At 40.5% G+C, this 134,352-nt stretch overlaps 1 protein-coding gene across 3 annotated transcripts; it reads left to right on the top strand.

The window, feature by feature from the left end:
- The first annotated feature begins 24,826 nt into the window (after positions 1-24,826).
- CREB3L2 (cAMP responsive element binding protein 3 like 2) lies at positions 24,827-130,903 on the top strand. Of its 3 annotated transcripts, none has more exons than XM_004461655.5 (12): positions 24,827-25,336; positions 86,773-86,989; positions 99,129-99,304; positions 101,631-101,718; positions 105,483-105,667; positions 107,622-107,768; positions 108,948-109,006; positions 110,329-110,397; positions 122,879-122,978; positions 123,233-123,359; positions 124,714-124,930; positions 126,243-130,903. In XM_004461655.5, the coding sequence occupies exons 1-12, from the start codon at positions 25,235-25,237 to the stop codon at positions 126,316-126,318; spliced, it is 1,563 nt and encodes a 520-aa protein (XP_004461712.2). In that variant the 5' UTR covers positions 24,827-25,234; the 3' UTR covers positions 126,319-130,903. The 3 variants fall into 3 exon arrangements, with proteins under 3 accessions (XP_004461712.2, XP_004461713.2, XP_071071395.1); XM_004461656.5 differs by having other exon boundaries at positions 24,837-25,336; positions 99,129-99,274; XM_071215294.1 differs by lacking the exon at positions 24,827-25,336 and adding an exon at positions 25,375-25,481.
- The last annotated feature ends 3,449 nt before the right edge of the window (positions 130,904-134,352 follow it).

Raw genomic sequence — 134,352 nt, 5'->3', positions numbered from 1 at the left:
TTGAGCGATGGGGCTGTGGCTTGTCTGGTGTCCCTTGCAGTGCATCATGGCCACTTTAATGGGCTCCCAAACTGCTTCTAATAGTTCCATAATCTGTGTGCCATATTTAATGTCCTTTCCTCCTGAGTTAATAGGTCCTTTTTGTTTGTATAAGGCCCCATGCACGTGCAGGGTAAGAAAGGCATATTTGGAGTCTGTGTATTTTTAACCTTGGCTCCAGCTGCAAGTTGTAGGGCTTGGGTGAGGGCAGTGAGCTTGGCTTTTTGTGCTGATGTGTTATCTGGGAGACGCTGGGCCTCCACTGTGGTTTTGGAGGTCACCACAGCATACCCTGCTCACTGGTCACAGCCCTGAACAAAGCTACTCCCATCCATGAAGAACTCCATGTTGGGATTTGGTAGTGGCTGGTCTTGGAGGTCTGGCCTGCTGGAATATACCTCTTACAATGTCTCCAGGCAGTTATGAGTTGGAACCCCCAGCTGGACTGGTAGCAGGGTAGCAGGATTTAGCATTTTTTAATGAGTTCCAATTGGACAGATGGATTTTCACATAATTGGGTTTGATATTTAACCAGGTGGCTGTTAGTAAGCCAGTGTGTTCCTTTGGCTTCTAAGAGTGTGACTACTGCATGCAGAACCCGAACAATCATAGGCTGCCCAAGAGTTAATTTTATAGCTTCTAGTGTTAGCATTGTTGCAGATGCTATAGCTTGAAGGCATGAGGGCCATCCCTGGGCTACAGTGTCCAGTTGTTAGGATAGATAGGCTACAGGTCTTTGCCAGAAGCCCAGGTACTGAGTGAGTACTCCTACTGCAATGCCTTGGCAATTACGGATGTAGAGGTAGAATGGTTTACTGAGATCTGGAAGCCTGAGGCTTGGTGCTTCCATCAGAGCCTGCTTGAGAATCATGAAAGCATCTTTCTGTGGGCTTCCCCAGAGCAGAGGTTCACAATCTCCCCCTTTTGTGATTTTATACAAAGGGCACTTGAGGACCCCAAAACTGGGAATCCAAATGCTGCAGAACCAACTGCTCCAAGGAATTCTTGCAACTTTTGGCAAGTGAGGGCTCAAGGAGGCTACATATTGCTTATTTTCTTTCAGGTCCTAATTCACAGAGACCCTGTGCTATTGTATAACCTAGATATTTGACCTGAAGCAGGCAGATTTGGGCTTTCTTTTTAGACACCTGATAATCCTTTTGTTGCAGATGTTTAAGAGGGCATGGGTTCCACTAGCACAGTCTAGGTAGGTGGGACTTCTGAGGATGAGGACATCTACATATTGGAGGAGAAAACAGTTATGACTTTCTGGTTTAAAGTACTTGAGATCACTGGCCAGGGCTTGTCCAAAAATAGTGGGCACATTTTTGAATCCGTGAGGGAGCCATGTACAGGTTAGCTGTTGCTTTTTGCCAGAGCTTAGATCCTCCCATGTAAAGGTGAAAACTGGTTGATTCCAGGGTGCTATTTGAATACGGAAGAAGACACCTTTAAGACCAAGGCATGAAAAATAGACTGCCGATGAGGGTATCAAGTTGAGGAGAGTGTAAGGATTGGGTACCACTGGATGTAGGGTCACTACCACTGAGTTGACTGCTCACAAGCCCTGGACCAGGTGGTAATCCCCATCAGCCTTTTTGACTGGGAGGAGTGGGGTATTCCATGGAGACTAGCATGGCTTTAGTATGCCTTCATTCAGCAATCTCTGAATATGTAACCAGACATTTTCTTGCACTTCATGTGGAAATAGATATTGCTTTATGCTCACTGGACTGGCTGTGGGCTATATTTCAACAATAATTGGAGGAATGTCATGTGCCATCCCCCTTGGATTGTCCTCTGCCCATTCTTTGGGCACATCTTTGAAGGGGAACTGTGTGGCTATAGATTGGCCAGCTTCTCTGAGGCAGAACAGTCTCCATTCTTCCTGCAGAGGGAGGGTTAGTACTGTTTTCAGAGGCTTTAGTGGTCCCAGTGTTAATGTGGATTGCTCAGTGGTGTCAAAGGTAATCTGAACTTGTAGTTTAGACAGCAGGTCTCAACCCAGGAGGCAGACTGGGCATTCTGGAGGACACAGAAACACATAAGTGACTTTTATACCCTGGATGTTACAGGTCCTGGCTTGGAGGAAGGGCTGCTGGGTGCTTTTACCAGTTGCCCATACAATAGTGGCTTGTCTTTCTGATAATGGCCCAACTGGCCTGGTCATTACGAAGTGTTGAATCCCAGTGTTGACCATCATATGTATAGTGTGACCCCCAATTTGTTCTCTGACCATAGGCTCCATGGGACCAAGACAATAGGAGCCTGGTCTATCCTAATAGTCCTCATTAGAATCCTCTATTCCCATGAGTTTGATGAACTGATTTGCAGGTTTTCCTTCTGAATTTTTGTGAACCCAGGGTTTAGTTTGGGATGCTCCACTTACTCTCCTGGCTAATGCTTTGGCCACTTTCTTGGAGGCGATGGGGTTGAGTGGCCTGTTGGGGCACTCCTGCTTCCAGTGTCCTTCCTCCTTGCAGTACATGTACTGATTTCTCCCTAGCAGTGGGGCCCCCTCCTTGGGGCAGGGGCATCCCAGTTTACTTTCCTTGACACAGGGTTGCTTCTTTCGACTATTGCTGCTGTGAGAAGATCTGCTTTCTTTTTCATTTTCTGGTTTTCCTCTCTCCTGATTTCTACATTGCAGTTGACATAAACCTTGGTGGCTACCTCTGTAAGTTGGGAAATGTTCATACCAGTGAACCCACCTAACTTCTGTAGCTTTCTTTGGATGTCAGCCTGAGATTGGGCAATGAATGGCACATTGACCATTGTTTGGCTTTTGGCAACATCTGATTAAAGGGCATGAAAGTGCCAAATGCCTCACACAGCCCTCGTAGAACTGAGCAGGACTTTCTTTGAGAGTCTGTAGGACTTGGATGGTCTTTACCATGTTTACTACCTTTCAGCTCCCAGCTCTGAACCTCTTGACTAAGGCTCAATGGAAAGTTTCTAGTCAGTTGAGCCCAGTCATGTCATTGGGATCCCATTGGGGGTTCTTACCTGGGAACTGTGTGCAGGCATATTGGTCTCTGCCCAGGGTTCCCTCAGGTGGGTACTCTTTGAGCCAGGTTAGAGTCCCTTGTGTGACTTGTGTTCTCTCCTCAAAGTTGAGTATGGTCATGATCAGTTGTTTACAGTCAGCCCCGGTGGGTTTGTGGGCTTGTATGATAGACTGGAAGAGGTCTGTGATGGCCTGAGGCTTCTCTGAGTATGGTGGAGTGTGACTTTTCCAGTTAAAGAGGTTGGTGGTAGCAAAGGGTTGGTACTTGAACATTTGGTTTTCTCCTTGGATCTGGCCACCGGTTTTGTAATAAATTGGAGCTCGGGCTTCACAAAGAGGTAGCTGTAGGATGACCTTCTCCCTGCTCCACCTATCCCTGGGGCTTCCTGGGGTCTGAGTTGCCATCTTCCGGGGGCTTCCTGACTGATCATCAGTGCTTATACCAAGGAGCATGGCAGTACACTGCTGGGGGCCGAGATTGGCGGAGACAGTGGTTGTGGGAGTGAAATGGCTGCACTGCTTAGAGAAAATGGCTGTGGGAAAGACAAGGTTGTGCTGTTCAGGGGATGTGCCAGTGGGTGCAGCTCTGGGAATGCCAAGGTTGTGCTGTTCAGAGAGGCGCTGGTGGGTGCAGCTCTGGGAACACGGATGGCATGCGGCTTGGAGAAGGTGCCTCATCCCCATGCCTCAGTACTGGCATGGCTGGAGCAACTACATGGGGCAGCAGGAGATCATTTTCATCTGACCCTTCTAGAATGGGTGGGTCAGCACTAGATTTGGAGCTCACTTCCTCTGGACCCTTTGCAAGGTGCTTGTTTGGCCTGGTTCCTTGGACACGCTTCTCATGTTGGTTTTTTTATGAAGAGTATTTAGTTGGGATAAAAGCTTATAGTTATAAGGCAATAAAAAGTCCAACTCAACGTTGCTTTCTCATCGAAGTCAGTTGCCACGTGTTGAGGCAAGATGGTCACCGACCTCTAGCTGAAGGTCATGAAAATCTCTGTCTTATTACCAGCCAGTTACAAAACCAAGAAACAGACATCTCAGGGAATCACAGAGTTAACATTTTAAAATATTAAAATGTACAGTGTGCAACAAAAGAGCACAAGTCAAAGATACAATCCAATTTAAAATGGGCTAAAGTCTTGAATAGACATCTCTCCAAAAAAGATATACAAAGAACCACAAAAAAAGCACATGAAAAGATGCTCAAAATCATTAACCATCAGGGAAATGCAAATTAAAACCACAATGAGATACAATTTTACATCCACTAGAATGGCTACTAGAATGGAAAATTAAAAGTTTTGGAGAGGACACAGAGATATAGGAACACTCATTCATTGCTGATGGCAATGTAAAAGGGTGCTGCCACTGGGGAAGATAGTTTGGCAGTTCTACAGAGAGTTAATTATAGAATTACCATAAGACCTGGCAATACCATTTCTAGTTGTACAATAAAATAAGTGAAAGCAGGGATGAACAGATATTTGCACACTAATGTTCATAGCAGCATTATTTACAATTTCCAAAAGTTGGAAGCAACTCAAGTGTCCATCAACCAATGAATGGATAAACAAAATGTAGTTTATACATACAATATAATATTATTCATCTGTAAAAAGGAATGAAGTTCTAATATATTTGACAACATGGATGAAAATTGAAGACATCATTTTGAATGAAATAAGGTAAATACAGAAGGACAAATAGTGTATGATCTTACGATATGAAATAATTAGAATAAGAAAACTTATAGAATATAGGTTACCAGAAGGTAGGGTGAGGATAAGGAAAAGGGAGTTAAGGCTTAAAATGTACAGTTTCTATTTGGGATGATGGAAAAGTTTTGGTAATGGATGGTGGTAACGGTAGCATGATATTCATAAGTAATATAGTTAATGGCAGTGAATCACATATTCAAATGCAGTTAAAAGAGGGAAATGTTAGGTTGTATATATGGTACTAGAATAAAGTTTTTTTTTTTAATCCATGAAGCTGCACAATACAGTGAACCCTAAGTTAAACTACAGATTTTAGGGAAAAGTACAAGTATAAAAATGTGCTTTCATCAATTGTAACAAATGTACCTACCACACCAAAGCAAGGTGTTAATAGGGTGGTATGTGGGAATCCTGTATTTTATGCATGATTGTTCTGTTCTGTAAATTCCCAAATTCTCTAATAAAAAAAGATAAAACAATAGAAATTATCCACTCTGAAGTAAATAGAGGGGAAAAAACTTAAAGAATCTCAGAAAATTCTGGAAGAGTATCAAATGTTTAACATAGTTGAAATCATATCCTAGCAGAAGAGGAAAAGATATTAAGAAAAAAGGGTATTGGAATAAATAATTGGCCCAGACTCTCCAAATTTAGTGAAAGACATAGATTTATAGATTCAAGAAACTGTGCAGTATCCTAACATAGTAAATCTAAAAAACCACTATCACCTACACATATTATAGTAAAACACAGAAAACTAAAGATAAGGAAGGAATCTTGAAAGCAGATAAAGACAAACAACTTATTATATTCAGGGGAACAATGATTTAATGTGGATTTGTCATGAGAAGCCATGGAGGCTAGAAGACAATGACACAACTTCTTTGAAGTTCTGAAGGAGATCTATCAACCCAGAATTCTATATTCAATGAAAATATCCTTTAAGAATGAAAACAAAATGAAGACATTCTCAGAGGGAGGACAACTAAGATAATTTGTCATGAGGAAATCTTCTCTATAAGAAATGCTAAATGATGTCCTCCAGGCTAAAGGGAAATGATACTGGAGAAAAACTTGTATCTTCAGGAACAAGAAAGAGCAATAGAAAAGATGAATAACTAGATAACTATAAAATTATACTTGACTTTATGTTCTTTGAAATGCATATGACCATTAAAAGCAAAAATCATAATTGTCTGATGGAGTCTTCAATTTATGTTGTCATAATACATAACAGCTATAACAAAAATTTCTGTCAGAGTGGATAAGGGGACTTACCCAATATCTTAGTTTTGTGCAAAATGGTACAGTATTAATTCTAAGTGGACTGGATAAGGTTAGATATGTATATTTTAATCTTAGAGCAACTACTAACTCACTAGAAAATATACATAGATATAATGCCAAAAATCCAATGGGTAAATTAAAATGGAATACTAATGATACTCAAATAATTTAAAAGAAAGAAGGGGGAATAAAAGAACAAAAAACAAAGGGGGCAAATAGAACACAAATAATAAGATGGTTGTCTTAAATCTAGCAATATCAATAATTATGTTAAATGTTAATAGTCCAGTTAAAATGTAGACAATGACAGAATGGTTAAAAAAGCAAGAACTATATATATTATTACAAGAGAAGCACTTCAAATATAAAGACACAGAAAGGGTTGATAGTGAAGGAATGAAAAAAGTTATGCTATGCAAAAAAGTAAGCATAGAAGAGTGAAGTAGCTATATTAATAGCAGGGAAAAAAACTTTAAAGACAGAGTATTAACAGTGAAAAAAAGGGACACATCATAATGATAAAAGGGACAACTCATCAGAAAGACAAAATAATTATTAATATATATGTGTATAATAATAGTACCTCAAACTATACAAAGCAAAAATTAAGAGAATTAAAAGGAGAAATAGACAATTTCACAACCATAACATGTTTTTCAAACAAATCAATTTTATTTTTTTTATTTATTTCTCTCCCCTTCCCCCTCCCCATCGTCTGCTCTCTGTGTCCATTTGCTGCGTGTTCTGTGTCCACCTGCATTGTTGTCAGTGGCACCAGGAATCTCTTTTTGTTGCATCATCTTGCTGCGTCAGCTCTCCATGAGTGCGGTGCCACTCCTGGGCAGGCTGCGCTTTTTTCATTCGGGGTGGCTCTCCTTGCATGCATCAGCACTGCACATGGGCCAGCTCACCACATGGGCAAGGAGGCCTGGGTTTGAACACTGGATCTCCTGCGTGGTAGGCAGATGCTCTATCAGTTGAGCCAAATTCACTTCCCCAAATCAATTTTATTGCTACATATTAATAAAGCATAAATCCATCCAAAGTGTACAATCAATGGTATTTGGTGTAATCACATATTCGTGCATTCATCACTTCAATCATTCTTAGAGCACTTTCATTATTTCGATAATAATAAAAAACAAAACTTATCACTTCTCAATCTCTCTCTACTTCCCCTATCATATATAGCTGTTCTTCTTTTTCCTTCTCTCTAATATATTTGTATTTATATTTTGTAATAAAGTCTTAGATACATAAGATTTTAATACCCCTTTCTCAGCAATTTGCTTGAAAAAAATTTGTTGGTTTAGTAACAGTAAACCAGACAGTAAAAGTTTTCACAAGTCTTTCCTAGATAACTGCATTTTCAATCCTGACTTAAAAGTTCCATGTTAGGTTAATTCCTCAAATGGGGCACTATCTTCTGGAAGCTTGTTTTCTGGAAGCTTGGAATTTCTGAAATCAGTCTCTGGTTTATTCATGACCAACAATGCAGTTCTTAGCTTTTCTCTTTCCTCCTGCATTTTGCTATAAGCTGCAAGGAGAAACCAAACTGCTTTTTCCAGTGACTTTGAAATATCCTTGGCTAAATGTCCAAGCTCATCATTTTCAAACACTGCCTTCCACATAACATCAGGAGTCAATCTTGCTAGGTTCTTTGCAACTTTAAAACATGGATCACCTTTCCTCCAGTTTCTAATAATAATTCCATCATTTCCTTCTAAGATCTCATCAAAAGTCTCTTTAGAGTCCATATTCCTACCAACAGTTTCTTTAAAGCAATCTAGGCCTTTCCATCAAGCATCTCACAATTCCTCAAAAAAAATCCCTTACCATTTATAAAATTGTTCCAGCATTTTTGATAGTTGCAGTAGCACAACCCCACGCTCCTGGTACCAGTTTCTGTATTAGTCTACTAAAGAGCTGCTGATACAAAGTATCAGAAATATGTTGGCTTTTTTTTTTTTAAGATTTATTTATTCCCCCCCCTTGCCCTCCTGTTGCCCTACTGTTTTTGCTGTCTGTGTCTTCTCTTCTCATTTTCTCTCCTCTAGGATTCACCAGGATGCAATCCTGAAGACCTCTGATGGGGAGAGAGGTTCCCTATCAAAATTGTGCCACCTCAGTTCCTTGTTTCTGCTGCACTTCACCTTGACTCTCCCCTTCTCTCTCTTTTGATGGTCATCATCTTGCTGTGTGACTCATTTGCACAGGCACTGGCTCACCACATAGGCACTTGTGCAGGCACTGGCTCACTGCATGGGCAAGCTTTCTCTTCTTCTTTTTCACCAGGAGAACCCCAGGGTTTGAACCTGGGTCTTCCCATATGGTAGGTGGAAGCTCTATTGCTTGAGCCACATCCACTTTCCATGTTGGCTTTTTTATAACGAGTATTTAGTTGGGGTAAAAGCTTTCAGTTATAAGGCCATAAAAAGTCCAACTCAAGGTTGCTTTCTCATCAAAGTCAGTTGCCACATGTTGAGGCAAGATGGTCACCGATCTCTAGCTGATCTCTGCCTTCCCTTCTGGGCTTCCTCTTCCTCTTGAGGTTCCATGCTTAAGTGAAGTCCTCTCTTTCCTAGCATAGGACTTGTTTCTTTCTGGGCCTCCTATACCAGTTTCGACTCTCTTCCCAAGGTCAGCTGTAAGCTATCAGACAAAATGAGTCATGTCTCCCTGGGGCGTTAGCTGTTTGAGCCTTTTCCTTTCTGTCACATGGCAGGTTCAAAAAAATGACAGAGTTCTCTTTTTCTGTGTGTCTTCTTGAGTGAGTGTCCATTTATATCAGATCCAGCAAGGAGGTTGAGACCCAACCTGTGTCACACCCTCTGATGTAGTCAAATCTAAAAGCACTAATCTTAACAAGGAATCTAATCAAAGACATCTCAGCTGAATTTAATGCAATTAAAGGGGATCACATCCAGAGGAATAGATTAGTTTACAAACACAATCTTTCTGTTTTCAGGATTCATAAAATAATCTTGAATTGCTCTACCAGATGATTATTTCAATAGCTAGAGAACAAAATTGACAAAATTCAACATTCCTTTGTGAAAAAACAAACAACACCACTCATCAAACTAGGAGTATAAGGAAGTTCCTCAAGCTGATAAAGGGTTTCTATGAGAAACTTATAGCCAACTTCATGTTAATGGTGAAAGATTTAATTGTTTCCCCCCTGAGATTGGGAATTAGGTAATGATGCCTACTTTCATTTTTTTCTTTTTTAAAAAATGTTTTGTATTAATTTTCAAAGATACTTAGATTACAGAAAATGTTGCATTAAAAAATATAAGAGTTTCCCATATACCCTACTCCCCACACTCCCCACTCCTCCCACACTGACAACTTCTTTCATTAGTGTGGTACATTCATTGCAATTGATGAACACATTTTGCAGCATTGCCACACAGCATAGATTATAGTTTACATTGTAGTTTACACTCTCTCCCACTCCATTCTGTAGGTTATGACATGATATATAATGTCCTTTATATGACTTTGCAATGTCATTCAGAACAATTCCAAGCCCTGAAAATGCCCTGCATATTACACCCCTTTTTCCCTCTTCCTGCCTTCAGCAACACCAGTGACCACTATCTCCACAACAATGATATAATTCTTCCATTGCTAGAATCACAATAAGTCTATAGTAGAATGCCAGTAAGTCCACTCTAGTTCATATTTTATTCCCCAATCCTGAGGATTCTGGAATGGTGATACCCAATCCACCTCTAATTGAGAAGGGGCTTTGATCCCATAAGGCTAATGGATGGGACTCTCGCTTGCAGATGTAGACTCTCATTTCCTTGGTGTGGTGGTTTTCCACCCTCACCTCCTTCTGAGGTAAACTGGAGAGCAGGTGTTGCAACTGTGCCAAGGTTAGTCCAATGAACTGGAGAGTAGGTGTTGCAACTGTGCCAAGGCTCAGGGTCCAGCTGCCACATGGACATACACTTGCCAACTGCAACGCCAACAATATGTTCAATAACAGGAACTAAAGAAGTCACCTCTGAGTCCGGCTCTGTCACACTCGAGAGAACAAACTCCAAAGTAGGGCCCACTGGCAAGGCACCAAACTCTGGAGCTATCTCCCATGACCTTAGGACCTGGGTGTCTCCAGACCCTCAGAAGCCCCAGTATTTGGGGTAGTATCTACTTTGGCTGTCTATGAAATCCTGCTGGAATGTGCATAAGTGTTACCGCTCTGATGGATTCCCAACTCATTTAGAAATCTCTTAGCCATATAAACTCATTTGTCTTTACCATTTCCCCCTTTTATTCAAGGTCTTTTTCCACTTACATCACCAGCTGGTGCAACAAGCAACTGGGAAAGGAAACTGAGATAAAGCAGTTATCAGTAACAACAATATTGAAAATATACCTAGGGATAAATTTAAGTAAAATGTTCAATGCCTCTATATTGAAAACTATAAAACTTTGCTGAGAGAAATTAAAGGAGAAAAATAAATGAAACTATATTTTATATATATATGAATTAGAAGACTAAAAATCACTAAGATGACAATTTTCCCCAAATTGATTTAGAGATTTAATGTAAATCTCAGCAGGATTTTTAAAGAGAAACATGAGATAATTGGACAATTTACATAGAAATGCACAAGGTATAGAGCAATCCATATGATCATTTAAAAACATTTTTTTAAATTCAAACTATTTCAAATTCAAAACCTAAAATAACAGACAAAAGGCAGCTCAACAAATTACAGAAGCATTACTCCTAAAAAGTTCTGTCCAGGCACTTTTATCTTATCTAATTCCAACAACAAACTCACCTGCTCCTCTAGTGTTCAGAAAGATACATAGATGAACAGAGATTAGTTAAATGAAATAGTTAAGATCTCCTTATTAATGAAAAAAAAAATGAAGAAAAAATAATGCTTAATCATATTCAAATCTCACAAAATAAAACCCCATATTCTTTTTTTAACCTTTAGCATTAATATAGTACCTTCTTTGCTTTTGCTACAAAAACATTACAATATTGTTAACTATAGTCTATAAATTACATTAATTATATTTTTCCCATGTATCACCATATTCTTAACTCCTTGTAGAACATTCCTGTATTTATATTATTAACCACAATTCTTATTTACTGCCCAAATCACTGTTATACATTCCCTATATTATCCTCTAGCTGTCCTCCAACTAATATTAACCTCCCTAGACTACTCATTTCTGCCACAATCACACTCATAAATCAATAGGGTTTGTTACAGACAATTAAAAAGAAGAATAAAGTTAGTTGACTGCCATATTTTAAGTAATTTTATCATAATTAAGACAAAATCAATGGAACAGAATAGAGTTCAAAAACTCATCCATGAAAATATAGTCATTTGATTTTCAACAAAGACATCAGTGTAATTTAATAGGAAAAGAGGGTCGTTTCAGTACTGAAGCAACTGTGTGTTAGTATGAGAAAAAAAATTATTTTTGATCTCTACCTCACATCATTCAGAAAATTTAATTAATTTGTTGTGGATCATAGACCAACATGTGAAAACTAAAATTATAAAGCTTTTAGAAGAAATAGAAATCATTTATCTTCATTACCTAAAGGTAGAAAAAGACTTCTCAGGACACAAAAAGCACTAATCCTAAATGAAAAAAATTGATAAAGATAACTTAAAATTTAAAACGTCCATGCACTGTAAGTCACCATTAAGTAAGTGAGAAGGCATGCCACACACTGGGAGAAAATAGTCTAAATACATGTAACAATACCTATATTTACGTGACAAAGGATTCTTGTGCAAAATGCATGAAGAACTCATACAAATCAATAATAAAATAAACACCCCAATTAAAAATGGACACAAGATTTGAACAGGAACTTTACAAAGAAATATATCCAAATAGTCAATAAACATATGAAAAGGTGTGCAGCAATATTATTAATCATCAGAGAAATGTAAATTAAGGCCGCCAGAATGAGTACAATTAAAAAGACTGTTGAGAGAAAGTGTTGGTGACGACATGAAGCAGCTGACACACATATTGCTAATGAGAATATAAAATGGTATGACCATTTTGAAACTGAAAGTTTCTAATGAAGTTGAACACGCACAGTAATTTCACACTTAGAGAACCAAGAGAAAATGGATGCATATTTCCACAAAACAACTTGTTCAGAAATATTTATAGAAGCCGAATTCATAATAGCCCTCATTCACAACAGCCTTATAGGAAACAAACCACAATTCCTTGCATGGGTGAATGGATGATAAAAACAGTGGCACCTACATACATTAAAGGATTGCTTAGCAATAAAAAATTTAAAAAGTGCAGATACATGCAATAACATGTATGAATTTCCTAGACATTGTAAGAGACTCAAAAGAGTACATACTGAATGACCCCATCTGTGTCATGCTCAAGAAAAGCTAAATCTAATCTATGGAAGTCAGAAAAACGGTTAAGCCTGGGCTTATTGACTGGAAGACAGTACAGGGCACTCTTTAGGTTTGTGGAGATGTTCTATATTTTGATATGGGGGTTGGGTAAAAATTAAGTAAAATGTGAAAACAGTGATTGATTTTATTTGATTACTTGTCCAGCTCCTCCAATCACTTTAGGGTTGCTAGCGGCACAGTTCTTCTATAGCCACACGGTGGCAGTGTTGTATAAACAACCAAAATTCTGGCGGCCCTTGAGTTTCTTTCCTTTCAAGTTCAGCTGTTCAGTTTCTGATCTGTCTTCCATCCTCCTTTAAGGAAGTTCTAAGTTCCACCACGATTTCTCATGACACAGTGGGAACAATGTTCAAGTGTGAGGGTTCTAAACCGGCCCGACACAAAATTATGGCACGGCGAAATATATCTTTGAAGCAGATCGCTCCTGTCCTCTCCTCTGGAGAAGATGGCAATTAGGAAAATTCAGTAGGGAATTTTGTCATGTAAATGATGTTTCTAGAAATAAAATCTGAAAGCTGAATATCAATAAGGGAATAAAAAGTGTCTCACCTTGTCATCCAGTCATTAAAAAGAATGTGTTAAATCTGTTTCAGAGGCCTTGAGGGAGCTTCAGGATGTATTGAGAAAAGCAGAATGCGGAGAGGTGTGCGTAACACAACAATAAGCAAACTCTCCTATGTATGTGTATTTGTATATAATTACATAGGCATAAAGAAAAGTGTGGATAGGTACATGCCAGGCTGTGGACATGTACCAAGAGAAGAGTGAAGAGGAATGTAAGGGGTGGCCATACACCTTGAAGAATAATGACAGGGATGTTAAATCCAAAGTGTGATTAGGCTTGCGGTATTTTGGTTGTTTGGTTTGGTTGTGTTTTTTTTATTTTTTATTTTTTAGACAAATGAATTCATTATTACATATTAAGAAAGCATAAATCCATCCAAAGATGGTATTTGGTGTAATCACGTAACTGTGCATTCATCATCCCAATCATTCCCAGACTGCTTTCGTTATTCTAATAATAATAATAAACAAAAAACAAACAAATTCATCACCTCTCAATCTCTCTAAGCCTCTTCTGCTATACATAGCTGCTATTTTTTTTTCCTTCTCTCCAGTATATTTGTATTTGTTTTGCAGAGTCGAGTATATGTAATATCCCCCATATTCATGTTTTGCATTACTATCTTATACAGTCCCACATTACAGGTTTTAGCTTTCCTTCTAATAATATACATGAACGTAGACTTTCCCTTTCAACCATTGTCGTGCCCATACAATTGCACTGCTAGTTACAAACACCAAGATATGCTTTAACCATTTCTATTCATTTCCAAATATTTACAACTTTTTACCAGTTCTGCACAGATAAAACCTCAGCTTTTCATTCTCTACCCTCATGCTATTTTCTGGTAACCCCTATCCTAATTATTAACTCCATGAGTTCACACATATATTTAGTTCATAATAGTGCAATCATACGGTATTTATCCTTTTGTGTCTGGCTTGCTTCACTCAACATAATGTCCTCCAGGTTCATCCATGTTGTCATATGCTTCACAACTTCATTTATTCTTATCCTGCCTTATATTCCATTGTGTGTATACGCCACAATTTGTTTATCCATTCATTAGTTGATGGACACCTGTGTTGTTTCCAACTTTTGGCAATCATGAATAATGCCACTATGAACATCGCTGTGCAGATGTCTGTTCCTATCTCTGCTCTCAGTTCTTCTGGATATATACCTAGTAATGGTTTTACCGGGTCACATGGCAAGTGTATATTCAACTCCTCCACAGGGGCTGTACCGTCCTACATTCCCACCAATAGTGAATAAACATTCCTGTCTACCCACGTCCTCTCTAACATTTTCCGTTTTCGCTGTTAAGTAATATGCTAGCTGTAGGTTTTTCATACATGTGCTTTACCATATTGAGAAAGCTCCTTCTATTCCTATCTTTTGGAATGTTTTTATCAAAAAAGGTCCTGTATTTTGTCAAATGCCTTTTCTGCATCAGCTGAGAGTATCGTGATTTTTCTTCTTCAATTTATCAATGTAGTTTATTACACTAATTGATTTTCTTGTGTTGAATCACACTTGCACACCTGGGATAAAATCCCACTTGGTCGTGGTGCATAATTCTTTTAATGTGCTTTTGGACTCAGTTTGCAAGTATTTTGTTGAGTATTTTGCATCTATATTAGAAATATTGCACTGTAATTTTCTTTTTTTGTAGTATCTTTATCTGGTTTTAGTATCTTCATGTTTATCTGGCTTGGTATTTTCGTCTTTGGGAGGTTTTTTTTTTTTACACTTCAAAATAAAAGTTAATAGATCACAAAGAATGTTACATAAACAACATTAAAAAACTAAAAAACATAAGAGGTTCCCATATACCCCACTCCCTACCCCCCCATGCCATCATTTTTGTAAATCATATTTTTTTGAAGATATATACATCACAAAAAATGTTACATTAAAAAATATGAGGTTCCTGTATACCCCCAACCCCCACCCCACTCCTCCCACACCAACAACCTCCTCCATCATTGTGGCACACTCATTGCACTCAGTGAATACATTTTAGAGCACTGCTGTACCACACAGATAATAGTTTACCCTGTAGTTCACACTCTCCCCCAGTACATTCAGTGGGTTATGGTCAGATATATAAAGTCCAGCATCTACTCCGGCAATATCACTTAGGACAACTCAAAGACCCCAAAATGCCCCCACATCACATCTCTTCTTCCCTCTCCCTGTCCTCAGCAACTACTGTGGTCACTTTCTCCACATCAATGTTACAATTTCTTCTATTACTAGTCACAATAGTTTTATAATAGAATATCAGTAGGTTCACTCTAATCCATATTTTATTCCTCCATTCTGTGGACCCTAGGATGATGATGTCCTCTCCACTTTTTAGATTCCACATGGATGATGGATGCAATTCCTCTGCTTGCAGTTGTTGGGACTCTTGATTCCCTGGTATAGTGGTTGACCATCTTCACCTCCCTGTTAGCTGACGTGGGTAAGTCCAATGAACCAAAGAGTAGGAGTCACAGCTCTGCTGAGGCTCAGGTGCAGGTGGCACATGGGCAGTCCAGAGATTCAAGACCCCTGAGTATGCATCATCCCTAGTGCCAACCACAGGTTCAGTAAAAGTGACAGAAGAGGCATGTGTAGGAAGATCACATCTGAGCCCAGCTCCATCACACTCAGGAACACAAATTCCAAAGTAGGGCCCTCTGACATGGCACAGAACTCAAAGTCCATCTGCCATGACCATATACCCTGTGGATCTCCATAGCCTTCAGGAGAACCAGCAACTAGGGTTGTATCTCCTTTGGTCTCTCTGGGGTCCTGCTGAGCTGTGCATAAGTGTGACCTCTCTGATGACCTCCTCACTCTTTTTAGAAGACTCTTAGCCATATAAACTCATTTGTTTTTGCCACTTTCTCCTTTTATTCAAGGTCAAAATGCAGTTTTTAACACTTGGTCCAACATATAGGCTGAGATATTCTGCTGGTCTAAGTTGACCCTTTTATTCAAGGGCTCTTTCTAGTTACATCTCCAGTTAGTGATTGGTAGTAATCCCTCGGCACCAGAGAGGCTCATCCCCAGGAGTCATGTCCCATGCTGGTGGTAAGGTAATGCATTTACATGCTGAGTTTGGCTTAGAGAGTGGCCACATTTGAGCAACATGGAGGCTCTCAGGAGGTAACTCTTAGGCATCCTGCAGCTCTAGGCCTAGTTCTTATTTCAGGCACACAGGCTCGTAAGTATAGTCATAAGTATCAAGGGCTCATTATCGGACCATCCTTCCTTGTTGGTCTTTGCTGTTGCACTTGGGGGATTATTGTTGTTCCAATGGGGAATACGACAGAGTTCCCTTGGGTAGGAACTCAGCACTCCCTCAGTTGATGTTTGTAACTGTAACTAATATAAAAATACCCAACATATATCAGAACATTTTTATGTCATCTACATATATGCCCTGGAGAACTCCCCTACACTTATGTGCCCCCCATCAATAACACCTCACACCAGTGTTCTTCTTTATGAGGTTTTTGATGACTGTTTCAATCTCTTCACTTGTGATTCAGTTATTGAGGTCTTCTATTTCTTGTAGGGTCAGTGTAGGTGGTTTGTGGGTTTCTAGGAATCTGTCTATCTCTTCTACATTGTCTAGTTTTTTGGCATACAGTTGTTCATAGTATGCTCTTATGATCTCTTTTATTTCTTCAAGGTCAGTAGTAATGTCCTCCCTCACATTTCTGATTTTATTTATTTGCATCTTCTTTTTTTCTTTATCAATATAGCTAAGGAATGCAGAGACGTATAACACAACAGTAAGCAAACTCTCCCATGTCTGTGTATATAATTACATGAGCATAAAGAAAATTGTGAATATGTGCATGCTAGTCTGTAGAAATGTACAAAGGGAAGAGTGACAAGGAATGTAAGGAGGTGGCAATATACCTTGAAGAATAATGAAAGGGATGTTATAGCCTAAGTGTGATGAGGCTTATTTATTTTGTTTTCTTTTTCTTTTTTAATCTTTTTAAAAGGCTCTGATGGTTTTAGCAAAGAATCATATGTTTGGGGCAGTAAAATGATCAAGAAAGGGATGGGCTCACTTTGAGAATTTGTGTTAATGGTGATGGTGATTTGGTAGGCATCCATTCCATTATGCTCCTCTCTTTCCTGCCTCTCCACCTTGGTATCATCATCTTAATTCCATGAGCAAGACCTTTATTGCCAACTGCCATCCAGTCTCAAACACATTCTCTGGCCCACAATTTTACTTTAGAAGACCACGTCTTCCATACTGAAAAAGAAAAACAAAATTGGAGGAATCACACTACCTGACTTCAAAACATACTATAAAGCTACGGTGGTGAAAACAGCATGGTATTGGCATAAGGAGAGACACATAAACCAATGGAATCGAATTGAAAGCTCTGATATAGAACCTCACATATACAGCCACATAATATTCGATAAAGCCACCAAACCCTCTCAACTGGGAGAGAGTGGCCTATTCAACAAATGGTGTCTGGAGAACTGGATAGCCATATGTAGAAGAATGAAAGAGGATTACCATCTCACACCTTATACAAAGATCAACTCAAGATGGATCAAAGACCTAAATATAAGAGCCAAGACCATAAAAACCTTAGAAAGCAGTGTAGGGAAACATCTACAGGACCTTGTAATAGGAAATGTATTATGAATATCTCACCAAAAGCACGAGCAGCAAAAGAACTAATAGATAAATGGGACTTCCTCAAAATTAAAGCCTTCTGCACCTCAAAGGAGTTTGTCAAGAAAGTAAAAAGGGAGCCCACACAGTGGGAGAAAATATTTGGCAATCATATATCTGATAAGAAACTTATAATTTGCATATATAAAGAACTCCTATATCTTGAAAATAAAAAGATAAACAACCCATTTAAAAAATGGGAAAAAGACTTAGACACTTCTCCGAAGAAGAAATACAAATGGCAAGAAAGCACATGAAAAAATGTTCCAAATCTCTAGCTATCAGGGAAATGCAAATCAAAACTACAATGAGATACCATCTTACACCCATAAGATTGGCAGCTATGAAAAAAACAGAAGAATACAAGTGCTGGAGAGGATGTGAAGGAAGGGGAACACTCATCCACTGCTGGTGGGAATGCAGAAGGATCCAACCATTCTGGAGGACAGTATGGCGGTTTCTCAAAAAACTAGCCATAGATTTGCCATATGACCCAGCAATACCACTGCTGGGTATATACCCAGCAGAACTGAAAACAAGGACACAAACCGATATATGTACACCAATGTTCATAGCAGCATTGTTCACTATTGCCAAAAGTTGGAATCAACCCAAATGCCCATCAACAGATGAGTGGATCAATAAAATGTGGTATATACACACAATGGAATACTACTCGGCTGTAAGAACAAACACACTACAAACACATGTGATAACATGGATGAATCTTGAGAACCTTATGTTGAGTGAAGCAACCCAGACATTGAAGGAAAAATACTACATGACCTCAATGATATGAAATAAACAAGCTGCCCTAGATAGCAAGAGACTGACGATAGGCTTACAGGAAATCAGAGGGTGGAGGAAGGATATGAGCCGATGTCTGCAGGGGTGGAATTTAAGACGAGATGGTGGTAAGTATGAACACAAAGAAGAGATAAAAGGGGGGCAAGGGGTTGCCTTTGGTTGGGGCTTTGCGGGTTTGAGGGTGGCTGGGGAGGGACGGAGGGGTAACGTTGCCCAAAAGTGGGGGGAGGGAGGGGTAGCATACGAACACAGGAGAGGGTTAGGTGTTGGTGGAGAGTAAAATGCCGAGAAAATCATATCAAAATATAATAAAGAGGGTTACCTGTTTAGAATGCTCGGAGGGGAGGGTCTGATGCAGGACGGGCTCCTGGGGAATGTCTAAATGCTCATTCTGCCAGAGTGGGTGACACCATGGAGTAGAAACCCAAGTAGTGAGAGTGGGGGTGGACCCACAACCTGGGGAGGACTAATGCCATCAAATAGAGGGAACTGTATCCCTCGAGAGAAAGGGTGGCTCCCAGGGCATTGGGGCAGTTGAGCAAGTTAGGCCCTGAACACTATTCCATCTATCTCTGGAAGTGGCTCCTCAGGAAACGGAGGTTGGCTGTCACTGTGGGCACCAAGGTGGAAGGGAAAATGGACGTTAAATGTGTGGAACCAAAGTAAATGGGGGGTAAGAGAGGAGTTTCTTGAGCGCACACAAGGATGGATATAAAACATGTAATATTACACCATAACATATAGGAGATGACAGACTGATAATGTAAACCATAATGTAAAACATAGGATAACTAAAAATGTAAAGAACTGTGTATCCTAAAGTATGCACCATAATGTAAGCACAGATGTCACCTTGTTAGAAAGCTAATGTCTCAGACTCTGTACATCACTTTAAGTAAATATGATATGAATAGGGTGTAAGAGTATCACTGTGGAAGGGAAAAGGTTTTCTGGTGGATGTGTGGGAGTGCTGTATATTATATAAATGCATTGCTGTGGTCTAGGACTGCTGTGAAGAAAAGCTGAATAATTAGGGGAAAAAAAAAAAGAAAAAGATAGGATGTGGAATTTTTTCAAGTCAACATTCTTTATCTAAGTTCTTTATCTAACTTTATCCAAGTTCTTTATCTATCCTTTAAACCCATCGCTATATGCCATTCCCTATTAAGGGACCATGACATTATATTGGGCTTCAAATTTCAGGGAGTTCTGGATCACAGAGTGTTTCAACAATGGCAATGGAGGGATACTGGTATGGGATACCAATGACAGGTGATATATGGCTGACAGGGAGCTGTACAGAACATATGTCCAGGGTGCATGGTAATGTTTGGATATACTCATAGTGGCAACAATTAAAAACCACAGCAGGGGGGGTACTGGGTTCCTGGCCAGTGGTGCTCTGTCGTGGTCCCTAGGGGAGCAGCGACAGTCTCCCAGGTACAGCGGCGGGGACCGGGAGGGAGTGAGGGTTCAACAGTGAGCCCCTGATGCTAATGACTATGCTTGTGAGCTGATAAACCTAAAATAAGAACAAGGCCTAGAGCAACATTGTGCCTGGGAATTTCCTCCTGTCAGCCTTCATGTTACTCAAATGTGGCCAGTCTAGAAGCCAAACTCAGCATGTAAATGCAATGCCTTCCCCCCAGCGTGGGACATGACACCCGGGGATGAGCCTCCCTGGCAACGAGGGACCACTATCAACTACCAACTGATGATGCAACTGGAAAATGACCTTATACGGAAGGTTCAATGCGGATCAGCAGAATATCCCTGTCTACATAAAATAACATGACTTTAAAATGCTGTTTGACCTAAAGTAAGGGGGAAATGGAAAGGAGAAATGAGTTTATATGGCTACGAGTTTCTAAAAAAGAGTCTGGAGGCTGGCAGAAGGATTGCCCTCATGCACAACTAAGCAGAGTCAGAGAGACAGATAAAGCAGATACAACCCCCAGATATTGGTTCCTTTGAGGGCTAAAGAGACCCATGGGAGTTATGGTCATGGCCGATGGGGTTAACTACCAGGGCAGATGGCCCCTCTTTGGAAATGGTGTTTATGTGTGATGAATCTGGACTCAGATGGGATCTCCCTTCATAAGACTTTCATGCTAATGTGCTGGAGGTGCAGTTAATGTTGGGGTTTAAGATATATTTAGGGGATTTGAATCTCTGGACTGACAATGTGATAGCCAGGTCCTGAGCCTCAACAGACTCCAGCACCTACAATCTGATTTATTGGACTTACCACACTCAGCTAAGATGGAGTTGAAGAAGGACAACCACCACACCATGGAGCCTAGAGTGATTACAACTGAAAATGGGAGGATTGCATCCAGCATCCATGTGGAATCTGAGCCTCCTCTTGACATAGAGGTGCAATGGACACAACCAATCCAATGTCCACATAGAAGAGGTGGCATTGGATTGGGAAAAGTGGACGTGGTGGACGATGGGTATGGGGAAAGGCAGGAAGAGATGAGAGGTGGAGGCGTCTTTGGGACATGGAGCTGCCCTGGATGGTGCTTCAGAGGTAATCACCGGACATTGTAAATCCTCACAGGGCCCACTGGATGGAATGGAGGAGAGTATGGGCCATGATGTGGACCATTGTCTATGAGGTGCAGAGGTGCCCAAAGATGTACTTACCAAATCCAATGGATGTGTCATGATGATGGGAACGAGTGTTGTTGGGGGGGGGGAGAGGGGGGTGGGGGGGTGGGGTTGAATGGGACCTCACATATATATTTTTAATGTAATATTATTACAAAGTCAATAAAAAAAAAAAAAAAAAGAAGACCACGTCTTCAAGGCTTGTACCATGCATTGGCATCAAGATATGGCTCCTGGGTTGCTGTTGCTTAATTTTGCATGGGTTTTTCATGTTATCTTAGGAGGTTTTTCCTCTCAGCAGCAAGGCAATAGGTTTGCCACTGAACTTTTTCTTCCATTCCTGGGCTAGCCAGACTGAAACTCATGGAATGCTTTCAATTGAGGAATGAGAACCAAGATAATAGATTTCTTACCATTGCCAAGCCAATTTCCTTGACTGCTGTGATATTCATCTTCTGGCTAAGCCCTGAGGTCAAAGTTCATCTCTAACTCTCAGACAACCTGAGAAATGCCAGAGTGGCCTGGATTCAGCCTTCTGCCACTGGGTCCCACGACTTCACACATGAACTGAACATGGCTTTTTCTCTCCCAAGCACTGATCTAGGAAAAAGGTATGTGGCAGGACCGCATTTCTTTCTTTAAGAAAGTTCTATACCTGACTAGATAGGAAAATATACAAATCACGTGTCTGGATTTCATTAGGTGCTTTACAAGTCCCTGTGGATAAACTGAGAAATCATGGAATATGAAAAAAGCAAACTCAATAGATTAATATTTGTTGAATAATCAAATCCAAATCATGCTGACAAATAGGGCCATCGCAACTTGGAACATGGTTTATATTATCATAATGTTCCTAATTCTGGATATACTTTGCTTTATTTTAATAATTAGGATTAAGACATAGAAAACATATAGAGCAAACTTGTAAATAAGACTGGCTGATGGAAAGATAGCAAAGGCTATCAGGGGTAAAAAGAAAAATATTTTTTGGCTCACATATCTGATTGTGGTTTTGGGAAAACAGGACTTCCAATCATAAAGACGCTGTTGATCTATTAACAACAGACTAGCAAGTATGTTAGGCTAGCAAGGAGCATATATTTTACTTCATAAAGGATGCTGGAGAAGCTGGAAAAATAATCCTGTAAATGAGAGGGAAAGGGACAGACTTCATTATTTAAGATGTAAACTGGGATGATGGACTGGTGAGAAATTTTGTATAGATTTAACAGAAGTATACCTGAAACAAAGGAGGCTGGAAAAAAATCACCATGAAAGTGTGATATTATTAATATACAGATAAATTTGATCAAGTAATTTACATTGCCTATTGTAATATTAATTATTTTACAACAGAAAAACTTAGTGTCATTTTTTACCTCACAGTTTCTGTGGGTCAGGAATCTGGGTGTGGCTTAACTGGGTCCTCTGGTCAGGGTCTGTCACATGGAAATGTTTGACAGATAAATATTTGTATTTCAATATTAAGGGGCGGTGTACATGTTTCTAGCTTCACTTGCTCATATTAAATGTTACTCTATAAAAATAGGAAAGGTCTTTAAGAGCTGAATAGGCAGTCTGTGAAAAGGATGTGGGAAAGGAGATAGAGGGTTGGAAATCAAGGAGGACCTAAGAGAAAATCGAGAAAACTGTGATACAAGGAATGCCTGTGCTTATAAGCTAGAATTTCTACCCAAGGGCATTAAGATAATGTTAAAAGATCCCAGGAAAACTACAATGAGATACCACTTCATCCCCACAAGGATGATTATTATTTCAAAAATAGAAAATTAATGTTGGAGAGGAGTGCACTGTTGGTAGGAATGTAAAATCCTTTGGCCACTGTGGTGGTCCTCCAAAAAGTTAACTTTAGAATTAGCATATGATCTGGCATTTCCACTTCTAGGTACATATCCGAAAGAGAGTGAAAACAGAGTCTCAAACAGGTACTTGTACATCAACGTTTATAACAGCATTATTCACAATAGCCAAAAGGTGGAAACAACCCAAATATCCATCAACAAATGAATAAAAAACCAAAATGTGGTAAATACACAAAATAGAATATTATTTAGCCATAAAAAAGAATGAAGTTAACAGATGCTGCAACATTGAAGTACCTGGAAAACATTATTATTAGTGAAATAGGCAAGTCATGTAAGGACAAAAAAATGTATGATCACATACAGAGATGCCTAGAAATGACAAATTTGCAGAGACAAAATGCAGTTTAGAGGTTGGGGTTGGTAGTGCTTGTAAAAAAAAAAAAAGTTAAAAGAAGCCCCCAGGAAGTAAGACTAGACAAATGGAATAGTCTACATAATAAACTGGTGCTTAAACACAATATAAAGTTTTAAGACTGTCCCTATCCACTAAAGAATGCATGCAAAGGGCACAAAGTAATATCTAATATCCGAATGCGTCATTGTAAGAACTTCTAGTGCCAAATGTCAGACTCCTTATATTTAAAGTTGGCGAACTATATTTTTAAGGGCTTTGTTTCCTTAAAAGGAAGAGTCAAAAGAAGGGGGAGATAATCACAATATTGGCGGAAACTACTATAAAATAAGCCATGGCTTCCCTAATCCGTGCTGGGGTGGTGTCTCTCTCAGCACTCACTGCTTGGCTGCTCCCCAACCCTCCCCCAAACGCGACCACAATGGACTGCTCCCCAGACCTCCTGATTTCTTTCCGGTTTGTGCTCAAACGTCGTCCAGGAGATTCCCTGACCACGCTATATCTCCACTGAAATAAAAGCTCTGTGAATTCAAGGACTGTAGATCACTTTGGTGTCCTTAGCACCTGGAAAAACACCTAGTAGGCTCTTATGAATAATGTCTGGTGAGTGAATGAAAGAAAAAAATAGGGTAAGAGAAACACATAAAACTTGGTCAGAATAAAAAACGAGGGCAAAAAAAATGTGAGGCGCAAACAATGACAATTTCTTAGTCCTGTGCTGATAAAAATGTACGTGCAATGGAGAATATTTATATATGTGTATAAATCAAGAAAGACCTAATATTTATATATGTGTATACATCAAGGAGGACCTACGGGAAAATCGAGAAAAGCTATGATACAAGGAATGCCTGTGCCCATCAGCTAGAATTTCTACTCAAGGGTATTAAAACCATGTTAGAAGATCCCAGGAAAACTCCAGAAAATCATTTTAAAAGTCCTGAGGGACTCAAAAGAGCTAAACTACTTGAAGATTCTTTGGTCAGTATACAACTCTGCCCCCTTTCTGTACCGAAGCTCTGCGGTTGACTCACGGCGGAAAGCTTGATTTCTGTGGCTTCTCAGACAGGGAATTGAGCGCGCCCTCCCACTTTGGTTAAATGCATTCTTGTCGCTATTTGATTGGCTCTCTGTCCAAGGCACGCCTTTCTCAATGGTTATGCCCCCAGTCCATCACTCCGGGACCTTAGCGTTCCATTGGTCCGCTGCAACAAACAGCCGGTTGCGGAGCCCCCCTCAGGAAGGAGGTGTTCCACGGTGACGTCAAAGAAGCGCCCCTCCCACATTCCAAGGCCTCGGCGGAGAATTCTCTCCGCCCCTGGATTGTGGGCGGGCAAGGACAGAGAGCCAGACTTCTGATTGGGTTAAGCAGGTGAAGTGGGCGTCCGATTGGTCACTGCCCTTCAAGGAGGTGGGGTCAGCAGCTGGGTCCTGGAGCAGAGCTGCGGAGCTCTGGGGAGTCTCAAAGTTTGTGTTTGTGGGAAGCGGGCTTGTTGCGAAAGAATTTTCTTGCGATGAGAGTTTATCTCCTGCTTTCATTTTGGATGCTCTTCCTGCTTTAACCTGCAGTCTTCGGTCCGAGCCCTGGTCAGCCTGTTTCCCACGGGGATTCTCAGATCTCCGAAGATACTGGACGGGAGCCCTTGGCATTTCTCTCTCCGGCAGAGGAGAAAACGTGTTCCTGAGTGCCTAAGTGACACAGCCACGCACACGCGCACACACGCGGAATCTCGCTCGTCCGAGGAGGCTCTGCCCGTCCCCCTCCTGCCTTCAGCATCCTCTGCCTAACGGGCTCGGACCGCCATGGAGGTGCTGGAGAGCGGGGAGCAGAGCGTCCTGCAGTGGGACCGCAAGCTGAGCGAGCTGTCAGAGGCCGGGGAGAGCGAGGCCCTCATGTATCACACGGTGAGGACTCGGCGGGGCGGGGGAAGGGGTGGCTTTCCAAGGGGAAGTGTTGTCATCAAAAGGAACAGCTGGAGACTGGGTTCACTGGGAAGGAAGTGTCCAGACTGAGGTTCACAGAGAGGGATAGTCTGTCTTTCTAATAAAGGTGGGCAGCCGGTCCTTCTAAACTTTCAATAATAGCAATGACACTTTGCATTTCTCTAGCACTTCATACTTTTCTCAAGGCTTTTCCCCATCCCTAGTATTTCTTATTGCTGACAGTAGGTAAAGCGGTGGAGCGGGTAGGTGTTTTGCGAATACTGTGCCTCCACCTAGATTTCGATTGCTTTTTGTGGGAAGGTTTTTAAAAACTGGACAAAAGAAAGTAGCGTTTTCTTCCTTCTCCCCACCCACTCTCTCCTTTTTTTTTTCTTTACTTTCTTATTTACGTTTTTAAAAGTACATCTGTGTGGTGTGTGTGTGTGTTCGTGTGTTTCTAAAAGGCCTCTCGGAGTTAGGAAGAAGGCTGCTTTATTTGGATTCTTTTAACTGTACAGTCAAGAAATCTGCTTCCTCCTCTACAGGAGGAAGGGCCTGGGAGAGGGGTATGGAAAATCTGAGGTGTTTCCTTGTTTCAGAAATGCCTTGGGCAAGGTGGGACAGACAGTAAGTTTTGTTAAGTCTTATTAAGCCTCAGAGACCCATTTGGAGGGTGAAACTGTCACAGAAAACGCACATTTCTTTTAAAAGTTTTCAATTTCAAGTTTTTTTTTTGTTATTAAATTTGCAAAATGAAATCTCGTTTCCAACAGCCAGCCCTGATAATACGACTTTATGTGAAATCTTTTTGTTTCTTATACATGCAGAAGTTTGTAATGAGAGAGAGAGAGAATACTAATGAGAAAAAGGAGGGTTTTTGGCTGCTTCCCCTTCACGGTTCTGTTAATGGGGTCAATGCCAGGATATTTGAAACTTTTGCAAAATGGCCTGCTGCAGGCTCCACCTCTTTGGCCTTTGCCTCTGGCTGACGTTATTTTGGGAAAAGGGATGAGGGCCTCCCTGACAATTCCCACCAAATTGTTGTGGCTGCTGAGAACGGGCTTGTACGATAATACAGAGTGGAGAGGGCGTGGTAGTTCATGCAGGGGCATAAGCCAGATGTACGGTGCCATCTGCTGAGCTTTGCTTTCTGGGCTATCCTGAGGAGACTCCGTGGGCTGCATTTGAATTGGGGGCCCAGATATGCTTCCTGTCATCAGTAAAGAACTTCGAACACTTTGGTCCTCAAATAAGTATCTTCTGATGATTGGGTGTTTCAGATGTTCCTCTTGACATCGGTTGCGTTTTAACCACTTACGGAGGGTTAGCTTCTCTTGAGTTCATAATCATGCCATTCCTTTACTGTGAAAATGTCTCATGTAGAACTGTAATGTCACAGCCTTGGGACTGCCTTCCACCTGATGGAATGAATTATTCCCAGGTATCCACATTCCCCTTCCTGGACCCTGTGACTCGCTTTTGTAAAATCCCAGGTTTGAGATGCCACCTGTGATTGTGACTCCAACAAACATCTTCATGGGATAACAGTTTCAGTGTATAGACCCTATATCCCTTGTGTTATTAATGCTCAGTTTTTCTATGTCATTATGGTGACTCTGTGATATGTGATTATTTTTATTCTAATTCTATTTTTTAAAATAACTTAGCTCCTCTTCTTAGGGTTTTGTCTCCTTTCTTAATAGCACACTATATAAAATGATGCTTATCTTTGCTGCAGTCATTGCAACAAACTGTGTATATGAATTAGTGTTGAAAGACGTAGTGAATTTACTAACACAAACAGTTGGATTCATTCCTTGCAAACTAAAGAGGGTTTGGCAGGGATTTGTAAATAGATAACTTTTCCATCTGTCTCTTGAACTCTTTTAGACATCTAGTTGAGAAGCTGGTTATTATTGCCATTTGACCATGTGGGGTGGCCTGATATCTGGCTGGATCTGCTTTTGGTAAAAGACTGGTCTGATCATACATACATTTAAACAGTCATTTGTTCTTTCAATTAATAGTTATTGAATATCTTCTATGTGCCAAGCACTATTCTAAACCTTTGGGATACATCAATGAACAAAAGCAGAAAAAGATTCATGATCATGAGAAGCTTACATTCTAGTATGTGTATATATGTATGTATTTTTTTTTTAAGATTTATTTTATTTTATTTATTTCTCTCCCCTTCTCCCCCCACCCCAGTTGTCTGTTGTCTGTGTCTATTTGCTGGGTGTTCTTCTTTGTCCGCTTCTGTTGTTGTCAGCGGCACAGGTGTCTGTGTTTCTTTTTGTTGCTGTCATCTTGCTGTGTCAGCTCTCCGTGTGTGCAGTGCCATTCCTGGGCAGGCTGCACTTTCTTTCCCATTGGATGGCTCTCCTTATGGGGTGCACTCCTTGAGCGTGGGGCTTCCCTACGTGGGGGACACCCCTGTGTGGCATGGCACTCCTTGCACGCATCAGCACTGTGCATGGGCCAGCTCCACATGGGTCAAGGAGGCCCAGGGTTTGAACCACAGACCTCCCATGTGGTAGGCAGATGCCCTAACCACTGGGCCAAGTCTGCTTCCTTTATGTATGTTTGTGTGTGTGTAGAGGGAAGATAAACTAATGATGAATGAGTACAGTGTAAGTGCTATGGAAAAAGAAAAAGTAGAACAGGATAAGGGAGTTAAAGAATACAGGGTGGAGGAAGGGCAAAATACAGTATAGAATTGGGTAAAGAATGTAAATCTTGAACAAAGACTTGAAAGAGGTGATATGTCAGTTCAGAGGAGTGGAAAGCCAGAGCAGTGGGAACTAGGAACTGGTCTGGCACAGAGTAACACCTTCTGTTTTAGATCCCCCATTTTGGGGAGATCTCCCGTTTGTGCGTGTTTTTGGAATGGCCCTGTGAAATTTACCAGGTTGAATGAACCTGGAATTGTATATGGAGAGGATAGCCTGTAGGGAAGGTGAGGTAGTAGAAAATGGGGAGAGTGATAAGAAATGATAATAGCTACCATCTTTTGAGTGTTTTATTACCTGAAAGGGAGGACTGGTGTATGGCCATATGGCCACACACTGGGTTTAATGCTCTACTGTCACCATCTTGAAATCCTTAACATTTTTGAGTAAGGGATCCTCCTTTTCATTTTGCAGTGGGTCTCACAAATTATGTAGCGGTTCTTGCTGAAAGGCATTGTGTTTACTACTCTACAGAAATGAAACCCTCATAATGAACTGGTGAGGAGTCATTTTTTGTATTTATTATATCTATATTAATTATAAGCAACTCGGTGAAGGTCACACAGCTAATGCGTGATAGAACCAGGATTCAAATCCAAGTCTGTGTGCCTTCAAAGCCAAAGTTCTTGACCACCATGCTGTATGAATGAAGGGTCCCAGTTTAGGGAGAAGGTACTGACTAAGAGCTTGGGTGAAAATGATTGGGAGTCAAAAGCAGCTGAGCCCAAAGGCAGCTAACATTTAACTGAGGCTGAAGGTACCAGCCACCAAGCCATCCTAGCATGATCACATTCATTGCTCTAAACAAGGATTGAGTTTCTGCATGCATGATTGCTAATATCCTGGTTTAGCAAACCCGTCCCATATCTGATCTTAAAATCATAGGAAGTTCAAGTTCCCTGAGGCTGGATTTAAAACGTCTCCTAGCTGCCTTCTGTGAGTCATAGGAGGCAATGTTTTTCTCATTTGGTTTGTTCTGAAGAGTTTTTGGTCCAGAAAGACAACGGTTTAGAGGAGACAGGTTAAAAGTCTACTAAGTAATGAAGTATATTGATAGGGTGAATGAATATGGACTTGGTTGTTAGAGCCTGAATTACTGCAACCCTGGGCTTCCTCTTGAAGCTTAAAAAATAGTTTCCATACAGATTATGAAGTATTATTTTAATTCAGTGAGGAGTAAATGTCTGAACACTTTAGCTTCAAGAGTGGATTTGGGCTAAAAATAGATTTGGGAAAGATGGTAGACCTAAAAATGAGTGTCTCTTACGTTGTAATAGCACTGTAAGAAACCTTGCTCCTTCCTCCAAACCTGCCTGGATGTTGGATGTTTCTAACATTCATGCTGTGTTCTATAAGATTCATTGCTTGTAGCATTTCTGGGAATTCACTGTGGGATTTGACAATTTAGAGAGCAAAGCAGTCTATAAATTTTATCTCTATATATTATACGTTCATAGACTGTCTGGAAGGATGCTCCAAAACCCGATAGCATTATTCCTGAGAAGGAAAGTTGGGAGTCTGGAGGTCAGGAGCAGGAGGGAGACTTATTTACATACTAACTTTTTGACCTGTTCACATTTTAATATACTGAATGTATTTAGAAAATGCAAAATTTCACCTTAAAGGCACCATGTAATACTGGATCTGTGGTACTTTTAGCCCAAATTTATTTTGTGGCATAGGGAAATTCAGTGCTATATTAAAGCTCAACATCATTCAAGTCAGTGGAGGCCTTAGGTGAATAATAGAATAAAAGGGGAAGTAGGATTGTTAGGTGGAAAGAAGCCTTAAGGGTATAGGATTAACAGTGGGTTTATGTGTGATAAATTGTACAATATTTTCTCTTTCTTATTCTGTTAAGTAATCTATAAAATGGAGATTTTGGCCAATTTTGCAATGATTGTTATCTTTTTTCAAAAACTATACAGTAGGAACTACTGTCTTTGCAAAGATAGCCAGAAGTTTTGCTTATTTAATTTGAAATTCATAAAAAAGTCAGTTATTTGTAAAATAATTGATGGCTATGCTACTAAAATTTTATGTCCACTTGCTTCTTAATGTGAAATGACTGATCCCAGACAGTGGTAGGTAGTGAGTTAAAGGAATGATCCACCTGCCTGGTGCCCAGATGTGAAGGCCATCTGACTTCCACATTGATCATTCTCCTGCTTGCCAGAACAGTGTCTGCTGATGCCACTGCCAGCATAGTTCTCCGTTCCTCCCGGCTGATATTGTTTCAATAGGATAGTGAAGCTTTTGGTTTGCTGTCCCCCTTGGAATCAAACCCTATTTTTGGCCTCCAACCAGGTTCTAAGTGGGACACCTGGGTCCTTGTTTGCTGAGAATGTCATTGAGGCCTCTTGATCCCTACAAGCAGAAGAAATGTTAGTAGTTCCTAGCAGGAGATGGAATTGTAAAATAAGTAAAGTGTGTCTTCAGGCCTTAGCTTCATCTCTCCTATATCTTCACTCCTTTCATATTTTTCTCCCTATTCTGGGCCCAAAGTACTCACTGTAATGAGGTTGTTGTTCCAATTTTGTTCCCAGTAAAGATTTGGTAAGATTACACTAAAAATTCAAATATTACTAAGGCTTTAGGTATTATCCTTAAACGGGCATCTGTATTTAACAATAATTACTTAAGGTCAAAAGGGTAAATCTCTAAATGGGAAACTTATGGCAGTATCCAGGAAGTAAAGGAAGGAATTTGGGGGGGGGTATGAGAGAAGAACTGTTACCACCTCTCTGTTAGCCCACACATGTGGCCCTTAACCATAAGGTAGCTTTGCAACAATTAGTGTTGCTCATTTATCTATCATTTAAATTTCCACCAGGTAGAGAAAAATAATCTTGGACCCATTATTTTATTGTCTCTGACATTGTTCCCATGGTGTTAACATGGGCTGGACAGAAGGTAGACTTGGGCAGTCCTGAAAGGTGAGAAGGCTGTATAGAATTTTGCACTTAACCTCCTTGAAAGCTCTCCGAGGGATAATGTTCAGTGAGTTTTGATATGAGGTTGCTCTTACAGGATAAGTGATAACGTTGCACCTAGATTAATAATTGAATTAATTACAGTGCTTTCTGCTGCAGGTAATTGAAAACTGACCCAAATTGGCTTTTATGATAAGTAAATTATTATGGCAAACAGCAAATGGTTCCTGCTTATCTGATTTACTGGCTCCACAGCCTCCTCACAACCTTTGGGTCCACTCATCTATATTCTTTTCCATCCTCATGTGCAACTTTCATCCTCAGGTTGGTGGCTACATACGTATATACATACGTATATACATACATACATATATACGTTTCAGATGCTAAATTCAAAATGACATTATCCAGAGGAAGATGAGAGGTCATCTTTTTGTGTCCCCTTGTAGGATGGAAGAAACTTTTCTCAGAAGCCCACCAGCTGATTTCTCTTTGAGCTTTATTGGCAAGGATTGGGTCATATACCTGTCCCTAAACCAATGATATAGGAGCAATATTTGAGACTCAAGCACCCTGACCATTATAATGATCACTTGTAAAATAGTCTGAGTTGACAGCTCTTTCCTTATCCAGAAGGCACATTTGTTTAATGAATCGAAGTTTTTCTCACAAAAATGGACTAGCAAATGGAAAATGTATTTTAAATCCTCAATAATTAACCTTCACAGCAAGAGAGCAACCAAAGTACTGTGCCACTTGCTAACAACACCCAGTGAAAGATTGTATAGGCAGGAATAGACTTTCTGAAATGCATGCAAAGGCTATCATGGGCAGAGTAGTGTGTGTCCTTACGCACTAACTAGGAGACGTAGAATTAACTATATTACTTGGTCTTTCTGCATCAGCATCAAACACCAGGGCTGGAGGTAGCTAGCTAAGCCTGCAATCATGCTTGTCATGCAAGACAAGAATGACTTGTTCTGTTTGAGGTCCATAGCAGGAGGAAAGCTGAATGTCAGTTTTCAAAAAAGATACTTTTCCATTTGCATGTGGTTGTTCAAATACTGATGAGGCCATATGTGCCTGTATGCAGCTTGCATTGTCAGCCTCAGCTGGGCTGGCTCTAGCCTGCCTGCTGACTCCTTGGGGCCAGATGGCCCTAGGCCTTGGCTGAGTATTTAGAAGGGCTGAGAGACTATGCCTGCTGGGCATCTGATTGTCCAGGTGAGTGAACTTATGTATGAGGACGTAGTGTCCAACTTCCTAGCGCCTGTGGTGTCAGAATTGAAAGGAAATGATGACCATCTTTAGGTTTACCTTGAGCCTATTCCTCCTTCTCCCCTCTTACTCAATACTCTCCACTTTTCCAAATAAAGTTCTAAGTGATCCTGATTTTCTCTGATTCAAATTGTATAGGTTATCCTGGAGGGACGTAAGAGGTTATTCTCTGAGAAGGATCTGAGACCTAGAGCAGTAAAGAGATTTGTTCTGCTGGAGTACAAATCCTTGAGGGCAGGAGTCATGGCTACTCTGTATTTTCTATACTCCCACAAGACATGGGAAAGTGCAGTGTGCTCGGCTATACTTAATAATTGCATGATGCACAATTAAATGGAGTGAGGCAGTGGTAGAAAAACAATGAACGAAATGACCTTTTGTGTTTTGTTAGTATTAATATTTTTTAATTATTTAATTAAAGATTTAATTAATATCTTATACATGCTTTTGCAAACTTGAAAATTTAGTATGAAAGTGACTTGGATAATTCAGTGTCAGTGTCTTTTCTTGCTTGTTATAGAGAACAAGACTGGGATTTTAAGAGTCCCAGTTTCTACCAGCCTCCACCACACATGAGGGTGAGGCCTTGAATTTCTTGGGTAGTGAAGTGGAAAGGCTCAGGCAGACTTGGTGTTGAGTGGCACTGGCTCTCTGATGATCTTTGGCAAATTAATCACCTCTCTGAGTCTCAGCTTGTTCCCATGTCTGCTTCTTGGAGTTTGGGGATTAAATGTGAGGGTAAATGTAAAGTACTAGTCCTGTGCATGGCCCACAGTAGACACACTTTTCCACGCTCTTCCCTAAGTTAAATGTTGCCACTCTGAGGAAGCGATGTTCCATCCTTAGGAATCTTACATCATTTTCGAAGCACAGAGGGGGTCTATAATTGTTCTCTTTCAAGCATTTTCCTTTCCTTTCCTCCCCAGCTTATAATATCTACTTTAAAACGTTACAGTCTTTCTGCCTTGAAATCATGTTTGCCCAATGCTTTTGCCCTTTCTTGCTCATATTTTTCTCTCTTGTTTACTGCCAGGTTTTCTCAACAGTGGTCAATAGCTATGGCCTCTGTTCCTCACTTTCTACTTTGTCCTACAGCTTCTGTACTCTAGTTCCTACTGCTGGTAGAAGGTCCACCAACTTCCACCTAACCGCCAAATCCATTAGTTTTCTCTCTTTCTTTAGCTGCTAGGCCTCTTGGAAATATTTGGCAATATTGACCAACAAGGTCATGTCAGTACTTGTTCTAGCTTTGGCTTCCATTACACTGGCAGGCTTGGTCTTCTTCCATCACTGGCTTCCTTTCTATCTGCTAAATGTGAATGTTTGGAACTAGGCCTTCTCTTTGTGTGCTCTTCTGGGATCCTTTATCAATTTCGCTGCAGCTGGTTTTCAGATTTTATGTTTGTTCTTTGTCTATTGATGGAAATTAGATCTTTGGAGTATGACCTATGATTCCTGTGTATCTGCTTTAGCTGCAAAACAGCACTGGCTTGATAAACCCTTTAGTCTTTATAATGTGTTACTTTGACTGAGAATACCTTGGGGCACTTTGATCTCCCTTATCGCTGTACCCCATTTATCTCAAGGAAAGTTTAGTGACGCATCTCTGCTGCTGTATAAAGCATTGAGCTCCTCATGGATTATTGCTGGGTCATAGCTCCTTCTAGAGTCAAAGTCATCCATCAGAGGCAGTTTGAGTATTGCCAGGGCTTTTGCTTCTACTTTGGCTTGGGAAACTCCATGTAATGTTCTATGGTGGTACTTCTCATATTTTCTGAATTGTGTGGAAGGTCAGTGCAAAAGTCAAATGCAACTTCTTTATATTCCACAAATACCCATATGGTGTGTGTAGCTGTTCTCAAGCTCAGTTACAGTTGTTTCAGGTTGAATTGCCTGACTTTGAGTTGCTCTGTTCTAGTATAATTTATCTGAACTTTACTGATGTTATTGAAGAACTTTGAATTTTATTTTCTGAGTTGAGATGGGTGGCTCAGAGCTACCCAGATTTATTTGCTGGTTTCTTGTTAGAAGTATTGATACTGACTCTTGGAATAGAATTTTTCAGTGGACCGTAAAGCATTTTGATATGTGAACTCATTTTAGTACAAGTTACTTCACCTCCTGGGGTCTCAGTTTATTCAACTGTAAAATGTTGCATTTGTATTACATAGTCCCAAAGGTTCCTTTGAAATCTACAGTTCCATGCTATCAAGCTCCTGCCATTGAAAGTCTCTTAAAACAACAATAACAGCAACATTCAATTGATTGCGTATTTGATTTGTCCAGTTCAAACTGCAGGTGTAGGTTCGCATTTTATAGTCTCTGATTTCTGACTGAAAATCTTGCTTGAGAAACCCAGACACAATAAAGAATAGAAAACCAGAGAGGCACAGAGGTTGGAAACTTTTTTTAAACATCAGGGAAAAAACAAAAAAAAACCTCTTCAGACTTCTTGGCAAATGAGGGGAATCTGGGGAAAATCCACAAACAGTGTCCTAGTTGTCTGAGTGGAAAAGTCTTGTGTTGTTGTGTTTTTTTTTTTTCTCATTTCATATCTTGGAAATGTCTGGGCAGTTTTTTGTTTAAAGGGAAATTCCTTTTGGCTGAGAAAACGCCTGCAGTATTCAAACTGATAGGGTGATGTTTTTAGAAAACTTGGAGGAAATAAAGATTTGTGATGAAAATGCTTTTTCACTAGCCAATTGTGTTAGAATTATAAATCCAATGTTACCAATCACAGCCTTATCCTGGTTGAGCCATTAACTCTTTCCTTCCCCTCACTTCCTGTCTGTGCATCCTGGGGAAACCTCTCTCCCAGCTGGTCCTTCCTCCAATCCGAGGAGCTTATTGAACTACTTTTCTTCTTGACATTTTGGTTCGCCAGTAGAGTGGGTGAGGAAGATATGTAAAGAAGCCATTAATACCTTGTTATCAGTTTTACATTAGAGAGATGGAATGACAAATCTGAAGGGGATGGAGAGTTGGGATCATTTTAGAGAGCAGGTGATAATTTACAATGGGTCCTGATGTATGAGTAGGAGTTCCCCAGGCAGTGAGAACAGCAGATACAGAGTAGGGATGTGTAAAAAGTCATGGTTGATTCTGGGAATCCTAGGTAATTTTATAAGTTTGGGAATAGGGTGCTCTGTAGGGGAAGTGTTAAGAGATGAGTCAAGATCTTAAGAGGTTTGGATACTTTGCTAACCGTTTGGACATTCTCCCATAGACAGTAGGGTGGAAGGCTTTTAAGGCCTTAATAGGGAGAGACAGGGGCAGAAGTATATTTTAAAAAGGAAATCCTAGTCAGTTTTGAAACATGGATTGGAAGGCAAAACTGATGGCAAGACAATGTGCTGGACAGCTATTATATCTGGGATGTAGAACAAGACACCATGAGGGTCTGAACCTGACAGGGAGATGCAGATGACTGAGAGGTTTAGGAGGCTTGGAGGCTTGGTGACTGTGGGCATGACAGAAGGATATTGAAGGCATCCTGTTTCTGATTTGGCATGCCAAGGTGGTGGTTCTGCTCTTGACCTAGAAAATAGGTATTTGGACAAGAAATAAGTGGGGAAGATAATGAGTTCAATATCAGAAATGGTGAATCTGATATATTTGTGGAAGAGTCTAAAGAGATGCTGAAAAAGCATTTGGAAACTTAGGTTTGGCATTCTGGAGAAAGGCCTGGATCGTAGATGTTATATTTGGGTGCTGTGAGTCTAGTGGAGAATAAGTAAAGCCAATGGCTCAGGAAGGTCAGGGTGAGAGCAAGGAGTGTAAAAGAAAGGCTAAAGATGGAATCCAAAGGTTTGGCAGAGGAAGAGAATCTGCAAATGGAACTCAGAAAAAATTGGCAGAAAAACTGGAGAGAAGCCAGGAAAATTCTATCATAAGATCCAAAAGAAGGGAGATCTGCTACAAAGTGTTCAAGATGAATAAGGGCCAAGTGTCCTATCAGCTGACTGCTGATTATTTCAACAACTATTTGTGTGTTAGCTGAAGGCACTACCTGTGTCTCCGGAGACACAGTTTTTCACTGTTGGTGAAAACCCACATGTATGTTATGTGGCATTGTGCCTAGGAAGTAGAGGCCTTGTTTCCAGATGGGCAGGAACTGAGGGTAAATATGCATGATATTTAATACACATCCCTGTGTCATTTTATTTTTTGTGATGATATTAAAATCAATCCTCAGAACTGACTTGGACACTGTCAAGGGGGCCATTGTAGTTTTATGAGGGTCCTTTCTTCCTTCTTCTCTCCAGGCTGAGTCAATCTGTCCTTGGACATCCTTCCATTTGACAAGGAGGAGTTTGTACATGTGTCTGTTTTGTGCATGTATCATATGTGGTTCTTAGGCTTTGGGGTCTGCAAAGAGTCTATATACTTGTTGTATCTGTAAAGGAGGGTTGGGATGTAGTAAATGGCTAAGGTTTTGAGCCCTTTCCTTCCTTAATTTCTCCTGCTTCTTCCTATTAGGAACATATTAGGCAGATCCACTGGACATCAAAGATGAGTTTGGTCACAGAGGAATCAATGCTATTCAAATGACAGAAAAAGAGAATAAAAACTAATTGGCTCAGTTTTTGTATGAAATAATGGGGGCAAGTGAGGATAATAAGAATATGGACTTGAGGGCTATCCAATAGATGAAACGTTAAAATAAATGATTTTTGCTTGAAAGCAAATGCATAACTACAGGCACTGCTGGCAGGGGTTTCAGGGCTACAAAGGCACCTCTGGCAGGTGGTGATCCTATGTTCCCAGTGCCCCAGGCTTGCTGTTGCTGGTTTCTGCCTTTGCTCACCACTGCACAGCACCCAGAGACCTTTTCTTGGCCCTCTGCTTCCCATGGGGCGAGGAACTGCAATGAGAGGAGGGTCATCTGCAGCCAGAACTGAAGTCAGACTAGCCCGGGTGTAAGAAAGAAGGGGGACGGAGGGTGTGGGGGTAAGGAGAACTCTGTTTCCTGACTACACTGGGAGGAAGGAGCAGAACAGAATCTTGTGAGGAGACATGGCATCACTCCACAGTTCAGCGACGTTGTGGGTCAAGGGTTTCTGAGGGCTGACTGGGAACAAAGGACTTTTTATCACATTATTTCAATAAGAAAATGTCTTGTGAGTCTGAAGCACCCATTCTGCAAACTTGGAATATGGGTTCATAAGCAGGGGTTATTTGTGGTAGCTTTTGATTTTAACTTTTTTTTTTTAAATTAGTCACAGACAAGCTACTCTTTGTGGTGCATCAAGAAGCCAAATTGGCCCACAAGAGCCTTAAGCACATAATGTGTGAGTGAGTATGTGTGGGTGTGTGCTCATCTGTTTGTTTTTAACAACTTATTTCAGACAACTTGGAGCAGACCTACAGATTTGAGTAGAATACAGTTTGAAAGTTTAAAACATGTTGACTGTTCTACCTTTTACATTTTCAAATGATGTAGGTACTGGCCTTGGGAAAGGAGGGTGGGATCTAGCGGTGAAATAATATATGTATTTTTTTTACCCAAAGAATCTGAAGCCAATCTTTGTAGTTATGACTTTTAACTTCCTACTATAAGACTATTCATTTCTGAGCCAGGAGTTGCTTTTCTGGTTCTGCTTGGGGTTGCAAATTTTGTTTCCAGTGCTCCCCAGCAGCCTGTGGCCCATATTTGGGGGCAGCTGGAGGACCGGGAACTATGGACTGAGGAGACTGAGGAAAGCAAGGTGAAAAGCTCAGATGGAGGCAGACCTGTCCCCGGTGACCTTCGGGGAGGGCATAATGTTACAACTAAAGGTGCCTAGAGACCCAGCCAAACATAAAAATTACACATATTTGTCTATGATGAGAAAGAGGGACAGAAGAGTAACTGTCAGAAAGCCATTTGGTGCTTGATCTGTGCTTATAATGAAAGTTGAGAAACATAAGGTGGGTTGAAACTCTGTGCTTCTCTTTGATTTAAATGTGGATATATAGGAGGAAACTGAAACTAAAGGTCGAACCCCACGGAGAGATGGGATGATTCAGTGGATTGAGCTTGACAAAGTTTTGCTTTCTTATTCTTACCCTTCTTATTTATGAGAGTGTGATCCCAAATGTCATGTTTGCTGATTGCCCAGTACTGGGGAACAAGCAATTGGTAGAAAGAGGAGTGTTTTGAAGTCAGTGCAAATTCGTTACCCATAACACCACTGACAGATTATTTATTCAGTGTTTCCCAGCTTTGCTGACATGGCACCCAGAGGAAAAGGTAATATTCACATTGTGCACTGAAGTAATGGATGAGGCTGCTCTCTTTGGGTGGGAGCCATCCCAGGGCCTCTGTTTGCTTTAGCCTCCACTGCCAACCCACTGCCCCTTTCCAGCCACATGGAGCTGGGGCACTCCATGGGCATACTTGTTGGAAAGCTTTGATATATGTTTGTTGTTTGTGTCTCCCAACAAAATAAAAGAACTGTGAAAGCAAAGAGTCCGCACCGTTTTATTCTCTGCTGTGTTTCCAGCTACTGAACCAATGCCAGGTACACTGCAGATATTCAATAAAATATTTGATGGATAAATGAATGATTGAATGAGTCTGGGCATGGCATCTGGTCTGGCACTCCCTACTTTGAGCACCTTTCTGGGGCTATTTCACAAGGCAGTGGTAGAGGATGAATGACATGAAGTAAGTAAAGTTTTCTATCATGGCCTGGTATGTGGTAACAGCTTAGTAGATATTAGGCCTCTTTCCTGTTTGTCTACTCCAAAAATTTAGAGAAGCAGAGGAAGAATACCCTTCCTAAATTCTGAACCTGGAAAAATATTAGTAAATAGAATAAAGTATTTCTTTATTGCCTAATTTTGAGAAGACATTTAAGGAAAACAACCTAAAGTCTCTGGTTTCTTCTTGGACTCTTTTAGGCACAAGGGCTGGTATTGATTTGCATGACAGAATTCACACTTCAATTTTTCAGGCACCTGCTTCTGCAGAACTGAAATTCTTTGTAGATTTTGAGGGGATGTGTTGGTGGCAGGTGCTAGCATTCTTCAAGTTACAAGAGGGAAGTCAAGAAGGGAACCAGATTTTTTTCCCAGTTCCTTTTCCCTGTCATCCCCTGAAACAACCACTTCTTATTGGATATTTATATAATTTACATTTTTTTCTGGTAGGAGTAGTTTTCCTGGGGCTTATTGTGATACATTTAAAAATCCAGTAGTGTGAGGGGAATAAAGAAGGAATGGCAAGATTGGCATTGGACAGCCCCAGTGCTGCTGCCCATAGCTTCAGGGAGTCGCTGGAGGGCTTTCTGTCTGCGGTGGCACTGCCTGTCTCCTGGGCCTTTTGAGTGCTGTTGATAAGCTTGAGCAAAATGCATTTAAGCTGCATGTTCTTCTGACCATGGCCTGAGCTGTGTTCAATCTTTGTCTTTCCAAAGTAGTTGATGTAAGTAGATTTCAGGGAAAACCACCCCTGAGTCCTGCTTTCTTAGGAAGCAGGATTGTAAATTGGTCTCTAGTATCTTCCTTTTATCTGGAACAGCCAACCTTCTATCTCATAGAAGTTCCATGGAGGTTTCGGCAAGTGAATGGATCCTCTTCCAAAATGTCTTAATATTTCTTTGGCAATTTTCAGTAGGGATTTGTGAAGGAGCTATTAGAAATTTGTTCTGAAATCTCCATCTCTCATGGAAATTATAAATTTTATTTTAAACCAAAAAAAAAAAAAATGCTGGTTATGAGGTTGAGTGCAAAAGAGAGAAAATCCTTAGATATAAATGCTAACAAATTTTAAAAAGTTACCTGATGATTCTTCTTTGATGAGCTACATTATCTCACAAACACTTGGCAGTTTGGGAGACTAGGTAACCCTTCATCTTTAGACTTTCATGAAATGCAGGTGCCTTTCATAGAGAAGTTTGTTCTTTGGTATTTGCCAACCAAAAGAAAAATATCCCAGCATATAGGCTTTTTTTGTTTGTGTGTTTGTTTTTTTTTGTTGTTGTTGTTGTTTTCCCATTGCTTCTCTGAGAAACTATCACCTCACCTAAACCAAGTTTGCTTTTAGGAAAGAAAAACAAATAAAAATATGAAGATCATGAACATATATGTCACTTGGCTTAAAAATACAGTATACTTAAATATGTAAGGGCCTATTTATTTCATGAAACAAGAAGTCTAGAGCTAGACTGTCCATGATGGGTATAGTAGTTGTATTAGTCAAACGGGTGCTGATGCAAAATACCAGAAATTGGTTGGTTTTCTAAAGGGTATTTTTTTTTTAAAGATTTTATTTTTTATTTATTTCTTTCCCCTTCCCCGCCCTTCACCCGCCCAGTTGTCTGCTGTCTGTGTCCATTCGTTGTGTGTTCTTCTGTGTCCACTTGCTTGTATTCTTGTCAGCGGCACTGGGAATATCTGTCTCTTTTTGTTGCATCATCTTGCTCCATCAGCTCTCCATGTGTGCCACGCCATTCCTGGGCAGGCTGCACTTTTTTTCTGCTGGGCGGCTCTCCTTACGGGGTGCACTCCTTGCGCGTGGGGCTCCCCTACACGGGGGGACACCTCTGCATGGTACAGCACTTCTTGCGCGCATCAGCACTGCGCGTGGGCCAGCTCATTACATAGGTCAGGAGGCCCTGGGTTTGAACCTTGGACCTCCCATGTGGTAGGCGGATGCCCTATCTTTTGGGCCAAATCTGCTTCCTTCTAAAGGGTATTTATTTGGGGTAGGAGCTTACAGACACTAGGCCATAAAGCATAAGTTACTTCCTTCACTAAAGTCTATTTTCAGTCTTTGGTTTCCTTCACCAAAGTCTATGTTGGACCAAGATGGCTGCTGACGTCTGCAAGGGTTCAGGCTTCCTGTGTTCCTCCTTTCCAGGGTCTTGTTTCTCTCTGGGTTCAAGGTTCCTTGCTTCTCCCTCTCTGTGTGCTTACTTCCCAGGACACCAGCTTAAGACTTCAGCATCAAATTCCAACATCAAAACTCCAACATTACGAATGCTCAACTCTGTCCTTTGCCATGCTTTTATCTGTGAGTCCTTACCCACCAAGGGTTGGGGACTCACCTCCCTAATGACATGGCCCAGTCAAAGCCCCAATCATAACTCAGTCATGCCCAGGTACAGACCAGATTACAAACATAATCCAATATCTATTTTTGGAATTCATAACTATGTTAAACTGCTACAGTGTTTGAACAGTGCCATGGTATCCAGGATTTTTCTCTTTTTCATTCTGCCATCTTTAGCAGGTAGACCTTTATCCTCATTGGTGTTGTCTTTGCCTCCATCTTAACATCAGCCTTCCTGGCAGAAGAAAGTAGGAGGGAAAGCAGGAACGATATTAGCAAAGCCAAGACTTTCTCTGGAGTCCCCAGCAGAATTTCTCTAGGTTTCACCAGCCATGTGGCCCCCTAGCTGCAAGAGAGTCCAGGAAGTGTTTTTAGCTGGATACCTTGCTACCATTAACAAAATTAGTTTCTGAGAGTAAGGAGGAAGGGCAGAATGGATACTGAGCAGTGAATCTACAGTGACTGCCATACTACAAATAATTTTACAAACTTATGGAATTATAGGTCTAATAGGGACCTTTGAGATGGCTGAGTTCAGCCCATTCATGTTACAGATAATGAAATTAATTTATTTTCTTTTATTTCTGACCTTGTGTCAAAAATCTCAGCACTTTTCAGTACTTCTGGGCTGGGCTTTTCATCCCTGACTGTAAAACTTGCCTGGAATGTGGGAATGTGAGTGGGATGTGAAGAAGTACCTTTCACTGGAGAGGTGAATGGCAGAGCCTAGGCTGTTTGTGTTTGGAAATCAAAAGGTCTGATTATGCATTCTTAGGAAAAGCAGCCTGCCAACAGTAATTACTGGGCTGCTTCTGAGTGCAGAACCTGGAATCCAGCCTCCTGGAATGAGCACAAAAGCCATAGAAATTTCAACCCTGCGTTTGAGGAGTGAATGCCTAGCAGGGCCAACTATACAATTGTATGTGAGACACATGAATGAAGAAAGTCTCTGGCAAATCGATTAGCCAATCCAGGAAGGCAGCTTGGAGAAGTTGGCTTTGAGAGGGATTTGTAAAGGTCTGTTATTTGGTTGAGAGCAATGGGGTGTAAAACCACTGATTTGAGAGTACTCAGCTTTGCTTGGTTGGAGCAGTTTAATAACACAGGCCTGAAGCAGTGTGTTTTCTTAAGAAGAGCAGCCCAAGAGTCAACAGTATTTATGGACTCCTTGCTGTGTGCAGAGGGAGTATTAAGTTAGCTGGATTGATTGAAATGTGCATAAAAACGGCTAGCTTGTACCTGCTTACCCTTTGAATTTCCATTTTCAATTTCAGTCCTCTTCTTCCTTTCTCCCATCTCCTAGTACTCCCTGGCTGCCCTGACATTTCATTTCTGTCCTTGCTTCTCCCATTTAGGATTCCTTCTTTGGGGCGCAGCAGTCCTCCTCAGTCCTGTGTGCTAGGGAGAGTTCTAGAGGGCATCCTTGCCTCAGGGCCATGTGGTGGAGAAGGCAAAAAATCAGGCCATGTGGTGGAGAAGGCAAAAAATTAGGGCCTCTTACACCCCATAGTGGAGATGAGTTGTGTTGACTTTGAGAGTTTCTAGGGGTTCAGGAGAATTTCATAAGTCTCCTAAGTGACAAATGGTGGTGGCCAAGGCAGTGTATCTTTTGCTGGAAGAAACTGGTGAGAATTAAAAACCTATCACTTCTTAAACTGGGGTTCTCATACCCAATGGGCCTGGGAGCCTCCTGAAATGCTCTCCAGAGTATTGTCCTTGTAGTGCATTTGTGAAATTTTCCAGGAAGTGGGTCTATTTATTTTCATGATTTTTTTTTTTTTTTTTTTGGGTAATGGGGCTGGGGATTGAACCTGGGGACCTCGTATGTGGGAAGCTGAGGCTCAACCACTAAGCCACATCGACTCCCTCTTGACGTTTTTAAAAGGCATTCATGACCCAACAAAATGTTAAGAGCTCATATCCTAGAAATTATGCCTCTAAAATAGAGGCTGAGAAGGAACAGGTCCGTGCGAAGCAGTGTCCACCACCAGCAAGCTGTGTGTACACTGATGACGCCTCCTGCCTGAGCTGCTGTCAGTGCCCTGAGCATTCCAGAGAAGCACTGCCTCCTCTGGCTATAGTGCACTCCTTAGATGCTGACTGCTGACTGGTGGGGTTACCACCCAAGAACTTAAGAGAGCACTTCAACAGGAAGCAGCACTCTTTACCCCTAGGACAAGCTCTTCATCTTTGTGGAGCAAACACTTTCTTCAGAGAACACCCGAAATGAGTGACTTCTTACATCATAAGCCAGAAAAACTATCTTGCTTATTAAAGACATTTCATAGTATTCTCAAGATTCTAACTCAAATTAGACAAAAGTTAAAGCTGTAATTTCTGACCATAAAATGGAGGCTTTTGGCCCACGTGTTCATTTACACTGCCTGTTGCCAAACCATGACTCACTTGGCTGGGCATCCTGGTGGAACATCCCATCTAGGCCAACTGATTTGAAGAACAGGGCTTGGGACTCATGGGTACACATTTTTGGTCTATGACTTTTTTTCCTAGTCAGTTACCACTGAGGCCGTACTATTTCCAACTGCATGCATCTTTTGTCTACTTCTTGGTCCTCCCAAATAGCTAATCTTTCTCTATACCCATTTTGAATTTTATTTAAAATTCAAATATAAAAAATTCCTCTTATAAGTTTCCTTTCAGTTACTTACACCCTTTTTAAAATGTGGAAAACATAAATTTTAAAAGCACAGACCCTCTTAGAACTGGGCTTAGCCTGGGCTGGATAATTCCTGACCTTAGTACCACCCCTGAAGGATAGCAGAGGGATTTACTGGTGTCCAGTCTCCCCTACCCCCATCTGGGCTTCGGTTTCCTTGACTCCTTTCTGCCCCTTTCTTTCCCTTCTTGGGCCCTGTACCCTCCCCCTTTTTCTCTTTCACTCAGGCCTTTCTCCTCCTTCTCTGACTGTACCCTAACTTTGCCCATCTTCCTAGAGCTTTGCTCTGCACTGACAGGAGTTGTTAAGACCCAGACTCTGACTTTGGAATCTGTTCGTAGAGTCTTCTGTCTCATTGCAAGAGCTAGTGGTCCCCAGCAGATGGTGGCATCCTGAAGGTTGTCACCTTAGTGGTGCATGGTGAAGGTCTTTGTGCTGATTTCAGTCAGGCATTTGGAAACTGAAGAATTGACTTTCCAAATGTATGGAGTCCCTGGGGGAACAGGAAAGGGCCAATTCATAAATTACAAGTGCAGGTCGTGAGGAGAGGAGCTAGTCACTCTTAAAGGTCAGTGAGGAAGTTGATTGGTGGCCAGTGGAAAACTTGTTTCCAAATTTTGCCTTTCCTTTTTTTTTTTTTTTTTTTGCCTCAGCTGAAATACTGAAGACCCTACACTGACCAAGCATAGTCATGTATTTTAGGAGCCTGTTCCACTGATTGGGGAAATCTGGAACTAGTTTTGCTGTTTGCTTGGGCACTAACAGCTCTTTCCTTCCTCTTTTTCCGGTTGTTTGTCCAGGCCTAGGGGTGCTCCTACCAGTCTGGGGCCACTTTTACTGGACGCTGATCCCTTCCTTAGCTGATCTTGCCATTCCCTACCCACCCATCCTCAGCTAATTAATGGAACCACCTGGAGCTCCTGCCCTGACCCTCCCCACCCTATAACAATGGTTCTCAAGTTTAACTGCACGTTGTAATTACCTGGGAGATTAAAAATATTGGTGTTTGGGTCCCAGCCCAAGAAATCCTGATTTAGTAGGTCTTTGATTAGGCTGGGCATCATTAATTTTTTTTTAAAGATTTATTTATTTATTTATTCATTCCTTCCTTCCTCCCTCCCCTTGCAGCTTGTTCCTTTCTTTGCTGTCTCTTCTGTGTCCATTCACTGCACATTTTTTTCTGTATCTGCTTGTCTTCCTTTTGTTGCGTCATCTTGCTGCATCACCTCTCCGTGGTGCACAGGCCATCAGCTCTCTGTGGCCTTCAGAAGGAGGCCCTGGGATGCGAACCCAGGACCTCTCATATGATAGACAGGGGCCCAACTGATTGAGCCACAGCCGCCTCCTGGCATCATAAATTTTTAAAAGCTGCCCATGGGATTCCAAAGTGAAACCAAAGTTTTGTCTGTACCCTGGCAACATCAGCATCACCTGGGAGTTTGTTACGAATGCAGAATCTCTGGCCCAGTCCCAGACTTTCTAAATTTTAACATGAATATAAAAAAGATCCTCAGTTGATAAGTATGCACATTGACATTTGAGGACCACTCGCTAGAGTGGCCTGCTACCCCTCCTATGAGGCAGATCCTACCTTACCAAGTTGTGATGCCAGATCAGGCCAGATGGAACCCAAGAAACTGACTTGGCCCTACATTAACCCCTCTTGAGTCAGCTCTATATTTGCAGTATGACCAGGCAAAGCCCCATGAGATCAAGCCATTAAGAGAAGATATCTAGAAGCACAGATTATAGCCAATCCCACCAGACCTTGACTTCAAAATAAAACTTGAGGGGTGGGAGGAGAAGGGGGCAGGAGCAAATGGGGAGTTATTGCTTAATGAGTAGAGAGGTTCTGTTTAGAATAATGAAAAAGTTTTGGTAATGGATGGTGGTTATAGTAGTTTAACATTGTGAATGTAATTAATACCACTGAATTGTACACTTGAAAGTGGTTAAAATGGAAAATTTTGAGTTTACAACAATAAAAAATTATAAAAAACACAACATATTGAGACCTCTGAGTGGACAGGTATAAAAAGGGATTATTCAGGACTGGGAGGGAGCAGGGGACCTAACTAAAGTTTCTTATTTAAGCAAAACAAAACAAGGTTCATTGCTGTTGTATTTTTTTTTTTAAGTTATGTTTATTTATTTATTTCCTTCAACATGAAATTAATTAGGACTTTTTAAAAAAAGATTTATTTATTTATTTATCTCTCTCCCCTTCCTCCTATCCCCCACCCCGGTTGTCAGTTCTCTGTGTCTGTTTGCTGCATCTTCTTCTTTGTCCGCTTCTGTTGTTGTCAGTGGCACGGGAATCTGTGTCTCTTTTTGTTGTGTTGTCTTGTTGTGTCAGCTCTCCGTGTGTGCAGTGCCATTCTTGGGCAGGCTGCACTTTCGCGTTGGGCGGCTCTCCTTATGGGGCGCACTCCTTGTGTGTGGGGCTCCCCTATGCGGGGGACACCCCTGCGTGGCATGGCACTCCTTGCGCGCGTCAGTGCTGCACATGGGCCAGCTCCACACGGGTCAAGGAGGCCTGGGGTTTGAACTGTGGACCTCCCATGTGGTAGACGGACACCCTAACCACTGGGCCAAGTCCGCTTCCCAGTTAGGACTTTCTGAAACTGGTATTAATTATTTGATTAGATGCCCAATGGGTTATACCAAGATTGTTTCCTGAGTCACTCTTTGTCATTGCTCTTTTGAATGCCTGTAGGTAATATCTGTCCCCATAATATTATTTTGTAGTCATTGCATTGTTGCATAGCCATTTCATATGTGCTCTGGGTCTCTGAAAGAGCAGAAATGGAAATCACTGTTGCTTCAATAGCTGCCAGCCAAGCACTCTGCTTCTGGATCCTCTGGACTAGAAAACCTAGGTGAGGTTTACTACTAATCCTTGCTCCCTTTGGCTAAATTTTAAGAAGAGCTAACAACCCCATTTCCACCCAGCCTTCCAGTGTAGAATGGAGGCAAGATAGATGGGAAGGGAGAAGGAAACTGCTTGGATGGAAAGAGGCAGCTGCATGAGTGCCATTGTAAGTGTAAGTTCAGGGAGCTACTTTACACCTGTATTTCTCCTGCTGCAGCCTCAGTTACAAAGGCATAAAGGGAGGTCTCTCTCTACCTCCCGTCCTGCATCCCTTGTCCTTTTTTGTGTGTCACTGGTGGCTTGTGTGTTGGTGTGTATAGACAAAAAGGCTGAGCAGTGCTGGCAGTGTACTTATACCCTCTGACCTCTACCACTTCCACCTGTCAGGACTCATGGGAAGCAAATGCATTATTGTCTGTCCTTTTGGTTGCACATTCCAGTTATCCGTGGGAGATAATTTTTAAAAATACTGATGTCTGAGCCCCACTCAAGACTAATTAAGTCTTAATCGCTGGGAATGGGATATAAGAAAGAAAACTCCCCAAATGGAAACTGTAGTGATACTGATGTCTGCAATTTACTAGGTAATGCATATAAAAATAAATTAGAGTGATAGATGAAGAGAAAGAGTGGCAGATGGATTGATTTGTGATAAGGCAAGAATAAGAAAATGCTAACGGTAGAATGTAGGTACTGGGCATATGAGTATTTATTATAAAATTATTTCAACTTTGCTATGATTTAAATTTTCAAATGAAAATATTGGAAAAAACCCCAGACCTCTTCAGATGATTGTAATAAGCAGCCAGGTTTAGGGATTACCAGACTACAAGAAGAAGTAGTACACTACCACTTCATTGAGATGGTTAGGGAAGGAAATTTGAGGTCTACAGAGCCAAGGCTTGATGGTTGAGATGAGTGCAGAACGACTGCATCTGTCCTTTTGGAAGAGGGTGTCAGGTCAGCAGGTCTTAGCACATGTTTGCTGGCTGGGTGGCCATAGTACATTAGGGAAGGAACCCCAAAAAGCTCTGGGGAGAATGTGGGTAAGAACAAACTCCTGGCTAATAAAATGCCATGTTAAACCTACAACCTGATTAATCACAATTCTGTAGGCTACTGATTCATGTATTAGCATAGAGAAAATAGATGTTTTTGAAAGATGCTGCCTCTTTAATTGGAGATAATTTCTGCTGAACATCTGGTTCTTACATTTGGGAGCAGAGTCTGGGAGCTGGAAAAATCATTGAAGGTCATCTGATCTGCCTCCCACTCAGTGTCTTTCCCAGTGACCTAAGCTGAAATTGTATTTGATTCAAGCAGCTGGACAGATGATTTTGTTTTGAGGGTAAAACTACTAATTCCAGCAAATTAATGTAGTTTTAAACAGTGTTCCTAAGAGAAAACTAAGAGCTGGTTTGTGCAAAGTTTGACTGGCTTTCTCTTTCTTGCTGTTTCAAAACCATGTTCCGAGGCAATGGGAGCTGAGCATTGCCTCAAGGAGAAGTGGACTGAGTAGTGCCTGTGTTTTATTTCTCACTGAGTCACTGGGTCCTGGTCGCCCCTGAAATGTGCAGAATGAAGTCTCTTTCTAACTCCCCTGCTCCCCAACCTTCATTCTGCTTTTAAGCAAAGGCCCTTCTGTGTACTGCCTGTGAGGCTGTGGAACAAATGACAAAGGCTCTTTAAGGGAGAGAGCAGGGGCGAGAGTCCTGCAGATGTGAGGTTAGAGTGTGTCAGCCTGGCCCCTGGGAGCTGCAGCCAGCTTATTACAGAGGCAGTTTAAGCATGGAATCATTTGTGGGTTCTGGAAAAGAAATACCCTGCTGAGTGTGAGTAACTCCAAGCCCCCTTCCGGGAGCCTCCTGGGCCCACAGAGATTTCAGAGTCTATTCTCCTGGAGGTTTTGGAGCTTTGATATAAATTATACTCCTGCCCAATCCTATCTATACAACTATTGATCTTATTGAGCTTGATCTGGGACTTTATCATTTTCTACACTGATAAAATACTGAAAAATATTAGTCTCTAAACCTGCTCACCTCTTATAATTAATATTTTTATAATATTTTACATTATATGTATTATTTAATCGGATTCATACAACTCACTAAAACCATTGAAAATCTCGAGGGTGAATGCTGAAATGTCATTTCTTATCGTTCCTGTAACATTTCCTAGGACAACTTATGATAGGCCCATAAGTTATATCTCTAGTCTGGATCTCTCCCTAAGACCTGATTATCTAGTTGCTAACTTATCTCTTCACTGGGCTATTTCAAAGATTGCTCAACTAAATATGTTCGAGACTGAACTTAAGATGCTTTTCCTCCCCTTCATCCTTGACCTCATCCTCTGCCTAGCCCCTCATATCCTCTCTGCCACTCAGTTTTATGGACCTTTTATCCTAAATGTCGACCCCATTTGCTTCTCCGTCTCCTCCATCACCTCATTTGGACAAAGCTACCATCATCTTTTACCAGAACTACTGCAGTAGCCTGTTGACAACTCTCCTCACATCTATATTGCCCTCTAGCTCCTATCTCCATCACCCCAAAATTAGTAGAAATCTTCAATATGCAAATCTGATTAAGTTCCTGCCACAAAATTTAAACCCCTGTGTGGCTTCATAGATAAAAAGCCTTAACAAGGCCTACAGCGCCCTCTGTGGCTTGATAGTTGCTGCGCTCTTCCCTGGCAATCTGCTCCAGCCATTAAAGCACTCCCCCTGCCCCACCTCCCCCTTTTAAATTCTTTAAATATACTCCTTCCTGCCACAGAGCTTCTGCACATGTTACTTCCTTCTCTGCCTGGAGCACTCTTCCTCACCTCTTCCTATTTAACTGCTGTTTATCCTTCAGATTGAGCTCAAGTATTTCTGCCTTAAGGAAATTCTCTGCTTCTCCAGTCTGCCGGGTTCCTTTCCTCTAGGTTCTTTATATTATTTTATAGTTATATGTACATTATTTTGATTATTTGATCTCTTCTCTCCCCTTGGTGTAAGTTCCAGTAGAGCAAGAATCTATTTGCTTTTCATCACCAGTGTACCCCAGTACCCAGCTCTCATAAATATAGAATGAACCCAGTGGGGTAGGTAGGGCAAGTATTTCTGTTCACATTTTTTTTGCACAGGGAGATTGATTTAAAAAGGCAGATGTTTGGCATTATTTAGTTACTTTTTCCATCATCTCTTGTTCCCAGCTAGTTCGGTTTTCTCCAGCAGGATGCTAGGATGCTGAGGAGCATTTAGAAACGCTCCTCAGAGCCAAAGAATGTCAACTTATAAAATGATTTTAGATTGTTGGAAATCTTGTGAAAATTTACATAGTTAACAGTAATCAAACTGTTACATAGTTAACAATTGGATAATTAAACTGTGACTATAAGTGGGAGTCGATCAATTAGAGGCTCTGTATGATAAATTGATTAAACAAGGCAAGTGGGGTTTTTAAGAGGTGGATTTGGGAAGTCTTACTTTTAGCCTGCAGGGCATTAGGACAAATAACCTGTCTCTCTTAGTGTCCCAGAGCTATCATATTAAGTCTTTGGTCATAATTTATCTGGATCTGGGTGCCAGATGTGCCCTCTATTATACTATTTCTTCACTTTAGGTTGTCTCCTTTTACCTTCTGTTCCTTACTCCCACTGAGAAACACAATAGGTTCTAGCTTACTCCCAGGGGCCATGCATATCTATCTGCATTGTGTTCAAATACAATAGATATTTGTGGGTCATTGACTAGGAAACTCTGTAGTTCCTTCCCAGCTGCAGTTAGAAATTTATTTAGTTAATCAATTTTGAGCACAAACCCACTGTGAGCTTATAGATTCACAGAGCATCCAGGATCACCACCTTCCAGAGCCAGTCTTTTACAAGGCAAACAAGTTGGAGTAGGCCTTTTTATGACCTAGTGGATCAATAGCTGAGGGATTTCAAACCATTTTAGTCCTTCACCCTAGCCTATTTCTTTGATATTCTGGTGTGGGTTCTGGTGTGAATGTTTTTGTGCGTGTGCGTGCGCTTTTGTGTACAAATATTTCCGCAGTAAAGAAGCCTCTATCCTTGTTCTGTGATTTAAAACTGGGAGCATTCCCCAAATCAAACAGGAGGAATCCTTTGTCAGAGTGTCCATGAAATTGGATACCTGTTGGTGAGAAAATACTCCTTGTGTTCATCTACAGTGGACTTTATTAATGGGTATTATAGATACCTTGGTGTTTAACTTCCTTAGATGACTGCAAAATTCAAAATAAGAAATCTGCCTTTACGCTACGTTAATAGTTTTCTTTTTACTTATCAAGAGAAAATACTTTTGTCATTGTTTATTATAAGAATATTAATCCATTATAGAAACTGAAAAACAAACCAAAAAAAACCCACTCTCTCTAAAACCCTTTTTTATCCCCCTGAAACTCCTGTTAATTTCTGTTGCATTAACTTTCAGACATTTTTACATGAATCTTTATTTTACATAGCTGTAAGTCATATCCTTAATATAATTTTTTTGTGTACTGTTCTTTTACATTCTATGATAGGCATTTTTCCCATTTTATTACTTTTCACCCATCACTTTTTTTGCTTTTAAAATTTTTTATTAATTTATTTTTCATCCCTCACTTTTATTCACTGAGTTTTATGTATTGTAGTTTCTTAACCACTATCTAAATATTAGAATTTTAGATGGTTTTTCCATTTTTTTCTTCTTTTAGCAGGTGGGCTTAATTTTTTTTTTTTAATTTCTCTCCCCTTCCACCCCCCGCTCCCAGTTGTCTGTTTTCTGTCCATTCACTGTGTGTTCTTCTGTGTCTGCTTGTATTCTTGTCAGCAGCACCAGGAATCTGTGTCTCTTTCTGTTGCGTAATCTTGCTGCATCAGCTCTCCGTGTGTGTGGCCCCACTCCTGGGCAGGCTGCACTTTTTTTGCGTGGGGTGGCTCTCCTTATGGGCACACTCCTTGTGTGTGGGATTCCCCTATGCGGGGGACACCCCTATATGGCATGGGATTCCTTGCGGGCATCATCAACACTGCACGTGGGCCAGCTCACCATACAGGTCAGGAGGCCCTGGGTTTGAACCTTGGATCTCCCATGTGGTAGGCAGATGCTCTATCCATTGAGCCAAATCCGCTTAATTTTTAGTTAATCATTTTAGAGCCAAATGTGCATATAAACATTTTGTGACTGTACCGAGAAGTCTGTAGTTAAGGTAGGAGAAATCTATGACATAGTGGCGCTATGAGTCCTGGGAGTTGCCCCACACCTCATTGCACTGCCCTGGAAAGGGTAAGTCCTGAAGGACTGGCTGCTTCCCACCTTCCATGTCTTTCGATAACCTTTTCTTCTTTTTTAACATAGCTCAAACTTGGGGATTAAGTGATATCTTTACCCTCTGGGTAGACTTCATTGTTGTCTTTTAAATTTGCGAGTATCTCTTAGCATTCATGCGCACTTCATTCTGGGACTAGGTTCATACTGATGTTGAAGCAGGCCATATTCCAGGCTTTTTAAAAAATGTGCACGTTCTTAAGTCTCTCCCATGAGGAGGCCCACTGGTAAAAAGTAAGCACAGCAGAGGGAGATGTGCACTTCATAAACAGTTCTTCTGTGAGCTGGAGAAATAGCTGGTGGGGAAATCTGTTCTTAGTACAAGGCACATGCTGTTGGTTCCAGACATTCTTTCTTGCTGGAGGATACAAAAGTGGTGTTTAAGGGCTTGCAGGGCTCCCGCCCACTCTCCAGCCCCCTGGAATGTGCTCTGTCTGGGCCACACTCCCAGTCATCAAGGCAGTGACTGTCCTGAGAGGAGAAAACCAGCTCTCCAGTTCCTTGCCTGTGGCTTTTCCTGCCAAACGAAGGAATCTGTTTTAAAGACTTGGGGCTTCCCACCTAACCCCTGTCCCCATGACATGAACTGTCCTGCTTACAGAAGAAGACTCATTTTTCTTTCTCACAGTTGCTGTGTCTTCAGTACAAGTGCTTTGCCTGAATGTAAAATTAAGAGAAATTATTTATAAGAAACTTCGTATGGAAAAGACATGATATGTGGCTAGATTCTGAGTTCCATGGCTTTTGGCACAGGCCATCTTTCTGAAATTGCTTCTCTGTGTCTTACATAATAGGAAGAGAGAAAAAGAATATTTTAAAACAAAATAGTCTATCCTTTGGGATTCAATTTCTTCAATTTAAGTGGGATCAATGCTACATATTTATCCTTTCTTGGATGATGATGATGGTGGTGGTGATGAAAGCCAAGAGCTTTCGTGAATTATCTAATTTAACTCTCACAACCAACCCTCTGAGTTGGCCTCATTTTGTAGATGACAGAAGGAGTCCCAATGCAGGCCACCCAACCTCCACATAATAGCACCTTCAAAGTCAGTAGGAAGTATTCATCTTGTAAATGTAAATGCCCCATGGCTTGTGGAAATATTTATTTTAGGGTTTGATGCTAATCTGTGATTTTTCTTCCTCTAAATTTTTATTTTTTTAAAAATTTTAAACCTGAGAAAAAATTGTTAAAATAGTATAATGAGCCCACATATGCTTCAATTAAATTCACCAATTGTTAATATTTATCCTATTAGATTAATTCTCTCTATATATATGTGTATATGTGGTTCCTTTTTGCTCACTTTTGAAAGTTAGTTGAGACATGAAATTTCATCTCTAAATACTTAAGTAGTCATCTTTAAAGAACAAAGTCATTATCCTAGGCAACCTCAATAAAAATTATCACATTCAAAAAAATTTAATGTTGATATAATGCTATTATCTAAAATGTTCATATTCAAATTGCCCCAGTTGTCCCCAAAAATGTCCTTTATATCTACCTATTTTTTTTTGATCCAGTATTCCATCAAGATTAAACATTGTTTTTATGATTTGTAATCTTTATATCATGCATGTTCTCTTCTCAGACTAAGAACAGTTTGCTTTGGCTTAAGTAGGGAGACCAGAGATCTTGCTGTTGTTTCAGATTTAGCTTCCTGGCCTAATCAGTCCCACAGATGTCCTTACTTGACACTTTGCTTCATGGGGCACCACATCTTCTTTCTTCTGCTCTACTTTTTTCCTGGCCATCTTTCTTCTCTTTCCTTTCGCTTTTTCATTTTTTCTTCCTCTCTCTTTTCCCTTCTTTTCCCCACCCCCCTGTAACAAACACGAGACCCATTCTTATGTACTGTAACTGTTTCCTGCCATCATTTGGAAATTGGGTGGTGTGGCAGGTGGGATACAACAAACTTGATTCATTTATAGGTTGGGCAGAGATCAGGTGAGGGAGTTGAGGGGGGCAGGGATTGCCCTGGGGGTTTGACCTAACTGTAGATGCTGTTGTAGAAAGCCCAGATGGCTTGACACAGAATAAGGCTTAGAGTGGCAAGGGCCAGTACAGGCAGAGAGCAGCAGTGGAGGATAGAGAAGGGGTGGTGAGTGTAACGGTAGGGGAGAAAATGGCACTGTGGCTTATTGGAAAGCATGTGAAATTTAAAATTGGAGAGAGAAGAGAAAATACCAACTCTTTCACTAACTAGATGCATGACATTGGGAAAGTCATTTAACCCTCGAAGCCTCAAAATAGGAAGAAGATAGCTATATTGCAGGGTTGTTTTGAAGAATCTGGATAATACATGTTAAAGCATAGATCCTGGCACACAGCTAGTGCTCAATAAACAGTAGATGTTACATATTTATATGGTGTCTTAACAAGTAGATGGAGCACTCTAGTGAGGAGATTCCAGGTAGGTAACAGTTGGAAGTTCATGTAGGCATACAACATGAGGCTGAACTGACAGTGGATAAAAGTAGACCCTTCAGGATGAGGTTCAGGACAGGTCTTCTGTTGCAGGAAGGATATTTGTCAGGCAGGGTCCAGGATTTAGGAGCAGGGATAACACATCCATCTAGAAGACCTCAGGCTTCAGACCTGGATATGGGCGTAAGTGCCAGAACCAAATGTCCAGTCAGGTTCAAATGAATAGCCAGGCTGTCTTGATGCTGAGCCATCTGGAGCATGTCTTATTTCAGGTTAGGATTAGGGAAGGACTAGGGGTTGGGATGGAGTCGCTAAAGGGAGGAGGGCTGAGAGTCAACTAAGCCTGGCATTTATCCTCTTTTTGTATCTGTTATTGGTATGATGAACATTATTATATTAAAGAGGCTGTTTTCTTCCTAGGTCCTTGGCCTGAAGTTAGGGTAAGTCATCACTAGGTAGATGGTGTTACGTTTATTATGAGCTAGGATCCAAAGTGTGGGACTGATCTAGATTCATTCCCCCAGGTCCCCATTTCCTGACACTTGAGAATGTGCATGTAATGAGAGATGTTACCTTGATGGTGTATTACTCATATATGTTATATGGAAATAGAAAAATGATTCAGAACCACAGTTCAAGGGCTTTGGGCAGCTTGGCAATAAAAAAACTTTTGTAAGGAAGTTCTAATTAACTCATATTACATAGGTCCTTCCTTCCTACTTCTAATTTTTCTTTTCCCAAATTCCTTGTTATTATTTTTCATTGTAGTGGTATGAAACCGAGGTTAAAATATACTATTGCTTGTTCTCTGTAAAATCTCCTAATTGAAGTTTCTATAGCCAAAATATCCCAAGATTTCCCTCTTTCATCCAAGCCATGGCTAGAACCAACACACACTTCTTAAATCGTCACATTCACGCCAGGGACAGACCTGCTTCCTCTCTACTGTGCATCGGCCCTACCAATATATTTCCAGTTTTTTTGTTGTTGTTGACTGAATTTGCTTTTGTTTATACCTGTTTTCTTTAAGAGGATCAAATGACAATCCAGCCTTCTAAAAGCAAAGTTTTTAAAATGTAAGATACAAAATAAAAATAGCATATTATCTATTTTGAAAAATTGTAAATTATAAATTATATTAGAGTATAAATTAAGAAGATGCGACTAAGCCCTTGTGTTTTTGCTTTTTTTAAAAATTTTATTTACTTATTTTTTAGGAAGTACCAAGGACTGAACCCAGGACCTCGTACATGGGAAGCAGGTGCTCAACCACTGAGCTACATCCTCTCCCCTGTTTTCACTTTTTTAAGAATTTCATGGCTGTTGACATTTGACCTCCTGTCTCTGGCCCATGTGTGTCTTCTTCTAGGCCGCTCCCAACCCCAGCTACCTTAAGTCCCTTCCTGGAGACCAGTGGCTCTCCCAATGATGTCCACGGACCAGCATCATTACCTGAGAACTTGTTAGAAATATATATTCTTGGGCCCCACCCAATATCTACTAAATTAGAATCTCTAAGATGAGGCCCAGCTCTCTCTGTGTGTTTTTTAAATATAAACTTTATTTTTAAAGAGGTTTTAGATTACAGAAGAGTTACATCAAAAGTATAAGGGATTCCCGTATATATCACCCCTCCACCTCCCCATCTTCCCCTATTAAAAACATCTTACAATAATGTGGTAAATTTTAACAATTGATGAATAAACATTGAAGCATTGCTACTAACCAAGCTCTATAGTTTACATTATGTTTTCTACACTTAATTCCAATGCCCAAAAATGCCCTATGTTCCATCTATTATTCCTATCCCTACTCTCAGAGAATCTGTTAACCACTATCTTTTTGTTAAGGTATTGACTTGCTATATTCTTTTTTGAAACAAATCAATTTTATTGATACATACTAATAAAGCATAAATCCATTCAAAGTGTACAATCTATGGTATTTGGTGTGATCACATAGTTGTACATTCATCACTTCAATAATTTCTAGAGCATTTTCATTATTCCAGTAATAATGGTATTAAAAAACAAAAGCCAGACAAACCAAAAAACTCATCACCTCTCAGTCTCTCTGTGCTTCCCTTGCCATATATAGTTTCTCTTCTTTTCCCTTCTCTCTAGTTTATTTATATTTATATTTTGTAAAAACTCTTATATATGCAGTATCACCTATATTCGTGTTTCACATGAGGTTTCACTATGTTATACAGTCCCATGTTACATTTTTTAGCTTCCTTCCAGCAAACAACATTCTTTGACAGTTTGAGATTATTTTTGTGAATCCCAAAAACAAAGATTTTGTTTGTAAACTAATTTGTTCTTCTGGGTGTGATACCCTTTGATTATATTGGATTTAGTTGAGTGGCCTTTGATTAAATTACCCATTGACTCCCTGACCCCTTAATGGGCAGATATAAATGGACACTCAGTCAAGAAGATACACAAAGGAGAGAAATTTATCATTTTGATCCTGCCATGTGACAGATAGGAGAAGGCTCAAATAGCTAAAGCCTAGGGGAGAAATGAACCATTCACCTGATAGTTTGCAGCTGACCTTGGGAAGAGACCAGAACAGCTGAGAAGGCCTGGAAAGAAACAAGCCCTATTCCAGGAGAGAGAGGAAGCCATGCGAGATAAGCCCTGTGCCAGCCTGCAGCTGGAGAGAGGAAGTCCAGAGGGGAAAGCTGAACCCTTGTAGAGATCAGTGACCATCTTGCTTCAACTGGTGGCAAGTGACTGGTGAGAAAGCAACCTTGAGTTAGACTCTTTAGGGTCTTGTAACTGTAAGGTATTTTTGTTTGTTTGTTTGTTTTTTAACCACTAATAAATACCCTTTAGATGAGCCAACCGATTTCTGGTACTTTACATCAGCACCCCTTTGGTAGACTAATACAGAATTTGGTACCAGGAGTGGTGTACAGTCTGTTGAGATTACCAAAAATGCTAGAATGGTTTTATAAATGAGTATGGGGTATTTTTTGGAGGAATTGTGAAATGACTCTTCGAAAAGGCCTAGATTGCTTTGAAGATCCTGTTAGTAGGACTATGGAGCCTAAAGTTTTTTCTGATAAGAACTTAGAAGGGAATGATGAAACTATTATTGGAAACTGGAGGAAAGGTGATCTGTGTTTGACAGTTGCAGAGAATTTAGCAAGATTGACTCCTGATGTTATATGGAAGGCAGAATTTGAAAATGGTGAGCCTGGACATTTAGTTGAAGAGTTTTCCAAAATAAACTTGGAGAATATGGCCTGGCTTCTCCTTGTAGCTTATAGCAAAATGCAAGAGGAAAGAGATAAAATGAGAACTGAATCATAGGGCACAAAGAAACCAGAGACTGATTCCAGAAATTCCAGGCTTCTAGAAATCAAGCCTCCAGATGAGAGTACCCCATTTGAAGAATTAACTAAATTTGGACCTTGTAAGTCAGGATTGAAAAAGACATTAATTATCCAGGAAAGACTTGTGGAAAGTCTTACTGTCCAGAGGCTTGGACCTCTGTTTCCCTGCATGTTAAGCCAACAAGCTTTTTGCTAGGTCTGTATGAATGAAGGCACTGTCAGCCTGGACTAAAATGGACATGGAGGGAAGAGATGGAAGGGAAAAAGGCTTTAAGAGGAAAACCATGGAACCTGAGGTCTGGAATTAAGACATCTCCTTGGGCCAAGAGAGGGACTCCACCCATGTGTACTGTTGAGTTTGTCCCAGCATTCAAAGAGGGCAAATGTTCCAGCCCACTCTTCAGGGAGAAATTGGCCAACCCTACAGAGAGGGTAGAGTACTTTCCCTAGTGGTTGGGGAGAGTGAGGCCACCACCCCTCTGCTCTGTGAGGGTGGGCCTGTTCCCTTTGCGTTGGGGAGAGTGAAGTTGCCACCCCACTGCGCTGAGGGCGGTGGGCCTCTTCTTCCACTTTCCCATGTTTCTGGTATGGCTAGAGTCAAGATTCAGAGTGGTTCTGCTGTCTGAATTCACTGAAGAGAAGCCCTCGGTCTCACCCTTCCACTTCCCTTTTAATAGCTGACAGGGAGGAAGATATCTGTTCCCCTTTCAGTCAGTCGCAGTGAGCTAGGGGCTGTTCCTGATTGCTGCGGGGGTTTAGTAACTCATGATTTTTGTTTCCAGTTCTTTGTCTTTTTGTTCCTCACCCTCCTGGGAGTTGAAAAGCACTGTCCTGGTCTGCTGACCCCCAAAGGAAGTCCCTCAGACAGCTTTTGGCCCTTTTTCCATTGGTTTTATGAGAGAGTTGAGCCCTGCTTTCCTGCTCCGATACCATCTTACCCTCTCTATGTTGTAATCAGCCCTCTGTGTGATTCTGATGTATACTAAACTAAGCATTCCTGTACTAGGATAGGGAGCTAGATTTAGATTTATCACCCACTTGCCTAGTTTGGCACAAATAGCATCACTTTATTTTGCTTCTTCTCAGATGGAGAGTCAGACAATTTTAAGTTGAGTAAGATTTTAGAGATCACCCTGGTCATTTCACTCTATCATAGACGAGAGTTTGTGGCATGTGCCGAAGGTTTGCAGGTAGTCAGTTACAGCATTCAAATGGGAACCCAGGTCTTCATATTTCTGGGTCTTTGCTTATGACATGGGCCACATTACTTCTCTAAGACTGTTTCGTCAGTGCTTTCTGAGACCAGAGTACTTTGTAGGGAAATATTTAAAAAGAACCAGTAGCATTGGCCTAATCATCTGTAGGTTCATATTTTACGAGTTTAGATGTGGGCTCCAAAGACTCAAAATCAGATGGCTTTTGTCAGTGATTTGATTTAATTTTTCCGGGGAAAAAAACAAATGCTTAAACTAGCAGAATTCCTCTAAATTTTACTTTTTTATTTTTAGCTTTTTTCACATATAATGAGTGAATGAGTATAAAATATTTGTATAAGTGTGTACTTAATGTGTACATGGGGGGAGGAGGACTAAATTTCTATTTATAAGAAAATTATAAGGTATCTGAAGAAGGCGTTATTCTGGAATTGTCAGCAGTTTGGGCTAGTTTGAGCAATTGTGGCTCACGGTCAATTGTATTTTCCCTTGATCTAACTCTGGTTTTGGAGATAGCTATATTTTGGGTGCTATCACATGGGTTGTTTCCTTATCTATTTTGTCTCGCCTATGAATAATCTCTGTAATTGTATTAGATTTTAGTCACTATTGGCTTGTGACTGACTCTCTATAACTGAACGAAAGGGCGTAATTAGAAAAAATTAGAAGCAGTCTTCTTGTACAGATAATGCAATGCTGACCCACCCCTGGCACATCACACCTGGATTCTTCCTATCCCTGTTCCTGGAGAGGGATCAACAAAGCCTTTACCTGAATGATCTGATTTTCCTGGATGGTTCAAAATTCTTGTATTTGATGGGTTAATAGCCCCAGGCACTTCAGTATGTGTGTGGAGTGTGCAGAAAGGATAAACAGGGAAGGGAACGTGCCACTGTCAAAATACACAGTGGATTTGGTAAAGACAGGTGTTTGAGGAGCTAGACTATATACTTTCTGATGGATTTATGAGGGCTTCTTTATTGTGGTAAATTCAGAAGGGATAAGGGTGACGATTTATACCTTCTAGGAATTTATTTCTGCTGAAAACAGAATTTCATAAAGTCTCACTTTATTGATGTCATCATATGTTCATTATTATTTTCTTCCTTTCTTCAACAAATATCCAAAGACTGGCCGAAGCCCTGAACAAAATAATATTGGGAGAAAAAAACTTCAGAAAGAAAAAGGATGTGAAAACAAATCAAATAATGCCTTGACATAGTTACCCTGGTATCAGAGAGAAGGCTTCCAAAAGATTCAAGGCAAAAATCATATAAGCTCCAGATGGCCAAAGACTCTGATGCAAATATGGTTCATGATGGATGAAGTTAGAAAAAAATTCAACCTATGAAAATCAAGAATGATAAAACAAAAGTGGAAGAGGGAATAATTAACACCAGAGAATGACTATAAAGAATTTTCTAACAAATGCACATTTCAAAAGAATGCACCCCGAAGATAGAGGGAATGAGTTTATCTTAGGGCAAATATGAAAATAGTATGAATTGCTAAAAACTAGCATAAGGCATACCAAAGTCAAGTATGAGGTAACAAAAAGCTAGAGAGAAGTGAGCACAATATTGATATTTGAAAAATGAAAAGCAGAGAATTTTGGAAACCACTGATTGATAATATCAGGGAAACTTCTAGAACTATTAAACAGGTCCTTTGTGAATAGGAAAATAGTAATGGCTAAGTGGTAGTGTGGACTTGCTAAAATGTAGTCAAGAGAATTTAGTTTCCAGCTTAGAGCCAAAGGAGAGGGGAGTCTTTAGAAGGGTTCTATCTAGTACATCTTTCTTATAAGAAAATTGGATAATGACAAAGGCAGTCTACTTATTAAGGCTTGGTGGGGAGGCTAGTTCAAGATTGGGAAGGAGAGTGAAAGAGGGGGCTGGTGTGAGTGAGGTAAGGAAGGAAGGAGAAATGAAAGGACTGTAGACAGGTTTATGAAGAACCAAGGGACCCAATGCTGAGAGGGGCTGCTCAGATGTCAGAGGTCAGAATTAACTTTCAAAATGACTTTGCTTGGTGGTAAAGCTGGTTACACAGGTCCAAGTGAGAGAAAGCAAATATGTATTTAAGTGATGGGGGATAGGTATGAGGATGGAAGGCATAAAATCCATTCACTGAATATTTATTTACTTACTTATTATTTATTTATTTTTGCTGTATTTGTTGCTGTTGTTGTTGTTTGTTTTAGGAGGTACCGGGAATTGAACCCAGGACCTCATACATGGGAAGCAAGCATTCAACCAGTGACCTACATCCGCTTCCCAACTGAATATTGAGCACTCACTTTATGTCTGGTACTTCATTCTGTATCTGGAGATATAGCAGTGAATGAACTAGACGAAGGACCTGCCCTTAAAGAGTTGACATGCTATGAGGAATGTAGAAAACAAACACCTAAATACATAATTTCTCAGGTGATAATGTGTTATGAGAGTGATAAAATAGGGTGGCTCTTTTATATAGGGTAACCAGGGAAGGCATCCCTATCTTTTTGAGATCAGAGCCTACAGATATTAAAGGAGTTATCAATGTGGAGAGCTGGGGAAAGGGGTTCCAGACAGAGAGTGTGTGTATGAGGGCTTGTGTAAGCATGTCCAGTGTGTGGGGGAGCAGTGAGGAGGCCATTGAGCAAAGTTAAGAGTGTGGGAAATGATGCTGGAAGAAGATGAAGGTTGGGAAGACAGAATGGAGGACTTGGAAACCAGCTCTTCATTTGAGTAAGATCAGGGTTTCATGCGAAAGAGCGACAAGATCTGAGAATACTCAGGGTCCTTCATTATAGCTGTTTTCAAACACTTAAATGGAATAGTTTCAAAGTCAGAATCCATCCAGTAAAGTTATAAGGAGACAGCTTTTAGTTCAGTATATGGCAGACCTCCATAATTCAAGTCGCTTAGCCACGGTCCAGTCTATTTAATGAGGCCTTCTTCGGTAGAAATGCTATAAGTGGTGTGCACTGAGGCCGGTTTTGAATTTTAAAATCTCCAAGTTCCCTTTCATTGTGAAGATTCTTTGTACTTGGAGAACAAGAGGTAACTGATGTTGGTCCTGACTTTAGGTCGGGTGATAGGTTTGGAAAGAAGCAACGGGGGTGGAGGAGGGTGTCATGGAGGTGAGTGGATTAATTCAGGAAGGAGAAATGGAGGGCTGGAGTTGATTTATGTAGACAAAAGGGAGCAGTTTGAGCTCCTAGAAAAGGAGCTCTGTGGTTCAAAGAAGATAGGGAACTCGACATAGACAGGGTACGCCGGGCAGGCTGGGCAGTGAGGGCGTGAGGAGGGCGTTGATCTCTAGGTCAGGGGTGGGGAGGGGATGGACATTAGGGAAATGGAGCAAAGAAATGAGTCTGAGAATTTCCAGGGACAGAGAGAGAGGTTGAGTGGCCAAGGTAACAATCCAGAGACCTGTGAGCTGTGCCCTGGGGCAAGATATGAAAATCTTCACTTCTCCAAGGACTGGGTTGCTGAGAGAAGGGTAGACAACTGCCTAGTCTAGAAATGGGGGTCGGGGAGAACAGGCAAGGTGCCAGGAGGGACTCCAAATAACACAGCAAAAGGAGCAGCCTAATGGCTGGATCCATGAAAGCAGCCTTGAGTATGTCCTTTTGTGGTAAAGATGGTAAAAAAGGGCCTCTTCCAGGTAGGGCAAACCAGGCAAAGACTGAGATCCTCAGGCTCGGACCTTAGGAAGAATTCCTCCAATTTTTGGTGTCTTGGGTGTGGGGAGTGACCATTGACTCAAGCAGAGAGAATGTGACTCAGCATATGCTTTGGCTGAAGAGGAGGACGCCCATGGCGTTCCTTTGCCAGTTTTTATTCAGAATACTAATGTTCTTTCTCCAAAACTGCTGCTTAATTATCTGCAGGCTGTATCCCAAGAACACTGGACTAGTTAATTTAATTTGAGAAAATTGCGGACACTTGTACATTTAAAAAAGCATCATCTCTTCTAGTGTATAAATAACTTGGAAGAAGAAAGAGAATATAACGCTGAACATAAATATTTAGCAGGAAAATGTGAGCTTCTAGTAACATTTACTTTTTTTAATTCCACATTTTTCTTTGAGTAAAAGGAACAATTCACTCACATTTCAAATAATTGAAAAATAAGATTATTAATTTGTGAACTCCAATTAAATAAAATTTTGTACTGGTTGTTATTTTCTTAAATATATGATGGCAAAGTCATTTAGAAATAAGCATAGTTGGTTGAATTTTAGGTGGGTCCCCTTCTGATGTCTTCATATATATGCTTCTGTTCCAGAGATCATCTGTCCAATGATACCTTTTATTAAATACTTCCACAATAATAGACCATTAAACCTAATCATCATATATTCCTGGTTTTCTCTCATTCTCTTTTTAAATCTTGGAAAGGATTTGGCCAAAATCAACAAAATTCTGACCCTTCTGGGAGAACTGCAATTTGTAATTACTTTCTTTCTTTCTCTCTCTTTCTCTCTCTCTTTTACTCTTCCTATATATATGTGTGTATGTGTAGATACAAATATTTTATATTTATTTATAGTCACTCTGTTTTAAGCTTGCATTCTCATGAGGAGTCTATGTTATGAGCTCAGCAACAGAGCTTAGATCGTCATAAAGGAAAACTCATAAGCTGTGTAATCAGAGAGATGGTTTAAATTCTAGCTCTAGTGCATTCAAATTATGTGACATTGCTAGTTACTTAACCTCTGTGAGTCTCAGTTTACTGCTTTATAAAATAGGTCTAATCATAACTACCTAATGGGGTTATGGTGAGAATAAATAAATGTGTATAAAGCACCTTGTAAAGTGCCTCAATAAGTAGAAGCTCTTGCTGTTACTATTGTTTTTGTTAGAGGACTATAATGGGGCTATGAAGTAATAGGAATTAGAAAAATTAGAGGAGGAAAACATGTAAGGGGAGACTTCTAAGAAGAAAGGGGGAAGAGAGTGAAACTGAAAAGTTATTACAATGAGTATTTCACCATTCAGTTTTCTTCAAGCAGTTGAACGTCATTAGGACATATGCTCACCTCTTCCAAATTGTGTGTGTGTGTGTGTGTGTGAAAGGTGTATGAGTTTTTGCTGCATAATAAATTGCAATGAAACTTAGTGGCTTAAAACAACAGCCATTTATTTAGCCCACAACTCTATGAGTTGGCGATTTGGACAAGTCTCAGAATGACAGTTCTGCTGTTCTCAGCTGGGTTCACTCATGAGCCTGATGTTAGCTCCTGGTCAGCTAGCCAGCTCTGTTTCTGGAGGATGGTTGGCTATTAGATGGCTTGATGAAAGGAGGGGAGTTGTGAGGGGTACTGAGCCTCATCTCTTGTTCTCCAGCATGCTAGCTCTGGCTTATTCACTTGGAAGCCCAGGGTTCCAAGATGAAGATTAGAAGTGCCAAGCACTCTTGCGACTCAGCTTTAGAATTTGGACATTGTCACTTCTACCACATTCCATTGGCCGAAGCAAGTCAAAAAGCCACTTCAGAATCAAAGAGCCGAGAAAATAGACACCCCCTCTTGATGGGAGTTGCTGCAAAGGATTGAGGCCATTTTTGCTATCCTCACAGACAGGAACTCTACAATCTTCTGATAATTCGATACTATTCTTTTGGTGTCAATGGGCTCCTTCTCAAGCCGAACTGTAGTCCTTTCTGCTTTAATTTTAGTATTGTTGTGTTTTTTTTTCCATGACTTGATATTCAGAAAACTAGACAGAGCTGCTTCTATTATTATAACCCTTCTGTTGTGGCTAGAACTCAAGTTTATAAAATACTGGTGCCAGATTATTGAATGCATTGAACCTTCCTTGGACTTCGTCTCTGACCAGATCCACTTACCTAAGCCTAAGCAGGGTCCAGGAGAGTGGGGAAGTGTCAGCTGGATGATCTTGCTTGAGGTACATTAGTGTAAACCTGGCTCAAGAGCAGTTTATTCACTGCCCTGAGATGGAGAAAGTGTGCCATGGTAAGAAGGTCCCCCTCTTAATTAAATGGATCTCATGGAACAGTTAGACGCGGTGTTGTAGCAAATGCTAAGGAGGTAAGTGACTTCATGGTCTATTTTTTATCCATCAGATAATCTGGGTTTGTTTTAAGAAGCTAAGGATTTATTTTCTGATCGTTTTGGGGGAATAGAAATTCTAATCATTTTCCCTAGATATCAGATTTGGGATCTAAGTAGTAGGGCCTCTAAGACTCAAACTTAATAGTGTTCTTTTAAACACGAATTTAATCCCCAGATTTCTCCTAATTTATGTTAGGTCATCATGTCTGTTACCTGTGACCTTGGCTGTGTAAGATTTGAGTTACATGGACTCTGACTTGTCTTCTGGCTTCTAAATTCTAAACTCAACTTTGTTCCACCGAAGCCTGACTTTAGGGTGTTGCATGAGCACGGAAGTAATCGGAGGGGTCAGGGAGCTGCCTGTTTCCCTCAGTGACTGAGGAGATTAGGTCCAGTGATGACAGATTTTGAGAAAAGTAAGAAATGATTGATTCAGGTTCACACTTCCTCAGGACTCTAGTGGGTCATTCTTGGTTCAGAATGTGCCAAACCTTTTGGGAGGAGATGTTATATTAGGGTCATTATTCCCTCAGGACTGAACAGTCTTCCACCTTATAGAATAGCAAAGATCAGTATGAGTTCATTTGAAGCATTTTTACTTATTGATCCATTAATACCTTGGCAGAGGAAAGCAAAGTTACTATGTTTACCATTTTCTTATACACCCAGGTGCTTTTATATGGGTGTGTTCTTTGAAAAGCTTATGAAGCAGCTTAATTGAATGGAGGTAGGAATTACTTAAAGAAATATTTTTCACTCTCTAAAAATGAAAAATAAAATTATTCTTCTTCCCTTGAGTTTGTGTTCTCTACTAATTTGAAGACTGGCCTGATTGTTTAAGTTGTAGTTACTCTTCTTTTTGTTTTTTTCCTGGAGGGAGGTTGTCAAGGCTGCATCTAGATTTCAGGATGAAGAGTGACCTCTGGAGTTCAGTAACTAGGGAGCCTTCTGGACGTAAGGATGTAGCACAGGCGGGTAGGGAATGCCAACAGGGTCGTGTAGTTCATCAGTTCTAACAAGTATTTTATTTGGCTTCTACCATGCCTTGGCCCAATGCTAGGTCCTGTGGCCACATCCTTGAAAAACGAGAAAAGGCAGGTGAAAAAACACAAAATAAGGGATAAATGTAATAAATGAAGTATATGTAAGGGTCTTTGGGTGCACTTGGTGCAGAATGACATGACTTTTCCTGGGTGAGTAGAATATGGCTGGTTGTGAAGGTAGGAGATGGAGAATGGAAAGAAATGGAATTCCAGCCTGCAAGAACCTTGTATACAAAGGCAGGAAGGTGTGATGAGCACTGTATGTCCAGAGAAGTCCACATCTTTCATTTGCCTAGACCAAAGGCAGAGGCAAATGGAGAGACAGGAAGGAACAAAGACTAAAGATTTGAGAATTTTAGTGTTTATCAGTGGGAAAATTAGAGAAAACTTACCCATGTCGCTTTTAGAAAGACCTCTATTTTACTAAGTGAGATTCTGTTCATCTCTAAAAGCAGCTATTCAACAACTGGGTTAATTGGATTTTGCCACCATCCTTTGAGCAGGAGATCTTTTTTCCTAGAAAAAGGTAAACAGCTTCACCTAGTCTTGGGTAATATTTCACCTATTTGAATAGTCTAGCTTTTCAGGTGAAGCATTGTGTTATATGTTACTGATTGTGAATCTTTGCCCACCTGAAAGGATTCAGGACCTGGATTGTAAAATACAAATTAAAATTTGTAAAATAACTATCACTGTTATTGTGCTCTTTTAGCACAGCATGTCTGGGCTTTGGCTTCTCAAAAGTGTTCAGCATGAAAGTCTAGTTGGTGGATTGCCAAGACGTCATAGATGGAAAGTGCAAAGCAAAATGAAACAGGGCTGAGGTAGGCTTGAGTCTTTTATGACTATGAGGGAGCGCCATTTCAATTTAAGGAAATCTGCTTCAAAATTAGTTCTGCTGCAGGAAGCCTGTGCTGGGAAATTTCAGCATTACTGTATGCAACAAACATTAAAAGCTATTTTCTTCTGGCAAGGGATTAGAGTTAGAGTTTAAGCCAGACATTGACCTAACATGCTCTCTAAAGGAAATCGATTAAAAATTATTTGAAAAGTGGTTTATAATTATAAATGTTCAATTCTATTGAAAATATATTCTTCTATTTATATCATATTTACTTCACACAATTTTTGCCTTATAATTTCATTTCCACTTACAATATAAGCAGGAAACAACTGTTTGTAAATAATTATAAGGCCTTTTTGGTATTTTCTGATTCTCAGTTTTACATTCCTTAGGTGTCTGACTGTGTAGTCTTGCCACAAAATACTTGGCACCTCTAAGCATTGCTGGCAGCAAATCTAAGTGCTGGAATCAAGTGCTTTGGCTAGTGAATTTCAAATGGATTGAAAGCACCCAATGAAAGAAGAGCAATTTTACTTGCTGCAAGCAAGACTTAGATTTGAATGCTGCCAGTGACACTGTCTGTGTAGCCTTGGAGAAGTTATTTCATCTTAGCATCAGTTATCATCTTTGTGAAAAGGAGATGATAATCATACCTGTCTCTTTGGGAAGGGTTTTAGTTTCATCTGTAACATTCAGTTCTTTTTTCAAAAATGTATAAAACCTACATGGCTGATTTACATTGAAAAAAATCTGGATGGTGGGTTCAGGGGTGTCTGTACAATTATTTTCTGAATTATTCTTTTATTTCAACATTTTTTCTAATTAGAAAATGTTTTAATTACACATTATTACTTTTAAAAATATGTCAAATGCCCTCACCCTTACCTAGGCTCATAAGTATCTTTTTTAAAATAAGTTTTACCTGTTTTTTTTTAAAGATTTATATATTTATTTATTTCTCTCCCCTCCCCCCGCCCCATTTGCCTGCTCTCTGTCCACCCGCTGCGTGTTTTTCTGTGTCCGCTTCTGTTGTCAGTGGCACTGGAATCTGTGTTTCCCCTTGTTGCACCATCCTGCCGTGTCAGCTTTCGGTGTGTGCTGCGCCATTTCTAGGCAGGCTGAACTCTCCTTCGTGCTGGACAGCTCTCCCCACGGGGCGCACTCCCTGCGCGTGGGGCTACCCCACGTGAGGGACAGCCCTGCGTGGCACGGCACTCCTTGCGCCCATCAGCATTGCGTGTGGGCCAGCTCCACACGGGTCAAGGAGGCCTGGGGTCCGAACCTAGGACCTTCTATGTGGCAGACGGACGCCCCAACCACTGGGCCAAGTCTGCTTCCCCCTCATAAGTATCTTTGAACCTAATGTTTATGTTTCCCTTCAGGGGCTTAAGGAAGATGAGTGAGGTGGCAATGCTGAAGAATTAATTACAAAATTGCCATTGTTACATTCTCCTTATCCTGTGTAGCACTTAGCACACCAAGATGTGACTTGCTTCAATCTGTCAGGCCCTCACTGCTTGTCCTTTAGAACAATGCTATTGGACCTTAGTAAAGGAAGTAACTGTCTGTGAACATAGGCATTCTGTATGCTGTTAAATGGTTTCTCTGAAGATGGAAAAAGGACACAGGTTTCTAATGATGGAGTGCTAGTGTATCTGCTAACTGCTTACAGAAGGCTGGCCAGGTGAGAGCTAGCAGTCAGTGAAGTAACTGGTCTTGTCATGGCCATCAGCTCTGCCTCTAAGTGTAGGCTAAGTGGTGGAAGAATGGTGTCCCTCCAGAGCCTCAGGCCCAGGCAATCAGCACTTTAGTGCTTTATTGTCTGTTAAGAAACCAGACTCCAGTGGAGGCAGCAGGGTGGATACACTTGTCCATAAGAGATGTTGGTTCCTGTAGATTTTGAGCAGGCATACACCAGAGCAGGTTTCCTGAGTCTGGGCACTCAGTGATGAGTGACTAATCAGGCCTATGATTAATTAGGCCTAGGTTTAGGCAATGTCTGCAGTGTCATTTTACTTCTTTGTAGGTTGAGCAATCATCCCGGCTTGCCTGGGACTGAAGGGTTTCCTGGGACCACGCAGTTTCCATGCTAAAACCGCAAAAGTCCGGGGTAAACTGGGACAGTTGGTCACCCTTCTTTTTGTCCTTTCTGTCTCTTCTCTCTCTTGCCTCTTCTCACTGTCAGACAACTCAGTGAGCCCTTCAGACTGCTTAGTCCACTGTTTCAGATGAGCTTTACAAGTGGTAGACGCTCCAGGTCAAAGGGCAGAACTCTTAATAGCCTGTGGAGCTTCAAAATACCAGACTGAAGTCTGCTGCTTGCAAGCTGCTGCTCAAGATTTTGATGCTCTGTTAAGAGTGACTGGATTTTTTCCTTCTTACAATTCATCGCGAAAGTTCCGTTTATTCTTCCTTGTTTGCTCCTCACGTACCCCTCTGTCTTTTTCCTCCTGGCAAAATTACATGACTATGTAATATTACTAGACTGTGTGAAAAGCCCATGATCGTATTTTTCCATTCAGCCGGTCCTCTTTATTTAACTGCCTGTTTTAAGTGTCCCTCTCTTCCATAGATTATCCTGTGACAAGCTGTTTACAAACTAACTTGCATCAAGCAGTTGCCTAAAAACTATCATGAAAACAGGATTAGATAAAGCATTTTTTCTGTATTACAGCTGCTTTCTGAATAAGGCTTTGTGTTAGAAATATCTCAGCATATATCCCTTCATGGCCTTAAAAATATAAAAATTAAACAAGAATTTTTTTCAACAGAGTTAAAATGATTTTTCCATAGTCACATTCCAAGATGGTCCTCACCAACCCAATTCTCCCCTTCCTCGATAATCCCCCCCCCCACACACACACACAATGTCACATGTTGGGAATTGTTGGCCCCCCTTTGAGAACGTTATCATAAACCAGCAGCAAATCTCAGACACTATTATTCATCCATCAGTTCTCCAGACCTCAGCCAGACTGGAGTGTGTGCAGAGAAGTTAGAAGTCATAGTAATTTGGTCATGATGAAGGAATGTATTATGTGGAATACCAGCTAATCAGCTAGGTGATAACCAGATTGTCAACAAAACACCACAAGGGGCTAATTCCACGTTTAATGAACTGCAGGGACTCAGAGGGAACAAAATCTCTGACTCTGAACCCTGTTGTCTCCTAGGAAAGAAATCAGTCAGGATGGAGTCAAGGGGCATCAAGAAACATGTTGAAAGGACTTATTCAGTGACTGACGTGTTCTTAAAATTCCCCTGGAATAAGGCAGATAGGTAAATAACTGATTTTGACTGGATTGGGGGGTCAAAGGAGAAAAAGGAATCAGGGAAGCCTTTGAGCCAGTAAATCAGCAAATATTCATTGAGCACCTCTATACATGGCAGGCTGCCCTTCTTGGTGGGGTGTGGCATGGGGTGAGGTGGATGTCAAGCATGAGCAAGACAGACCCTGTGCATTCTAGTGAGGGGAGCAGAGGTCAGACAATAAAAACCCAAACAGATACATAAATAAGATAATTTTAGATAATGGTAAATGCTATGAAGGTGACTAACAGGGTCAGTGACTACAGTTGGAGGTACAGGTGCTGCCTTTCTGAGATGCCACTTGAGTTGAGGGACTAAGAATGAGGGCTTGGGAGCAACACCATGTCAGCAGCAGGGATGTTGGGAAGGAAGCTGAGTATATGGTAGAGATAATAGAAATCAAAACACAAAGAGAACCTTTAGTGTTGTTAGATGATAAAGCAGGTCCATATTAGGAAGATCATTTTCAAGTTCCTCAGAAAAGTGAATCAATCTCACCAGCCCTCCAGATGGTTTTAATTACCTTTTGGTGTAATGAATAACATAATATTAGTTACAAAATAGACTTTTAGATTTTTCTCACAGATATTAAGGGCTGGGGAGTTACTTTGCATTTAAAATTTTACTTTTAAATCACAAAAATAACTTACTACCAAAGATAGAGGAAAAAGAAAAGTAAAGAATATCCTGTAATCAATCCTACTAAACTAACAGCACTATTCTCTATTTTCGTGTATTCCTTTCCAGTCTTTTCATGCATCACAGGCATTTTTTCACAATGTCTCAAATTTATATTCATACTTAGAATTTCTACACTATTCTACTGACTGACTATCCCATGATCAACTGAACGATAAATGGCTCACTCTGGAAGCAGACACAGACATACCCCTCCTCTGGTGTTGATGGAGCCTTCACAATTCTTCTTCATTCTTCACTCCATACAAACCAAATCATGGAACACTGGGGTAGCCAGATTAGAAACAACCCTCTGCATCTCAGTAGGGGACAATGGTAATAACCACCATTGTAAAGTAGGGGCTTTAGCATTTATGAAGCCCTTTGATGTACCCTTTATAATTTGATCTTCACAATGATCCTGTGAGGAAGACAGGATTGTTATTTTTATTTTCCCAGAAAGAGATGTAATTGTAAAATGATGGAAATCACACCCTCCCTTCCCTGTGTTTCTGAAATGACTGATATCTTGCCCTCAGCAGAGGCCAAGAGTGAGTCTTGCTGGATTTCTTTGACCATTGACTTCTTGGTGAGAATAGACCTCCCATTGGAAAACACAGTACCTCTCATATGGCCCACAAATGCATGGCGGTACTCATCCACATTTTCACCATGGATGACTAAGAAGCATATGGTAGAGTGAGAAGAGTATGACTTTTATAGTCAGAGGAACTGGTTTTGATATCCTGGCTCTGCTCTTTCCTTAGCTGTGCAACTTTGGGCTGGATGTAGAACTTCTCCAAGTTTGCATTTTTTCATTAGTAAAATGGGGAAAATTAACAGTATCTAACTCATACATTTGTTGTGGATATTTAATGAAATAGTGTATTCAGATATTGTCCTCATTTTACCTCTGATTATAAGACCTATGTTGACAAGGAGCTTATTGACAGGTCCTTAGAGAAAAATCAGTGGGTAATCTTGACAGTAACCTTTGTTTCCAAGCAACTCTGCTTGGAAATTATCACCCCCAATAGCACCATTATTGAATAACCACTGTGCATTGGCTTCTGCATCATTGTGTCTAAACTAACATCGCTATTTATTTTTATTCCTCCAGAGCACATTATCTTCTCATAGTATGAGAAACATACATGTTCCAAAATAAACATTAATACAGTTTCCTTTAGATTTTTCCCTAATATTTATTGGGGTGTTGACAAGCTTTCTGTACATATTGCCTGTTGAATAATGGTGGAAAAGCCTTGCTAAATATAATAGATTCTGGTCAAATAAATTTTGTGGGAAGAGTCTAGGGCACTGGGACCCATTTTATCAATGCGGAAAATGAAATACAAGGAAGTGACTTTTACAGTAATATCTCCAAATAACCACCAGTCTTTGAACTCCTAGATAGGGAGAACATAGAAATATACCATTTTTCCTGATAATTTTGCCATTAAATGAGAATATGTGGTTCCTTTATGAAATGTTTGTTTTGAGATCTACCTTATATCTATCCAGCACAATTTCCAGTGTGTTCTTTTTAAAACTTCTGTGTGAAGTTGTCAGGTAAAACTCAACTGCTCTTATAAAGCCAAGGGAAACTTCCCAATGGCAGGGTGATTGGGTCAGCAATCTCAATGCTAAACTCCAAGTCCAAGTGGCTATTTGTTTTTGAACTTTGATAACTCATATCTGCCTGAAAGAAAATGACATTTGTTAGTGCTGGTTTGGCTTTTGAGTCGTCCTGAGGCCAGTGATCTCTGAACTCTGATGTGGGCTATAGACTCATTTCTCAGCTAGGTAGAGGGATACCTTCATAGATAGCTTGTTTGAGATTTGTTTCCATTTTTGACATGCTTTCCTCTCCTATGCCAATGACTCATCATATTTCCGATGACTCATGTGGTGTGAATTGGTAGTACACAGCCATTCTTACACGTAGAACAGAGTCAAGCAAACTGACAAGAACAATGCCCAGTGATTAGGATGGTTGTCATTGTCATCACTATAAATTGTTTGAATGGCCACTTGATCATTATACTGTGCAGGTCCAGAACAAAGACAACAAAATGTATCTGTTGTACCTTGCAGGAGCTTGCAGTCTAAGAGAGGTATATGAATAGGGATGGCCAGTTAATTTTCATGAGGCTATTCTTCAGTTATACATTAATATTCATGTTTGTGGATTCAACAGGAAGATTCAAACCAGGGAATTCTTGTTTTGACCCTAATACATACTTGAATAACTAAGAGGACTTCCTTAAAGGTTAGTGTTTATCTCGACTGAGTCTGCTTGGCCAGTGTGAATCATTATTCTGTTTCTTTTTGTTAGTTACAGTGGATATCTGTGAATGTGTAAACAATTTAATAGTGTGAAATCTAATAGGGACATGGCATTTAGACACTGAAATTCTAATAAATTTGTTTTCTTTCAACTTTATACAGTGTGTTAATAGGAGGTAAGGAAGTACCGGGTAAGTTTTGATCCTCATGTTGGTGATCCTGTAGCTACTAGTAAGATGAGACTTAAGTACTAGCCAAGAAAAATAGGTGGATCATGAATTGAGTTTCAGCATAATGTAGTACCAGCCTTATTAAAGGTCTAGCAAGCATGCTTTAGTCAATCCTAGCAGACTTTGAGCTACATGTTAGCATCTCTGTATCTCCAGAATTTAGCATGGTTGTCTGACACATAGTGAATTCTTAATATATCTTAGCTGAGTTGAAGCCAAACAGGTCAGAAAACAAGGGTAAGACACAAGGGCACAGAGGCCTAGAGAAGTAAGTGAAGCAGAAGTATCTTCCAAAGATCCACAGCATTAGTCCTAGAATTACTGAAGTCAGATAGGGAGGTACTTGCTCATTCCTGGAGCCAGAAACCAAAGCGGGAGGGCCTGCTAGGGGGTTGCAGAGTGGAAGGACGTGAGTCTCCAGAGGTAGTAAGGGTGCCAACTCAAACACAAGTCAGGCCAGAGTGAGAGGGGTGCAGTTGTAAACCTCCTGCAAAGACAGGGCTGGGGAAGGAAGTAGATGTGGAGATGAATATTCCAGAAGCCGTACCAGCTCAAAGTCAGGCTGTGACTAGCCTTTAGTTAAGTTAGGGCAAGAAATGTGTCCTGTGTAAATGTGTCTATTTCTTTCATTTGAAAACCCTCCTCCTCCTTCCTCCCCTCAGTTTTTTTTGGGGGGTAAAATTTACTTGTGAAAAAATAAATTCATTTTGGCTAAACCATCAGGAAAATAAGATTCATCTAAGCTTAAGCCAGGACAGAAAAGCTCTGTGATCTGGGAGAACAGGTATGAAGGTACAGCAGCCATCTTACCCTGACTTCTCAGAAGACGTGAACAGAGGAGGTGAGGCAAAACACCAGATTCAAGAAACACAGTGGAGAGCCTCAGACAAATCTGGGAGAGAGGGGCCAAGGCTGTACTCCCCGGGTTGAGGCTGGGAAAATGACTTACAGTCTGTCCAACCCACACCATCTTCCTCAGAAATCATTTTTCTTCCACATAAACATCCTCAGAGGGTGGATGCAAAGAAGAAAGAGTGTGGACAAGAGAGTGGATGGATATATGGTAGTTGGTAGGTGTATTAGCTTCCTACTGCTATGTAGCAAATTACCACAAACTTCAGGGCTTAAAACAACACACATTTACTATGTTACAATTTCCATGGGTTAAGAGTCTGGGCACAGTTTAGCTGGTTCTTCTGCTCAACTGAGACCTCACCAGGCTACAATCGTCAAGTATCTTAGTCTTGGGTCTTCCTTATGGCTCATGTGGTTGTGGTAGAATTAGTTTCTTGTAGCTGTAGGACTCCTGGTGCCAACAGGAGAATCTCTTTGACATCTAGACCCTCTTTTAAAGGACTCGCCTGATAAGGTCAGGCCCATTAAGGATAATCTCCTTTTTGATGAATTCAAAGTCATCTGAATTGGGACATTAATCACATCTGCTAAAATCCTTTCACCATCATGTAACCTAATCATGGAAGTGCCATCCATCTCTCAAGGGGAGAGGATTATACAGGGCTTGTACACCAGGAAACTAGAATCATAGGACCTGTCTTAGAATTCTGCTGGGTAAGAGAGAGTTAGTGGCCAGTGCGTATCTATTCTCCATAAAAGCAGATGGATTTAGCAGGCTGTACTTTGGTGGGGGTTGGAGAGCAGGATCAAAGATATTATTTTAGGTATTTTTGGCTGGTGATCTCAAATCATGAGAGAACAGAAATGACTACTAAATACGATCTAAGGAGCAAAATGTAATTGTGGTTCAGGGCGGAAATTTTGATCTATAAAAGAAAAAGTGTGAATGATAGGGCGGTTGGTGACACTTGTTTTAGGGCCTGTCCTGGTGTGGAGAGGGTGAATAAAGAGGAGCTCATTTCCAGGGTCTGAGGTTCTATCGCATACGAAGTTCCCAACTGAAGCTATTTCTTACAACAAAGCCTATACTTTAACCTTTAGATAACCCTGCTTGGTGGCAAATGGCCCAGTTGTGTAAGGTCTTGATTGCCCTCAAAATGGAGGACAAAATGAGAGAGGAGATTTCTGTCTGTGTAACATTTAAAGTGTCAGAGAGAAAAAAAAATCTATGATTTGGGAGAATTATTGTCTTGCACAGTGATCTGTCTTTTAAGTCTGTGCCTGCCAGTTGGTTATTTTTTTTTTTATCAGTTATGACATATAGAATATCTATTCCTGGGCACAGAATATCTGGGCAGAAAATAGTCAGTTGTCATCCTTGTTCTCTATTCCTGGAGGACTATTTAAACCAGGTCTCACTTAATTCCATTAAAGGAGTCTGTTTAAAAAAAACATGTGCTTATTTCACCTATTTTTAAATTTGTATGTTTTATTATAGATAATATAGATAAGAAGAATTTAAAAAACCATTCTATTATTCTGCAGGAGTACTGTCAACATTTAATCATGTCTGTCTATTTATTTATACACTCTTGCATTTATAGACAAATTTCTACTTCAGAGTTGAAACTGTAGCTAACACTTTTTTTGTAACATTTTCACTTTTTATGAACCTTTTTATGTATTAGTAAATAACTTTCTACAACAGCTCTTTTAATGACTACTTAGATATACCTTTATTTATTTAGACAGTTTTATTTGGGCTATTTTAAATTATATATGTGCATGTGTGTGTATATATATATATATTAATATCTATCAGTTCCGGGTTTTCTACCTTTAGTCAGTACATTATGCTTGGTGGTTGTGATCCTGTTATTTTTGCCCAAGTGCTTACTTCTTTTGTTTGTATTAACAAGGAGCACTGCTACTCATTGATACTGTGCTTGCTGCCTTGCAAAGGCAAAACTGGTGCTTTATGTTGACTTTTCCCCTGGTTGGTTCCCAAGGTTACTAGCAGAATTTTTAAATACTTCTTTTGTGAGCTAGAAGCCCTAATAAACAAACCACTTTGTTGAGACTAGGAGTATTAGCACTGGCACACTTTACTAATATTACAGTGCGCTGCAGACATCACGAGGCAGCGAGGTGGTCCAGCTGCACCTTACTTATACACACAGACTCTGTGTACAGCTTGGGGAACTGCTGTTTTTCTTTCCCTTTCCCTTCTAAATGGGCTGCTGGGTAGCAAAAATCTGTTTAAACAAAGGTGAGGAAAGGATCAGTTTAGCTCAAGCACAGACTTTAAAAGTTATAGGTTTAACGTACTAGAAACCTGAGCTTTGCAAATGTTGAGAGTATTTGGGCTAATGGGAGAAAATAGTCAGATATTGTTGGGCCATTAGAGGAGAGAATATAATAAAATGGTAGGAGACAGTCATCAAGAGAACTTTTGACATCGTGACATATTTCATAAGAATAATGAAAATAGAGCCAAGGGAAGAACCTGAATTAACATATAGATCTCTCATGATCCAGTTGAGTCTATATATTGAAAGTTCACTTCTGGGGCTTTTGGAAATATATGAAGTCATTTTCTATTGTCACCCTGAGGGAAAAGGGGATGCTATTAAGCATTTAGCGCTCAGGAACAGGGATCTTAATGTGCAGGACAATCCTAGTAAATAAAGAGTTGTCCTGCCTAAAATACCAACATGGTCTGATGGAGAAACTCTAACCATTTCAGAACCCTGTGGTTTCTTCTGTGGACTGGAGTAGAAAACATAAAACCATGGTCATCAATTTTTCCAGGGCCTCCTAGAAATTTTGTAGCCCTGCTTCCCCCATTTCGTAAAGAGACTCTGTATGGCTAAGGCTAAAAAGATATTGGTCAAAGTAAGGGGGGGTGTGGGTAAGAGGAAAGCAGCATAACACTTAAGTCTGATATTTCTTTCCATCTTGTACTATAAAAATTGAGTCTTTTTTTCTGATACAAGCCTGTCTGGTTGTTTTTCTCAGAGACCAGCTGTTCAAAGGGCAGAAATCATCCAGGACTGTCTAGCTGTTAACTCAGCCATTCTTAGGGGAACTAATTCTTCCAGAAGAGTTTCAGAAAAGGCTAGAGAGAGGGAGATGTGGTGAGCACTGACTCAGGCTTAAAATTTGTTTTCTGGCTATTTTATTCCCTTGGGTGTGAGTAGAAGCAAAGGCTTCCTGCATCAAAACAAGACATGTAGAATGTCAGAACTGCAGAGGTGCTTGGAGACCATATGGTGTCACTTTTTTTTTTTCTTTTTAAAAAGATATTCCAAGAAAAAAAGATTTAGGAAAGTTAAATGACTTGCCCAGGGTCACAAAGCTAGGCCTCAAACCCAGACCTTTTTATTACAAATAGGTATTCTTTCTACTATACCAGCAGCTACCCCTTTCACTTCTTATTTATAGATGAAGGTTTGTTGACTTTCTTTTAAAATTATTCTCCCACCCCCACCAAGGCATTGTGTCATTTTAATATTCAAACCTGATAGAATTTCTGAGCCCACTGGCTTCATAGTTTAATGGAAACAAATCTTTTATGACCAGAAGGCACATACTCCCTGTTCATGATGCATTAAACAGTTATCCACCATTGCTTAACTGCCTAAGGCTTGTATGATAGAATTTTGTTACATATAAAACTTAGGTCCCCTATCCTACTTCATTATCCCTAAAACTTTTTTTTTTTTTTTTTTTGGTCCTTAGTGTACATAGGGATCTGCAACTCTGGTTTTATCACTACCTAGGTAATGTCTTTTTTTCTAGGAATATCTTGAAAATTGCCCTAAATTGCCAAAAGAAAAATTAATTCTAATTCCTAAATATGACATACGAAAGGAAGGCTTGAAACTGATGGGAAATTAAATAATGAAGAAAGTCATAAAAAATTTAGAAGCCTTGCTCCAAATAGGTTGTTTGGTAGCAAATTTAAACATGTGGTAATTGCATGTGTTTCCCAGAGGGGACTCTGCAGAGTATTTTTTTTGTTTCCTAATTCTTATAAGTACCGTACAATCAATAGATTCCATGTATGGGGTTTCTTAGGGAATATTATGGTCTCTGTGTTCTTTTTCACTTTTCTTAGTCATTATTCAATTACCAAGATCAGACCAAGAAAAATGGCAGGACTGTAGCTAGAGCTTTCGATCAAGGTTAGTTGTTTTGTTGCTGTTATTTTGACATGCCTTGCTGAAATATGGACAGATTATTAAGTATTTTTTTCTTGTCTATCAGACCATTAACACTCTAAAAAATATGAGGTGTATTAAATATCTACCTAACGGCAAAATATCACTTAAAAGGATACCTTTTGGGGACCTGGACTCTACTTTGAGAGAGATTTGAGTATAGGATAATATCCATTTGTTGGGAAAGATTTGGCCACTGCTTAGAATCAGAGTAAAGAGTATTGAAGCATGTCCATCATTTCTGGGTCCAGGGCTTCTCCTAACCAAGCTGTTTTATGTTCCCGATTTGACAACCTGTGGGGCTCCCGATACTCTTACCTGTGGGTAAAGGAGCACCTCCTGGCAGTGATTCACTCACTGTGCATTTATATAACAATACAGGTAGTATCTTGTGCTTCTGAAGCACTTTCCCTTTTCCCTAGGGCAGCACTCTAGGGAAGAGATTATCTCATTAATTCCTGCAACATAGTTGGTTCATAAAAAAGCCTAGGTTTTCCAGGAGGATTCCCTTTTTTTTTTTTCTTGTAAACTTCATGCCTCCTTTAGTTTTTCATCCCTGACATCTTTGACATTTGATCTTGACTTGGAGGCAGAATTGTTCAATTTCAAAACGTTGTGTCCTATTCAGAGAATTCAATGGGAGAAGTCTGTGGGACTCTTCTCAGTCACCATGTTTGGCGATCCTTATCTTTATTCACCATCTTGTTAGAAAATCTGCAGTATGAAGTTCAACCCTCAACTCCTTTTTTTTTCTGAAGTGATGCTATTGACTTTTTTTTTTTAAGATTATTTTTACCACCCACCCTCCTGCCCGCCCCCCCCATCTGATCTCTCTGTCTATTCGCTGTGCGTTCTTCTGTGCCTGCTTGTCTTTTCTTTAGGAAGCACCAGGAACCGATCCTGGAACCTTCCAGAGTGGGAGGTGCCCAATCTCTTGCACCACCTCAGCTCCCTGGTCTGCTGCATCTTTTATTGTCTCTACTCTGTATCTCTTTTTGTTGTGTCATCTTGTTATGCCAGCTCTCTGCTCAGGCCAGCTTGCCACATAGGCCAGTACTCCTGTGCAGGTCAGCACTCTACACGGGCCAGCTCTCTGCTTAGGCCAGCTCTCTGCTCAAGCCAGCTTGCCTTCACCAGGAGGCCCTGGGAAACAAACCCTGGGCCTCCCATATAGTAGATCGGAGCCCAGTTGCTTGAGCCACATCTGCTTCCTGAACCCTCAATTCTTTGCTTTCATGTACTCAAATCAGAATGGGGTGAGCCCAGATGATTCCCCGGGTCTCTTCAACTTCAATAGTCTATTCCAAAGTGTTTATGGAATTCCAAAATATGAGATTTTAGTTATTTTAGGGTTGGACCCAAGAGGGCATGAGCAGTGACTATCTTGGCTTGTATCTCAGAAAAGGAGAGGAGGGATGTGCTGACTGTTCATTGGTAGGATAAAGATTGAAATGTTGGTAATGGAAGTTGTGTGAGGGGGATAAGGAATGGAGGTGTTTTCTGGTTCAGAGAGTGGAAGAAACCAGAGAGGAGAAGAATATGACTATAAATAGGACAGAAGTCTCAACTAAAAGAGATGGACAAAAACAAGCCTCCAAATGTACTTGAAATGTTCTTATAATGAGAATATAAAATGGTTGAAAAATGCAAATTGAAGGCTAAAGGACAGAGAGAAGGATATTAACAAGGAAAACAAAAATCCATAAGAAAGAGACATATTAGGGAATTTAACTAGGAGATAGTGAATTTTTAAAAATTAGATATTTTAACTCTGTGGGAAATTTGGACTTAGAATGAGTTATATTGGAGATTCTTAAATGTGGGAGGGCTAGAAGCAAAAGTTTTGTTGGCCTTGGCGTGTAGGACAGATCAGACAGAGAACCCTGTGTGTCACCAGTGCTCCTGTCCATGAGTGCAGAGGTGGAGTCTAGACTTAGTGAGAGAAATAGAGAAAGGGCTGAGGGAAGAGTTAGTTATCAAGATGCCAGCTTTCCTTAGTATTGCAGTTCTCTGTGATTCCCCTACTGTGGATGAAATGAATAGAATTTCAGATTGTGTACTACCTCAGCCTTTTTATTTTTTAGATTTATTTATTTTTATTTATTTCCCCTCCCCTTGTCTACTCTCTGTGTCCATTCGCTGTATGTTCTTCTGTGTCTGCTTGCATTCTTGTCAGCAGCAATGGGAATCTGTGTCTCTTTTTTTGTTGTTGTGTCATCTTTCTGTGTCAGTTCTCTGTGTGTGCGGTACCACTCCTGGGAAGGCTGCGTTTTTCTTGTGCGGGGCGGCTCTCCTTGCAGAGTGCACTCCTTGTGTGTGGGGCTCCCTTACACGGGGGACACTCCTGCATGGCACAGCACTCCTTGTGTGCATCAGCACTGTGCGTGGGCCAACTTCCCACACGGGCCAGGAGGCTGTGGGTTTGAACCTTGGACCTCCCATGTGGTAGGTGGATGCTCTATCAGTTGAGCCAAATCTGCCTCCCTGCCTCAGCCTTGAATGGTTGACTCCATCGTGATTTTGAAGGGTTTTCATTTGTTGATGAGATTCAGATGTCTGTTACAGCAGAAGGACTGTGGGGATAGTTTGAGCTTTTCAAAAATAAAAGAAGACTACCATCATGTATGGATATGTAATTTCTGGAATAATTCTGCCCGTTCTGAAAGGCACTTCTAGATTTCCTCCCATGATGTTAGTACAAGGAGATTGTCCAGGTCTCACATCCAAGATGAAATTTAAAAATCACTTAATAATTAGGAATCCGAGCTCCAGGTTCTCTTTGCTAGTGATTAGGAAGCAGGGGACTTTACTGTAAAAGCTCTGGAAGGGGAATCTGAAAACTGTGCTCTAGTGTACAATTTCTACCCTCTGGGTAATTCTTATCAGATACAATAATGATATAGAAGTGTTTTGTCATGTGTAAAGCTCTATGCTCTGAACATGGAAGATGATATTATTATTGTTATATTATCATTATTTGTATTCCTGTGGAGACCAGTTGATGCTCTGAGTTCATGGAAAGTAAGGGCCTCTGCTAGGTTAGGAAGGGTAGTTTGGGTTCAGAAAGAACTAAGAAGCACACATTTGGGGGACATTCACTGCTCGTTCTGCAAGGACTAGGCAGATTGAGATGAAATTTCTCTGTACCTAGTAGCTCTGACTTTCTTAGTTCAGCAGAAGCCAACCAAGGGTGGTTCTCCCTAAATCTAATTAGCTAATTTGTTTGTTTTATGGGTATTCTTAAAACAAACAATGACTTTTTCACATTAAATGTTATGCTAAGAGCTGTTATAGACCATTTAGGATTGGACTGTATTTGGAGCAAGTACTTAAATATATTACTTGTTTTAATGGTGGAAAACAGAAAATTACCTACTTTAAAAGAAATTATATTGATGCATCTCACCTGTAGCCAGTATCGTATGTAAACATTTATATTTACATAATAAATTAGTTGTGACTACAAAAAATAGAATTTACTCTGTCAGTAGATTTATAATAGTTTCCTTTAAATAGCATCATTCTCCCCAATATTCTACAAACTTCTTTTATAAAGAAAGGCACTTCTGGGTACTAGGAACAAAAGTATATATGTTTTGGAATAGGAGTATTTAAAAACAATTTCTGCTACTTATGAAATTGTAGTAATGCAGATATCATTTCATACACACACACACCCCCACACCTTTTGTCCAAAATTTATTTAGAGAAATATATAATGTACCTAAAATTTGGTAACAGAAAAGAATTGAGGCAGACTATTCAAGTTCTCTGTAATGAGGCTTGACTTGTGAGCTATTCCTTTTCTTGTAACTCGACAAGGTCGCCTTTTTCTCCTGGTTGGCATCTGGCCATTTTCTGTGTGGTATGTGTGGATGGGTCCTTGTCTAAAACCAGGCAGGTAAGGTTTTCTTTCCTTGAAGGCAGGTGCGTGGAGAAGCAGAGTGGGGGGTGGCGGGGGGGGGGGGGGGGGGGGGGGGAAGGTCTTAGCCCTCCCAGGTAGCTGAAGAAGGAAAGGAGGGAGGGAGGGGTTACCTGTGCCTTCTGAGACAGCCAGGTGAACTGCCTGCGCCCAGGAGTAGCCCTTCCCTTCTCCCTCTGCCTCCTGCACAACTACAAGCGCAACTGTGTTTTGCTATTTTCCTTTAGTTTTTAAAGTGAATTTGAGGTGTATCCTTCAAATTATTTCTCTGCATTTCTTTAAGGCTTTCGGAGGTTATTAGCTGGCTCCAACCACATTCCCTACGCTTGTGGCTCCAGTTTTTGGCATTTTCCTGTGCTGTAGGCAAAGCTGCTAGCTATGATTTTTAAGCAAAAACTCTTCTTTCCCTGTTTGAGAGCAATGTATTCAGCTGGAGACTGCAGCAAAGGGTGGTAGGGCTTGAGAAAAGAATCTTTGTGGAGCACAGACGGCGGGACTCCAGCCAGGTTCTGCTTTCTGTGCCCAATGGCTTCACTGCCCCCTAGGCAGGGTTTTCTGGGGCAAATCTAAACACACCCATGAAACTTCAAGAGGGCATTTTCCCTCTTCCTTTTCCTAAATTTAAAAGCTTTTGCAGCTACATCTTACATTGCTGCAACATTTTTAGAAAATTATAGGGTATTATAGCTGAATAGGTTGTTAGCAAAGACCTGTAAACTATTATCTCTGCTGGGAGTTTAACACCAAGACCAACAGAATCCCTCTCTCGCTTATGTGAGTGAGCCATCCAAAATCGCGTGCAGTACTTGTGCGTATGTGCCTGTGGACAGTTTTCTCACAGGAAGTTCGAGAACTTCCATTAGATTGTCAAGTCCGTGAATCAAAAGTGACAAACCACTGATCGTGTCCAAAGTCCACTCTTCCCCCTATACCAACCCCCAGCACCATATATGCTTTCCTATAGTTTTATAGATAAGGAAAACTGAGATGGACTGAAGGGCTGGGATTAGAACCCTCATCATCTTATTCCATCCAGCCCTTTTTCAATAGTGAGGGCACAAAGGAGGCTGACTTAGGACAATATTGTCAGGGAACAGACTCTATGAGCACACTGGACAATTGGGGTGCAGCAATGCTTTCCAGATCATTTATTTATAAACTTATTTTGCAACTCCAGACAGAACTTTCTAAGATTAATCTTTATTCATTTTTCTGTCTGCCCACCACACCCAGCACAGCATTTTGCTCAGAGTAACTACTCACTATGTTTGTTGAGTGAATGAACCTCAGCAGTGAGCCCTACAAGAAAGACATCTTAGCAGCTTAAGGCAACTAGTTATTTTAACTCAAGAGTTATGAATTCTTCATTTTCATCTCTTTTTTATTCACCCTTTTTCTTTTCTGTCACCCTCAGATCTTGGGAGACCTCCCAGATCATAAATAAGCCACTTCTTCCTTGCAATCTCATGTGGCAACTCAACTAGTTAATGTCCTACAAACACAAGTGGAAAAGCCATTTCAATTTTTTAAGTAAAATGAGTAATTTTTGTTTGGTGAACAATTTCCCCTAATTTATCTAATTTGTAAATTTGCATATTCCTTTAAGTATTTAATGAGACTTGTTTATGAGTGCCTGGCTCTAATTCATTTTTTAAAAAATTTCACTGAGATATTGCTGAATGATAATAGATGGAACCAAGAGATAGTTATTGAGTGCATGGGATCTGGGATCTGTGCTTAGCTGTCAAGGGATGGGTGAAAATGTTTACTACTGGGTCATCAAGTTTAAAAGATTTAAATAATTTGACAATGAGAGGAACATCAAAAGAAAAGTTTTATAAAATGTGTCAGATTAAGAAATATTTGTTCTAGGGAAGCGTACTTGGCTCAATGGATAGAACATCCACCTACCACATGGAAGGTCTATGGTTCAAACTCAGGGCCTCCTTGACCCATGTGGAGTTGGCCCACGCACAGTGCTGATGTGCGCAAGGAGTGCCCTGCCACACAGGGGTATCCCCACGTAGGGGAGCCCCACGCGCAAGGAGTGCGCCCCATAAGGAGAGTCACCCAGGGTGAAAGAAAGTCCTGCCTGCCCAGGTGTGGCACTGTACACACGGAGAGCTGATGCAGCAAGATGATGCAACAAAAAGAGAGACAGATTCCCGGGCCCTGACAAGAATAGAAGAACACACAGTGAATGGACACAGAGAGCAGGCAACTCGGCGGGGGTGGGGGGGGAAGGGGAGAGAAATAAATAAAAAAATAAATCTTAAAAAAATATATATATTTATTCTAAGGGCTGTACTGTTCAGGGAAGTGAAATCAAATCAAGCTGTGTCTGATTAGAATGACTTTATAAAAGAAATAGATTTGTTTTGTCGTAGATGTTTCCAGATGAGTAGAGAAGAAAATGAAAGAACATTATAGGAAGCACAGTGAAAGAAGTGATGTGAAAATAGAAAAATACCACCATTTTATTGTTTTTAAAAACTTTTTAAAAGATTGGGTTGCTGTGGCAGTGATGTCTTGGGTGAATAACATGCATTATCTACTTTAATCCTCACAACAGGAAACTGGTGCTATTGTTTTCTCACCTTACAGGGGTAGGAAACCAAAGCTTGAAGAGTCAAAGTCTTTTGATTAGACTTGTACAACTAGAAACCAGGATTCAAAGTCAGGACTGTCTGGCTCCAAAGCTTAGGTGCCATATGTTGATGACCATTAGGGCTGGAGTGAAAGTATCATGTACAAGAATAAAGGGAAACAAGACCTTCCAGGATGGTTGGAGCCAGGTTGAAGGATATTAAATGCCAGGTCTATAGATAACAGGGAAACAGGACCTTGGCAAAAATTTCCAAAGGAAATTGCCAAATATCTTCCTTTAGCTATTGATATATGACAGAAATTCTGTCAGAGTTGTCTGTGGAACATTTGTGTCACTAGATGGGGGTTAACACTGTCAGGAGGTTACATCTAACCCAGACATTCTGTGATATTACTTTGAACCCTTTGGCAGGAATATGCACTAAAGGCAAGTAAACAATCTTCATCTTTATCATCTCTGTTCACAGAAAATAATACCAATAGCCTTCATCATCATCATCACTTGGTAAAATTTCTCTGTGAAATTGGATTTTAGTTTAAAATACTTCATAGGAGAAACAATGTGGGAAAAGTTAGGTAAATTTGAAGTAAGAGGATCCTAGTTCAAGGAATAGCTCTCACAATAGGTAACTGAAATCTTAGACAATGGGTTTAAAGCTGACATCACAGGATAGTTGTGAGGCAGTGGAACAAGAGATGTAGGAAATCCAGTGGATAACTGTAAAGACTGTTCATATATCACCTTCGTGACATGGTGGGGCTTGGGAGTTCATGGTGTTGGAGATGGAGGATGAGAAGAGATTAAGGAGATTAAGAAAAACTGGACAGAAACAAGTCCAGGTGGTAGTGAGAATAGAGAGAAGCTGCCTCTGATGCCTTTCAACTTGGCATCTTGCTGTAAATAGCACTTTCATGCTATAGAAGTGAAGATAGCTATTTTAAAATATTCCCATTATAAAATGTGGTGGGGAGTTACTATAATGGCCCCCAGTGAATTATACTGCCTTTGGTCCACCCTCTTCTGCAATGTGATTTTGCCATTCCTTTCATCAAGTGGTAGAATCTATTTTCCTACCCCATGAACCTGGACTGGCACTGGCACTTGCCTTGACCAAATTGATATGGAGGAAGCGATGTATGACTTCTGAGGCCATTCCACTTTGATTTATCCCTCCTGGAACATTCCTGACATCATCAAGAAAGCCCAGCCTGATCTAGCCTCCTTGAGTAAAAGGCCTAGCCCAGCACAGCACAGCAGACATCTGGCTGAATGCTGCCACGATCAGTGAACCCAGATGAAATCAGTTGACTCACCAAGTCAACCCACAGAATACTGAGAAATGATAAATTGTTATTTCAAGCCTCTAAACTTTAGGGAAGTTTGATAGGTAGCATTGTAAATAAGTGATTCATATAAAGCAATGACTGATATATTTGCCTTAGAATATGTGTGCAGAGTAAATATCAGATCATGGTTAAGAGAAACTGAGGTCTTGCTCTTTTGTTTCTTGTAGCACTTCTCAGAACTTCTGGATGAGTTTTCCCAGAACGTCTTGGGTCAGCTCCTGAATGACCCTTTCCTCTCAGAGAAGAATGTGTCGATGGAGGTGGAGCCATCCCCAACCTCCCCTGCACCTCTCATCCAGGCTGAGCACAGCTACTCCTTGTGTGAAGAGCCTCGGGCCCAGTCACCGTTCATCCATGTTACCCCCAGTGACAACTTCAATGACGGTAACCTCAGAGCAAGGGAAACACCTGAAACATCAAAGCCTTGATTCTGAGCTCCTTCAGAGTGTGGAGCATGTGTTGTATTACTGTCGACACCCACTTTAACCAAATACCCACTGGGTGTAAGGCCTTGTGTTTGGGCTATGGGGAAATGCATAGATGCACAAAACATATCCTTACACTAAGCTATGTACTCTGGGAACTTTCTGTAACAGAATCAGAGTAATTACTTTCTTTGATGCTATGGATTAGACAACAGGGCATCATTTTACAAATAAGGCTGGCCTACCTGGTTGATACTTCCTGCTGCTCCACTAAGTCCTATTGAGTCAAGGAGTTATGTAATTTTTTTCTTTGAAAAAGTTTAGAGGAGAAAGAACACTCATTGAAGATCTCAGGAAAAGTTGCACCAACTGAGGTAGAATTTTAGGTGGGCCTTGAAGCATTGAGTAGAGTTAAACCAGTGGAGATGGTTGGAGGGAAGTAGATGGAGAGCAGAAGGCTAGGATATCGATTCTTCTAAAATAAGATGTGTAGTGAAGTGATTGCAAATAAGCAGATTTCCAGAAGTTCAGTGTCCCTTCCTTTTTGATAATGACACTGTATGTATTTTTCCCTTCTTAGTTGTAACCAGTATAAGTGCAACATAAAAGAACTCATGGGTGTATCCTATCCTAATAGCTCAGAGCAGGGAGGAATAATCAGTTGATCTTTTCCTGGAAGCATTTTTTTATCAAGAGGCCTTTCAGTTCCCCCAACTGACACCTTGTTCTATTTATAGACCCTGTGCTGCAACAGGCTATGCTGGTAATTTGCTGAGAACAGATAAAGCAGGTCAGATGTATTTTGTAAAGGGTTTCTGATACAAAGCCCATCTTCATCGAAATACCAGTGTTTTGTCCAAGTAAAACAGTTAACATCTGTGGAATATCAGCTATTCAGCAGCTGTCACATTCTAGAATACGCTGGTTGGAGATGGCCTAAACAACCTAGGCAGACAAACTTTCCCTTTCCATTCCACACACTTGTTGAACACCTACTCTGTGCCAGGACTATCCTGAGTACTTACAGATGTCCTATGTCAGCAAAAGTACTTTTATCAGTAGGGGATAATGAACATGAGGTAGTAACAGTTAGGCCGTGTGGGTTAATGGATGGGAAACTTCTCCAGGAGAGGTTTGTCTGGGTCTTAGCTTAGCAAATATTTTTCTGAGTTTTGTGGATAAACAAATGATCAGGAACAGAATGATTTTATTCTTTCAACTCGAATTTGCATTCCCCTTAAAAGGGGATTAATATACAAATTCAATTGCTCTGTGAAAGATAACCTCCCTGATGGAGGAAGATGATTGTTCTTTAAGCAACTTAAGTATGCAGCATTTAAAAATTGCTGTTTGTGCTAATGAATTGTAATGTAATAATTAACAATTGATCACCATTTATCAATATTCATATTAATGAATAATGTTAATAATACTAACTTAATAGTTATCTGTTGCATTGCAATAAGCAAAACTAGGAGTCCTTTTTTCTAGTGATGGATAGTGAGTATTTCATTTTACCTAGGAAAGCCAATGATTAAGACCGCTTGTCTGTAAAAAAAAACAAAAAACAAAAATACCTGCTTGTCTGCTTTTACTAGGATTAAATGCAGTTCTTCTGTAATAGCTTCTAAGACTGAAACTAATAAGATACACAGTTCCAGTAGAGGCTCTCTCCTAGTTTGTCAGACTTTTTCTCTTTCCTTTTCTCTTTCTCTCTCCCCTTCTCCTCCCCCCTTCTCTGTCCCACCATATGCCCTCTCTTTTTGCTCTCTTCCTTTCTTGTCCCCTCCCTCCTAACTTTCTCTTCACCCTAGCCTTCCCCTTCACCCTCTCTCCCTTCCTTCTTGAATCCCAGGACAAATGTATGTGTTCTTAGCCCATCGTCCTATCATGGACTTCAGATAGACTCTGGATGCTAAAATTGTACAGTATATCAAGCTTTTGTCTATATACATCTATTAACTTTTCTGATGAGAGCATTTATACTTTCTTTAGATTTTCAAAAGAATCTGTGACCCAAAAGGGATAAGAAACACTTAGCCTAAGATTACATAGGAGTCAACTGTCTTCTGGGTTGAATTTGACTGTGGACTTCTCTGAAACACTAGAGCTAAAGACTTCATGTAGCTCAGCAACCACAGGAGCCAACCCTAGCAATGTGGGTTCACCCTTCAATACCACCAAAAATATAGCTCATGTCCAGCTTATTCATTTCTCCTCATGATTAAGGCTGTTAACCAGATACTAAGCAGGATTTTCTGGTTTATATACACAAAAAAGTGTGGAGATTAAAAAAGAGATAAGAAGAAACATCCAAGTAAAGTAGTTGTGGAAATTTTCATATTTTGATTGAGGAATAAAAGCCTAAATTTGAATGAACAAGTCTTTTTTCACCTCAACACATGAAGGTGTCTTTGTAAGTTACTGTATTTTAGTGATGTTCATTTGTAATTAAATTGAGACGCTAGGTATGTATTTGCTTTGTTCTTTAGTTTCAGCGTTCCTCCTAAAGAAGAAGCTTAGTAGTGCTGGACTAGGGCTGATCAAAGAATATTACATGTGGCCGTTATCCTCCAAGATGATGCAAGAGGAAAATTTAAAAATATATAAAAATCAGCAGACCTCAGCATAAAGTAATAATACAGAAGGGGCCTACTACCAAATTTGCACCATGCATATGTCAAGATAATTTTATTTAGGATGAAATTAAAGACTGTAACTGTGGATGTTCCTGGTCTGGAGAGGGTAAGTCCAGGAACATAAATAATAGTCTTTTTCTTTGGATTAATCAAGTCAGGCTTCTAGAGCTAGTAGGGGTGAGGGATGGCTGGATAGGCTGACTTAGTGTGGATACCCTACATTTTTGGTGCAGGTTTCTCTGGTGAAAATGAAAACAGTAGTCTGTGAGCTAAAAATGAGCAGATGCTATTGGTGTGAAGTAACATGAGAAAAACAAAGGGGGTAAATGGGACAGCGTGGTGGAGGCTAAGGACCCAGGGTTTAATTGCTGCATGATAGAAAGCAGGGCCTCAGGAAGGTGGGATGATGTTTTTGGGGATTGGAAGAAGAAAATAATATCTCACGGCTTAATGATGCCAGAGCAGGACAAGAGTGCCATGATAAAGATATAGTAACCCAGGGAGAAAGAGCAGGGTGTATAACATGGAGCAAAGAAAGAATAGGTTTGAAAATGTGGGGGAAACCCACAGCAGAACTAGTACATGACTAAGAATGTGGAGGAAAGGGTAGAGAGAGATTCATCGATTACTTAGGTTTCTGGCTTGCAATATTGAAAGATCTTCTTTCTGAAGTGGCACCTGAAAGAAAGTCTCAGAGGGAAAATGGATAGCTGTATTGTCATGTTTAGTCTGAGCTGATGACAAGAGCATCAGCCTGAGCCATTGTAGATGGGGTAGATTCAGGGGTAGTAAAGATAGAAAAGGTAGGTATTTGTCATCCACCTACAGAGATTAACTGGACCCTTTGACCTAGGAGAGTTAAAAAAGAACCCAATTATGGTTGAGTAAGACAGGCTGAGAAGCAATTTTCCTCTCTGAGTCTGAAGTTTGGGCTTGTGCTCTATGCCTTTTTTTCCCCCTTTATTTATTTATGTTTTTTTGAGTTTTTTTTTTTTTTTTTTTGGAGGTACTGGGATTGTACCTGGAACCTGGAACCTGGTACATGGGAAGTAGGCGCTTAGCCACTAAGCTACAGCCACTCCCTCTCTGTTTTTTTTCTCTTTTTTTCATTCTTGCCCCCACCCCCTGGGGCATGCCTGCTGTTCTATCTCTGTGTCCATTCCCTGTGCATTCTTGTGGGTGTCTGTATCCCTGCCCTTGCTGCTTGCTTGTTTGTTCTCTGTGTCCATTCCCTGCACGCTTTTCTGTGTTTTTACTTGTCTCCCTTTTTGTTGTGTCACCTTGCCGAGTCGACTCTCCGCAGTGCCTGTGGGCCAGTGGCTCACTGGCAAGTCTGCCTTCACAAGGAGGCCTCAGGACACGAACCCAGGGCCTCCCATATGGTAGATGGGAGCCCAACTGATTGAGCCACAGCTACTTCTCCCCTCCTTTGTTTTTTAAATGAAACAATGACTTCTTTGTCTGTCTACCCACTGCAGTGCTAGAACAGTATTAGAAAACAGTGTTTACATTTATATAGCAATTAAAGCTCTTTGAATATTCATGAACAAGGTTCATAAATTCAAAGAAGGCAAAATAGTGTGCCTGAGATTTTGTGTGTTTGTGTGTGCATGCATACTAAATCTTCTGAAACCAACAACTTATTCCACAGCTATTTATTTAATTCATACTGTAAATACAGTATTCCATAGGAGGACATGAGACGTTAAATGCAGAACCTCTAATAGAGCATAGCAGTGAATCTCTAGAGTCATTCTGTCTGGATTTAAATCTGAGCTATGCCCTTTACTAATGGTGTGGTCTTGGGCAAGTTGCTTATTTAACTCTTCTGCCTCACTTTCCTGATCTATAAAATGGGAATAATCATAATAATCATGCTTACCTCATACCATTGTTGTAAAAATTATATGAGTTAATACATATTAAGCAGTTAGAAGAGTACCCAGAAATTAGTAACCACTCAATAAATATTAGCTACTATTATTATTGCCTTTACATGGATTACAGCATAATTAAATACAAAATTTACCTACAGTCCAGAGTAAGAATGATAGGAGCGGGAGAAAGAGGTTCTGTGTACATAAGCACAGAAAGAACTTGGAGTAAGAGAGGTCTCTTTGATTTTGTATATTTTTAAGTCCCTTTGTTCGCCTTGGTAATCTTGATAGTTAATGCCCTTGTTAATAGCTATTGCATTTGTGCATTTGTCCTTGAATATGAAGGACATGCTTATCACCATGAGACAGTGGCTTTCTTTTTATTTTCTTGCTTATAGCTAAGTGGTGATGTTGTGGCAATATGCCAGTTAAGTCTGACTGTTGGCAAGAAGATGTACGTATAATTAGATGATATGGAGATTGTTCTTACTCCCTGAAATATGTACTACTAACATTATTGGGTGTTTTTCTTCTAAAATGAAACTTATAGGGCATATAAGCACATATTAGGAAAAAAATTCTTTTACTCAAGATCTGGGTGTCATGTTTTAGAAGTTAGAAGGTATATAAAGTCCACTGGCTCCTGCCTTTATAGTTTTTAGCCAGTAAGTCAAACATCCTAGGGTAATTCCAATTATGAGTCATGGTGGCCCTATTTATGTTTTTGCCAATAAAATAAAACTACAGGCAAGAAAAAGAAAGAAAAGGCAACCGAATTTGAAGGAAGAAATAAAACTTTCCTATTTGCAGATGGTAGGATCCTAACTACAGAAAATACTGAGAAATCCACAATAAATCTCCTAAAGCTAATAAATGAATTCAGCAAAGTGATGGACTACAAGATCAACACTGAAAAATCAGTGGTGTTTCTATACATGAGCAATGAACAATTGGAAGAAGAAATCAAGAAAAAAAATTGCATTCACAATAGCAACTAAAGGATCAAATATCTAGGGGAAAAAATCTAACCAAGGATGCAAAAAACTTGTACATAGAAAACTATAAAACACTCCTAAAGGAAATTAAAGAAGACCTAAATAAATGGAAGGATATTCCATGTATTGGATTAGAAAGACTAAATATAGTTAAGATGTCAGTATAACCCAAAGCAATTTTTTAGTAATCAAAATTCCAGCAATGTTCTTTGCAGAAATGGAAGTCAATCATCAAATTTATAAGGAAGGGTAAGGGGCTCCAAATAGCTAAAGCCATCTTGAAAAAGAAAATGAAGTTGGAGGACTCACACTTTCTAATCTTAAAACTTATTACAATGCCACAGTAATCAAAGCAGCAAGGTACTGGCACAAGGACAGACATAGAGACCAATGGAATAGAATTGACAGCTCAAAAATCAACCCTCACATTTATGACCAACAGAATTTTGACAAGGTTGCAAAAACCACCCAATTGGGAAATAATAGTCTCTTCAACAAATGGTGCTGGCAAAACTGGATCTTACTTGCCAAAAAAAAAAAAAAGGTAGAGGACTCCTACCTCATACCATATGGAAAAATCAACTCAAAATAAATCAAAGAGGGAAGCAGACTTGGCCCAGTGGTTAGGGCGTTCGTCTACCACATGGGAGGTCCGCAGTTCAAACCCCAGGCCTCCTTGACCCGTGTGGAGCTGGCCCATGCGCAGTGCTGATGCACGCAAGGAGTGCCCTGCCACGCAGGGGTGTCCCCCATGTAGGGGAGCCCCACGTGCAAGGAGTGCGCCCCGTAAGGAGAGCCACCCAGCGTGAAAGAAAGTGCAGCCTGCCCAGGAATGGTGTCGCACACATGGAGAGCTGACACAACAAGATAACTGAACAAAAAGAGACACAGATTCCCGAGCCACTGACAACAACAGAAGCAGACAAAGAAGAACATGCAGCGAATGGACACAGAGAACAGACAACTGGGGCAGGGGGTGGGGGAAGGGGAGAGAAATAAGTAAAATAAAATCTTTAAAAAATGAAAAAAATAAAAAATAAAAAAAATAGATCAAAGACCTAAATATAACATCTATAACTATGAAGCTCCTAGAAGAAAATGTGGGGAAGCATCTTCAGGATCTAGTGTTAGGCAATAGTTTCTTAGGCTTTACACCTAAAGCACAAGCAATAAAAGAAAAAATAGATAAATGGGACGTCATCAAAATTTAAAAATTTTGTTCCTCAAAGGACTTTATCATGAAAGTAAAATGACAGCTTATACAATGGCAGAAAATATTTGGAAACCACATATACAATAAAGAATTAATATCCAGAATATATAAAGAGCTCCTTCAACTCAACAACAAAAGAACAAACAATCCAATTAAAAAATGGGCAAGACTTGAACAGACATCTTTCTAAAGAAGATATACAAATTGCCAAAAACACATAAAAAGATGCTCAACATCATTAACCACCAGGGAAATGCAAATCAAAAACACAATGTGATAATATTTCACACCCATTAGAAAGGCTACTATTAAAACAAAATAAAACAAAAAAAATAGCAAGTGTTGGAGAGGATGTGGAGAAATAGGAACACTTTTTCATGGCTGGTGGCATTGTAAAATTGTACAGCTGCTGTGGAAAGACAGTTTGGCAGTTCCTCAAAAAACTAGGTATAAAACTACCATCTGACCTGGCAATCCCACTGCCAGGTATATACCCAAAATAATTGAAAGCAGGGACTTGAACAGATATTTGCACCCCGAAGTTCATAGTGGCATTATTCACAATTGTCAAAAGATGGAAGCCACCCAAGTGTCCATCAACCAATGAATGAATGAACAAAATGTGGTATATACATACAATGGAATATTATTCAGCTCTAAAAAGGAATGAAGTCCTGATAAATGTGATACGTGATGAACTTGGAAGACACCATGTTGAGTGGAATAATCCAAACACAAAACGACAATTATTTTATTTGACAGAATAAGCAAACTAATAGAATCAGAATCTGGAATATAGGTTACCAGGAGAAGGGATGAGAATAGGGAATGGAAAGTTAAGGCTTAAAATGTAAAGGGTGCCTATTTGGAATGATGGAAATGTTTTGGTAATGGATAGTGGTGATGGTGGTGATCACTATTAATGGCACTGAACTGTGTATCTGAATATGATTAAAAGGGGAAATGTTACATTGCATATATGGTAACAGAATAAAAAATTTTAAATCCATGCAACTACACTGTACGTCGCGACAGTGAACCCTAAGTTAAACCATGGACTTAAATTAATAGTACAATTATAAAAATGTGTTATCAGTTGTAACAAATGTTCCACACTAATAAGGTGTTGGTAATGGGGTGGTATATGGGAATCCTGTTTTTCATGTGTGATTGTTCTATAAAACCCACAACTTATCTAATAAAGAAAAAAAGAGTAGTATAAAAAAATAAATAAAATTACAAAATAAGGTTATACAGAAAAATTATAAAACACATTATATTCATTCCCTTTCATTCTATCCTGCAATAAGTCTCTATCTCATAATTACATTTGTCATCTTATTTTCTCTGATTTGATATTTATTTCCAGTGAGGGCCGGAGTACAGCCAAAACCCAGTAGTTCAGAATGAGAGCCCTTTCCTCTGATTTCAACTGCTACTGGAATATTTTTCTTACCAAACTTATTACTGGCTTTTCTTTTTTCATCTGAAGTTAGTTGTTTTATGATATAACTGTTAGGTCTAATTGGTCAATCTATAAATATTTATTGATATGGTTTGCAGTTGATGGTTTAGAGGAATTATTTTGGAAATGAAATGCAGCCCTTTGGTTATGGATTTGATTTCTTTTTCATACATTCAGTTATTTTGTATCAGCTTGCTATCTTGCTGCATAACAAACCACCACAAAACTCAGGAACTTAACAACGATTTATTATTTATTTATTTTTTAAAAAAGACTTACTAGTTATTTATTTCTCTCTACCACCCCCCATCCCCATTGTCTGCTCTCTGTGTCCATTCGCTGTGTGTTCTGTGTCTGCTTGCATTCTTGTCAGCGGCATGGGAATCTGTGTCTCTTTTTGTTGCATCTTCTTGCTGCATCAGCTCTTCATGTGTGCAGCCCCACTCTTGGGGAGGCTGCACTTTTTTTCATGCAGGGCGGCTTTCCTTGCATGGTGCGCTCCTTGCAAGGCGCACTCCTTTTGCATGGGATGCCCCTACATGGAGGACACCCCTGGGTGGAACGACACTCCTTGTGCTCATCAGTGCTGTACATGGGCCAGCTCACTACACGGGTCAGGAGGCCCTGGGTTTGAACCCTGGACCTCCCATGTAGTAGGCAGCTGCTCTATCAGTTGAGCCAGATCTGCTTCCCAACATTTATTATTATAGCTCATGTATCTGTCCCTTGGCTGGGGATTGTCCCTAAGTGGGGGTCAGTTAGAGTGATTCTGCTAGTTTCAGCTATACTCACTCACATGTCTAAGGTCAGCTGAGAGTTGGTTGATCTTATCTAGACTAATCCGGGTGTGACTCTGAGAGGCATTTTGTTTCACAGTTAAGGTATCATAGTTTGCCTTCCCATCTCAATTCCCTGATACAGCAATATTTATATTTATATGTGCTTAAGAGATCTATATAGGACATTGAACATTAAGAATATAAACTGTCTTGGAAAGTGGATGTGGCTCCAGTAATTGGGCTCCCATCTACAATATAGGAAGTCTGGGGCTCGATACCCAGGGCTCCCTGGTGAAGGCAAGCTGGCCTGTGTGGCGAGCTGACCCATGCAGATTGCTGCCCTGTACAGGAGTGCTGCCCCACACAGGAGTGTTGGCCCATGCGGAGAGCTGATGCAGCAAGGTGATGCAACAAAAAGAGGCACAGAGGAGAGACAATAAGAGATTCAGTAGAGCAGGGAGCTGAGGTGGTGCAAGAGAATGATTGCTTTCCTCCCACTCCGGAAGGTCCCAGGATTGGTTCCCAAAGCTGCCCAATGAGAATACAAGCAGATGCAGGAGAACACACAGCGAATGGACACAGAGAGCAGACAATGGAGGGAGGGGGAAGAAATAAATAAATCTTTTAAAAAAAGAATATAAACTGTCTTGATCTATTTCATGAATCTGTGCACTTTGAGAATGGTTTAGCTAGATTGGAATAATTGCATTTATTATCTGTCTTCATTTTGTCTTTAATTTTGTGTTTACTCAATTGCATTTCCTTTGGTTTGCCTTGTGAATTAAATGTCACCATTAATAATCTTAACTAAATGGTGGGGTAAGCCTGCCTTACCGCACAATTTCCTGGTAATTGTGTGCAACCTTTTTTCTCAGGGGTTCTTCCTTCTTTTAATTTTAAATATGTACTGAGGCGGTATTCATCTTATGATATGTTTTTTTGATAAATGCTGCCAAGGCAATATACCAGGAATGGGTTGGCTTTTACAATGGGGATTTATTAATTTGTAAGTTTACTGTTTTGAGGTCGTGAAAGTGTCCAAATCAAAGCATCATCAGGAGAGGATTTCTCCTCGTGCTGTAGCTGTGGGTGATCAGGCACATGGCAGCATCTGCCGGTCTCTGCCTTCTCCTCTGGGCTCTTATTGCTTTCAGCTTCTGGCTCTGCCATCTGTGGCTTTCTCTCTTCTGGGTCCCACTGATATCAGCTTCTTGTGGATTTCTGGGTCTTTTCTCTTGTTCTTTGTGGCTTTTTTTCCTTCTGTATATTCGTCTGGTTTATAAAGGACTCCAGTAAGAGGATTAAGGCCCACCCTGGGCTACACCTTACTAAAGTAATCTAATCAACCCTTGATTGCTGTAATCTAATCAAAAGGTTCTGCCTACAAGAGGTTTGCACACAGAGGAATGGATTAATTCTGGCTCTCACCTCAGTCTGTCCTAACTGAGTCTTCCTGGAAGGTGGCAGAGTCTTCTAGTACTTTAGGTCCTTTTGGAAGAGATGTTACAGTCTTCTTTTGGCTCTCCATCCGGTTGCTTGCCTAAGCTGAGCTGGGGTGCCCATGTAGCCAGCAGAATTCTGTGTCAAGTACAGTGTGGTCTTATTCCACTAGCTGCTGTCAAAAAGTCCTTTGTTTCTTTGCCCTCTGCCCTCTGCCAGGATGCCTTGCTCACCCTGTGAATGCTGGTGGAAATTCCCCCATCACTCCACAGGATTTTAGCAGCACTGGAGAACTGGCTCTAAAAGCAAAACATGATCAACCAACAGAAGTCTTGCCCATCTTTATTTTACCACAGGAAAAAAAATTGGGGCTGGAATAATTTAATTAAGCCAAGTATAAGTTAGACTTAGAGGGAAAAGTCATTTTCCTTTATGAATGTTAATCTTTTTCTGAGCTTGCAGGAGGTTGCTTGTGAAATAAAATTTTAACTAATTGTGAATTTCAGGTTTTAGCTTCTGTGCCCACTCTTCTCTGTACCCATAGCAGTTCCGAATGCCCTTTATGTACTTTTTTTAAAGGAAACTTGAGTCAAATCTTGACTGCAAAATAATTTCACTATGTGAATGATTTTTCTCTCTTACACAATAATAGTACAGTAAACATGTGATCTGTGTGTTTGAAACCTTTCACAAAGCAAGGTACATCTCTTTGCTTTATTTTAGTCTAATTTTAGCAAAATTGCTATTGGGTAAGGAATGCTGACTTTGGAGATCGCTGGCTCGTTTCTTCCTGTTCTGTGTCTCTTTGCAGTCTTCTTAATGCAGTTATTTCTTTGTCTCTTCCTTTCCTGCTCTTCTCCTTGCTTTGCTAGGGCTGTGCTGAGATGCTAGCTCTGAATTTGGTAGGAAATACATAGTACTGCTTAGACTCCTAGAACAATGTGTTGAGTAATAGAAGTGCTTCTGTCTGCTCTGTCTCTGCTGCTTGGTTGCTATGCCCAGGCCTTGTGTTCTCACAAAAGCCATCAGCAAGGCAAGATCCAGACTGCACCGCCTTTTTTCTGGATGAATATTTACTCCATTTTAGCAAGGGGCAGATGTTTGTCGGGCTCTTGAGTGTCCCAGAGGGCTCAGTGATGTCTAAGTCCGGTTGCAGGCAAAGATGGGGAAATAGAAGAGGACAAAAAACAGGGAGTGAGAAGGAAAAAAAAAGGAAAAAGAAAACAAATAACCATACATTAAGGAGAAAGATAGAGACCTACTAACCATGCCTCAGGTCCTCTCTCCTGAGACCCAGGTTGCCAGCCATTCACTTCTTTCTTATTTTTAAATGTACTTATTTTTTTAATAGATCACACATTCACTGGGTTTAAAAACAAAACGTATAAAACTCCACATTGAAATTCCTCCTTCCCCTCCCTATTCCCCATCCACCCACTCTCCTTCCTGTCCTGCCTAGAAGCCAAGTTTCCTTCCAAAGTTTCTTTAGGGACACTCACATTAAATACTGATAGAGATTCTTCCTTTATCATTCATTTCTTTATCTATTTATCTCCTCTTTCACATACTCATTTTATTTCCTTTTTTCCCTACTCCCTACTTTTTTGAAGAGAAAAATCAGTGGTCATTCGCTTTACTTATGCCTGATGCCCTGAACATGTTCACATGTCTGCTTGTCTTTTTCCCACAGAGGAGGTGGAAAGTGAGAAATGGTACCTGTCTACAGACTTTTCTTCAACAACCATCAAGACAGAGCCAATTACGGATGAGCCAGCCCCAGGACTTGTTCCCTCTGTCACTCTGACCATCACAGCCATCTCTACCCCTTTTGAAAAGGTGGATCCCCCTCTGGAAATGAATACAGGGGTACATTAAATTTTCTTCCATATAAAGAGGTTGGATCAAAAGATATAGTTTCTCATTCTCCAATAAGGTGTTTAATCTTTTTGGAGCTACTTTAAATTTAAGGTTACATACGTATATGTGTGTGTGGTTTGTACATGGAAATAGGGTCATACACGAATATATTTAAGATATATTTTTTAAACCTTTAATCCCTTATTCTTTTCCTAATCTATCCATGTTGTATTGCCTTTATATTCTCCTTCCTCTAGCTTCTATTTTGTCCCACTCACACTCCCCACAGACTTCCTAAAAATTGTAGTCAATTATGACACTATTCCAATTTAGTTTTTCCCTCTCACTTCTGAGATTTTTAGAATTGTGGTAATCCAGGTCCTTTCTCTCTTTTTAAAATTTATTTCTTTTTCCTTTTCTTACTACAGATGCTCCCCTTACTCCTCCCTTCATCCTCTCTCTCCCAGTAATGACTAATCTATGAATTTACTATTTCTAGTCATTCTTATAAGTGATATCATACAATTTTTGTCATTATATGCTTTGGGTATTTCACTGAGCATAATGCTTTCAAGGTTCTTCCACATTGCAACATGTCTCAAAACTTCACTTTTCCTTATGGGCCAAATAATATTCCATTGTATGTATGTATCATGTTTTATTAGCCATTCGTTTATTAATAAGACACTTGGGTTGTTTCCAGCTTTTGGCTACTATGAATAATACTGCTGTAAACACGGACGTACAAGTATCTGTTTGCAACCCTGTTTTCCTTCTCTTTAGTATATACCTAGAAATGGGATTGCTGGGTCATATGGTAATTCTGTATTTAACTTTTGAGGAACTGCTATACTGCTTTTCACAGTGGCTGCTCCATTTTACATTCCCACCAACAATACACTGGAGTTCTAATTTCTCCACATCCTCTCTAACACTTGTTATCAGTTTTTAAAAAAATTAATACCCATCCTTGTGGGTGTATTTAAGATATTTTAAATATATATATTTATAAATATATGTATATCAATCATATATATATACATCTTAAGGAAATGTTGATTTAGTATCTGCATTGAGTATATCACTTCCTTTGGAAGCATTGTCCGGAAAAATTGGTAGTAATGCAGATTTCATGTTGTAAAATTTTAAGAAACATAGATGAATATCCATGGTAAAAAAAAAATTCCCCATGGGATTTATTGTTAAGCCAGTGGAAAGGAAATGGTTAGGCCATGTAATCCAAGACTTACTGGGCATTACACAGCAAAAGCATTGCTGGGGCTGTTGGTAATGCCAGTTCTGTGTCATATTTTACTTTCCTAGTGCAGTGCTATGTTGCTCTTTCCCAGTCCAGGCTTTTCCAGCCCCCTAACTGTTATTGTGTAACATAGGGAAAGCATAAGAAATTATGAAATTATTCCTTGCTCAATTCCATATCCTCAGAAATTAGAATTTAGCCCTGTTCCTCCTTCTCTCGTGGTATTTCCAGTGTCTGGAAATGGACCAGAATCATACTTGTACATCTTCTTACAGGTATTGGAAACCAGTCCTAAGTTTTTAAAGTCTCAGGTGATAAACAATGACTCCATTAAAACTTCCTATGAATGAGGTATAGTGGTCTACCTATTTAGGAAAAGGTAACACAGAAGCAGTGGAGTCCCAGAGGCTTCACTCTAAACTCACTGCTCAGTGCTCTTTTCCATTATGGTTTCAACAACTGCCCTTAAGATTCTTTTCTCAAAAGCTGTCAGAGTCTCTTTTTTGAACTGGGCTCCTGAGGTGTGTATTAGCCTCCTTGCTCTATAAGATTTTAGTTCAGTTTATTTTTAAATATGTCATTAAGAAAGGCCAGGGTCCTGGGCCTGTTCCGTGTGTATAGTCCAGATAATTTTTCTCCTTTCTTTTCCGGATATTTCATACTTAGATGTCCTCAGGCACTAGGAAGCCTGGAGAGAATGGACGTGGAATAGTTCCTACTCCAGGAAACACTGGTAGAGGGCCAGTAGCTCTTTAAAAAGTTTACCAGAATATTTTGTGATAGAATACCTTTATATTACCAAAGAAACAATAGAGAGAGGCACTCGTGTGAGCCCTGCATTTTTAATTTTGTGTTCTCAGGGTTCCATCAACCATAATGCAAGGTTTATCAATGAGAGAAAGGTTAAGTGCACAAATGTCTTCCTTTCAAAAAGCAATCTGTGCTCAGCCCTGGTCACCCAACTGGAGAGAAGCAGGGCTGCTTTGCCAGGAAGACATAGATGACTAATTAGCTCTTGTGTGTTTCTTCAGTGTTGTTACTTGCTTTAAACAATTGTGTCTGAAATTCTTTCTTCAGGTTGATTCCTCGTGCCAGACAGTCATCCCTAAGATTAAACTGGAGCCCCATGAAGTGGATCAGTTCCTAAACTTCTCTCCCAAAGAAGGTCTGTCTATTCTCCCTCCATTCCTTTGGGTTTCCAGATGTATTTCTACAGTCTAAAGAGAGAGACTATGTGGGAGATAGTGCTGAGATTTAGTTTGTGCCACTGCTGTAGTTTGCTTTATGAAATAGCTCTGTTGTTGCCAAGTTTAATTTTAAATTTAAGAAATTTTAAAACTAAATCCTATGTTCCCATATATGTGCATGATTAATTTCTAGCTGAGTCTTTTAGTTTACAAATACTCATAGCCAGGGTGATTTTACAAAACATTTATAAACTGATTTAGCTTGGGCACTGATGAACAAGATAACTGCTGCCTTTTTTTCTGTCTTGGTGTTCATCTGTGAATATAGCCAAGCTCCCTGCAATGAAATGATGATAATAGAGGCAAACAAACAAATTCCACAAAGGGACCTTGCCTATTTAAAACTACTGTAATTTAAACCATTTGCAAAGTGAGTTCACAATTTGTCTGGTCACTTAGGTGTTTTTAAATGTTGATTTTGAAAGACAATAGGCACAAGGAGCTATCTACCTATTTGGTAATATTTGTGCATTCAGATAAATGATCTAGCTATTTGGGCTTCTTGTTATCCATTTAGAACTAAATGCCACACTTGATGTTGCCATACTTTTACTTTTTTCTGTCTTTCCTTACGTCAGTTTCTTTCTGACCTTCTCCTTCTGAAGCCCATCGTTAGGAATCCTGAATACTGACCTCTAAGCCTCTGCCATGTCTATTCAGATTCCCCTGCACAGGTCATGTTCTCCTCAATTCTCTGCCTTCAGTCATGCCATCCTCCTCCCTTTTTAGTAATAGTTTCAGTACTGGTTTTATAAGTGTAGTTCATTAGTGTGGTATATAAATAGGAAAGGTATTCATTCTATACTTAATGTATTTGTAAATATATACTTAAATGTGGATATTACACAATAAGCAGGTCTCATGGAAGTATAGTCTACCTTAACTCCACTAGAAACTAACTCAGGTTTTGATTTATGTCATTTTAATCCAGGTTGGAGTTAAACTTTATTCTTGTCAGAAAAGAAAGGATTAAATTTTTTAAAAATTTGTTTGGACTTTTTGGCAATACTTCTTTGCCCTGAGGGACATATATTAAAGTCTTTCAGCTTTATATACAGTTTTAAAATAATTCCTTTCACTTTTATGATGCATGTTGTTAATATCAAATACATTTTGCTCTTTTAATTTTAATTTATGTTGCAATATGCTTCAGAAGGTGTTACAGTGAATCCCATAGTGGCTTCAGAATCCAGGGTCACTGGAGGAGAAATGTTTCAAGAGTAAAGTAAATGGCATTCCTGACTCATTATCCTGGATAAACAGAGATAAGGAAATTCAATATCCTTGAATGCATCAGAGCTTCTAGGCAAAGTAGCTGATCCCCAGCCCTTTGAGTAACAGAAGTGCAGCATTTCAGATGATATTTAGAAATCTGATACTGAAGCATCTATGGCCAGATCAGTAGCTCTTAATAGGTAGAAAAGAGGAGAGTCAGACTTGCTTCACTTTTCCTATGTGTGTGTATGTGTGTGTGTGAGAGAGAGCGAGAGACACAGAGAAACTCTTTCTTTTTTTAAAGATTTATTTATCTTCCCCTATCTGCCCCCATTGTTTTGGGCTTGCTGTCTGCTTTCTGTGTCCATTTGCGGTGTGTTCTTCTGTGTCTGCTTGTCTTCTCTTTAGGCAGCACCAGGAACCCACCCTGGGACCTTCTGGAGTGGGAGAGAGGGGCTCAGCTCCCTGGTCTGCTGCATCTCTTATTGTCTCTCCTCTGTTCTCTTTCTGTTGCATCATCTAGCTGCGCCAGATCTCCACTCAGGCCAGTACTCTGCATAGGCCAGCTCTCTGCTTAGGCCAGCTCACCACACAGGCCAGCTCGCCACGCAGGCCAACTTGCCTTCATCAGGAGGCCCTGGGAATCGAACCCTGGAACCTCCTATATGGTAGATGGGAGCCCAATTGCTTGAGTCACATCCACTTCCCAAGACTCTTTTTTAACAGAGAAAAATATTAGAATAATTTGGCCCCTGTCATTTGACAGGGACAGGTGAGCTCTCAGTACTCTTGGCTAGTTGTTCAGAATGGAACTGCTTAGCCTGACAGACAACTAGAGCCCCTGGTAGGTTAGTCTGCTTCCTGTTTTTCTTACCACAAAGTGCCACAGGTATTCATGGCACGGGGAAACCTTGGTTAATGCTCTTAGCAGTCCTACTTTCTCAGCTAGCCTCCTTAGCTGCCTGGAAATGTTGGCAGGAGTGTTGAGGATCGAGGTCTATCCAATTATTTTAGAATATTCCTGGGCTCTAACAGAGCCCTCTGGTGAGACTTTGGCAGAGAAAAAGGAAATAAAGGATGTATCTAGAAAAAGTAGTATGTTAGAAAAAGAGAAAGAAAATGATTTGAATGAAAGAGATATTTAGAGCAAAAGAAATGTGTGGTGGGGACTAGACTGGGGAGGTGAAGGAATGTGGTAGGGACATGGTCTGCTGCTGGTCTCGGATATTCAGGTATTTCAGTGGGAAGGAGTCGGGTCACTTTTCTAGGTCAGTAGTTCTGCCCTATTGTCAGGATGCCCCTTCTCATCAACAATGCCTTTGTTAGGCTCTATTTGAAGAAGAGAAGTGGAGATTAAGTGCTGAGACCCAATCGTTGACTCAAGCAAAAGTATATTTTCTGGGAAGGCACACTTAGCATTTCTCTTGGTTGAGCAAGCCCAGATTTATATAAAGATCCCAGGCCTGTGCCTAGTTCAGGGCTATTGCTCTGGGAATCTGTTGTACTAGGGGCCCCAGGAGGAATTTGGGGTGAAGTATTTACCCAAGGTTACCTCTCTTGGCTCAGTAACAGTGGCTGACTCTGACAAAGTATTTCAGCACAGCAGAAATATCCACTGTTAGTAAAAGAAGGGATAAGACCAAAGAGCTCTTTTGTCCAGTTTGAGTGCAGATTCGGATTCTTCCTTTTGGAGCCCTCCCTGCTCCCTTGGAGATGCCTGATGGCTGCAATTAAGGCTCCACAGGGCCTGGCTAACAGTATGTGTTGTGCCTCTCTCAGGAAAGGCAAAGGATGGACGTTTAGATGCTGGGGGACTTTGGAGGAGAAAACTACCACTCCCGATTTATTTTTTCAATGCCTACTCATCTGTCTAAAGATGAATTTAGTGTTTTCTGAATGAATAATGCCTGGCATCTTGCCTGGGGCTCCTACCATGCACATTCCTTTAGAAGTAGAATGAGCTTTTCTCAAAGCAGCCATTAGGAACCTTCACGGGCACCCAGGTTTTACTGTTTTTTGAAGACTTTTATTTTCTACAAAGCGCATAATATATTAACAAGACTAAAAACAAATAATACAGTGAAGAGTCTTGCCAACTCTCCATCACTATCTACCCTAATTTCTCCCTGCCTCCCGTCACAATTTTATTTACGAGTTTCTTATGTATTCTTCTGGTGTTTCTTTATATAGATATAAGCAACGTCAGTATATAGTCTCTAACTCACCATTTTCATACAAAAAGAGAGCTACTTATACACCGTTCAGTACCTTGCTCCTTCTCCGCCTGGCACACACAAACACACATGCACACACACGTGCTTAATGCACCTTGGAGATCTTTCCATACTAACTCGTGGAGTTTATTCAGAATGAGTTCCAATGTCTGAATTCCCATGATTTGTTTAACCAGCTCCCAAGTCTTGCTTTGTTGCTTTCTGCATAGATGAATTCCACTTTTTTTCTGTAGCATCCATGGACCACCTGCACTTACCGCCAACCCCTCCCAGCAGCCACAGCAGTGACTCGGAGGGCAGCCTGAGCCCCAACCCTCGCCTGCATCCCTTCAGCCTGCCTCAGGCCCACAGCCCTGCCAGAGCCACGACTCGGGCACCCTCTGCCCTCTCCAGTTCGCCTCTCCTCACAGCTCCTCATGTAAGTGGTGGCCACATTTATGCACTTGAACCTTTCTCATTCTTTCACTTGGGGCTTCTAAAGCGGGTGCATGCATGCAAGGCCATTTGATTTCCATTCTTGTAAATGAGCTTTCTGTTTCATTGCTAGAGCAGTTGTGATAACAACCTTAAAGAACATTTAAAAGCCACTGTTCATCCTCTTCCCGTGTTAACACAATTCTCTGCCTTCGCGTGAGCGTACTTCCAGGTTTTATTCACATGTTTATTTTACATAGGATAAATTTTTATTTCTTTTTCCTCAAAATTAAATTATAAATGTTTGCCATTATTTTAGGAGTTCCTTATGGCATTCAATAAGGGATGAATTTTGTTTTTTAAATAAACAATCTTTGATGAACTTAAAAATCTCCCTGACATTAAAGCACTTCTTTGCTGCCTAATGCTCAAAAATGTAGTATAATCCCTTTTTGTCTGTCATCGTTCATTCTCACATATATAATGACATTTTTCAAATTAAAGAAAAGGATAGGTAATTAATTTTTTATTGTTCTGAAGAGTGAATTGATTTTATGAAGTCTTAAAAATTATAATCAAAATTTTTGAATATATAATATGAAGAGCACAATTAAATCAAGTGGAGTTTTAAAAATTCTATAAAAGCTATATATTAATTAATATAATTTTAAAAATCTGCATGGTCTTTCCCAGAAAGTTCTGGATCTGTGGGCACATTCTTATATATCACCATCACCGAGGACAAAGGAGTTAACTCTTTCCATTCTGTCTTTACCTTCTCAACTCCAGCCTGACTCCTCACCCCTTTGATTACTGTAGCAGCTTTCATCCTATATATCTATGGGCCCTATGCCAATCAATCCATTCTACACATTATTTATGGAGTATATCTTCCCCATGTCATGCCTTTGCACAGACACCCTGTTATGTTTCCCTTGATTACCTGTTGGCATCAAGTCCAAATGCCTCTACTTCGTATCTAAGGCCCCAGCCCTCTCCTGCTTCAAGAACTCCTTACCCTCTCCTAGACATGGTAGCTTCTCAATTACTCTTCAGAATACCTTCTTTTGCTTGAGCTACTCTCCTCTCTCTTATATAATTCATTTCCTTTCTTTCAGAAGAACATGCCGAGTCTTATCTCTTCTGCTAAGTCTTCCCTTATCACACAAACTCACATATGCTTTCCCTTGCTCAAAATTTTCAGTGCACCTCAGGTTAACATTACACAGTTTGGCATTTATGTGTTCTAATCCTGTCACGCATATCAATTCAGTCTCCCAGTTTTGATCATAATCTATTTGAGACATGGTGTTTGATTCCCCCAAGGCATTTAAGTGGTAGGTGCTCAGTTTATTTGACTGATTATAAACACTTCATATCTATTACGGGTTAAATGAAATGAGTGACAGTTTTACCTTTATCGATGGATGATCTGGAACTATACTAAAGCCAGAGACTTCCATGGAAAGTGCCTGTAGGTGTAACCCTGGGAACCTGGTTCTTTAGCCAGAAGTGGGAGGCAAGAAGTGATCCCTAGAATATAGAAGAACATCTTACAAAATTGCATTTTCAGAAAAATGACAGAAGTTTTCCCTTAAAGCAGAGATATAAGTGAATCCCTCATCATTCCAGAGTCTACAAGCCTTCAGGGATGTGGGATATTAATTCTATACTTTTACTTTTGACATTTTAGCTAGTCGATACTTTCTGGGAAATAATGGGTAGGGCCTTCTTTATCCTTGTCTTTGAATTACAAATCTTGGATTGTAACACTTACATAAGAATGTCTTCATCTTTGCTTCTACTTTTGGTGAGTACGCATTTCTCACCAAAAGCAAATGGGGTGTCTTTTTCTCTTCCATCTTCGAGACATTATAACAATTGTGATCACTCCATGATGAGGCTGTTCTTCAGTATGCCCAGTTGTTCTTTTGACCATTTTATGCTCCTTCGCACAGAAACTGCAAGGATCAGGCCCACTGGTCCTGACAGAGGAGGAGAAGAGGACCCTGATCGCTGAGGGCTATCCCATCCCCACCAAACTACCCCTCACAAAATCAGAGGAGAAGGCCCTGAAGAAGATTCGGAGGAAAATCAAGAATAAGGTGAGCCTTTAAATCTAGGCACTTTTGTGAGCAGAGTCAGAGAGCAGAGTCCAGCTCACAGCCCCTCCTCCTCCCTTCCCAATGACGAAGACTGCTGGCCTGTCCCTTGGAGGGGAATCAAGGCTCAGCCGTTCCCTACCCTTGGCAGGGAGGAAGAGCACAGTCACCACTTGCCACCGTCTCCCCCCAGCCCCTTCTATCCATTCTCTAGACCAATGGATTCCAAAATCAGATATGTACATCTTTTGGTACCCAAGTTAATCCATTAGGGGGTGAGAGGAAGATATAGAACTTCTATTCAAACTTTTTTTTTAAACTCAGCCTTTTAAATTGTTTCATGATATATACAATATCTTCTTATAGTAGGTATGCATATAATTTATAAATAAATAAATATATTCGCATTGGGGATGCTTGCTTTTTTTCCCCCCCTCAATAGGTGTTTGTGATTAAAAAAAAAAAAATTCTGGAGACCACTTTTCTATACCTGGGCATCAAGCAGGATGCCTAGTCCTGTGCTCACATCTTCTAGTCCACGGCCCCTACAGTGCTAAGCAGGGCTGGGGCAACCCACGGCCTGGTTAGAAAGCATACAGAGCAGGAGGGAGGCAAGAAAGAGAGGAAGATGGAAAGAGCTTAGTTAGCTTATAACTCTTCAGGTGCAGAACTGACAAGGAGTTTATATATGTCCTAGCCCACCTGTCTTACTTTGTGTATATATATATATATAGTTATGTATATAAAGTTATAAATATATAATAGTTATATGTATAGTTATAAATACAAGACTATTACAGAACAGAGAGAGAGCCAACTGAAGTCCAGAGAGACTTAGAATCATTTACCTTAGACTACAGAGATTGTTCGTGACAAGCAGTAACTAAAACCAGCATGTTTTGTGTTCTGCTCTGACTCCGGGCCTAGTATCCTTTCCACTGGGAGCCTAGCTTGTTAGAAAGTGGGTGAGGGCATAGACTGGTTGAAACCAGGGAAGACAGGATAGGTAATCAGGAGATGAGCCTGAGCCAGCATGTTGCACAAATGGGGAAGGGCCGCAAAAGTGAGCAGGGCTTTGGTGATTTCTGTGTTGATGGTCTCCTGCCTGCATTTACATATAATTGGTTTGCTTATATATAGCTGGGAATTAATTCCCACCCCTCCCCCCTCGCCTTTTCTCAGATTTCTGCTCAGGAAAGTAGGAGAAAGAAGAAAGAATACATGGACAGCTTGGAGAAAAAGTAAGCCTCCTGACAAACTGGTTAGGTTATTGGGCAATACATGGAAGAATCAGAGTGTGATAAGTATATGCTTTCCTTAAAAAGCAGCGGAATTGCTCTTTCTTGGCATCTTTAACACCTGTTGGTTTATCAGTTATGTTTTTGCTGCCATCTACTGGTGATTTGAGGGAAATGCTTGGAACAAGTGCCTAATGCAATTGAGTATTTTTTTCTTTTGCCACATTTATAAGTGTGGCAAGAAGCAAAAAATACATTAATTGCATTAGGCATACTTTTTCCAACCAAGAATCACTGAATTCTTGAAGGCTTCCTTTGAAACAAGTACAAATACTAACATTCACACCTATTCCTGGAACTCTTCAGAGGAGAGGCACTGTTTCCACGGAAAGGAGCAGTGCAATTTAATCAGTTTCCATTGGCCACACTCCCTCACACCCTAGAAAGCGCAAACAAGGAATCAATTAAGTAAGGCCAGCATTATTTATTTTCTGTCCACTAAAGTTCTGTCCACTATAAGTGACTTACTTTTTTTGCAATAGTACTTGAAGGCACTCTCTGTTCTACTGAAAAGCCTGGGATATTAGGAGGGCTGTTAGAAAAATATAAATTAAATGAAGTTTTATATTAGTGCTAGAAAAGAGTTCTCCAGCTGACAAACTAAGATCATTTTAAGATGAGAATTAGGCCCCAGACCCAGAACCTTCTGGCATATCTGGGGAAAGGAATGGTCAATGGATTCTGGCTGGCTCTGAAAGTTCCTTTTGGAAGTTAGTGTTTCTGTCGCCCAGTTAGGTATTGGTAATTTAGCATTAGGTCGTCCCACTCTTTTTCCATCACTTTCTACAGGTACCCACAGTTCAGATAGTTCTATGAGTATCTCTTTATTGCCTCTTTGGGGCTCATAAGTCCCTGTCTCCCACCCTGCCAAGTCCCACGGTTTCTCATCAGTCCTCCTGGCCAGTAAAGCCAGTAGCTCCAGAGCCCAGTAGTACAGAGGGAGGATCAAGGTGAGCATGGAGGGTGCTAGGGAAGAGGTGAGAGAAAGGAAGGCTGGAACAGCCTGACAGATGTCTCTGTTCTGTACCATCCATGTTCATTTTCCATTATTGAGGCATTTGTTACTCAACTCCCCCCCCCTCCCTTTTTTTGGTCTTCTCACCCTTCTCATTTCTCACTTGAGGTTGACCAAGTTCTTTCCCTCATCTCCCTGGAGTAGCTAATTCCCCATTCTCTTGATGCCCACCCTACCGTCACCCTAGCCCCTCACTTAGTGTTTGCTCTGCTGATAGTAACTGATATTCTTTTTTCTTTCTTCTCTGTAGAGTAGAGTCTTGTTCAACTGAAAACTTGGAGCTTCGGAAGAAGGTAGAAGTTCTGGAGAACACCAATAGGTAAGTGTGGCTAGAATAAGAGCTCATGGAGCTGCCTAGTTGAAGGTGTGGATAGAGCACAGAATCCAGATCAGAAATGAAGAAAACTGCAGGCAATTATTTGAAAGTGTTGTTGTGTCAGGATGTTCAGGATGGCTCTTCTCCACTCCATCCACCTGTTCCTGCTACACACACATGCACAGACTCACATGCCCCACCCCCCACATGCACAGACTTTTTCCTACAAAACACAGTATTGGTGAAGGGGCTGATCCTGACAAGGACTATTATATGGGAATAAGAGAAGAGTCTTGGAGGAGAATGAGGTAAGTCTGATTCTCCTGAAAATGACTCGAAACTTTAGAGGTGGAGAAGGAGCTACTATCCACTTTGTTGTCACTCAATTTTAATAATAAATGGTGTTTATTAATGAAAAAAGAGAAAACTATGTTTATCTTAACTGATTAAAAATTCTAAAGTTACAAACCCATTTTGAAGAATAACAGTGGGACAGAGTGAGTTCATTACTTCCTCTAGCACTTACTGTGCCAGGCACTGTTTTAAGTACTTTACAGATAATAAGTCCTGTAAACTTTTGACAGCCCTATGAGGTTGTACTGTTGTTATCCCCATTATGTAGAGGGGATTAAATGGGATTCAGGGAGGTTAGGGGATTTGCCCAAGGTCACACAGTAAAAGCCAGAGCTGTGATTTGAGCCTGGGCAATTTGGCTCCAGAGCTTCTGTATGAGAGGAGCGAATTGAGATTTAGCCTTAGGCCATATACGTGAGAAAAGAGTTAAGGTATAGGGCTAAGCAAAAGGGTATAAAAAACCTATATAGGTTATGGTATAGGTTGTTGGAGAGTTTCACCTAGAACATGTGTTTTTGTATGAATACTTGGTGCCTACCTATACTTTGAAGATCAAAGTGTTCATTAGTCAGATAATTCTGTCACACTTAGTGTTATAGCTCTAACAAGCAAGCAGAGAAAAATGGCTTGGGGGGTCAAGCAAAATTTTAATCAATTTTATTTTAGCTTAGCATTAATGCCTAATGATTTTGCCAATATTAAGAGACCAGGTTATATCTATTTGTGTATTATTTCATATTATTTCATAATTAAATTTGACTCCCATTTGCTGAATCTTCATGGTTTGTTGCTCAAACAGCAAGCTAATGTACTCATAAGTTAAAACTACCATCAGTAGTAGTTTATATCATGAAACATTTTGTGATCCCACTAAATTTCCTTCTGCATTTCTGGGAACATGTACTCATATAGCAGGTCATGTTCACGTGTGGGACAAACTCAGGCCCTGAGTAGGTGAATGGAGGAAAGACTAAGTCAAAGACAGAACTGAGTTTGTTTCCAGATTTAGTCTTATCTTGGGGCTCTGGCTGTCATACCATCCCTTGCCACATGGTGGCAGCAGAGGTGCAGCACGAGACGGGATGGATGAGAAGGTCATGCACTGTCACCTCCCCTCGGAATGATCACTCCTTCCCCTTGCTAGGCTGACCGCTCTATCATATTTTTAAAATTTATTTAAAAACCCATAAGTGATATATGCCCATTGTAAAAATAAATGAAGAACTATAATTTTTTTAAAAGATGAAAATTGAATCCTATCACCCAAGGTATCTTTCCTTTTGGGGTATTTTAGATATATATATTTCTATCGTACATGCTCTTTTGTTAAAGCCCCTTTACATCTATTATTTCCAAAATACACTGGAAATATCTTCATATCAATAAATATACTTGTGCAGGATCTTTGTTTCTGTAAGATTTTGACAAATAGCTTTAATTTGAGGAATATTGGCATAAGGTACAGCTCTGATTCCGTGAAATAGCAATCCATGTTTTGCCAACTGTTTTTATCTTTTTAAATAATTGTCATAGCTGTTTTATTATGATATTGGCTATAATAAAAGATGATATAGGGAAGCGGACTTGGCCCAGTGGTTAGGGCGTCCGCCTACCACATGAGAGGTCTGCAGTTCAAACCCAGGACCTCCTTGGCCCGTGTGGAGCTGGCCCATGTGCAGTGCTGATGTGCACAAGGAGTGCCATGCCACGCAGGGGTGTCCCCACGCATAGGGAAGCCCCATGTGCAAGGAGTGCGCCCTGTAAGGAGAGCTGCCCAGCACAAAAAAAGTGCAGACTGCCCAGGAATGGTGCCACATACACGGAGAGGTGATGCTACAAGATGACGCAACAAAACGAGACATAGATTCTGGGTGCCGCTGACAAGAATACAAGCGGACACAGAAGAACACACAGCGAATGGACAGAGAGCAGATAACTGGGGGGAGGGGGGAATAAATGAAAAATAAATCTTTAAAAAAAAAGATGATATATGGCAACGTATGGCATATTTGATTTGGGAAAATGGTCAGCATTGCTCATGTTGCTGGAAAATCAATGATGATTTTCCTTCTGTCTTTACTGACTGTATAGAACCATTTCCCAGTCATTCAACCTCCATGAAAAAAAATTCTACCTCCTGATATTGGTATCTGAGTCTTCCCTAGTAGCATTGGTTTTTGTTAATGAAAGTGGCCAGGACTAGTGTTAGTCCACCTATTAAAGGAGGTAAAGTTTGTTGATGCCCTGTATTAGTCAGCCAAAGGGGTGCTGATGCAAAATACCAGAAACTGGTTGGTTTTTATAAAGGGTATCTATCTGGGGTAGTAGCTTACAGATACCAGGCCAAAAGCGTAAGTTACTTTCCTCACCAAAGTCTATTTTCATGTGTTGAAGCAAGATGGCTGCCGACATCTGCGAGGGTTCACGTTTCCTGGGTTCCTCTTTTCCCAGGGCTTGCTTCTTTCTGGGCTCAGGGTTCCTCTCTTCCTAGGGCTTACTTCTGTTTCCTCTGTGAGCTTACTTCCTGGGCTTAGGGCTTGGGGTTTAGGGCTTAGGGCTTCAGCATCAAACTCCAACATCAAAACTCCAACATCAAAAACCCCCAACTGACCTTTGCCATGCCTTTTATCTGTGAGTCCAAGGGGTGGGGACTCAATGCCCTACTGACGTGGCCCAATCAAAGCCCTAATCATATCTAATCACACCCAGGTATAGACCAGATTAAAAACATAATCCCATATCTATTTTTGGAATTCATAACCATATCAAACTGCTACATCCCCTTTCCCCCCATTTCCTACTTCCCCAAGTGCCTGCCTCTGTCCCTTGACTGTCAGGGCCCTCCAGGGTGGTTTCCCACTGGTGATCCTGTGTGAATGTTCCTCCCATGTCTTTTGCCTCTTCAAAAGTTACCTCTGGGTAGATAACCCTTTTATGATGGCAATAGCTGACAATTAAGCTGTGGTCTTCCTAAGGATAATTTTGTCTGAGGACTCCTGGGGACACAATGTCTAAGTCTAGCAGCTTTCTGAAAGTATTTTGACTTAAGAGGTAAATAAGCAAAAGCAGAGCTGCCCTTACTGAAACACGTAAGGGGACCGTGTAGTCTCCAGCAGCTTCCGCTTTCCCATTTCTCATATTATCTTCTAAGGGCCTCCCCTTTTACAGGGGACAACTTAAAAATCACCACACTAACCAAAATGGCTACAATATAAGCATTGGAAATTTCCTGCCCAAAGCCAGCTGCCAGGCGTTTGTGTTTTAGTTGTATGGCAAGGGAAGACTTCTGCAACCTTAACTTCGACCACACTATGTAAGTGATCCAGAGTTTGAACTGAGTACTAGGCTAGGCCTAATGAACTCACACCTCTGTTTGTGTTCCTATTCATGCTTGTTGTATTATATTCTTTTGGCGGTAGCTGAACTAAAGTAGAAATGAATGCTGTAAGTGAATAGGATCTCGGGTCACCAAAGTAGGTTGGAGATCTTGGGTGCTCTTGTTTTGAGTGGCATGGCATGGGCAGGAAGGAGAGTAGGTGCTTTACCATTGGCCAAATTTAGGAAAGATTATATTTCTTTACTCTTTTCCAGTTCTGTGAAAACCCATGCTAGAGTTTTCCATCTGTCCATATGAAAATTAGTGTTCAGGTTATGAGGCAATCCTGAGTGTCTTTGTACTGGACTCAGAAGCAGCCACCTAACCATATTACTGGTTTCTGGGAGAAAAGACCCTTTTATCTGCGCTCAGAAAAACTGAAAGAGGGTGACAACGGGAGAGGAGACGAAGAGCCCTCTTAGCCCTTCTTCAGCTTTACCCCAGGAGCCTTCCAGAGCAGAGCTGTGACAGTGAGAAAGCACCTTCACACTCCTTTGCTAAGGTGATCCACTAATTGCAAGCCATCAAGAAATGTGTAAGATGGGAGTGAGACAGTTTCCCAGGGGGCCTTTTTCCTCTGCTCAATCAGGAAATTCATTTTCACTTACTGAATACAAGCCCATGTATTTGTGGCAGTTGGAGAATTCTCCTGGCTTGCTTATGCTCATCAACCATCCCTCCATATTGCGAGCTTTCTAGATAGCCCCACCCTTTTCTCATTCCAAAGAAATTGATCCTTGTTTTTCTTCTCCTTTCCCCTGCCTTGTGTCCTTTTCTTCTGCACAAGTGATGCACGTATACTAGCCAGTCCATTGGTTTTAAGTGTTTGTGTCTCAGTTTTCTTATTTCTCTTTAGGGCTCTGTGTCATAATTCTTCTACTTGATTTGTAGAATCAAAAGAGCGAAGATTTCAAAAGTACTTTCCTGATCTTCTTACTTACCCCCTAATTAGTTCATTTTACAGAAGAGGAAACTGAGGCCCAGTGAAGTTAAGGTAATCCAAATAAGTAGCAGGAGAATAAAGACCAATCACTTTGATTTTATTATTTTTTTTAACTTCACCTTGATTTTTCCTGCTGCTGTGCCTCTCTGTCCTTCAAGGACAACTCTGTCCCCAGCACAGGGCTGACTTTAAACCCAGACATGAGGGGGCCCTTGCTTTGGAACCAGTGTTTTAGGTGGCCCCGCTTTGGCTTTCCTCTAGCCACATCCCTCTCCTAGGACAAGTAGTCAGCTGTGCCAAGGAGTCATCCTCCCCTTCCTAAGTCATATGCTGGTATCTGGGACCCTGAAACTTCCAGCCCAAAGGGCCTTCACTCACATCCAGGGCCTGTGTGGACCTCTACCCCAGGTCTGTTCTCCAAGGGTAGACCAACCCACCAATAAGCACATCTAAGCCCAGGGAATGGCCCAAGACAGGGCTTCTTGAAGGCTGTGTATGTAGTTTGAATCTATACGCAAGTGTGTACATGAGCTCCTTCACTGTGTATGTCAGTTCTGGGATTCAATTTTATCCTTTTTACAGAAGATACAAGTTTACTGGGTCACAGATGAAGGATTTTTATGCTCACAGCACAGCAAGCAGCATGAGCATCAGCATATTTACATCTGTTCTTGCTCCCAAGTCCCATGAATGCTGTGCCTGTGGGAGGTTTGTGTGACAGCTCAAGGAATCCAGAGCTTGGGGAAGCCACTGCTTTTATAGAAAGCAATAAGCAATCTGCATTTTGTCCATAGGGGGTGGCATTGCCTCATGTCTCGAGGCTGCCAACTTCATAAACAACCCCAAGACATGGCCCATGTGAAACAGCAGTCAGGGCCTTTCTGTCCTGGCATTCCCAGCAACACGTATAGGAAAACAGGAGACTCACAGGTCTGTCTCTCAAGCTGGAGTGCGGTAGAGCCAGGGATTGGAAGAATAGGGGGTTGGCTGTGGCCTGGGGTAGTTTTGTCCTCACCACCACATTTTGTCAAGGAACCCTGGAGAGTCCAAGAGTCCTAAATTCAGACCCAGCCTTGGAGGATGTTAGAGGGACTAGGTGCTGGCAGTGCCTTGTGTGCAGAGTTTGGAGTGGGTGGGATGAAACCTTAAGGTGTGTGATATGTGGGCCTCATTTGTGCTCTTTCCCAGCCCTCACAGAGGTAGGAGACATGCCTGTCCCAACCTGTAGCTCTGTTATCAGAAATAAGAATTGTTTAATAATCCTTTTTAACCTTTCTCTTAATCTATATTCCTACTTAGAATAGTCCTCCTACCTGTCTCACTCCATTTTTCTTGTTCTTTAAAATCTGTGAAAGTTTTTGGCCAGAGGCCTTTCCAGCTGTCTCTCCTGGGTTCTGGGTGTTTTCTGGCTTTCCTTAGTCTTTTGTTTAGCCCACACAGCTGTGTCCATTTGTGCTTGTTTTGTATATTTGGTCTCTGCATGTTTTTATGGTCTCCTATGTTTGAGTTCTTTTCTTCTAGACCAACCATAACTGGCCCATCCCACTCCCACCTGTACACACAGAAACCATTTGAGTACTGATGAATGACCGGCGTTTCCCCTCTGTAGACTTTTACCCTGGCTTAATTCATTTTACATTTCTTACCTTTATCAAGGGAAAATATTTCAAACGCAAAGGATTGTTGGGTACTAGATTAAGTTCCCCAGAGAAACTAGGAACTATTTTAGTATAATTTGGTGGTTAAGTTAGAAGTCCCACAGCCCAGGAAGACTTATTAGAAATCTCCTTTTTGTGTGTTCCTGGGTCAGGGGGTACTATAATATTTCAGAAATGCTCTCTGATCCCTGCCAAAATAAATAAACCTCATATAATGCAGCAGTTATGCAGAAAGAAAAAGGAGGCAATTTGTACTTTTTTTTTTTCAATTAGGCCAGAGTCCCAAGAACATACTTTAAAAGCTTAAGGATCGTGAGCAAATGTGTATTTATTCTATAAGTAGGCTTTTAGCTGATGTGGTTGTCTTTTGTAAATGTCACACTGGAGTATTTAAAAATCTTTGAGACAGTTTGTGATTCTCCCTCAATATCCTCATGGAATGAGTAGAACTTCTAATTAAGAATACTATATCCCATCACTTCTCCATCCTCCACCCCAGGGCTTTGAGGTAGATTGTTTTTATACTCTTTCTGCTTCTGGGCACTCTAACTCCTACACCTGCAGAACTTCTTAGACACTAACTCTAGATGACTGCACTGGGGGTGGGATGAGAGGGATTCAGGTGGGATTCTGCCTTAGGACATGGACACTTACCTCTTCTATCATGAGGCCACCTGTTATTCATGATATTTTGCAGGTGTGCAGTAGATAAGTGGCATTCCATCCTTTTTATTATAATCATTTTACATTTTATGTCATGGCCTAGAACACACTGCACAGACAGACATAGACATAGAGACATAGATGTAGACGTAGATGTAGACATAATATTCATCATATACATAACAACTATGGGTATTTCACAAATTAGTACTTAATTTACTATGTGTGATACTCTCTGATATTGTGCATTTTATTTGATTCTATTTCATTCAAAATGTGTTAGTCATAACCCAACTGATTTCACAACATGCTAGTGATTCATGACTTAGAATTTGGCCATTTCTGTTCTAGATATTCTTTAGGGTGTGAAATAAAGTTCCTGCACTTCTAATGGAACCTGATTTACCCAGAGAGTGGTTTATATGCACACATATGTTTACACACACACTTTAGCCCAGCTGTTTCCATTTCTGAACAAGGTGTGTTGCAGAATTTGATGCAAAGTATATCTCCAGAGAGTACCTGGTTTGACACTCGCAGCACAGCAGGTAATTGGGAGCCACCCATTTATTGCTTTTCTTGGGTCCTGGTTTCTAACTCCAGTGGGAAATTAGGAACCTGAATGTTCAGAGTATATCATGTGATGCCATACAATTACACTCCCCTGCCCCTGTCAATCTCTCTCTCATAAATAAAGGAAACAGAAGAAAAGAAAATTAAACCAAGTAAAAACATATGAGTCTGTTGATGCATTTCCCAGTTATTGTACAATTGTGCCTCACACTCTTGCTACTTTTGAATGTTTTACCCAATTTCTTTTGATACGTCTCTCAAGATGCAGGATGACACTTTATTTTGAGCAAGGCTGGCAGCTGCCTTCGACTGCTCTTTTGCAAGGAACTGTATGAGGATAGCCACTTAAATTTATTTTTACATCTCACTACAGGACAAAATCCACATTTTTGATAGATGGGTGGGCACCCCTATTTAACAAGTTGTGAAAAAATCTGCTGGCCCAGATAAACGTATGCCAGGAGTACTTCTTTCTCTAAAATAAGACCTTGTTCCCGGAAGCCCAATAATTCATTAAGCCATAATTAGCCTCGATCACTGATGATTTAAAATAAGGAGAAGCTTATACAGGGCTTTGAGCTCACCATCAGGTCTGTCCTACAGTTGACTTTTTTAGCCTTAGTTTAAAAATAATTCTTCCATTTTATCTGATGGCCGAAGGCAGTCTTTTCTCTACCCAGGCCTTCATGCAAGCAGGGCAACAGCTATCCTCCTAGATCCCAGTGCTGCAGGCAGGTCTGCATCTGTTCCAGTGGTATCAGAGAAAGTACCAGATGATCTCATGCCAGCATATAAGTTATGAGATCATAGGCTTTCCTGTAAAGAGTACTGGCTTCACCCATCATCACACCAGCGAGAATAGAGAGCAGGAACTATTAAAAAATACATTTGCTTCAACAAACTTAAGAGTGTCCCAGGAGAGGAGATTGTCTCATATTTATTCTGTTAGCTTATGATGTGGAAGGAATTTACTTTTATTAACTGCCTAATACGGATTAAGCTGTATGCTAGGTTTTCTATAAATGTGTTATTTTATTTAATTTTCAGAACAACCCTAGGAAATAAAGGTTAATCCCATTTTATAGGTGAGGAAATTGAAACTCAGAACTTAAATAACTTGATTAAAGAGACTTTGATCTAAACTCAGATTTCTCTGCCTTTGGAGCCTATCCTATTCCAGTAGAAATTAGCACTGGTGAGTGGCAAGTCTTATATTTTCCATTAAAAAAAATAAAGCCCAGGTTTGAGTTCCTGACATCTGAAGCAGGGGAAGGAGCACCTTTGATTCTTTTATCTGCCCTCTGCATTTTATCTTTGAAATATGCAGAGATGTAACATGGAATGTTTATTTGTCTTTATTGATACTCTTTGGATCATTATCCCTGAACTTTTGTTAGTGTGCATCTCTTTGCCATTGGACTGTTTATATGGGTGCCTGGGTTTTCGGTATGACTCTTCCATCTGCAACTTTCATAGATAACAGTGGCAAGATATCTTGGTTGAGCTGTTGTCAAGATGATGTTAATGTCACTGGATTTAAGAAAAACCTACTCAACTAAGAAGTATTTTGGTTATTGATTTTATTCGGTTATTGATGAAAGTACCATGCTGTAACATGTTGGAAAGCTCATGAGCTATGCAGTTAGAAAAGGATTTGGTTTACATCTTATGTCTCCTACTTAGTGGTTGAGACAACCAGTATATGAAGTGCCTAGAACTCACTCAGTGGGCACTCAATCACTGTTCATTTTTCCTTCTTTCTCCTTATGATAAAACTGAGGGTTTCTGTTGTAGGTATGGGTATGAATGTCCCAAACTTTACTGGATCATGTAAGTCTATTTATATTTTAGGAATCGGTGAACTCATTTACTTCTGTGAGACTTGCCTGATCTTACTCTGGTGCAGTGACTCATTGCTCTTATTGTTGGGTCCTATTTACCTCCACCAACCTGAGGAAGAGAAGCGGGAGCAAGCAGCACCTTATAAATCACTGTCACCTTCCGTCAGCATTTCAAATGAAAACAAAAAACAAAAAAACCCAACTCTTTTAAACTACATGTTTGTTCATCTTAAAAGAGTTAGATTATAAACTGTTAGAAATCAGGGACTGTTAAACAACCATTTTCATTTGCATTGGATTTAGACTGTAATCATCTTTGCATTTGGAAAGGATGTGCTGCTGAATGCCAAGTAAAGTGCCATAGAGCCAGTAGACATGAAGCCCCCTGCTTTCTCCAGCCAGACTTACATAGTCTTTCTTCCAAATTTGTAGCACTTTACACCTGTAGCTGGGGTCCCACTTTGAGCCTAAGACATGACACACCATGAAGGTTTAGCATGGTATCTGGCCTTGTTGAGATCTGTTTTCAGGTGGAAAACTCTTCATCCTAAGGGATAACAACCAGAAATTGGAAATGGAGAATGATTCAAACATTGTTTTCACAGGGGCTCATGCTTTAAGGACCTGGGCAAGGAGCACCGGGTCGGCAGGGAGGGAGTGTGTGATGTTTTTGGTTAAATAGAAATGTTAGTAAAAACTGGATATGGTAGTTTCACTTTTAAAAAAAACACCCTTAGTCTTGGGAGCAGAAGTGACATGGTCTTGGCACCTAGGTGGGAAGTCCTGTCTAGCTCTGAACCTGGATGGAGGCATGTTTCCCGCTTGTGCACAGAGCACTTCAAGGACACAGCACAAAGGCGGTGCAGCAGGAGTGCCCAGTGGAAAGTTAAGGTGCCCAGCGGTCACTTGTAGTATTAAGAGTGGCTCTTCAGCAGGCACCGGAAGGAGCAGGGAGGCCCCTTTCTATAGCCAAGCAGGCACAAAGGCCTTAAATGGTACCAGGGAAGGTGGCCAGAATACGAGAGAAAAGGGCCTGTGTCACATGGCCATACACAGGTCCTGTCTGTGAGCTCATCTGTCTGCCTATTCATGTCTTCCAGAACTACTCAGTGAGGGGATTGGAGCTGGCATTAGCAGATGGTAGGCAATAAAATACATGCTATGGCCAGCAAACTCTCAGCGTGGTGAGAATGAAGGGGTCACTCAGGAAGTGGGAGTGCAGTAGCTCATTTAGTTGTCTGTTTTGAAAAGGCAGCTGTGCTAGTGAGTAGGAGGGGCTGTTCTTGGGAAGTCCTCGGAGAAGAAAGGAAAAAACTGAGGAGGAAAGGTGCCACATCATATAGTCACACTGTTGCTCACTTTCTTTTTAAATGGGTTAAGGAATTCACACTATTAGTACTTCTCAGCCTTGAGTAATGTACAGAACACATTTAAAGTGTCTTGAACATAGATAAACATAACTCAGGCCTAAACTGTGTGTTGTTATACCTCTGTATAAATATAAAACAAAAAATGCAGCTAAGTACCGAAAAAACCCTTCAAATTAATAGAATTTAAATTATATCAATTAACAGGATGACTGATTTTGTTTTGCTTAAATTAAATCACCAAACGAGGCAAATATTGTGTAGATGGGACCACACTGCATTATTTGAGCTCAGAAAACCTCCACTACGTGTGCTGTGGGCTCCTCCAGTTCTCCCCACTTTTATCCATTTAAACTGCTGAAAACAATATTATTCTTATGCTCAACCTGCCCTTAATTTGTTTAAACCTGGGAGGATTTGTGTCATTGGCACTTGCCAAAGGATATGTTGCAAGTCTTGGATAGAGCTGCTTGTCTTTCCAGCCCAGGGGAGAGGCAGTTATCCGAAAGCTCAGGATTCTTCTGCAAACAAGTGATTTGCTGATATTTCCCCCTGAACTTTCTTGGCTTTCTAACGTCACATCACAGCATGGATTTTTTTCGAATACCTGAGACTCAAGAAAAAGCATCTGCTCATAAAATCTTTCCATTTTTGCCATGCGCACTGGGCTGGGGATAAGGGATAAGGGGGAAAAGGAGCTTGAACTCTTTATGCTGCTCACGCAAAATTCATCCCAGGTGCTCTAATTTAGGAGGGTGTGTTATAAGACCCTTTTCTATCACTCTCTGTGTTCAGAATCTGCAAAGAATTTCACCAACTGCTCTTTCCATGTCCTGATGCCGCACAGAGCAGGGTATAAACACTATTCTCCTCCCCAAACATTTTCCTCTTCAGAATTTGCACCATTGTCCTATTTTAGGGATACAACAACCTTTTCTTGCTCCTGCTTTCTGTCTTTTCCTAGAGAAAGACTACAGTCTGCTTCAGAGGATGACTTCTAACATCCCCGACTCTCAGCAGGCATCTTCGCTCTTTTATATTTTGGCTTTGTTTATGATTGTTGAGGTGCTGTGAGCCTTCAAGAACCATAGGCTGGAGGTACAGATGACTGTTTGCTTCCCTGCCCTAAATAAGGCCATTCTTGTTTTTCCGTTCTTTATCTTTCTCTCTTCATACCTGTTATCAGAATGCCCGCTGCTTCGTGGCCTCTGTTGCCATTTCTAATCACAGCCACCACTGGCCACTTCTCTGCCAGTCACTTTCTTCTCTGCTTTTCTCCTTTCCTCTTCTCTTTGTTTTTCTCCTTCTATTTTCTTTAGTGTTTCCATCTCTTGGGTAAAAGTATTCTTTTACCACCATTCCCAACTAATCAGAGTACGCCTTTTCCTTTTTTCCTCAATGGATGATCAACAAATCACAGGATGTCAGAATAATTTTGGGGTGTTCATCTTTTATTCAGAATAGCACAAGAACAGAACAAGCTGCAAAAGTGGGGAAATTTTGGGTCCCAGTGAGTTCTGTGTCTGTGGTGCTAGAAGGTATTGGCACCCATATCTTCTTCCACAGGAAAATTTCACTTGGTGCTCTTTGTTCAGTTTCAGTAGCAGCAGCAGTTTTCTCACAGCGTAGTTGGGAAGAGGAGAGATCTGCAAAACACGTTGTCTTATTTATCAGGCTCCCTTTATGGTTTTTATTTGTTGCCTTTTCAGAACTCTCCTTCAGCAACTACAGAAGCTTCAGACTTTGGTTATGGGCAAGGTTTCTCGTACCTGCAAATTAGCCGGCACGCAGACTGGCACCTGCCTCATGGTGAGTTCCCCAAAGGGCAGCACAATCACTGCCACCTGGCACAGTCTTTCCCCAACTTGCCAAGTCTCAGTGCTCTGGGGTTGGAGAAACTATGCAGCTCACTCTAAAGCTGTTTCTTTGCTGTGAATTCATAATTGCCTAGGGGTGCACAGAGAGAAGGTGAGTCACCCAAAGTCTTTCAGGTGTTGCAAGTCTAACACTTTGCCCTGTGGAGTCTGTAATTCACAGCTTCTCGTGTTCTCCTCCCTCTCCAGGTCGTTGTGTTATGCTTTGCCGTTGCATTTGGCAGCTTTTTTCAGGGCTATGGGCCCTATCCCTCTGCCACGAAGATGGCTCTGCCCAATCAGCATTCTATGCCAGAGCCGTACACATCCTCTGTTGGTAAGAAAACACTCAGCAATTTGGAAAGGCTCTTGTTTTGTTCCTCTAGAACCAGGTTTTTCAACTTTCTGAAAGGAATCTTATATGAAAGTACAAATTTTTTTTTTTTTAAAGGTGGAAGTGGAGCTTCTCCTTTTGAAGGAGGGAAGAGGGAAGGGAGGGTTCTGGCTGCTGGGATTCCCCTTATACTCCTCACCCATTGGGAAGAGGCACCCCTGAGAATGCTCTGGAGCCCTGCAGAGCACAGTTTGTACCCTATTGCTCTAGACTATGTTCCTTGATAATTCTGACATCTCTGGCTTGAGCTCTGATAAACAGAAGGGATGTGGATTTTTGAGGAGGTCAGGGGAGCATTAAGCTTTCCATGATGTTTTAAGAGAACTGCACTTCTGCCTCCACTCAGGGGAATTGTCTGTTACCAGAATAAGAGTTTCTAAAGTCAAATTAAAGAGTCAGCTTGTCTTATAAAAGATTATGCCCAAGATTTAGGGAATTTGGAGATTCAGGTGATAGGAAGTATTCTAACCTGGATCCTTTATATCTTTTAAATATATATGGAATAAAAGATTGGTGAGAAGGGATCAAACACTAATAAGAACAAGTGTTGAATTAAGAGATAAGTGTTGAATTAAGAGGGATGATTTTGCTGTTCTAGAGGTCTCTGATCTCCAGGCAGGTATATCCCTGCCAGGTAGATGACAGGTAGGTAGTGCTAGCATTTCAACAAAATAATTTCTGTGGCCCCTTGGGGAAAAATGCATAATTTCCTTTTTTCCCCAAGGAAATATATCTGCATTTAAATGGAAGCCAATCAGAGCATAGTTTCTATGTTGTGGGAAACTGCTAGAGAGCCATCTAGCCATGCTACTATTCTGCACAATGAAAGAGACTATCTCCTTTGATTTATGGCTTGGGCTTTTTGTCTTCTCTCTAGATTGTGAAATGAAAATGCATATTTTCTGCCCTGTACCTTATGTCCCTGTGAGACCTATGAATTGGGCATGCTTCTTATTTTAGCTGGATCTGAACAGCTCCAAGTATTTGGTTCCCATTTTCCATGAGTTGCTTCCCTTAGATGGTTATGGGTGGGTAAGGAGGGGAGTTTTATTTTCAAAGTACTGTGTTTATTTGCTTTTCTATTGTTCTTCCAGCACTATATAATCAGTATAATTTGTAAATGCACAGAACCCTGAAGTCTTTATAGAAAACCAACTCCAATTGGCACCCTCAGTCCTGGGTAACAAAAATACATCAATTGTCATCTGCTACTAGCCTTTGGGCACCTGGGGTGAAAGGATGCAGCATACCCTTTGTGTTCTTTGACTCATTCCTTTTTACTTTGCTCTGTCCTCAGTGAGATCCAGGAACCTGCTGATCTATGAGGAGCACTCTCCCCTGGAGGAGACTTCCAGCCCAGCCTCGGGTGGGGAGCTTGGTGGCTGGGACAGAGGCTCGTCCCTGCTCAGGGCATCAGGGCTGGAGTCCAGGCCAGATGTGGATCTTCCCCATTTCATTATATCAAATGAGACAAGCTTGGAGAAGTCAGTGCTATTGGAGCTGCAGCAGCACCTGTGAGTCAAATAGACAGTGATTCAGCTCTCCTACTGCACTGAAGATGGGTTATGAGTCATCAACCTGGAATATGGGGGCTGGACTCTCCCTGAGGCCTAATCCAATCCCTCTGCTGATTCAGTACCTATTTCTAGGGTCAGGGACTAAGGACAGTCTGCTGTTTGTCAATAGGTGCCCTGAGCACTTATTCCTGATAGGGAAAAGACTTAGAGTAAGTTCTTCCATGCCTGCTGCATCAGTGGGGAACTGACAATGTTGGCACCAAAGAGCAGGAGGGGGCTTTAATCCCTTCACTGCTCTCTGAGCTGCACAAGTGAACATACAGCCCAAGAAACAGCAGTGTGCTTGCTATGCAAATGCAGTTTCACGACATTCTCTAGCTTCCTTCCAGCTAAAGAGTAAATACATGTTAGGCTACATATCAATAGATATATAGTTTTATAATTTTGTATATAAATATATCTTTCTCACAAATGATGCTATTCCAAAGTAAGCAGGAAAGATTCCATTTCAATTCCTTAGCTTTCTTCCCTGCTGGAGAAAGGTCATAATTATATATATTTTTATATATTTACATTATATATGAATATTTAACATTTACATAGAACTTACTGCTTTAAGCACTACAAATGTATCATTTACATCCCAGTAGATAAGGTATTATTATTAATTCCATTATTGAGACATTCTGGAGCTGCCAGTAGAAGCTATACGAGACTCACCTGCTTGATCCACTTGACTTATGACATAAGTCTTCTGTACTCTTAGCCTGGCTATTCAAGGCCCAATTCAAATCCCAAGTGTTCTCTGCTGCCTGTCAGATACCAAAGCCCGCACAGTCCTCTTTTGAATGCTTAGAGAACTTCAGGCTGTTAACACGATCTAATAACATGCTTATTTTCTTTTAGATATTTATCATTATTTCAAATTAGTTTTTTTTTTAACTTTACTTGGATTATTAGCCATTTTCAAACAGGGATCAACCCGTATCTTTCTATTTACCCCTTTCCTAGAGTCTAGAATTAGGCTAAACATTCTCATTAAATACAGTAATTTAAAGCACCTTATAGCAAGCCAGGATCAAACTACCATGTTTATCCTTTGGGGTACTCTTTGGTGGGGATAAAGTAGGAATGTGGATGAGTGGATAGGCTAATAGTAGGAGATCTTGGGAATAGGGTACAGCTATTAGGAGGGAAAAGGACAAGAAAGATGCCTGGGCCAGTCCATGAAGTTGCAATAATAGAATGAGTCGATCATACTACAAAGCCAGAGACTTGTATTTACATTTTCCTTTCTATGTCTTCACAGAGGCAGCTCCAAACTGGAGGGGAATGAAACGCTGAAAGTTGTAGAACTCGACAGAAGAGTGAATGCCACCTTTTAAAGAGGCTGTTTCTACCCTCCTCCTTTCTTGTAACTCCATTTACACATCCCCCACCACCTTTGTCATAAGCTTTTTCCTTTTGTCACCTGATCTTGAGGAAGACATGGACAAGCATTAGTGGTCTGAATGGGAGAAAAGCATAGGATTTCCACCTGTACTGAGAGAGCATCCTCCTCTCCAGTTCTATCCTCTCCTATGTAGAGGGGAACCCAGTATTTTTCCCTCCCTTTCTTTTACTGCCATAGGAAATTATTTCAGGGTGGGGTGTGGGACAAGCAGGCTTGTTTCCACTGATAATGCCGAAAAAGATAATGTCTGATTCTCACCGGTCAGGTGTGCCCACCTCTTTGAGAAGAGGTGGCTCTTGTTCATTTGAGATCCCAGACTCCAGCCACAAAAACCCCTGATGCCTATTTGAATCTGGCAAAGCACTGACTGATGTCCTCTGTTCCTCACACTTGGTTCTCCAATGTGAAAACCCATTTTCAGCCCTGGAAGTGCCAGGGTGTCCTATCAGCATCCCCCCTTTGACTTTACCCTCTTTGAGCCCTCGCTGGATTGTCCTCCCTGCACTGGCAGGCGAGGGCTCCCCCTTTGTATTCTCAGGCCGCAAGTGCAATGCCTGAAGAAATCAGGCTTTTCTACTCCAGGCAAACCTGTCCCATCTTGTTGCTTGTAGGATTACCCCCATCACCTGTTTTCCCATATAACCATAGTTCTGCCTCCCCAGCTTCTCCTCCCCATTTGTAAATAGTATTTATTAGCTTTTGAGGCTTCCCACTAGCAACTGGTTACACTGAAGAGATTCGGTGCCTCCCTCCGAGCTAGCAAAGTCTTCTGTTGACCTTTGTATCTAGGAGGGCACAATAGGCTCTGGGATCCCCACTCTTTCCAGACCATGTTTTGTTCCTTTGCTTTTTTACTGGAGCTCTGTAAAATAATTACAGTCCAGACATCCCCTGAAGTATGTGTCTCCCTTTAGGATGAATTCAGAGGTAAAGATGAGCACTTCCTTGCTCAGATCTGTGGCTCCATGGCCAAATGTTTTTCTATCCTGTTCCCCGTAACAGAGAAGGGAGGTCCCATGCCTGACAACAGGTGTTTTGGACAATCTTGGTAGCTTGTCTTCCTACTCCTGTGCCTGGCACCCTCATCCTCCCCTCTCCCTTCCACTTCTGCTTTGCCTTCCTCTTCTCCTGCCTCCACAAGGGGGATGGGCTAGAAGACATTTGTGCATTCACACTCTTACCTTTTATAATCAGGTTTGGCTATTTTGCAGCTCACCCAAAGAGATACAACCTAACCCACCATCCTACTTTTATTATTTTTTTTTAATGATTAAAAAGAAATTTTGTAGTTAATTCTTTCCTCTTTCATACAAATAAGAAATGGAAATTGCCTTTTTTATTATATAATGTAGAATACTTCCCTTAAGTGTTTTCCCTAGCCTGTAAAAGATTTTGTGTAAGGACATTTACTTACCTTTTGTATTTTATTAGTAGTAGCTGCTGAGGGAACTTTAGTGCCATTCTCCTCCCCTCCCCGCCCTTCTTCCTTTCATTATCTCAACTGTCTACATTATCACAAAAGAGTCTGTCCTTAAGAGGGATTGAACCCACACATGGGCCTTTGATTCCATAACAGATAATAGAATTTGGTACCATTAACATTTGCCATCATACTGCATAAGCAGACTCTTGCTTCGGGTTCCCAGGTACATTTTGGGTTTAAAGTGAGCGATTCCTCTCTCTGCCTACTGTGATGGGGAAATTTCAGGCTGGAAGATAGCCAAGTTCATCTTTTTGGCAGTATGTGGAAGCTGGCTTGGGACCGTAATGGTCCTGGCAGCCCTGCTGTTTTGATGGTTCTCACTGTTGCTTACACTGGCCAGGGAGGGCTGTGTAGGAAGTTGGTAGCATGCCCCTGCTTCTGCTTCTCTCTGTTCTACTCTCTCTCACTCTAGATCCTCTGGGGCTTGGATGCTGTCTGGTAGTCCTGGACCACTGCTGACTCATCCTTCTCTTTAAAATTTCATTAAAATATTGGGCATAAGCCAGCCTGTGGAGCCATAGGAAAGATAGAAAGATGGAATTAACTCAAGTAGTATTTGGGTGATGAGAAGGGGAAGGTTTCACATTTAAGAACAGAGGTACAAAAATGGGCCAGCCTATCCACTTGCCAAAACTGAACCAGATTGGGTTTTGAAACTAAAACCTCTGTGTATCCAGAATGAAAACTCTGCTATTCTGTCTAGAGAGCGAAGGAAAAAGACAGTAAACTTCTTGTCTCCTGTCCTTAGTGCCTTGAGGATTTTTCTCCCCAAACCCCCTTGCTTGACATCATTCTCTCCATATCTCTAGATCTCTGACGAATTGTCCTTCCAGAATTGTTTCCTTATCTAGTAACATGGGGCATCAGCCTGAGAGCTCCAATGGCCCTTTTCACAGTATTCCAAGAACCAATATTGCTACTTTTTAAAGAAAGATCTCTGTGCTCCACTCCATGCTTGGATGAGTAAAGGAAACTAATTCATAGTTATCCCTTTAGGAGGACATACCAGCCTCAAGAAGATGAAAGAATTGGCTCAACACTAGATTGGTTCCAAATATCAAATTTGTTTTCCCACAGAATAGTCCCAAAGACCAATCAGTAAAACAGTTCTGAAGATTTCAAATTATGCCAGATATTGGCTTCTGGACTTAAGTTTGGAAAACCTTGAATCTATGAGAGCAACCATGAATTGTAAAAAATATATATGGCACGTTAATGATATTTCTCATGTAAAAGGGAGGTTTTTCCCCCTCTCTTTCTTCAGTTATGCTAATTAAGGAGGTGTCTTGCATAAATTCAAAGAACCGATAATTTTTCACTGGTGGAGACCTGAGTAACCCAGGTCCCACAGTGCGGTTCTTTTCACAGCTCTCAACTTTGCTCTTAGAAACAGATATGGAAAATGAAAAGTACCCATGCGTGCCCAGTTTTAAGAAAGAATTTCTGTGAAGTGTTTGAACCTGAAGTCTTGCTCACATCAAGAGAGAGTTACATAAAATGCTGACAGCTGAACTAGGTTGTTCCTTTGTGTGGGGGTGGGGGTGAGGTTTGACAGCAGTGTAGGCAAAATTAGATACTGTTTTTGTTAATATAAAGAATTTTGATTTGGAGATCTAATTTGTAGATTGTGAAAGCAAGTTTTAGTTCAACTTATTTACAATCCAAATAATACCAAAAATTTTTTCTTCCCAAACCTCTTTAAGTTCTTCGCTTTTCTTAAATACCTGCTGGTGCCTTAAATATGCCTTATGTATGAATCTAGGCTGACCAAGGAATCCCTTGACTGTGGAGATTTTATGTATAGCCTTAGTATTAGACTGAAGTAGGTATGGGGAAAAAGAACTTTTTCCAAAGGCTCAAAAATGGTTTCCTGAGAGAGAGCCACTCTCAGATTTGCACATCAGGATAAAAGAAATAGGGTTATTTCCATCAGGAAAATCCCATTTCGTAGGGGTGCAATCACATCAAAAGCAGCCATCCAGGATTAAAGGTATTATAACCTCATGGCAGAACATTTTTCTCAGTGCAAAAGCACCTGGCCTGTTTGAGGATTAATGCTCAAAGGGTCAGTACTTACTCCAAGAAGAAACTAGTGTGCTGTTTTCTTTTGTTATTTAGGGCAATGTAAAATTCAGGAATGCTTTATTTTGTCTTGGTTTCTAGGAAGAAGGAAAATTATATTTCTTGAGAATTTTCTAAATTATCAGACACTGCTAAATGTGTTTAAGTCCTTAAATTCTATAGAGATACAGAAAACAAGGATGACTCTTCTCCCATGGCCTAATTTCAGTGGGACAATAAACAACTATATGATGTGCAACAATCTGTGGGTTATACTGAACAGATTCCTTTCTATGGATACATTGTAAACCTTTTAGGTTCTCTGGGAAGGAAACATAGTGTCTGCTCCCTGTGATGGCTCCACTGTGAGATAGTGCAGTTCTTTGTCTCATGCTGGCCATGTCCCTCAGATGTTCATCACCAGACTTCTTCATCCAATCTTCTATGAATTCCAGCCAGCAGGCTTTGCATCCTGAAAAAGGGAAACCAGGAGTTTTAGCTTCCTGCCTATTTTTCTCCTCCCATCCTTTGCTTACCAGCTATGTAGAACATGAATTTTCTGCACCATGGACCCATGGCCTACACTACTCAGATGAAACATTTTACAAGTTTATGAAAAACACCAGCACTCTTGGACAAACTGTGAGTGACCCTTTTTAAAAAATGCCAAGCTTTCCCTGGACTATAATCAACCTTGAACTTTAAGGTCTATGCTGACAGTCTGGGCTCCCCCCTCTTCTTTTGTAACAGGTTATAGAGAGAAGCAGTGTGTGAATCTAAACACGTTATGGGTCTATTATCTGTCCTTTTGTGCTAATTGCTTTTTTATGGCTGTTTATTCTTTAACATAGCTGAATAAAAATAAAAAGTGCTTTGTAGGACTTGTACTTAGTTTGGAACAAAATAAATTGAAATTATTATGCTTTTGTATTTCCATTTCTTGCAAATAAATATTTTTTCTTAAATAGTAAAATGTTGTCTAGTCTTTAAAATCCTGCAAATCTGGCATAAAGGCACTTTGCTTTTTTATGAGTATGAGTTTGTATATGTGTGCCTCATTCTTTCCTGATTATCTAGTCATTGAACTGAAAGATGAGCCTCAAACCAGTAATTTGAATGTTATATAGTACTTGAAACCAAGTCTCAGTCTGAGGAATATTGAGAAATGTAGTTGTTTTTTCAGTCAGTCACAAGAATGAAAAAAAAAAAGAAAACATTGGCATTCTCTGGGGATTTGTGCAGCCTGAGTGTTATTTTCCTTGTCTCCTACAATGATTACCTAACTAGATTTCAGAACTCTGTGGATATGATTTTGCTTTCCCCATCTCTGCACACTTAAGAATGGTGCTTTGGACTTGTGCCAGAAAGGAATGATGCTTCTTCATATAACAGTTGCAGAGGATGCCTAACGCAGAATCTTGCTCCAGAAATTCTGATGAAATGGTTGATAAAGGTCAATGTACTCAAGCAGAGCAATTTTCATTCATTCCATTGCAATCTCTGGATTCAAATTTAATTTTCTCCACTCAGAGTAGGGGCTACATCCCAGACAGAGTGCCTGGGGATGTTAAAGACTAAGGCCATGGACTGTCCTTGGCTGGAAAAACAAAACAAAATACTTTTTTGTTTGTTTTTTGTTTTCAATATGGGAGCATGCCTAACCCCAGATTGGGCTCAGGTGTGCATTGGTCCCGCTGAACTTCCTTTCCCCTCTTCACACCTTAACCTTCTCTTCCTCTGTTCCTGTCCAAGGAGTCTCTTTCCCCAGGGATGGCTTTTACTTATCCTTCCTCCCCTTTTTTTCTTATATTGGGAACCTGTTATGGAAGCCTCCTCCTTGACAGTGCTTTCCAATAATGTGGGGAAGGGAAATACGTATTTGAGAATGTTCTCTGTGCATTGAACTGTCAAATCAGAGACTGATTTCAGAATCACGGGCAGCCCTAGTTTCACAGGTGAGTCCACTGTGACTTAGAGTAACGTAATATAGACTTATCATTCTTATTTCACATTGGTTATCACTTTTGTTTCAGAGAAGAAAAGTGAGACCTGAGAGGGTGGTCAAAGTAGTCATTTGAGGGATGGATTACATTTGAACCTTCATCATTTGATAAGCCTGGACAGCCTGCACAAATTGATGTTATCTTCCAATGGACATAGCTATTACTATATCTTCTGGATATTTTAAAGAAGAGTTCTGACCCCTGAGGAGCCCATGTGTTCTCCTCTTCTTTCTGTGTTGTTGTTTTTAGATCAAGATCAAAATAGCCATTGAGGAATACTGTGAAAACTGGCAAAGAAGCTGTTGTGCTATTCTCCAAGAAGTCTATTTCAAAAAATTTAATGTTTCTTACATGAAAAGTATTTGGGAATTGGTGCTGCCAGCCTGTTCATAACTAATGTCCCCTCAATTACACTACAGAACAGATAGTGAGTTCAGTGTCATGATGTGGGAATGAGGGTGCTGTGTGCCTGGGCTAACTCAAAGTAGAATGGTATAACTGGCCTACGTCTTTGAGATCAGTGGGACAGAAAAGTGCTCTAAATTCCCCAAATGTTCCCTTTCTTTACTTAGTTATTGTTTAAATGTTTTAATGGTTGATAAACCTTTTCTCAAGGTTTGTGATAGTTTAAATCAAAATGAATGCAGAAATGAAAATATCTAAGAGGTATTTGTAATATAGCATAAATAGCTCCATGTAATCCTTTTCCAGAGGCAGTCCTTAACTGGGGATATGAGTGGAACTATGAGGTGTTTTGTGGGGAAAGTGGGTTAAAGTTAGGGAGTTGCATATATGACATAGAGAAAAGGAAGGTAAAAAGAATGCTATCGGAACCAATGACAAAATTTTCTGGCAATACAATTAAATATTTTACAATTTTATTGTGATATTGTGCCTAGCCATAAAATATTAAAGAGTACTATGAAGCCTTTTTTGAAAAACAATAGTCCATTGCTCTATCCCTTTTAAATCCATCTTATTCCTTGGAGGTAATCAATTTCAGTTTCTTTTCTATTTACCTCTATTTCTAAATAATATACTTAATGGTGCTAATGCTTGATATATCAGTTTTAAACATTTACTATTAGCTTCTTGTTATGTTATACAGTATAAGGACTTTACCACCCCCAATACACACACACAAGCACACAGTTTTCTCTCCATATTCCCCATTACATGTTTATAGTAATATTTCTATGTGAATGTTTTCTGCTGTACCATAGTTTATGTTAGGTTTATATTTCCTTCCTTGTATAATTTTTTGTTTTTCCCAGGATTAATAATTGCTCATTTTTTTCCCATTTAGTTATATTTATTCTGCTGTTACATTAGTTTTGGGGGCTGTCAATATTAGGTTTTCAATATTCAATTAAGTAGGTAATCTATCAAAGTTCTATTTCTGTGAAGATATTCTCCTTTAAGATACTTCCTGTAGTGGTGTGGATTCCTTAAAGTTAATCCATTCCCAGGGATATGGATCCATTGTAAGTAGGATCTTTTGATGAGGCTACTTCAGGTTAGGAGTCACCCACCTCATTCAGGATGGGTTGTAATCCTCTTAATGGATTCCTTTATAAATGGAATGGATACAGAGAGAAAGAGAAAGCTAAAGAAGCAAGAAGTTGAAAGCAAAGAAACTCAGAAGAGAAGGGAGAAACCAGCAGGTGCTGCCATGTGCCTTGCCATGTGGCAGAGGAGTCAAGGATCACCAGCAGCCAGTTTTCGGGAAGAAAGCATCACCTTGATGATGCCTTATTTAGACATTTTTCTCAGCCTCCAACCTGTGAGCAAATAAATTCCCTTTGTTAAGCCAACCCATTTTATGGTATCTACTTTTAACAGCCTAGGAAACTAAAACACCTCTAATCACCTGCTTCAATCCATATGCTTTTTAGACTTATGGTCCAATTGTCATATGGGACTCCCCTTCACTGTTATACTGAGAAACCTCGCAGTCCCTGTGTTCTGGATCACATCTTTTCCTTTCTTGGTTTGTTCCCTTATTTAGCTAGAGTACATTCTAGCACTTACCTAAGGAAAGATTTGTTAGTTGTAAAATAATTATTGCAAGGCTCAAAATATTTTATTCTACTTTCTCACATCAGTAGTTTGGCTGAGCCTAGAATATTTGGCTAGGAAAAATCTTCCTCAGAATTCTGAAGACATTACCCTGTAATCTTCTAGCTGGCACCAAGAATTCCAATCAGTGATCTTCTGATGTGACTTTTCCTGCCTCTGTTTCAGGTGTCCTGAAATGGAAATCTGCTTTATTGAGGGTTTTTTCGTTCACTATATTGGACTATTTATTCTGAAGACTTGGGTCTGGGAATATTTTTTGAATAGTTTTTAAATTATTTTCCTCTCCCTTTTTTTTTGGAATTACTAGATTGATCACTTAATTTCCCCCCAGTTTCTCTCC

The sequence above is a fragment of the Dasypus novemcinctus genome, chromosome 5 (assembly GCF_030445035.2).
Source record: "Dasypus novemcinctus isolate mDasNov1 chromosome 5, mDasNov1.1.hap2, whole genome shotgun sequence".
Lineage (NCBI taxonomy): Eukaryota > Metazoa > Chordata > Mammalia > Cingulata > Dasypodidae > Dasypus > Dasypus novemcinctus.
This window is presented reverse-complemented; position numbering and strand designations above follow the sequence as displayed.

Coding starts and splice junctions, on each gene's coding strand:
- CREB3L2 (XM_004461655.5), top strand. CDS start 25,235: ATGGAGGTGCTGGAGAGCGGGGAGCAGAGCGTCCTGCAGTGGGACCGC. Junction 101,719..105,482: donor AAACTTCTCTCCCAAAGAAG/GTCTGTCTATTC, acceptor TTTTTTCTGTAG/CATCCATGGACCACCTGCAC. Junction 110,398..122,878: donor GTTCTGGAGAACACCAATAG/GTAAGTGTGGCT, acceptor TTGCCTTTTCAG/AACTCTCCTTCAGCAACTAC.